This window comes from Battus philenor, unplaced genomic scaffold, assembly GCF_028537555.1.
Source record: "Battus philenor isolate CCGP_79_NKW_IND1 unplaced genomic scaffold, ilBatPhil1.0.hap1 SCAF_28, whole genome shotgun sequence".
Lineage (NCBI taxonomy): Eukaryota > Metazoa > Arthropoda > Insecta > Lepidoptera > Papilionidae > Battus > Battus philenor.
This window is the reverse complement of record NW_027181691.1, coordinates 8,879,646-8,989,641: the sequence shown is the minus strand read 5'-3', so window position 1 is coordinate 8,989,641 and position 109,996 is coordinate 8,879,646. Positions and strand designations below refer to the sequence as shown.

The following is a 109,996-nucleotide window of genomic DNA, read 5'->3' as shown; positions in this document are numbered from 1 at the left end:
GTTGAACTATTGTGTTGTATTTAATTGTCAATTAAATATGTTTAATGGTAAATTTCAATAATTTGTTTATTGATAGATACCCGGACCGTCTATGCCTGCATATTACAAAGCTAAGGAATACAACCCGGAGACCGCTGTGGACCCACTCGTTAAACCTGTCGGAGCAAGTGAGTCAAATTCTTTGTCGGATAAACACACTTACAACTTCTTCATATATATTTATTCACATTGTTAAGTACATGAGATGATTTAAAGAGTTTATTTGTGACGTCATGAGAATACCATATGAGCCCAATTCAATAGAAACCAGCTCCGGATTGAATTCACCTAGAATAGAATCGAAGGTTTCTAATGAACTAGGGAGATGAAGCCCACATCAAAATCCAACGGATTATTTTTGTGGTCAAATTTACAATGTTTTACAAGTCTAAATCAATATTAGTTGAACTCGTATACGACTAGAGCACGTCGATTGTTTATTGACATTTCTTCCTGTGATATTGACTTGTGATAATATATTTTATTTCAACTGTACCGTGTAAAAAATTTAATACATTTTATTCTTGATGCGGTGTGCAATTAAATTTATGTTTCCAGGTTGTATATGTAGTAGTTTCATTATTAACATGTCAACCGATAGACGCCAATTGCTAGGTATACCCCTCTCAAAGGTCTTTTTTTTATTTTTCTTTCTCCATCTTGTTTTCGGGACAGCCTCCTACTTCTCTTATCTTTTACAATTTCTCTCTTTATTTCATCTTTCATCTCTCATATTTTCCATCGTTCAACATACATTCTGCATCTACCCACATAATTTTTATGTACCGCCTTCCATCCCTCGCCACACTTTCTGTTACACGATTTTGTTGTCTAATTACATCATACATCACCCTGCAACAAAGCCGCAAGAAAGTGTGCCGGCTCTCCTTCTCTTCCAAAAGGGAAGGGATGTTGCCGTAAGCAATGCTTCTACCCATTTCCACTTCGTAAGCCACTCTTTGCACCATGGTCTAGTCCACCACTGGGTTACAGATGCACGATGGACTCTCTTTCAGCTAAAACCTATACAAGAACCCTCCTAAAGGCCGCTACAATGACTGGTTTTGCAGTACCCGCTTCCAGCGACTTCCTGGGACTTTAACTATATCGTCAGTCGACTCGTGGTCGCCGTTCGAAAACCTTTTTAATCACTCGATATTTGACTTACGTCGTTGTTTTTAATTCTCCTGCGAATCTTCTCATTTTGGATTTGATCTTACAGTAATGTTCCTATAATTATAATGCTATTATAATTTGTCGAATTGGTATTTTCAGACCAACTGCAGCTGGCGTGCTGGTACGTGGCGTACCCTATCCACTGGTCGTGCCGGCACACGATGCCGGACTGTCGCGGCCGCTGGTACCCCATAACCTTCATCATCTCCATGCTCTGGATTTCCTTCTACTCTTACTTCATGGTCTGGATGATCACTATCATTGGTAAGTCTGTCTTTCTTGTAAGAATGCATTTGTGATATATTTTTATAAAAATCGTCGCACGAAATACAACGACTGGCAAAACGTCACATAGTATGGGACAGATATAGTGCTCTACGAAGCCGAAATTAGCCGATTGTCTCTTTCCAAAGGTCGATGTGCAATATGTATCGCCGGGTACTGTAATTAAATTCTAAAATGCTTTTTCTTAGTACATTATCATCACGTCATCTTTTATTTCTGAGAAATAGAGTGACATGTTCACCTTTTAAAGATTTACATCTGTAACCAATCATGCCTTATTAAACCTTTGTTAACATAATTTATAGAATTGCATGGAATATTTGTCTATTATCTATAAATTTATTCTATTTTAAAGGCTACACCCTGGGCATCCCGGACACAGTGATGGGCCTGACATTCGTCGCCGCCGGAGTATCCGTACCCGACGCGCTGTCCTCTCTCGCTGTTATTAAGGAGGGGTAAGTTTGAAATTCGTTTTTGAACCACAAACAAACCCAAATCTTCACATCCTACAGCATTTTTGCATATATCCTCAACTAGCTAGTCTAAACGCACACTTTAGATGAAATTGTATATTAGTATTTCTTTTATATTCGTCGTTGGAGCTGAAGGGTTCTCAAGTGGCAACCACGAGTCGGCAGATGCGACGTAGCTATGCCCACTAGGTGGACAAATGACTTAGTCAAAGTCGCAGGAAGTCGTTGGTTGTAGGTAAAGAAAAGACCAGCTTTGCAGTAGGTTTCTGTCAAAAGATCTACGTCAATGAATCTTGCTTTCTCACTTCGAATTTTAGCTCTCTTAACGAGTTATGAAAAAGGATATGCTCGAAATTTCTTTGAATTATGAATAAGGAGTTCCATAGACAAATGAACGTAACCTTAGCTCAGAAAATTGGCAAGTTGAAAGGGCAGTAAGCCACAGTGCCCTGGATTTGTGATATTTGAGGAACGAGGCGAAGGAGGTGAGACGGTAAATGAACGGAAATAAATATGAAAAACAATGATAGAAAATTATAGGATGAAAGTAAAGGAAAATATATCATGCGTAGAATGATTGAAGAGTACATAAATAAAAGGAAAAGCAAGTGAAAAAATCATTAAAGGTATGAGAGGTCCCCAAGGAGGGCAGCCATAAAAAAGAGGCAGGCAAGGGCAACCAAGAGAGCTGCACGTATGACTGAAATAAAGATAAGGCTTTCTTTAGCTGTTAACCCAAATGTACTGTAGTGCATGACTTCTTAATATCACCTAGATCTTTAATTTCAAGTTGACAATTATAAATTTATAAACGAAATATTAAACGACTTACAATTTATTCGGTGTTAACCCTTAATAGCCTAGGGTTTCAATTTTGATACCAATCTTTTAAACCGAATGTTCACGTTACTATTAGTTCTTTTTATAGGTTGGATGTACGTACGCATTTTACTGTTGTATAATATTTTTTCCAACGAAATTAAAAAAAAATCTATTTTTCCCTTCATCTAGACCCTCAAGCAAACACAGTAATATTAAAAAAAAATCACTTTCGTAAATCAGGCTATTAACGGTTAAATCATTTGCATTTTTAATCTAATATGTATGTTATCGTAAATGTCAACGAACTGTGGTAAGTCTGCGATAAGAACTGATATTTGCGAATATAGGTCGTGGGTTCGATTCCTGGAATACAATCCTAAATAATTATCACTTTGTGGATTAATTGTATAGGATTATCACTGCCGCAACGTCCTCTGCCTACCATAATACCACACTGGAATAGCGAACCCGCCTATAATATGTTGCGATTATGGTATATTCTCTTTTTGATATCTTTGGGGGTGGTCTATGTAAAGATTCCAGGCTCAGTGACGTCATAATTATCTTAATTCCACGTGAAGGTACGGCGACATGGCGGTGTCCAACGCAGTGGGATCCAACGTGTTCGACATCCTGGTCTGCCTGGGCTTGCCCTGGTTTATTCAGACCGCTATCATTCACCCCGGCAGTCACGTTAACGTCATCAGCAAGGGTAAGTTTCTGTACCATTTCAATAATATTTATCTGTATGTGGGGATAGTCTATTTTGAAATTACCCTTAACAAACTAATTGCTCCGGAAACACTGCTATACATAATCACCCACAAAAATGTTACTAATTTTATAGAACTAAAGATATAACCAGCCTACCTTATGTATGTATGTACATAAGGCTAACATTGGAACTATAAGTCAATAGCCATATGGATAGGTTAACTAGATTTCTTAATATTCTTATATACATAAATCAGATTCTCATATATACATTGACCTGTCGTAATAATTAGTTCAATGAACAATTTTTTTTAGGACTAATCTACTCCACGCTGTCGCTGTTCTCGACGGTGGTATTCCTGGTTGTAGCGACGCACGCAAACGGTTGGAAGTTGGACCGTAAGTACGGAGTGGTGCTGATGATTTGGTACCTTCTGTTCATAACTCTCGCCAGCTTGTACGAGCTGAATGTTTTCGGCAACTTCCATCAGCCCGACTGCGAGTCCGAGTATTAAACGATGTCCATTCCATCTTTGTTTCAAAAGTGACTTATGTCACTTTTTAAAATGCTGGCATAATACATTTCTTTTTTTTTAAATGTTTGTTCATACGTAATTTGTTCATAGCATGCCAATTCGCTAAGCTTTCGGTGTGTGAAACATAACCATAGATCTCTTTAGAAACATAACATATTTATATTAGCATATAAATGTTATTATTTTGTATATTAATATTAATTTTATAAGTAAAAGTAATAGATAAATTTATTTTTTATGTTATTTTTAGAGATATTAAGTGCGGAATTACAATTGAATAAAATTGTTATTCATTAATTTTTACGGGTAACAGATTAAACAAAATCTTACGTGTCAGTCCTTAAAATTAATCTTATGATTTATGATACATCGATGTTTATATTAAGATTTGTTATTAATAAATGATATTTAAAACATTTATGTCAATAAACATACTCAATAAACTAATTACTATGTAGCGTAGTTAACTACAAGTTAAAACAACAAAAATTACGCTTAGGAAACTTCCAAATAGATGTAAAACTCTTTCTCCTTACTTTAAATAAAACAATTATACCTAAAACTCACATTCAGAACTAAACTTCCAATATTTTGAAGAATAATTCTATATACATTACAACAGAATTAAATTGATTGTATTATAGATAGATTTTTTAATGTCCACAACAATTTAAAGTTTTTTTTTATTTCAAATATGTAATTTTATTCTACATTTATTAATATTGAATATTTTATATATATTTATTTTCACAGAAACTTTCGTGCACAAATATTAAAAACATAAGTCGTTAAAATTAATAACACTGGTAAAAGGGTTTCAATTCGAAAAACATCGACATATTTACGAATTACATTTGATACAGATTTAAAGCCACATGCATTTTTTATAACAGAACATAAAAGAAAATTAATATAGCTAATATAGATTTCTTGTATATTACTTTAAAATTTTTCTGACGTTTAAAATGTTCGCAACGACCGCCATTTTGGAAAGTTGTAAATGAATGGTTTGACATTATCTATGACAATTTTGCTTAAAACTTTTTAAAATAAAATCGGTAAACATTTATTGATAAACAATAATGAATATCCGAGACCTTATTAGCAAATTTTTTTAATTTTATTTCCTAGTGTTAGTTTAATATTTAAAATTTGACACGATAACATAGGCATAGTGGTTTATGACCAATATTTTGTTCACCTTTAAACATTTTCTACCTCTTCCTCTTCCCTAACTCGTTAGTTTTATAATTTAACAGTACATTTATTTTTTAAAATAATATATGTAAATATGTTGGTCTATAATTTTGTATATCCTTACGTTTCGAAAGAAAATCATGAAGAGATTGAAACAAACATTGTTTACGAGAGTTGTAGAACAAAAAATAACGTTAATTTAGTTTTTAACGCTAATTCGTTATTAGCTACTTTGTACAGATTAGAAATAGGCACACACTTGTTAATAAGTAGCTTTTAACAATTGCTACTTCTATTATCCTAATATTGTTAGATGTCACAAAATGCTATCTAAAATAGTCTTAGTTTTTCTTTTAATAAACATGTATTAAAATCGATGTTTAACTATATATAATAGAAGTTACCATGTATTATATATTCGTCAATTATATTATTGTGTGTTTGTCCAAGTTATTCACATATTTGTAGATGTGTCTGTTTAAACACTCAGAAATTAATTGCAATATGTTATTATGAACAAATCGTTATTATTATAGATTATCTTCGTCGGTAGTAATTTAATTACAGCTAAATATAAATGTCTAATAGCGCTAATTTTGTCCGGAGAGCGTAGATGAGTGCTATTACAAACTTGTGCCTAATACCGAGGTTTTGTTAAACAAATTCTCTAATTATGGCTAAATAACTTTAGACTTATATTATTCTTCTCGTATTCCTATTTTTAGAACCCTTCCATGTCATCTTAATATAGATTTTTGTATAAAATCTCCGAGTAAAGAAGAGTTTAACACACAATCAAATGTTTTAATAATACTGGATTTTATCTGATTCACAGCAACAGAAATGAAAGAATTGATGTATTCTAAAGTCCCGTATATCTATTAAAACATAAAAAATCTAAACATTGTAGATCACAGGTTGTGTGGAATTTCATCTGATTTTCTTCTAACCGTAGCAAAGTAAAATCAAGTGCTGTCAACATCAATTGACATGAATATCTAAAACACATTGAATGCAATTCTTAATTTTTCGATATTGCAAAGGTGCAAATACCACTAATGTTCTCTTTACTCATATTCCATAAGTATCTAGATGTTGTAACTTGTGTTGTTCAGTTATGTTTTTAATCAGTAATTGAAACTAACCTCCAAAACGAAAAATCGCAAAACGAAATGTCAAAAAGTGACAGTTTGCGCTACAAAATGTCGGAGTAATCAAAAGTGGAAAAGTATAAAGTTATTTGTCAATTATAAAACACGTAGTGGATCGTGAATTATGAAAAAGTGACAATAATTATTTTCAATGCCTCTGCTTGAAATTTTTGCGCCTAATTACAATGGCTATAGCTGTGTTATGTTGAATGCTATTTAATAAAACTGAAAAGTATTTTTAATCTACTTAAAATTATTCTGATTAACTATCAAATTTCCTCTAATAAATGTCAGTTATAAAAATATAATTTAAATTTAATGCAAAAGGGCTAAACGTAATTTAATAAATAACATTTGTATAGGATAACTTCTTGAGCGATTGACTGTAACGGTGACCTATCCCGTAAAAATAAATAGTTCAACAAACCTTAACTCTGTGATTGTAGCCCCGTAGAGACCTAATATTTTTATAGAATTTTAGATACGCATAAAACCAATAGCTTACTTAGAAGTAACCTACGTGTGTATCAATTAAAAATGTCAATTTAAAGGTTAAATTATTAATAAGGCCGATATTGGTCCTTTATAATGTTATTTAAAAACAAAATAATTGAAGACTCTTAAAATTGAAGTGTCTAATGAAAAATTTAAACTTCAAATTATCTTGTTGTTGAAATTAAAATGTAATAACAAAAATTAGTAAAACAAATCGTAGTATATTTTGCATTCAGCCTTGTAAATATTGTAGGACCACAATAAATAGCAACCGAACGCATTTTACCTGTAACTATTTGTTTATTTAACACAGTTTATTAACAATCAGAGATTGGATATTTGGATGCCTGATATTATCTATTTTTTTGTATTTTTATTCTATATCTTCTCGTCCACTATCTCTGTGCCTTAAGACAAAGGTTTACGAATGTGTTTTAATAATATGTCACAGCACTGAATTGCTGTCTCTCATTTTGGTTCCCATTGGCAAGTCTCTCAAAGAGCCATGTCTCGTAGAGAAATCGGGCTTAGACCTCTGTCTGTGGTATATTTCTCTACGAGTTTGATTCAAGAAGGAGATCCGTAGACGAATGAAAGCAGATTAAAGTGGTACTAAGCAGGCCACATATCATGCAGAACAGATGACAGCTGACACCTTAAAATTTAGATGTTAAGACCACGGACCTGCAAATACAGTCAGTTCTCGACTTACGATGGGGTTCGGTTCCACAACTTCGTACGTAACTCGACATGGAAGTCGAATTTTAAACAAAAATTAATAATGTAATATGATAGACATATTATGTACATATTTTGTAAGCAAATATAATGGCTTTTATTTATGATTTTTAATTGTTATTATTTTAATTGTTTTGCCACACTCATGCTGTTTTATTAATATTATTTTCATCTAACTCTATTGCCTTTCTTTTTCTTTCATTGGTATTACCAACCGTTTTGGTGAAGAAAACTATAACAAAAAATTTACACATTTTTTAGACAGATTTTTATGAAATTTTTTCGTCGTAAGTGCGAATGGTCGTAAGTCGAGGTGGTCGTAACTCGAGAACTGACTGTATAACGTAGAACTGCCGACTTTTGTTAACCAACCGGTTCTGTTTGAAATATATTTTTCGCTAGGAAAGCAAATTAATAATTAAAAATCTTCCGAAAAAAAATTTTCAGCGAAAGGATTGGATGGTAATATCCAAGACACAACTAGCGATCTCCTTTAAAAATGGAACATGAGTAATACTTCGAAATTGGGGATATTGTTAATTATATATTAAATTATTTACATATTAAGGAAACTGTTTATCATTAATTAAATTTGCGTCCGAATATCTAGTCTCTTTTAAAAATATCACATATTCTCTTTATCTTGTAAAATTATAATTTGTGTAAGTGTTGCTAATATTTGTTATTAAAAATTATCTAAACAATCAAGAATTTTACTATTACGTATATTATTCTAACACTCTTTGAAGCCAATCTAAAAATATCTAAATTATCGCAATGATCATATGTAATTATTGTATTCTTTTATTTTTAAAATGTTTTGACATTTTAAAATTAATCCAGATTTATTATTATTGTGGGTGTTTTAATCTTTTGCAGTTTGTCGTATGTAATCGGTCATTTAAAAAACCTACACTGCCTTTTGCATAAATGTGGAATAGGTATTGCCTCGTGTTATATTTACAATTAATAATTGTAAGCTTGCGACAACATTAATCCGTCTTCAATAATTTACTTGCTTGATTTTACGCTACGTTCTTTACATGTAAGATTAAAGTATAAAATAATTTAAAAATATATTTTTATCAGTATTAATAAATTAAAAAATGATTATTTACGATGTTAACGTTATTTATTTAGAAGCTAATATATAATTTATGTAGTCGCAAGCTTTCTGTCTAGATATGTCACTGTAGATTGACTTTGTACAACTCTCTTGTTAGCGCTTAGTCTATGGCTAGGTTTTCATGACTTTATCACTTGTTAAGTATACTCTACATGTTTATACCTTAACTTTATAGTACGTACCTGTAATATTTATTCTTGTGCTATAAACTTTTCAGTCAAAGAATCTATTTAATCGCAATGTTTACATTGTGGTCCTAAATAATTTTTAAACGTTAATTAACTAGTGACAACTGCTTTTAATCGTGCAATGATTGATAAAAAATGTGTACAATTATTAATAGAAAAATGTATAAATACAGATTAATATTTAATTAAATGTTGGCATAGCCAAAAAGGTTACTGAAACTGTCAACATGAAACGGGCAACTATAGTTTGACAGTACACGTGAATTTTGATAACCACAGATTAATAACAAAAAAATCTCTAGAGAAAACTAAATAAGAGAAAACGCTAACATGATGATTTTTGGTGAAATAATGCTGTGCTTTGATTTCTTAACGCAACGACAGATATGAATTGCCTAATGTTTACCAGTCGAATATTGTTCTTGAGGGCTATTAAGCTAGTCACACCGTGCAGAGCATTTTTCTTAAGTGACCTAAGATCACAATTTAAACAAACCGTAGCTTATAAAATAGCCCTCGACTTATTAAATAAGGTTTTAGAATAAACGTATTTGGGCACATGTATTATCCGCGAAAGCTAAATGTCATTAAAGAAAAGATTAATCTTCACTAATAAAATAAATAATACATGGTTAAAATTGATTTTAAAGACACTTTTCAGGACAATCTTTTCATGTTACTAAATTTAAGAAAAATTTCATAAGTATTCCTCTGTAAAATAAAGGATAGGCAAGAGCCTTAAATGAAGGCTTACTCGTCATTAAAATTAAAAGATTACATCGCATCAAGGCAATGTAATCATATGAGTGTCACACAGACCTTTATGCAAATATCAATGGCTTTGTTATGTCAAGTTAGTTAACGTTTGAAGATGTCAAAGTTAAAATGTAACCAATAGTGTTAGTCGTTCAGTACAATAGATAGCTCGCGATTGGGCCGTGAAATAATTGTTAATTACTGTAAGTTCTATTACGATGATGTTGAATAAAGATTTAAAAAATACACACGTGTTTTATTTATTTGTCGTTTTATCTGTGTTGTGATTATTATTTATTTATTTTTGCAGCTTTTTATTTTGCAGCTATCAAAGCAGTAAGGCAAAGAATTCTAAGAAATCGTGTCCGAAAACAAAAGATTTTATTTCAGGAGATGAAAATAGCACCTAGAACCATGTCGCGTATTTTCAAGATGACTTAGAACTTATAGCCTATAAGAAACATACTGGCCATTTCTTAACTGATATTTAACAAAAAAAAAAAACAATGGGGTGGTAAAATCAATAAAATCTACTTAAGTGGTATCCGAAGAGAGGACGCAGAAAAATTTTGTTTACGAATTACAAGTTTTTATAATCGAGCTAAATTTTAGCACAGACATTGATCGTGTTTACGCTGAAAGTTCTATAGAAGCTTTTCAATTACTCAATAGGGTACAACGTGGGCATTACCCGATTTTTATGTCTGCGGCATTCCCCATTTCGATGCGCCGCTGACGACGACGTAATGTTGCTCCTATAGCGACGTAAATAAAGAATTAAGTTCCTGTGGAATTCCACTTTTCGATGCGCCGCTCACTACGACGTAATATTAGTCGTATACCGATGCAAATAAAGAATTATATTTCTGTGGAATTACCCTTTTCGATGTGGCGCTGATGACGGCATAATGTTGCTCCTATACCAAGGTAAATAAAGAATTAAGTTCCTGTGGAATTCCTCTTTTCGGTGCGCTGCTCACTTCGATGTAATATTGGTCTTATGCCGATGTAAATAAAGAATTATATTTCTGTGGAATTCCCCTTTTCGATACGCCGCTCACTACTACGTAATGTTGGTCCTATACTAATGTAAATAAATAAATATATTTCTGTGGAATCCCCCTTTTCGACGTCGCTGACGATGACGTAATGTTGCACCTGCAGTATTTTGGGAAACTGGACGCGAAAAGTAGGTTTAAAAAATAATAGAGGTAGAAGATTAAAAAAAACTACATACTTTAAAATATCTTTTGATTTTTTTTTCGTTTAATATTTTTGTACTATCTACTATATACATGGTGAATGTTAAATATCTATAGAAAAACATAGTATAACAAACATAAACCTAAAGTAAATACTAGAACATAGACAACATTGCTCGCTCACCGCGACGGACCCGAAAGGCCTCCATCCAATACAACGGTTATAACTAATATGTCTGTGTATTTAGAGACAACATGAAATTAATATTATTTAAATCAAAACCAATAAATTCATTTATAAAAATCTATGTTATATTTAAATGTCTTTGAAAATGAAAACAAACGATAAGCGCTAATTCCGTTTTTAAATTTGTATTCTAAAATGAGGGCTAATGATTTGTCTATTAGCCACGTTTCATTGTCATTTCAGACGTGGGATTGTCGTGGTGTTGTGGGTTTGTGGGTGTCATTTCATCTATCTCGTCCATAGATTTAAAACAGGGTCAATTGGTAGTGACTTGCATCAAGCTTCTTCAGCTAAGTATTTTTTAGCACCAATTCGTAAAATTTACATTACAGGTATTCAAATGTTCCAACAACTTTCACAAACACTCGTAGGTTCTGTTTCACATATTATTATTTTTTTGACATGTCTTCAATAGTATATGAATTATTAGTGGCATTAACATCTCAGGCAAGTCCACATTAACCTAGACTTTGTAGTTAAACAAACGAATAATAAGTAGTAACAAGAATACATTAACAAACTTTAAAAAGCAATGACATTAAAATCACTATTCTCAAAGTTAATTCGTCGTTAAAACTGTTGTCACATTAGAAACGTTAAGTCATAGGTAATTGTGGACTTTTTTATACCAAAAGTTTTCAAAATAGGCAAAACCACCCCCTAGATTGCTTTGAACTATTACATAGCAGAGGTAAGAGGGCCAAAATCAAATAACATAACGCCTTCCCTTTAAAAAATATCAGTACATATAAAAAACATTTCATCCAGCCATATAAAATCTTCAATTCATTATGATGTATAAATAATTAGGAGTACTAGTTAAACATAATATATAATAGGGGGCGGTTCCTTTGCGAAAACATTGATATACTTCTATTCAACTCCCCGGACCCTACTCATAAAAAATCAACTGCAGAATCTTTTGATGAGTTGGCTCGGTACTTTGTCTAAAACCTCAAGGCATATAACGGTCTGTAGCGCTTAGGCAGCAACTTTAAATAAAATAATGTGCCAATTAATGTACAAATTTAAGGTGTATTTACCTAAAATAAAAATTGTTAATAATAAAACGTTGTCGTGACTCGCAGCTGGGAGAAGATCCGTATCAAATACTGGCAGTCCCTCTCCCAAATGTCTGCTCTCAATAAACAATAAAAAAATATTGCAAACAAAACACCCTTGCGATACAAATTAGAATTAATAATAGATGGAACTTTTTGCAAAGGTTGTAGTAACCACAAAAATTGGAACACTATGATATTTACAAATCTATAATGCAATATATAGATCATTTTTGACAATATCTGTTATGCCATGTACTTGGAAAATATTTTTGTTATAAAAACATTCATGTATAGTTACAGTAAATTATTGTTTTGAAAATAAAAATTTGAAACGCCATACATTGATTTTCATTTCAATTATATATTAACATTTTTTTAAAACACATCAACGCGTCCATGTTAGACAACACGAAATAAAATTTCACGCCGTCAGATGCATATTTAACTATTATTTATGTGTTGGCTTAATGTGGAAACGGCTTTTGTTTTAAAAATTTATGAAATCGACTCTGCGAGTGATACTGATGTCTATTATCTCTTTGAGCGCAGGTAACGAATTTTAAACATTTGTTATAGTTAATATTTTATTTTGTCTTAATGAAGCCGCCTCCATAGTTTTTAGCCAAGCACTATAAATAAATATGCATCCGAGCATCCTATCTAGGATTTCTATCTATTACAACTAGTTCCTGGAACATGCTTATCTACGTAAATTAAAGTGCTTAGATGATTAAAAACATATTTATAAAAACATGAATATGAAGCAATTTCGCGTCTTCACCGAGCACACGTGGTATCTCCTTATTAAAATTCAACGATAATTACACGTCGCTAAAGAACTCTACCAGATATGACAGCTAAAATAAAAAGTCTGCTAGTAAGTTTTTTTTCAGTCAGTTTTTTTTTTAATTTGACAGTCTTTCACAAGTAAAAGGATTAAAATCATCATTTTTATGCAAGAGTACACCATCGTAATAGACAAAGTTGCTTGCAGCGTCGGTCAATTAAAAGTGACGTTTAAAACAATTTCAACTTTATATAATAAAAAAAAATATAGATTGGGAGTTGAACTCGCTCGAATACTTCAGTGAAATGTTAAAAGTTGTTTTAAATAACGAAATTACCATATTAGGGATTACATGTTTTTTAATATTTGATTTATTCGAAATTTTATTCGTGCCACATTATTGACATTGTTTTAAGCACTATTTATTCCGGGAGCCACAAGACTAAAGATACAATTTTCCTTTATGTAACAATATGGGTACTAAATATTTGTTTTAAATTTTTAACATTTTCTCACAAAATATTTACCTACCTGCCTTTCTGGTTTCATATATGAAGGTCTGTAGGTTTTATGTGTAAAAGCTTTAAATGTGTAAATGTGTGGACCATTTGCCAACAAAAAGCTTCAAGGCTTTTCCTCTGCAGGGACCACAGTAAGCAATAATTAATTTTAGCAGGAATTCAAATTTTTATAAAAAAATTTTCCTAGTATTATTACATCATTTAGTATTTCTGAAACCATTTATTTTTGGATAGTATGTACCATATATCAATTGACAGCAAATTAGCTATACATTCATAGCCAATCCGTACTCCCCTCTGGGGGGCAAAGCTCTTGTTCAAAACAGATAGGCGAAGTATATTACTGTATTAAAGATTATATAATATGACAAATGCCTGGGATATAGTTATGCTGATTTTCACGTAACAAATACTTCTATTTATAAGTTGAAATTGTCAAGTTTCTTCGATAGAAACCACATTCCGAACCAAGTAGTATATGGGAAAATTGGAACAAATAATACTTTGTATAAATATGTATTTAAATGTTCGTTATATCAATATTTTGACGTTTTAAAGATGCTTAGAAATGCCTATTCAAAAGAATAAATGTTTCTTTCATTGAATGACCATTTTATGTCAATGGGACCAAATGGGGTGTTATGAAATACTAGAGATATTTCTTTTTTTATTTAAAACATTTTACTTGGCTGTTTAAAATGTTTGTCATATTATGGATAAAATAAACTTTATGAACTTGATGTTTTTTCAGGTAAAAATGGCAGCAATTCATAAAAGTTAGGGAACTCATTACGCAGAATTTTCATTATCACATTTGGAAGAAAATCTTAATTATGAAACTTAATTACGAAACAATGTAGACATGTATGAAAAAATATTTATAATCTATATTAAATTTCGAATAAAAGTTTCAATTCGTATGAACACGGTTCAAATATAACTAGTACAACTAACGTATATTAAGAAGGCTCCTTAGGCATAAGTTTTTACGCATCATCTAACTACTTCAACCGAGAGTAATGTTTTGAAAGAATACTTCAATGATGCGAGCGTAAACTTATTTTGGCACTATAAAACATACTGAAAATGGTCAACTAAAATATAATCCCGGGTGAGATCAAACAAACACTTCTCTCACTGACTATCAACTAATATGAGAACTAAATAACTATCATACAAGAAATTCCTTTTCATATGAATGGGGATTAAAAAAAAATTATTCTAATTAAACTGTAACACTTGACATTTCAACAATTGACAGCGACAACTGTCTGTTCATTAGGACAGTACGGGAGTTCAATAATGTATTGTAAGCATAACTGTCAAATATTTGATAGATGGGAGTCAAATACCTTATAATTATAGTCAAAATCAAAAAATTAATATTAAAAACGTCCAAACACAAGGATGCGGAAAGAACGTAAATGACACGGTAAAGATATATATACAATTTCAAGAATCGAATAGAACATTGTTTCGCTGTACATGTATAACTTCTAAAATCACAAACACCCATCTGTCAGATATTTGACAGTTTAATGAAATATTATTTCTTTAAATATACCTATAAACAAACTGTAAGGCAAACTAAACAACAGATATAGTCAATATAAATAAAATTTAACTGACACTTTGGTTGGCGAGGGAGACAATAGGCTGTGTGTTGTTGGAAGAGATAATGGTGGCTCCGGGGAGGATCTTCTGTGGCACCATGCCGTCGATGTGCCGGTACTTTTTAAGCCGCGTCCACTGGCCATTGTTGTAATTCATTTGGAAGTGCATCTCCGAGAGCATGGTCAGGTATGTGTCGTCAGACTGCAATACGTTTTCTATGTTCTCTGACAGCTTGATTGTTACTATGTTGCCAAGGTTCGGGCACGGATTATCTAACAAAGAAATAATGCTTGGTTAATATAAATCAATGTTTATTTCAACATAGATAAAGTTTACTAGACAGAGACAATGATATTCACACATTCAAATACAATATATGTACATAAACACACACAAAAGATTTAAATCTATATACTGACTCATATCAGTAAAACAATAAAGCATTTTCTTCTTTTTAGCCAATAGACACCCTCTGCAAAGCATAGACCTCTCCCAAAGATTGCCTCGATGTCAGTGACTTCCTATGTCATACCTTAACTATGTCGTTGGTCCACTTATCAAGAGGGAAGGGGCTGTAATTTAGTCGTACCATGTAAAAAAAAAAAAAAAACAATGAAGACAAAAACTTACCCCTTGATCCAGCCATGAAGCCAAGAATGAGTGCCTTCTCCGGACGCGTGACACGATTAGCGTTGCGGAACATGTCCTGTGCTTCCAGCATTTGCTCTCGCTGCAAAAGACAAACCATTTTTGTAAGTATCACTAATAATAATTTTTAAATTTTTAATGCATATTATAATTTTTTTAACAGGACTTTTGTTACTGTCATTTTCAAATTCGAGGATCGAGGATGCGGAGGGGGTTCAGCCTAAAACCTTTAAGGTAGCGAAGCCCGAGTGCTACTAAAGGAGCCTCGCTTCGGGCCGCCACATACAACAATTTCACCAGATTTGACTTCATACTATTACTTAATATTTTTTGTGTTGACAACACCAACTTTAAACAAATTCATTTTATAAGGACACTACATTTATACAAATAATTATTAATATTTCAGCTACACATAGGCCCATGTAATCCCAATAAGACCGGTTTTTATGGCCTTTTTTCCTTCCCTATCAAATGTGAGCGGGGATCTTTTTTACAATAGTAATTTGTCATATATTTTATTATTTTCATCCTAATCTTCAATAAGAACGGTTGGAGGCGGCCTGAATCTTGCGTTTTGCGAAGTTTCAAGACCTTTACATTGTGGCTGGACATCCTACGAGGCGCTCACAGGTCAGTGGTTTCCACTCCAAAACCTTAAAGCCGAAACTTGACGCGAGTGTTACAATTTAAATAAAACTATTCTTAAGCTTTTATTATAGCAAATAATTATTTTTCCATACTGATAGATATTTAAACTATGAACCTCAACAGCATCCAGCGCAATTGGCTACCATAGATAACTCTTTATTGCTAAGAGCAGAACAGATCTGTGGTGGTAACCAACAGTGGGAACATTACAAGCCAACACTTACTGTAAGAGAGAGTCCTCTACGCGGCAACAGCGTTTGTGATTGTTGCTGCGGCTGTTGTTGCGGTTGTTGGGGCTGTTGCTGTGATTGTTGTTGCGGTTGTGTTTGCGGTTGCGGCTGTTGTTGGTGTTGTATAGGCGCCACGGCTGTAGTGGTGTGAACCGCGGCCACAGGAACCGATGACACCGGTGCTGGTTGCACCGGGGTTGTCAGTTGAACCTGCAATAATACATAAATTTTTTTTTATTAAATATAGACAAATACACTAACGAAGAGAGTATAGATATACCTTTATAATATACACCCTAAGTTTTTTTAACACAATTTTTATACTAAGACGAATCTCTACATTTTATTAAAATTCTCATTTAGTCAGTGTTTACAGAAACAGATCACAGAATCTATAATACAAGAAAATACAACTGAAGGAATACAAAGTTCTTAAATCCCAACACTTGTGATAGACATCTGACATATCCATTAGGGGGACCGGAACGTAATGTCGCCTTCTAAGTTAAATTCACACGACTACATTTTTAACTTTAACTTTTTATTTTAAGTTTTTATTTCTAATCAACAATATATTCACCTTCGTTATCAATAGCCTTTTCCCATCTAGTATACAAATTTTCAATGCCGGAGCGGTAACAAATCAATCGGGTTTTCTGTAAAATATGTCGACAAAAACGACATTACTTTCTGGTCCCCCCAATAGTTATGATAGCTTTTTGGTCAAGGTTTATAAAAGTCATTTAAAATTTTATGTTTTATAATTACGGATTGAATTTATACTAGGCTAATTTATTTTTTTGTAATAAAATTAATTACTTGTGCTTTATAAATTTTGTTATTTCATTATTACATACTTCTAGTTTTTTTTTTTGAAAAATATTTGGCTCGCTTTTGTAAGTAAATTATTAACTTGAGATAAAGTAGTAAATAATTTAAAGTAAGCGGTCACATATATATTATAATGTTTTGGATAATTGAGAAATTTTTCGCTTTTTAATAATAATCATTAGATCTTACAGCTAAGTTGGCATCTGTAATCTAGTTCTGCGATCAAATACAGTTTAATAATACTTTGTGTATAAAGCAGCCTTTGGTTTAAAAAAAATTGAAATTGACAAAAAAAGTTTAAATAAACAATTTACATAATTTTCACTAAGAAACACTTCGGTCAATTTCTACATGTCTATACCTGTACAATCAATATGCGTACGAAATTCGAATACAAAAATTTGATTGGTGATAATAAAAATAAAATTTTAAGCAAAATCAAAAATGACTCTTATGCTCACAGGAATTTGGTGTTGAATCGGTTGCGCGGTCGGCTGTACGCTTCGCGCGGCCGCCTGCACTACGGGCTGCGTCATCTGTTGTTACAAAATCGAATTATAACTTTGAAATAAGAATTTTTTTTTTGTATTTCTCTTTATGGCTAGACATCGAGGTCCATTATGACTACGTGATAATATGTTATAATATTTATAACGTATTTTGGTCAGTACAGATGTAAAATCTTTAAAGTATATAAATAGCTCATTCATGTTACATAAAAATCTTTTAAACTTGTACATCTATTTTCACTCAGTATAAAATGATTAATTCATTTTTTCTATTTGAATGCGACAAACTAATAAATTTTGGCAGTTACTTGCAGGGACAGATAGTAAACAATAATTATTTTTAATATTTAGTAATTCTAATTGTCAAAACCCTTTTTTACTATATATATATATACAGACATCATTACGTTATTTATTATTTCTAAAACCATTGATTTTTGGATTTGATTTTTAGATTGGATTGCATACATTAACCTTTTGTTGGCCGGAAAGTGTGCAATATAGCGCCTGAAATGTTCGGGAACGAAATACATAATATACCAATGAAATATTACTATTTATGGTTCTATGGTCTGTAGTATTAGTCTATTGTAAACTGTATTTTAAAGTAATTCGAAATAAAATAGCATACTTCGTTTCGGGCTTATCTAATCAATAGACACCCAGACGGCGCGGGCAGATACTTCCATAGGCAGTTGACAGGTTAATTGACAGTAAATGAGCTTACATTAGCCGATATAGCCTAGCGGATTGACATGTGAGTGGAGAACAGATAGCCGCTGGGGGCTTAACGTTATAGTGTTCTAGAGATTAAGACCCAATCAAGCCCAGCGTTGTACCCACACGGTGGACTAAAATTGTTAATATCGTAGAAAAGACGCTTGATGTAGGTAGGCAACCGGTCCTACTGGAATTCTCGGTGTTAGGCCTATGCCCAGCAGTGGACGTCTAATGGCTAAAATGATGAGCTACAATTGGCTTGAATATACAAAGTGTGTATTTATAAGTAGTTTATACTTACAGGTTTTATATTCTGTAAGAGAACAGCCTTTCCGCCTCCTTGCAAGATCACAGTGGACGTATTGAGGATGTTTTGTGCAGACAACAGTAGCGGCTTTCCACCGGCCTGTCCTATTAAGAGCTTCGGTTGCTGTCCTATCACTATAGGCTTCGTGCCCGTCGTTTGCTGTAAAAAAGTAAAATTTTAAAACAGTTGCTCAACGACACATCAATAGTACTATGCTCGGGACTTCTCTACAAGATCGAATCAGGAATTACATAATCCTTAGATGAACGAAAATGAAACAAGCAAGCTAAAATGAAAGGCCATATAGCGCGTACACTAAGTGGCCGCTAGAGCCTTAAATTTCTGGAGTGGGGGACGTCCACCCACAAGGTGGACAGATGACCTTGTTAAAGTCTTAGGGAAATGTTGTATGCTGTGATTGCTTCCAGCTGTCCACTGTCTTTGGAAATCTTTTTTGGTATGCATATTTCCAGCATATAAATTTATATTTTTTGCATATATATATGCCTTTCTGTATATACTAAATTATATGTGTATACTGAACTATATGGCATAAATATATGTATATATATATATATGCCGGAAAGTTCTAGAACGATTGACAATGTTCACCTAATATCTCTTTCTCAAAGTTGAAGTTATTGCCTAATAGGACAGTGTCCCAGATATATAATGGTCTACAATTTCGACCATACCACCCCCCAACAACTGCTTAAGTAGGTACGAGATACATTTTGCGCAATTACCTGTAACAAAACGGGACTCTGTATCGGTGCGGTGGTGTCGGTGGGTGCACTCGGCTCTGGCTCCGATTGTACTGCGTCTGCACTGCTCGCTGCTACAAAAATATTTTTTTACAACGAACATTCCCCTAAACTATTTTGAAAAAGAGACCTCTTTTTCATAACGAACTAATATCAGGCGTTACATCACGGTAGTCCATCCTAACTAAGAGAGGGAATAATATATAGCTACTTCAGCTATGTAGCAGTAGTCGTGCAATCAAGTGCACGGCCCACCAGCCCGCTGATAAATGCGCGTGCGGTAAACAATGCAAAACACAACTGCCACCGTTAATTTACTCTACACGTGTTTCACCCCTCCACGGCGCATCATCAGGTTTGGCGAGAAAATTTTAATATGCATTATATACGCGCATGCGTGATATGAAGTTGTCTATATTAGAACCTATAATTCATTGTTTTTTCAAAAAAAATTACAGATGGCCTGGACGGAAAGTGCAGCGGGGGTCGTATACGCCCCACACGGCATGGAATGTGTTCCCGTATCCCGCGGTCTCATTGGCACCCATGGTAACCGCTTCTTCTGCAAATCGTATCATCCCGTGATCCAGTTGCTAGGTGCCTAATGAAGCTAATAATTACCGGAGGGTCGGAAAAAAATAAGATTCCTTAAATGTACAGATGAAAAATTGTGAGGTAGCCGGCGGCCCTCACGGCACCTATTGTTGGGTATCGTGAGGTAGCCGGCGGTCCTCATGGCACTTAAAAGGTTAATGTATATTATGTATATCGTTTTAGAAAAATCACAACTTATTTGCCTTGTGTGATATAGTCAGTAAGATTGGTATATAAATTTATAAAATTGTGTATATTGTTCATCTTTAGTTATATGAGTGCTATAAGTGAAAACTTGTTATTGATGGTCTGATGATTTAAGTTTAATCAAGTTGTCATAGCTGTGTGTTTAATGTTAACAAATGAAATTATTATCTTACAAGGTGTAAGTGCTTCGGTGACAGGTGGATCCTCGGCTTTGGGCATCTGATAGTTGTTGAGACCTTTCGCGTAGTCTGGCGGCGGAGACGGAGGCGCTGCTGCAGGCTGCTTCTTTGCACCTTCTTCCATTTCTGTTAACGATTGTTACAATTTTATCATTTAAATATACATTACTTTTATAGGTGTAGAAGCTATAAAGGTCTGTAGAATGATAAAAAAATAGTTACAGAAACTGAACCACTTACTGAAAAAATAGTAAAAATATATTTTTCAAAATTCCTATTACTACAATTTCAATTAAAATCAATAATTGTTTACTATTTGTCCCTACTCCTGAATATTGAAACGGTTTATATATTTAGTACATATTGTTTTATCTGAATTTGAACAAAAAAATTGAGAGCAGTTTTCAATTTACATAGAACAAATATTAGTCAGTTATATAAAAAAAAGCATTGAATATGTGCATTACCCTTTCTTTAACGTATATGTTAAGCGAGGATATTAACAAAAAGAAATTTAAATAAAATCACGATCTAAAAACGTTGCGAAAGAAGCTTTCTGAATATCAACCTTAAAGACAAGAAAATCGGCACTTTGATACCTACGAATGAAAGCCCAAAACTTTATCAAACATGCGGTAAAGCTAATGTAGTGGGTAGTTCACATACAAAATTCAAAGGATGACAGATGGTCACAAATTATAACATAATGGATTCATTTTTAACAAGAAAAAAAATAAGAGGTAGACCAGCCAAAAGATGGAGTGGGAACTCTAGTTCAACCAGATATAGAGAATCTTGGAGTAAGATGGAGAAGGATTAAGTCGCTTCAGGCTACACTAGGCTACCTTACACTTGCATTACTTATATTTACATTAATAACAAAACATTAATGTAAATTTAAGTAAATTAAAACAAGCCTTGCTAAAAACGTAAAACATCAAATTATTAAATGCTATATGAAACGTATGACATAGCTTAATAAATAAATAAAAATCTATCCCTGTAGATTTTGTAACGAGAGATTTATAAGACTGTCATAAGCCTATAGAAAAAAAATCAATTAATGTAACTTATTTCATATTAATTATAATATACAGATTGAAAGGAAATAGATATTAAGCTTTTTGTTGTCAAATGACCTATTTAGTCATACCTTTAAACCTTTCACACCTATAATCAATCATATTAATTCAATTTTAATAACAATAATTATTCAATCATGTATAATTATTGTTATAAAATAACGAACCTGTAGTCGAGATATTGTTATACATATAAATTTAAATGATAATTTATTACCTCAAAACAAGTTGCTTTTGATTTAACAAGAAACCTCACACGTCTGATCTTGTACAAGGATAGGGTAGAAGTAAACATGCGTGGTAGGTAGAAATTATATTCATAAAATTCAGGGTACAAGGTACAAACAAACAGATGTTACAGCTATCTCAATGCATTTGCAACCTAAAGAGATTTACACAAGGTTGATATTGCATTGAATTGAAATTCATTTTTTATTTATTCATGTATGGAAATTTATGATCTGCGTCTTTGGTGAGGTGATTTTGAATTAAAATTAGGCGCACGGATCCCATTGCAAGACTGTTTTGACTTTCATCCCTGCATGCTTTATGTAGTGAAATATATCTGCCTGCTCTTTGATTTTTCTTGTGTTCACAGTGACCTAGAGTGAGGGAGATTTATCTCTGGAAATTTCACTCAGGGATTTCTAAACAAGCTCGCAGCAGGAATGAAAGCCCTAGAAGAACGTAACTAAAATAGTTCAGCATATTGATAAACCGTTGACAGTGGGCAGATCACATAGTGCGCAGAACTTTTTCCTAGCCATAAAGTAGTGGAAGACGTTGAAAGCCACCCGCTTTCGTTGTAAAAAGGGAGGTGGCTTACCTAGCAGTAGATGACTTACAGGTAATATAATAAAAGTTGATGATGATGAAATTTTGTTAGGTATGTTACTGGCTAACTCCATCATTACGGGACTGAAACCCATACGTAAATAAAGAGGATTTTTCTGGAGATGATGCTGTATAATTCATGACGTCTATATATATATAATACTTATTATATATATATATATATAATAAGTAAGATGTATTATAAGTCCCACGATTGCTTTACGTACACAAAAGAAAGTCGTATTGTATAATAAGCTAATCCCCATCAAAAGTGTAGTCGCAGAAGGAATAGCATCGTATATATATATATATATATATATATATATATATATACACAGATAGTATTACGAAGGAGTAAATGCAGTCGGTGCTGTGGGGGGAGGGGGCATCTCAGTAAACGACTACGATTGCTTTTTCCTGTGTACTGGCGAACGGACTGGAATTGAGATGTTAATTAGGCAGGTGAAGTGGGAGAAAAGTGTAGTTAGTGCACGCATAGAATGGCGCTGTCGGTTAGGCAGCCATTTTGACTGAGGACGGTAGGAAGATTATGTCATTAATAAATTTAATATTTCTAAAATTATGTTAACTTAGAATTCTATCGAAAAAAAAGGGTAAAACTATAATTATATTACATTAACTTTTACTAGTATTATTAATTTTATAACTAATTATTTATTTTCATTTAGAATCAGTTATGTAATATATTATATTTTATTACTAATAATACAATAAATAGCGATAATAATATTGACTTAGTTGCTTCAGGTTAAGGCTATGGTTCAGAACGGGCAGTCATGGAGCGCTGGTATAACCTGCGAAAAAGTGATGTCGCAGAAGGAAGCTGCGGAGAGAGAGAGAGAGAGAGAACATCTGAGTTCCCCATCCTCTATCAGACTTGAACTACGGAGGGTGTTATACCGCGCCTTTCTCCAACCCCCTTAGCATGGCCTTGGGGACGGAATCTAGTATAAAAATTTTGAATACCGGAGCGGTAAAAATCAATAGGTTTTTCTGTAAAATATGTCAACTGAAACAACAGTTACCCTAATATTTTAACAATCAATTTGTCGTTGGGTAAGAAAAACAATTCCGACTCTAATTTTTTAAAAATGGAAATTTAATGAAATTTGGATTGAATCATAAAATATCAAAAGTAAAACTGTCATTTATAGACATATACAAAGAGAAATCACACTTAAAATGTTCACGCATTAAAAACAACTATCATAAAGATTTTGTTTCTCCTTTATAGATGTTTTAAACTGCAAATACTCACACTGATAGAGTTTTTCGCTGTGGTGTTGCCAGCTAGGTAGATCAGGCTCGACTGTACCGCGTTATAAGATATTTCAAAGAGAGTGTAACATACATAACCATATAAGGATTCTGCATGTGAAGCATTAGCGTTCATGCAATCCGATACCGAAGATAGGAGGCGCGGGAACGCAAGCCTCCCGCTGATGCAGCATTACGTGACCGGTTGCGAGATTTCGAGGAATTGAAATTAGACGCCATCATATATTACTATGAATGTAATATGTTGGACATATAATTATTTTAAAATTCAAATTTATCTTGCAATGAATTGCATTTAAATACGCATTTACGGGCACTTTTGTATTGTCAACTATTTTAACAAGTACCGTGCCACGGTAATTTTTGAAAATTTTCATTCATTCAGGCCGCGTGGGGCGTATACGACCAACACTTTAAAAATTAAAAATGTCGTCTAAGACATACGCTTTACATTTTTCAATACTGAAAAGCTATAATTAGCGGGAAAAGGTTATAAATTTTAATATGCATTACGTACGCGCATGCGTGACGAAGTTATCTATATTCGACTCCACAATTCATTTGTTTAAGAATCCTTTGTTTTTCAATGAGAACTGCAGATGGCCTGAACGGAAAGTGTAGCGGGGGTGGTATACGCCCCACATGCCTTGGAATGTGTTAACATTATAAATAGTAAACTACCACAGGCATGAAACTCTACAGTTGCTCTTTTTAAAGATATTTAACAATTTAAGAGGTGTACATTATAATATTCACCATGTAAATGAGTCAACTAATAATATAACAATCAATAAACTTTTAATACTAGATTTATAACTACGAGGGTGAATCAAAAAATTCTTGGAATCAATTTTAAAAAATGCAAAGATTTAAATAATAATATTTTATTTTTCTACATAACCTCCCTCCAATGCAATGCATTTAGAATAACGCGTTTCTAACTTCCTTATTCCTTGACTCTCGAAAAAGTCCTCTACTGCAGCTATAACCGCGTCATTATCGTGAAATTTTGTTCCACGAATTTCCTCTTTTAATTTTGGAAATAAGTGAAAATCACTTGGGGCTAAGTCCGGAGAATATGGTGGGTGGTCAAGGAGATAGAGAAGAGATAGAGAAGAGATTTTTAATATTAAAAAAAAAATAATTTTTTTTTCTGTCTGTTTCAGCTAATCTCTGAAATGGTTGGACCGATTTTGACGTGACTTATACTAACAGGTTGCTGATATAGTAAGGACTAACTTAGACTACCGTTATTTTAGAAAAAAATTTAATCGAAAAAAAAAACTAAATATATTTTTTGGGTGAAATTCAATGGCAAAGTCGCAGACACGGCTAGTGTAATAACTAATTATTTTTTGATTTATACATTAATTTATAAAATTACATAGACATACAAGAGGCGGTCTTATTTCTCGAGGTGATCACTACCAGACCTTTGGATGTAGATAAAAGATATGAAGGAGATTGCAGTTTATGGTGTACATAATTAATACACTCATTAAACATACATGCGACATTTATTTATTTAACATTAATGTTCTATTTTGAATCAATTCCTACTCAATCCATTATTCATGAGTTTTTAATTCAACACATTTTTACTCAACTCCGGACTCCCTTTCACATTTCTAATTTATTAAGATTTATTTTATTTCTTCACAACCATTACTACTTGTCAATTTAACAAGCATTTTATTTTTTATATCTCTTTTATCATATATACATTTTAGTTCTTATTAAAGTCGCAGCCCCTAAGGAATAAGTTAATTAGTCCGAAAATGCAATATTTCAGGACAAGAAAAAACTGAATATTGGTCCATCTCAAAAATGTATACATTTATAATTATAATCTATATATAGTTTGAAAGCTAATTTAATACCGAACAATCTTTGAATGTATTATATTTCAGAATAATTTTTTTAATTTTTATTTATACTGTACCTTATTTAGAGAAATAAAATATAACTTTGCCTATCTCCGCCATTATAAGCCAGAAAATTATGGAATAAATTGACAAGGCGTATTGAAACTCGTAGATTGCAAATATTTAAAAACCTGATGAAAATTATAATGGCGGTTATCATGTTAATTTACTTTAATATTTGCTAACAAAATTTTCAAATAGACTATGGATATGTAATTGAAAATTAGATATAGGTCTACCCCAGACTGATTTGAAGCAGCCTGGATCAATCCTCTTTCAACAACCTTAACATCACCTGTCCACCTTGTTTGCTTGCCGTTCCATGGTCTCTACTCCAGAAACCTAAGGCCCAACTGTGGCCTACCCAATGCCAGTTCAACTTGCCAATCCACTGGGCTATATTTATTACTTATGTTTATCTATGGATCTCATAGAGGAATTCCGAGAATAGCCCTTTCTATGGTTTTTTGAGTGGCATATCCAAAGTGAGAGACCATGTTTTTGAGCAAAAAATATCTTCATCTAATATTTTTACAATATTATAAATGTCACAGTTATGATATACATATATAAATATATATGTCGCAAGCCGTCTCGGGGTTTACTGTCAGCGGAGCAAATCGTACATATATTTATATATATATGTATATCATAACTGTGACATTTATTCACAGGTGCGAGTTTTATACTACAAATTCCCTACATTCCTTAAGGTTGAATTATATCACCTTGCACCGGGAGTACCGAGCTGTGATGTAAAATCAGACCAGGCCTTGTGCCCACTACCCATTTTAATTAAATAAATATATTTTTCTTCTGCCGCTACCCTTTCATTTTTTAATTATTTTCCATAACGGGACATGGCTTATACATTATACTGGTTATATAATAGCTTCAGACTTATTACATATTCTTCAAAATATAATAAGATAGGAACATAGTACACCTTACCAAGTTTCCTTCTCTTCTTGATTTGTGCATGTGTCGCGGGCTGTTCATTGATGTCCAAGAGTTTTATGCCAGAGCGAGGCGGCGGTCGGGACACGGGTGCGAGCACTCTCGCTCCGGTACGCGCCGCCCAGCGTGACGGCAAGCCTTTTAAGGGCGCTGCAAAGATATATTTTATAATAATAAATGTATAAAACCAAATATAAGCACCGTGTTCGGCTCTCTTTTCTTAATTATTATTAAGCAAAGACTTGTGTGTTTATCGACTACATTATTGGGGACCCTTAGACAACCTTATCTTATATTTGAGATTATGACTTTTCATCCTTCAAATCCTTCAAACATCCTTCAAAATATTCCAACTTTTGACAAAGATAATCTTGGATAATGTTATAGACAGTCCTACCGACCTAGGAAAAAAAAATGATTTGCTTTGCTACTGACCGAAAGTTTTGAATGACAATTTCATCTTACTTTTTGATCACAGCAGTGTGCCTCACGTATGGATTTACACTTATAAATTGATTTATCTATCCAACAAATGTTATTTCTTTATTTCGATACCTGACGCGTTTAAAGTTACAATTCAAATGAAGTTACGATAAAAAAACTAACTACCTATATATATTAAAGTTTTATTCTAGACAACAAATATATGTAATAACTAGCCGATCCCGCAAACGTTGTTTTGTCATGTATATTATTTTTAGGAAACATTAAAAAACAAATAAAAAAGAAGGCATGGATGAAAATTTAAGGTTGTATGTATTTTTGTATGCATAAAAAAATAAAAAATTTTGACTTAAAAAAAAAATAAAAATATTAGCAGTGGACCACTCTTAACATTTAGGGGGATGAAAAATAGATGTTGTCCGATTCTCCACCCTGGCCGATATGCGCGCTAAAAGTCACGAAAATGGGTTAAGCCGTTTCGTAGGAGTTCAATCACGCACACCGTGACACGAGAATTTTATATATTAGATATATGATAAGAAAGTATACATAGATTAGTTTAACAATTCCAAACGCAACATTGTTATGAATAGAGTATAAGAGTTGCTATCAAATACATATTGCAAAAGTCTCATTCATCTAGGCATAGTCCTCTCCAAAAAATCGTCACAATGACAGGTCCTGTGCTGCTCGCATCCAGCGACTTCCTGCAACCTTAACTATGTGGTCGGTCCACATAGTGGGAGGTCTGCCCACGCCACGCCTACCAGCTCATAAGTCTACTTACACAAAAATAAAACATGTCTTCAATGTTCCATAAAATGTTTAAAAGACTTTTTTAATTATATCTAAAGAAAGTGCACTAAAATTAAGTCTTATAACAATAATACTTTAAACACTTTTCATATTTTTTTACTTCACTTTTTTCTATGATACAGTATTTTTCTAACATTAATGTGCTATTCCTCGCCCCTCCCCCATCTTAACATTTCTAAAATTCCTATATATATTAAAGCAAAAGGGTTAAATTCGTGTCAAGTCCACTTTTAAATTGTCCCCCTTAACAATCAAATTGCCCTGCTGTGGGACGTAGGCCCCACTTTGGAAACGTTATAATATTATCACTGTAACGACAGTATACAATTTTGCCTATATTAAACTCAAATAAATTATTTGTCTCATGTTTTATTTTTATTTAAAGACCTGTTTTATATTCTTCTATTTTATTCAGTTATAAACATTTAGATATAAGCAAGCATAATTATGGGCTGTGTGTGCAATTGACAAACATATTTAGTTTTGTATTTTGTTACATGACACCATTATAAAATAACATATTTTACTGATGGCAGGCCGATTTAAAATAAATCAATAAACACTGGGTATGTTTGACCACTTACTGGTATCAGTCATTTTCCTGGGCATTCCTCTAGATCTGACAGGGACAGTTGGCGCTTGTGCTTTCTTCTGGTTAGCCTGGACCTCAGTCGCTTTAGCAAGGAGTTCACTTCTCAGCGCCACAGATTTTGGTTTACGCTTTAGTGTGAAATGTTTTACAGGATTTGGTTGCTGACCAACCTGAAACAAAGATCATTTTTATATTATTTTATTTTGTTTGTTGAGAAAACTTAAAAACTAGTTGCACTATAACAGGCAACTTATATAACAAGAGGTCATTGCAAGTTTCCGTTTTTAGCACTATTATTTATATTGTGAGAATGTGCAAAAGGATTATAATCCTACATAGAAGAAAGTTATAAACTCTATAGCATATACAGTATGTACAAGAGCCTTACAAAATACTTATAAACATATACACATGCATACAATAAAAAAGCTGTTATTTAAATTTGAAAACCAAAGAAAACATTCATATATTTGCACCTTAATGTATGTAGATTCACACTAAAAACCATCAAATATTTATTCTTTGACAAATTTATTTAACCTCTGAACAAAAATGATTTATTTCAGTAGTTACTGCGACCATTAAGAACAGAGAGTGGCTCAGGATTTCTCTGCTGAAAAGATGGAACGTGTATAAATATAGAACTAACAAGCTTGGGACAATAGACAAGACCATTTATAATTTTAACTCTATACATGATATCTGCCTGGTCCCTGTGCTTTACCAAAGGCAATAGATAAAAATAGGATGATTAATAATAAATTCTTTAAAGGAGTTTTTATTTAGCTTTTTGTTTCCCAACGCAGGCAGGGACTGCACAAAAAGTCCAGGTTAATACTGATTGTTTATGTATATTGCTCAACTAGATCTCTACACAGTAAATAAGAGCGCAGGTCAACAGCCTATCTCCCTCACTCATACAGCGCACCCGCTCGCACACTATACTGCCGCCTTAGGATAGATACCAGCGAGTTTATACGTCCCGGCAGTGCTACATATTAGTTGGTTGGATCCCACAAGCTCATTCAATTAAGCTTTAAAACTTTTACACCTATTTCAAATCATCTTGTTTAATGTGATAACTCTAAAACATATAAAATTGTTTTTTAATATTAGAATCAGGCTTATAGCTTCTGGTAGCACAAAGTCTGCAGGGACAGATAGTACACGGTAATTCATTTTAAATTTATGATACAAATTTTTAAATCGATTTTTCTTATTATGTCTACTATTTGAAACCATTGATTTGTGAATAGAGTATACTATACATTAATTGACAGCAAATATGCTATATATTCACCTTCTTTGAAACTATACCACTTAAAACCCATCAACCCTGTATAAAATTCATTTAAATCCTGACTTAACCAAGTTTAGAATTCTTTAAAACACCGCAAATAATTTATCACCACATATATATGAGTAAATATCCATAGTTCAGATTTTTAGATGCATTATTACCATTAGACTTAAATATTGGCTTATAAGGGGATTGTCTTATATAATATTTAAAATTTAAAAAAAAAACTGTTTACACTATCTTAATTAGAGGATATATGAACATTTACATAAAGGCAACAAACTTACGAGCTAGTTCCACATCCAAAGAATACATATAAAAAGCAAAAACAAATTAAGGCAATTAAAAAGTAAACATTAACTAAAATTAAAAATTAAATTTTCTCCTAAAACAGTCTATACTTGTAATAACAAATTGCACCAACTTAAGTGCAGATAGACCAAAAAATAAATGTCATTCCTTTAACAATTTTAATATGTAGTTAATAAAACAAAATTTATAAATATTAGTTCAGCAGTACGTTCATAATTTCTTATTGAAAATAGGTTAACACAAGAAGCCATGTGAATTTCTTTAAGTATTACATATCATTCAATCCTAGTGTCTGATATCAAGGTTACAATTGATTTTAAGTTCCAAACTACTTTTTGAAAGTCTTTTTAATTTAAACAGCCTTCATTGGTAAATAACTCTAGCCTGTTCAATGTTCTCTTGATAAAATTACTATGTAAAAAATATATATCCTACATTTTAGATTTTTTACAGCTCAAAAAATGTTTAAGGTGCGCTCTGTTGTGTGTATGTTCAATGTTAAGTGCCAGTTGTGGATGTCATTGGAGGCATTAAAAAAGAAGGCTACAAGCATTGGTTTAAGTTTAATTGCATTATATAGTCCTTTGTATATTAGTATATTTTGAAAATGGTTAACAATACACACAAATCATTAATGTTATCATTTTGTGAAGTAATAATTCATTAAAAGCCAAGATTTATATTTGCAGATAGCATTGTAAATTATGTTAGTCACCCAAAATTAATAACATCAAAATTAAAAACAAAACAATGTAAATAGTGTAGATAATAAGCCATTGTATTAAAAAATAACGACAAACACTTACCACAGAAACTAAAGCATTCTTATTTAAATAAAGGCACTCTAAAGGCAGCAGGCCAAGATCAGAATGTTTGGCCAAGGCTCTTCGAAGTTCTCCAATCATATCACTAAAAATTGGTCTAGTCTCATCAAACTCTGCTATCTCCGTATTAAGTGTACCAGCTGATGGAAATGTCTTCAGGACCTCCGCGAGCATAGCTACCCAGAGATCCGAGTCAACTGCTGCTACCTCAATGATCTCTTCGAGTTCATTTCTCCACTGGAAAGCAAAAATAGAAATTGACTGAGAAACTGCACCATATTAGATGACAATTCACAAATTTAAGATATGGCAGCCGTAAAAAATGAAAACCTGTAATTAAATGAACTGTACACTTGACTAATAAGTCCTATATGGGATCATAACTATAAGTAAGTAGAAATCATTTATAGTAATTATCAGTGTAATGTAAAATATTGGTGTTGCCCAATGGAAATATTTGTTCAATTTCACTAATACTTATATATAGGGCGATTAAATATGTGTGAAAATTAAAGTACTAAACAGTAATAAATTTTAACACTGGTCATAAATCAATTCATGTTTTTATGGCTGAATAGTGCTTATGAGCCACAAGAAAACTACTGATGCTTTTTTTTTGCATCACAGTTGTTTTCTCTCTTGGTGACTATACAGTGCAATTGTTGTTCCATATAGCACAAACTGTTTCGCTCGCTTAAGACTGCCAAATCTTTTGTTGTACAATATATTCAATGCTTAAAAAAATGAAGGAACAAATGAAGAATCTACAATGACTTATATGCCGATGGTTTATCTGATTGTTCAAGTAATTATGAACCAAATTGTGGTAACTATGAAAATGATACTATATCAGAAGGGAGATATAATAACATCAGATAGACAACAATTTAAAAAAATAGTGGAAAGAACATGACCAGGGTTTCCGGTCAAGTAAGAGACCATGTCTTAGAAAAAATATGTCAGTGCCAGAAAAGAAAATCCGACAAAAGTGTGTAAAGTTTGTTTTAAAAATTCTAATACATTATCAAATATAAATAAATATGGAAAAACTTCCCGAACATAACTGGTATTTTATATATGCAGTTTTTTTTACAATCATGCCGTCTTAAAATCCTGTGATGCTAAATGGTCACCATAATTGCTTAAAATGTTTTCAACATATTTCATCATCATTGTCATATCACCAGATAAACACCTATTACAAGCCAAAGAAATCCCTAAATATATATTGATGACCTTGGTCCATCTGCAGATCTTCTCATGTCTGATTATAACAAATCTTGCTTTACATTATAACTTATGTTATCAATGATAATAAGCAAAGACTAGTTATTTCCAAACATATTGCACTTTCTAATGTTATCATATATTTTAGAAAAGTAAAAGATATATATGTTATTATGTATATATGCATAGTGAGGAATATGATTAACACACAATAAATAAAAAAATTTAAATGTATCAAATAACATGAAAAATCATATTTTATAGATCTCACTATGAATAATATTTATTAATGATTTGTTTTCCTAATGTATTAAACATATTTTAAACTAAAGAAAAAAAACTGTTATAAAATTGTAAAATTACGCCAAATGATGATAATATTAAAAAAGGTTGTTTGTTGAATTTTTAACATTAAATTAAACAATTCCAAAAAATTATATATGTAACCACATATGAAAATTACTTTGTCAGTAAAATACTAAACAAAAATTTTAATTTTTATTTTGAATCTAACCTCATTACAGTTTTGAACTTGTTTATATGCAGTTATGCATTGCTATCAATCAAATTAAAGTAAACTAAACTATTTCAATAATAATTCCTAGATGAAAACCACAAATTAAAAATAAGCCTAATTAAAAACCTTATTTTGGATTTATTAACTCATCAAAAAGTATTAAGCAGTTTAAAATTAGTATACCATTATTAAACAATTGGATCTTACTATAACATGCAGGTAAATAAAATGGTTTATTATTATTAAAATAGAAACCAAAACAAAGATAAAAATATGTTAAGGAAAATTATAAAGTTGGAAACTAACGTACGAATTATTTTGAAAATGTAACATATTGACAGCGAACACTGTTTTATTTACAGTAGTTACAGTTGCGTAGACAGATAGCATCAATTGCAAAACGCACAAACACGATAACAAATGAAAACACACAGATTTTTCGTTATTTCGCTCCATTTTCGCGTATTATTTAATGACAACAAATAGAGTTCTAAAATAATTCATCCCACTCTACCGCGTTGAATTAAATTGATAAAGAGAGAGACATCGGACGCTAAACAGTTATGCAAAGGCATCAGAGAGAAAAGTTACCTCTTCAACATTTCTGCGCGGGATATGAAAGAAACTTAACAATAATTTTAATTTCACTTGTGTCTGCAAGTCCGGAAAACAATCCTTAATATTCTTTAAAACTTCCGCATTTAATTGAGTGCAAATTGAGCCACTTGTCCAGGAATCATTCGAAATTCCGAGTTTATTGTGGAGCCACAAGGATGTGTCACTATCCCGAACGTTCGCCATCTTGCAACTGAGGCAGTGACGTATCTGTTTAGCGTACATGTGGTGTATAGGGCTGCCGTGAGTCATATTTCAAAGAACGAACGAAAGAATATTTTATTGCGCCTAAAAATTCTGATAATAAAACTTAAATTGCACTTTAATTTTAATCTCCTTAATATTTAATATAAAGTTATATTAATTATAATAACAATTATAATGATAAAAAGTTTTTTTTTATGACAGATATTAACTAAAAAGATGGCATTTATTCCTTACACAATTTAGTTATTAAAATGTTATTTTAACTCGTATTTTAACATCAATTTAATAATAACGCAACTCAGTAATGTTATAAATTTATGTTTACGGATATTGAAAAAATATGATAACTTTCATTAATTAAGCCTTATATTTTGAGTGAGAGAGAGAAGTAAATATTTATATTTTAATGCAATTATTGCAAGGGATCTAACATGAAAAATTGGAGAAAATATATATTATTTAGATTTGTATATATTAATTATAAAAATGAAAGGAAAAACTATAAAACATTTTGTAATTTTAAAGTATAACAGAATCCTAAACCATTATTTTTAGTAGAAAAGAGGTTATATACGCTTAATTTTATTAAGGTCACATGAATAATAAAATTAAAGCAAGGATTGAAAACACCTGTTTGCTCAGAATTTCAGCACACAATTGAAATAATGTCAATACGCATAAATTAATTATTATATGTATATACGATTGACTTTGAACTGATGGAAATACTGGCAAAAAATTAACATCCATTGCCATTATTAAAACTATAGCAACGATTGCTAACGACGTATTATCGACAAAACAAGTTAATTCCAATAACATATCGGCAATATGTGCGATAATTCAAACTTATCGTTGGCTTTTAATCTTTATGAAGAAGAGGGAAATGAAGATACCACATTAGATCTTTCTTGTCAAGAGCTAGAAATTTTACCAAAACTTAATTACTCGCTTTGTGTAAATTTCTTTTAGTAAAAAATATTAGTTTAAGCAATAAACTATCATTAGTTATTGTATTTTTTCACATTTTAGGTATTATATCTTCAAAATAACAAAATTCAAACCCTTTCGGACGATTTCTTTGAGAGTTTACCATATCTAATGTGGTTAGACCTAAGAGACAATCGGCTAAACGAAATACCGAAATCTATTAAAAATCACCAGAGCCTAACCCATTTGCTGCTTCAAAACAACAATTTGTCTTCACTCCCTAATGAGCTGGGAACCGTAATGTGTTTGAAGGTACTTCAAGTGAGTGGAAATCTCTTAAGTTACCCTCCAAAAGATATCATTAACGGTGGAATAAAAGAAATTGTGACGTTTTTACATAAAAAGTTCATTGAGGAAATGCTACAATCAAGTTCGGCGTCCGAAGATAACTCTTGTGGAGATTCAAATGTTCTATTAGACTCTGACCTTAGAAGCTATAATTCAATTTTGGATGGAAAACTAATGGTACCGAAAAATTTTTCTGTACAACTAAGTGAACGTGATGCGAATGAAGCCGATGACGAATGTTATTCTAAAATTAAAGGAAAATGTCCAAAGCTAGCTTCTAGCAGAAAGAATACATTTTCAACCAACTCACAAAGCTCTAAATACGTAAAACCTATCATTACTTGCGGTAAAGATAAACGAGACGAAAAAATAAAACAAAGTTTCATGAACGACATGGCTTTGAAGAAGAAAAGGGATTTACTAGCGACTAGAGAAAAGATTTTGCAGAATAAAAAGTAAGATTATTATTTTGAATGGCAGTAGTCGAAGCACGTCGCTTGTACAAACGTTGGCTGTTGGGGCCTAAAGGGCTAGTAGACGCGGCATGAACAGGTCCCTTACTAGGTAGATCAAGGATATGGTCAAGACCGCAGTCGCTGAATGAGGGCAGCGTAAGATCGGTCATTGTGATGAACTTAGAGGAGGCCTAGCAGAGAATGTCTACTACATTTAATATCTAGGGTTCCGTACGGAACAATCATGCGGTCTATTTCACACAATAGTCTAGACGGTGTATGATAGAGAACCTTTCACTTTTTTAAATTTTTTATTTTATTAAATCACTGTTAGTAAAAATTTAACGCTAGTCTACATATTTGTTATAGGAATATAGAGGCGTTAAAAAACTTTCGTAGAAACTACAGGGCGAAACAAATGTCAATGAAGAATGGAAATAACACTCAAATGCGTAACGCAAACGATTATCCATACGACACCAGCCCAGAATACATGACCTTTTTGACCAGGGAGGACATAGAGAAAGATCTACCGGATAAATATAAAAAAAGGCTTTGGCGACGACCAAAACCGACGGTACCTAGAAAGAATAACGGTGATATACATTTGGCGCTGAAAATAAAACAACTGTTCGAGAATTTGGAAGCAATTGATTTGAACAAAGGTGAAATGACGCCGAGGACTGAGCAGAAAATTCTTTTGAATGAGATACAGAAGGTAAATTTGTTGCAATGCTTAGATTGTTTTACAAAAACAGAGTATAAATATTAAGATAAAGTAAAATGGCCGTTGGGGCCGGGAGGCTCTCGAGTGGCGACTACGAGTCGGTAGGCGCGGCATGGGAGGACTTCCACTAGATGGACCGATATAGTTAAGGTCGAAGAAAGGGACTAATATATATCTACTTCTGCTATGCAGCAGTAGTCGTGCAATGAAGTGCACCTCTCGCCTGCCCGCTGATAAATGCGCGAGCGGCAAACAATGCGAAACACAACTACCACTGTTAATTCATACATGTTTCACCCCTCCACAGGGCATCCTCAGGATCATGTTAAATGTAGTTACAGATAATATTAACATCCGTTCCAGCACAGTCACCAATGCGGCTGGTTTGGTTATGCGTAAGGCTCAGAAGGTCTGGCTAGATACGTATAGAGTAGATTAACGATAATAGTTGTGTATCAGCGGGCTGGCGGGCAGTGCACTTCATTGCACGACTACTGCTACATAGCGGAAGTAGCTATATATTAGTCCCTTTCTTGGTTAGGATAGTCTTGCTCGCGGTAATGCCTGATTCTATTAGATAGTTAAGGTCGCCGGAAGTTGCTGGATGCGGGCAGCGCAGAACCGGTCAACGTGGCAATCTTTAGGGGGGGGGGGGGGGGGTGTTATGGATTGGCAAGTCGAAGTGGCAGTGTAGAGTCCAAATAGCGCGCAGAACAAATAGTCACTGGACTTTCAAAGTTCTGAAGTGGAGACCTCGCACCGATAAGTGTAACGTAAGGCACTTATAAGGACAAACGACCTTGTTATATCTTCGATGGACTGCACTGTTAAAAATCTGTGAAAGACAAGTATATCCGGCTGTAGACGTCCAGCGGCCTCATGAATGATGGTGATGAGATGGTTGAGTGTTTTATCTATTATTCTAATTAACGTTTTTAAAACACAGCCCGAGTATGAAACGATCTGCTGGCTTCCTTATTTCCTGAGAATTATAACCCAGATCTCTTCAGGGTGAATAGGCACATACTGAATCTGTGTGTTTACACCATGTCCTCTCTCCTTGGCGGCTTGAAAAAACTTTTTAAAGTAAAAATCGTGTTAATACTGAATTCAGTTTTTGTAGGTCGCTAAGAGCTCACTTACCAAAAAAAAACATCTAAATATTATCTAAAATATATGGTCAAGTTGTCCCCGCTGACAAAAGAACATCAGTATTGCTATGGAATTAAAATAAGGAAGGCTTGGCTAATTTTCTTGTATGGAGATTAGTAAGCCAAATATCAAATAAAATGTTTCATTATTTCGATTGCAATTACTGATAATATCCTATGCGGTTCTTTTTACATTTAGTGCTCGAAACGGTTGGTCCGCGAAAAATGTTTACAATCCTGACAAAAGATTTAGTATTTTTTTTTAAACAGATTAGTAAAATAGTTGTTACTATTTTTTATTGTTACTTTAAACCAAATTTAACCGCGTTAACGTTGATCAGATAAATTCTCATTTACATCTCAAAATTACGTTTTGTATTCATTCACGACTCGTTACCGTAGACTACATGTTTTATTATAATTTAAGAAAAAAATTAATAGAAAATGCGTGAATACCAAGTTACCTTAAAAAAACATTTCACCGTTATTTTTGGGACATATTTTTGTACCACTTGAGAGCGATAAATATAAACTTGTACTGTTTATATTATATTATTGATATCCATTCTTTTTTTTACAAGTTTAGTCAATATTTTAACACCCGCATGTACTTTTCAGATATCTGAAATAAAACAAAAACTGATGGAGTTATCTGCGACCAATTCAAAAGCAGTGACTGGCGAGTGATTTTTTTTATATTTTTAATTTATTACCAATGCTTATTGTGTGCTAAAAGTTGTTCAAATAAGAAAATAAAAATAATTTGTGAACTCAAATATGGATTATTTAAATATAACCCAGTAATTAATTTAGGCGCTGGAAGCCCACCACAGAACTGTCACTTGTGATCGTAGCTCTTGGAGTTGATTCCCAGGATACAATTTTACATAATTTACACTTTGTGCATTAATTATACAGGATTGCACTGCTCATATGCAAGTTTCCAAAGAATAGAGAGCAGCGTCCTGTACTTACCATAAAAAAATTGCGATCGCCAATCCGCTTGTTAAACGTGGCGATTATAGTATTTTCTTCCATAGATATCTTCGAGGGCAACCTTTGTGGTTGTCATAGGCAGAAATAACGACGAATAAACTCGATTCTTTTTCACTAATAGATCTTTCAAGTATTTTTTCTACTTTTGCAGTATTGATGATCTGCAAAATCTGTGCAGTTGATGTATTTGAAATTTTAGAGCAGAGATTTATTAATATCGGTGAAAAATTTCGTTTAAATAAGGAATTACAGTACACAGAACGTACGAACTTACCGATAAAGCCTAGCAGATTGGGAAGTTGAAGTGGGTAGTTCGAATACCGCGCAGAACATAAGCCACTGGGGTATTTACATGCCAACTCACATGGTAAATAACATTAATGCTGTTGAAATACACCGGATATAGGACGCTTCCACTCGGCCCTATTATTTATCTATTAAGTCTATGTGTAGCAGTAAACGACTAAAGGCATAATGATTATAAATAATACACAGTAAAACACATTCTTCTATCACTTTATTTTGAAATAAAAAAATTAATTGATCCATACCGCCTATCACAATGAATAGAAAGACGTGGAGATTTCAAACCAACTGTTATTAAAATTTATTGGTTGGAATACATTATTGTGCAATTTGTTTTTCATGGCCGCCGTTATTGGGAGCCTCTCATACATCCCGTCTTGGTTACAAAGGGATATTATTTTAAAAAATAATTTTAAATTCATATCATCTTTTGTTCTTTCAACATGTTCCACAAATTTTTCTTTTATTCGTCACATAATCTATCATTCCTCTCCAATTTAAGTTTCGTTCTTTACATCGCCTTCCTTCCGTGCAATATGTTGAGAAGTGTGAGACGTAACTTCTAAGAACTTCATGGATTCACCATGCGAGTGCCGGGTCTATCAAGCGGCTCGGGGCTAACGACTTGCGTACCAATTTTAAGAAGGCTTCCTTGCGATGACCTGACTTCCTACCTAACCAAATTTTCAATTATTCTATTAACGTGCTTTGGAAATCCGTTCTAGAAATGAGCTAATATAGACATGTCTAAATCCTACAGCCGCATGTTCTTACAGTACTGCAAAAAGTAAATAATAAGAGAAAAGTACGAGTAAAGAGTAAATATGCAACTGGAGGAAGCTGGTATATAGTTAATAGTAATAATAATAAATAAAGTTATATATTAAAAGAAAAATATAAATGTAATATTGTAAGAAATGTGACAAAGGATTGCAGGCTATTCAAGAACGGGTATTTAAATGGAACTCTTGCTCTAGAATGAGAGGTAATTTGAAGAAGGAAGAAGACAGAAAATGTGCAGGAAGAGAATGGAAAATAAAATGAAAATTTTATAGGAGGAACGACACGCCACAAAAACAGCAGATTATAGAAATTTCGCTGTAAAACCCTTCGCTCCTACCTCCACCGCATATTCACTAGACATTTATTTCATGTTTGTACGGCCAACATTACGTCATCGACATAGAACTATAATTCTTTATTTAAATCGGCATTATTTATTTATTATATTAACGTCGGTATAAATACGGGCGTAATTAGAATGAATATACACACTTCTACTTCGGACTTCGTGTTGTTACTACCTCAAGACTTATCGGTTTCAGAAAGAATCACACATCGGATGCGCCGTTGACGATGACTTAATGTTGCCCTCACAAGTTATTTCTTTGTCTAGATCGTAGTACTTATGTAACTTGTTTATTCAGGTTGTGTAGAACTACAGTGTTATTGAAAATAGGAATAAGCCGAGAAGGATTCTGTTGTTTCTCATACGTCTCCATCATAAGTTCCCTATAAAGAACTGCTTTCAGAACAGACAACAGTAAGCATTATTAATATTATATATAGGTTTCAATGATCTAGAAAATAAGTTTCTTTTAGAGTACCATTTGTTCACTTTATAGTTTCCGTTGGACTTGAAATATATAAAGACACGCGCCTTTACATCCATTGTGAAACAGCCATTTGTTATAACGTTAGGGATATGCAGTGCCGGATTTACGAATCTACCGCCCAAGGGCACAAAGCATTTCGCCGCTTCCATTTAAAAATGAATATCTTTTACTCAATTCAAAACCATTTAGCTTATAAACATTAACAAACTTCTCTTGGAACTATACTGTTTTATTTCGTGTGTAAATCTGCGTTAAGACAAGAATTCTTCAAAGACGCTCTTGATTGTTTAGCGAAATTTTAATTTTTTTTTGGCCTTCAATATTTGTCCATGTCTAAATCCGGCCTTGGCGATATGTGGTAATAATACATGGCTTTCAGCCGGCTCGAGTTTTGTCGAAATCGGAAAATTGGTAGGTAAGGCGGTAAGGGTTTATTGTTCTTACGAACTAGATAAACAAATCTCCAAAATTTTTAAGTATCCGCGTGTATATCAGAAGGTTGCGTCTTCAAATCACTTCCGGATCACCACATTTGGTGCTCCGTCACCACTTTGGTTACCCTTACCATCAGAGCCGGATTTTAGAATGTGCGCTCCATGGGCACAAATCATTACACCACTCCCATTTAAAACCATTTAGCAAGGAATATTTTTACCAAAAAAATCATTTTTTTTTAAATTGAATCCTTTAAAACGCTCTAGGGTTCTATAGCAAAATTTTAATAGGCCTTCAAACTTTTCCGGCCCGGGCCCATGTGTTCCACACTTAAATCCGACTCGGCTTCCTGCATATCCACACAAGCTACAAACTCAAACACCCACACTTACATACACAACTAGTGATGTAAAAAAGTTATACTCTTAGAGATACAATCATTATAACTTATACTAAAAATATTTTCAAATCACAAAATAATAGGACATCCTTAAATAATATTAGAAGCTATACGCTCCGTGGGTTAAAATAATAATTATTTGTATTAAAATAATAAAATTTCAATGTTTTACAATTTACACCAATAATCAATTTGAATTGTCAAATACCTTATAAATTCTTTATGTCTATTTACCTATAGATAATGGCTAGTGTCGAAGCTATCGTTCTACATATGGAAATACAACTAAGGCTGTGTCTACATGAGCGTTTTCGATACGCCATTAAAAAATCAGATGGGAAATGTTACTTAGATTATTTTAGCTTTGTAGGAAGATTCTCGTATAACGCGGTCATGTGACCTATACGGGGTCACATGACCGCCTAATTTTTCTCATGATTTTTGTAAATAAATTATGGATTTCTTCGTCATTTTAAGTTCATATTATTGGTCTTTCGACAGTAAGTCTGATAAATAGTGTGCCAGTGGTATTTATAACATCAATACCATCCGTTGGAATGCGATAACTGTCCGCTTCGCGCTCACGATCTTTCAGATTCAGCATCACGATTAATCAATTGTATTTATGTGTGCCTATAACTGGTCACTGTGAACACGACTTTAGAAATTAGAATGATTTAGTGCGTTCTTACACATGAACGAATTATAATCTCTAGAATTTCCTCAGGAACCTCGACACTATCCGGTTTCTACAGTCAGTCTGTGTTCAATTCCATATTTGAATTGACGGTGAGATTTTATAAATAAATAGAGAGATCTTCTCTATTAAACGTTACTTTTTTTAATTAAAATGTTCCGCCTTCTACATTGCGGGGATTACCCAGGTTATATGTAATGTTTCAACAGTGTTCATCAAAAATTAAACTTTTTTTTAGTATACGAGGGCCAAACTGAAAGTTTTTAGAACTGGCAACTTAAAAGCATTATATTAAAAAAATAAGTTTAAATTTTGAAAATAGAACTCTTTACCAATAATATTGAGTATACATTTCATTTATTTGTCATTTGTTTTACGATTTGGCGGCAAATTGAAAATTGTCTGTGCACGTCAGAATGAATTTAAGCCGAGAAAATTTTCGTGCAATGATTTTTTATGACTTTCGATGTCATATAAGTCAACAAGAAAGTTATGATAGACTTCGATTGGCTTTTCACGATGAAGCCCCATCTCGTGCCACAGTTTACAACTGGTTTAATGAATTCAAACGTGGTCGAACTAATCTCACCGATGATTTGCGTGAGGGACGGCCTTCTACAGCGACAACTGAAGACAATATCAGTGTTGTGCGGCGTATGATAGAGACTGACAGAAGAGTGACCTATCAGCAGATTCGGACAAGTCTAGGCATAGGTATGAGTCAAGTGCACAAAATCTTCCATGAACATTTAGCGGTCAGGAAGCTTTGTGCCCGCTGGATACCGCATAATTTGACCGAGGCTCAAACACTCCGCCGTGTTGATTGGTGCCGAGAAATGATCCAAAAATTTAACGGAGGTGATTCAAATGCTGTGTTCGACATACTAACGGGTGACGAAAGCTGGATTTACTGTTATGATCCGGAAACCAAAAGACAGTCTGCTCAGTGAGTGTTTCCTTCCGAAGAGTTGCCAACTAAAGTGAAGAGAGGTCGAAGTGTTGGAAAAAAGATGGTGGCCTCGTTCTTCGGAAAGACAGGTCATTACGCAACAGTTGTCTTAGAGGATCAGAAAACGGTTAATGCAGAGTGGTACACTAACAACTGTTTGCCATTTGTCTTGGAAAAAGTTCGAGAGAAACGACCTCGCAGCAGGATCCTCCTTCATCACGACAATGCCTCGTCGCACACCGCCAGGCAAACGATCGACTATTTGGCGACCTCAGACGTGGAATTACTGGGTCACCCGCCGTATAGCCCCGACCACGCACCCTGCGATTTTTATTTATTCCCGAAAATAAAAGAAAAACTTCGAGGAAAACATTTTATGGACGCCGAAGAAGCAGTGGCTGCGTTTCAAAACGCCGTCGAAGAGACCCCTAAGGCCGAGTGGGCAAGGTGCTTTTCTCAATGGTTCCATCGAATGCAGCGATGTATTGATGTAAATGGACGCTATTTTGAAAAGTTATAATAAAACTAATAACTTGCTAGAATGCTTAGTTTTTGATTTTCTAAGAACTTTCAGTTTGACCCTCGTATTTGCGTGCCTTGGATATACGTCTTTTAAATAGCAATTGTGTTTTTTTTTCTTTGAAATCATTTTTCTCTGAAATCATTTCTCATCCATGATAATTAAAATGATAAATCTATTTCGCTACTAAAAATATATTTTATATAAATTAAATAATGCATGTAAACGCAAAAGTTAAATCATTGGACCGGGATCTGTATGAGTCAATGAAAAATTAAAATAAAAATAACCAATTTATCAAAAATGTATATATCTCCAGAATAATGTTGTAAATCTAAATAAGCAATTGTAAATATGTAGTGTTATACGGGGGTGAGGTATTTTACAAATACTTCGTATAACGCATTTACCTACCCATGTCAACCGGTACACGCCCACTTCAAGTCACGGGTTTCTCACAAGATGGCCGCGATGACCGGTGTTGCTATATCATACAGCGAATTCCCACTTTGGCTACGATTTTCCCTACTACGAAGAAATAATTAACCGTGTTATAAGAGGAATTAACGCATACTTTAATGATAAACGCTCATGTTTACAGAGCCTTCAGTTGATTAAATAAATGCTTGAAATAACTTTAAAAATACTGTTAGCCTATTCCCTGAGTTTACCAAGTGTATATATGATGGCGTAAATCAAAACTCATTGCCATAATAGCACAGTCATTATGTTTTACAGTATCATGAAAAATATGATTTATTATCTGTACAACACATTTTCGAACGGTGTTGCCATATATACGGAATATATAACAATTGCATAATAAATTTTTACTCTACTATTGTAGAAAGTAATTTCACATTTTTTTATTAATATTTTGTTTATGGTAAGGTTTTGACGTAACAACTACTAAGGATAATATTTTGAACATAAAAATTAAATTCATAAATAGATACGCGAAAGATCTAAAATTATATAAGATGACCTACATATATAACAAAATAAAAATTGCCATTATTAAAAATTCACTTATATTGACATGATCTAAATGATTGCCACACACGAGCCAGCAGAGACAACTACAAAACGCTGCCATTAGAATATCTCCATTAGTGCTTTCCTTTTATATAGCCGCAAACGGATGACCTCTCGTGATGCCTAAACCATCTCTCTCTTACCTCAATTAACTTCTTGGAGGTAAGAGAGAGACGCATGCATGTACGAGTCCATTATGATACTAGCTGTATCGTGACCTTTTTAGCATTTTCTAGCTTTTGTGACTGAGAAATGGCCAGTGTGCGGTGACCCTAAAATAATTTCAAACAAAATTGATTTTTTTAACTACCGTCATATTTTTAAATTCAGTTCATTAATGATTTATTCCATTTCAAGTATCATTATTTATTCCGGCCACTGTTAATTCAATATAATTGTATAAATACAACCTTTTTAATCTGTAACAAAGTGATGTAACTGAACAAGTATAGTTAACAAGACACTATACCGACGGACAATTGTGCCGGCTGACAGACAATACAGAAGGAACAATCTGTCGTTCCTTTAACAAATCTCACTTAATTTAAACATTAGATTAAATAAGTAAATATGAGGGTATAGGAAGTGTTCATTATAATTCTGCAAAGAAAATACATAACTTTACCCTTTCGCTGCGGAGCGTCTAAAAATGAATTACTCTTACAGCAGTAGGCGCGATAGTAGATTGTCTGTATGAACGACACGTATTTGGTTAAGTGATAAAATATCCGCACAGGAAGCGGGTGAAGCTATTGAGTTGGTAACAAACAAATTACTGACACGATAATGTAAAACAAATGTACGACGCCAGAAGGCGCTGTTCGCTGAGAATGAGTATCTATAGTCGAACGCCAAAGAAGCTGTTCACAGCGAAAGGTTTAATAACCCAATTCGGCCTATTGTCCGTCGATAAAATGTCTGTCGGTCAATTTACTTACTGTATCAAGTTCGAAATATCTGGTAGTTACATTTTTAGTATGACTATATTGGATATCTTGCTCAGTTATTTCTCTTTTACCGTTCCATAGACTTAATTTAAATAGGGTCACAATTTTTATCATACTTAAACATCTTGCCGTCTCTAGCACTTTCCTAAGACTATCAAAATACACCATCGTACGTTAAGAACTCGCCACATCGACTCAGTCTTCGCTACACCTTGACTAGGCACCTTGTCCAATACATTCGACTACCCACCTTTACACTATACAATCCTTACAATAGTTTCACTTAAATTATATGCAAAATACGATATCGCGTGAAAAGGATGCTTTTTGTTTTAAGTCAATTCCTCTTTCATATATATCATTATTACAAAAAACTATCTTCTCCTTGTCTGCCTGCAACATTGATGTACATCGAAAAAATTTAAATTTCATTTAAATAGAGCAACTATTGAGTTATTGGCCCACTTTCGTAAAAGATCAGAGATTTGAGTCGGTAATAGTTTACTATTCATGATAAAATATTTTTCAATTCATAAGTGCATGTAAATGCATACTTGAATAAAGATTTTATTTTCCATTTAAAAACATGATCAAAGTTATTTAATCTATTTAGAACATAATGCAATACTACTACGCATTTTAAAATATAAAAATTAATGTTGAAATTCGTTCAGACTAGTATAGTAGTAGTGGCAGAGGTAAAAGGAGCAATGATGGAAAGGAACGGCTGATGCTCTCTCTGTCTCGCACTACGTTATTGATACAATATATATTGTATTAGCCGTTTAATAACAGAAAACACATCCTTTGTCTCCTTAGTAATAACGAGGTAGGAATGTGTTTACACGGTTAAATTTCAATCTTCATCTACAGTTTTAGTAAGATTATATTACTCTGTTGTTAAAGCATCCTAGACTTATTTACACTTATCGTAAAAAAAGCAAAAAAATGTTCAATATAGTACGTCCGCTGATTCCCGTTTTATCTTAAAAATAAAATAATAGTAATGAATCTTTAAAACTGACAAATAATTATTAAAGAAAAATAAAATTGTAATGATTTTTTTAAATTTAGTCACGTGTAAACGCATCTTAAAAATTTCTTCACATTACAATCATCTATCTTTCTAATGTCAAAGCGGTTAAGAGTGCTGGGGCCTTTACGTTGTTTATTGGAGACCACTGAGTAGCAAGCATACCGTAGAACGTTTACCCACGAGGTGGATGTATGACCTTGTGAAGGTCATATATCCTGGATACAGCTTGCTTCACTTGACGTCATTTGTCTAAAATGATAATTAACTCTGATAGAGCTTTCTAACAAAAAAATTTTTTTTTTTAATTGCCAAAACAGTACTTCATTGTTGATTTAGGTTTTTCAAAGAAAACAATTAAATTTTATTATCTGTAAATATCAAATCGAAAATTGAACTATTACTTTTTTAAAATTCCCAATCACACGATACGTATTAAGCATTTCCGATAATTTTTCCACAAAACATTCAGTCCGTTGCAAATTTCATTTCTATTAATGGAAGTTAAAATTCAATTTCGTCTAACCGTATGGAAGAAGCACATTAATCCTCTTAAAACTATTAGGTATATTAATTAATACATATATTCTTACATCTTAAATAATTAAATTGTGAATGCTTAATTATATAATGACATATTAAAATTGATAACTGCATAGGGCTGCACCCATAATTGTCTAGAAAAATTATAATTAATTATTAATAATATACAATATTTATCATACAATAGTACAGAACACATAATTCTTTCTATGTTCACACATTTTGAAATATCGATTTTCTAATAAATTATGGTCAATTCAAATAATTGTACATAACATATGTAATACAATAGAAGTGTGATAATTAATTCGCCTATATGTATATTTACCTAAAGTTGAAGAGTTGGGGCTTTAAGATAGTGGAATGAAGACCATGGACCGGCAAGCATGGTGGATGGAGGGTTCTCGGTCCTCGTCCAATCGGTCCTATTAGAAATCATAGTGACATATGTTTCAGCAGTGGACAACCTATGCCTGAAAATATGATGAATGGTTGGCTTAGTATGGAAAGCACAAATTATAAAAAATCTGAAATCCCAATAGACGAGAGAGATTGATAACGTTCCTAACTCGTGTGAGAGAGACGACAAAAAATAAAAATACCACTGTACTACACATTCATAATCTCGTAGAAAAATTCCTTTAGGTAAATATACATTACACTTAATGATAATATAACCACCGTTTATAAAGTAATACGGGAATTAATTCATAAGTTACTATAGTGTTACCGGAACCACTGAGCTAGGTGTGGGTCGAAAAATATAGAGCACGAACGTCGAAATGGAACGGTAGTTACCTCTCCCTCGCGCGTAACCTAAGGCGCGGTACAGCGGTTTTGGTAGCACTATAAGAAAAACTCAGTTAAGAAAAATTTTAATTCAACTATTACACAGCATAATAGCACTTACTCCGCAAACTTTAAGCTCCATTTTTGAAGATTTTAAAAACGTAAACAAAGAATGGAATAATGAAGTTTTATCTAGATGTTAACATTAAAAACATAAAAGATACATACGTATAAAAAAACATTAGTAAGTGCAATTTTTTTTCTTATTTTCAATAAATTTATTATTAAATACTTAATTAGTCAAACGTAAATATTTTATCTAGTTTCAAACGTCAATTATTGTATGCAAAATCGATATCATACTGTAAACAATATGAAAGTTTATTACGCAAACTATTGCAATAAAAAATTATAGGTTAGTCATATTGAGGATGTTTATAAATGAACGTTTATGAAAATGAACACAAATATAATAGCAGTCTATCGCGGCATGGGCGGAATATTTCTGTCGTTAATGTATATGAAAAATAGAGTGGTTTGTATAACGATTCTTAAAAAATAAGTGTGGGAATACTTAAACAATGAATGTCAAAAAATGTTGTGGGTCAGATGACATAAATGTCAGAAACATAGCGGGTCAGATAAAATAACAAGTGTCAAAAATTTAGTGGGTCATGAAATGATAAAGGTCGGCGAGTCAGAGCACCTGACTGGTTACGGTTTGATAATGAGGAAACGTCGTCGGCGCCTGAGCACTGTCATGGATGATTGGCGCTAGAAGGCACGCGCGAGGAATACGCGGTTGCCCTCCCGGGTGACCTCCACGAAGCCCAACTTGCTGTAGAACTGGTGTAGATACTGATCTGTTGCGTTGATACATGCGTGTACTCCGTTTACACCTGCGTCGGTTTTAAAATACATTACTTACAATTTGTTACATAACTTCATAAAATCCTTAGTTGACCACTACTCTGCAAAAGGAATATCTTTATGATATTTCAAGTTTTTAATACTTTTAGCTTTTATATCTATTTATATTTTCTATTGAAATGCGATTGGCCAATAACTTTTGGCAGTACAAAGACCGCAGGAAAGGATAGTAAACATTAATTATATTTAATTGCCTCACGGCATTGAGCAATATCCCCACAGATAACTTTTGGGTTACATTAAAATTTGGAATCTAGACTGTACACGTAGGTATATAGCATCTACGCATGTGTTCGTGCGTGTTTGCATGTTGCAGTTAAGTGCATGCATAAATACCGTTGGCGCGCAGTGCTGCGAGCAGGCAGGTGATGAGGCGCGCGGCGGCGAGCGAGTCCCGCGCGGCTGGCAGCACGCTGCACGCTAGCAGCGCGGGATGAGCACGACACACGCTGTCTGGAGCACGAGCCGTGCTGCCGAACTGGTGGAAGTGACGGATGCATTCCTACACGAACATAAAAAAGCAATATATTATTACAAACCCATTGTATACATCAATGTATGAACCTATGCTGATAATTATAAATCAGTTTACATTCAATCATTCATTCATTCACTTATCTTTCACTAAGAATTATTAATAGTTCTCTACTATAACAACCAAGTCTTGATTAGACAAAGTCTGGCTAGTCAAAAGCTGGTCGTTGTGACCATGAGCAGGTAGACGCGGCGTGGGTAAGCCCCTCACTAGGTGGACGGACAACACAGTCAAATTCGAGTGAAGTGTCTGGATGTGCAAGACCGGTCATCGTGGCGACCTGTGGGAGGGGCTTATGCTTTACAATTGGCGTTTATCCCAGCGGACTGAAACTTGCACTTGTAGGTCGCGGGTTTAAACACCGCGATACCATCTTATATAATTCACATAGTGCATTAATAATATGGGCTTCCCATTGCTTACAAACAAGTTTCTAAAAAATGGACTACAGGGCCCTCTGCATACTATAATACCACAATGCGATAGTCAATCTGCCTGCTAAGCGTGGCGATTTGTAATAAGCCTATGTCTTGTAGTGTGCGTCTATATAGACTGCAACGAGGGCAACAACAATCCCTAAAGCCAAGTTTCGTACACTCACGATAAGCCTTTATCTTTCTTGTCATATATGAAACTATTATATTCCGCTTTCATCTGATTCCATTATTAACCAAAATGGATTAACCATTCAATCATTCATCCTCTTTATCGTTCACTTTGAATTATTTACATTCAACCTTTAATAGAAATTTGTGTCCAAGCTTTTCGACAGGGGCACCTTTCAAGTTAATTTTTGCTTTCTATATTATATAGCAGAGACTTTGTTTTTCCTATTTCAAAAGGCTGATCAGATGTTTTAATTAAGCACGCTAATAGCAATATGTTTTATATAAAAATATACAAATTTAAATATGCTGTGTTGCTTATTTTAGGAGTATACAGATCTGGCTATATGTCTTTAACTAAACGTTAGTAAATATATGAGAAAAAAAGGTTTTGTAAATAAAAATCAAACAAGTCTAATAATCAATATCAAATTAAATATAAACAAGAAAGAGGAACCAACTATGTTTACTAATGTTATTTATCACTATGCTTATTATAATTAAAATAGCTTTTATGTTGAAAATAGCTTTAATAATAATAAGATAATATTATATCTGAAAAACTGTCATTATATCTTATCAGCTTGTCTACCAAGAGAGGCCTTCTAAAGCCTAAGCTTCGGTTCTATCTTTTGCTATACGCATCCATGTTGGATCTGATAATTTCCTAACGTCATCCTCCCATCTCTATCTATCTCTACCTCTTTTGCAGTCCCGCAGATACCACTATTACTATTCTTGTACATTTATTCCTCGCTATGAGCTATAATATGATACAAGTATATGATGTGAATTATAAATTATTCTGAAGGTTCCTTCAATTAGTTTGTATTTTGGCTATATCTGACATAAAGTATATACACATAAATCGGTATTGTTAAACTTTGTTTTAAAGAAGTATTGTTATGGAATTTCTTCCAGCTTCTTTTCGACAATTATAACACTTTGTGAAGCAGTGAAGAGTCAAAAATAAAAGAGATTTAAATAAAAAATTGCCAATCAATAAGAGTTCTCTTAAAAGGTCCAATTTTGATTAAATTAAATTTTCCACATTTATAACAACTCTCTTAAATGACATAATCCTAGATCACAGAGTTCACATAGATCTGGTAAAATCTCACCTTTGCAGCCGGACTAAGGTCTTCTCTCTCAATCAACTCCTCAGGGTACTTCTTACACATCTCCGGGATCCAAGCAATCTCTTGTTTCTTATAGAACTCCTTTGCGTTCAGAGCAGCACACGCGTATCCAACTATTTCCGGTTTTACACCTAGACAAAAATAAAAATAAAACCTTTAAATATAGGTTTGGTTGCATGTCTATTTTAACCAAATTATATGGGTAGTTATTCAAATTCAAAATAACTTTATTAAAGTAAGCATATACACTTACTTTTCGATCGTTAATTGTTTTACCATAAGTAATAAACTACCATAGGCTCGAAATGCTGATCTATGATGTGCCGAAGCGAAATAGATAGTCGAACATTTAAAAAATATAACAATGATATCTGCAAATATAATAAAAATATATAATAAAAACTCTTGAATGCCATATTAAGATTTATTTAATAATATGCTTTAAATCAAGGTTTCAAAATAAGAAAAGGAAGGTAAGATATCTTGTGGAACTTTATTAATAACAATGGGTAAAAGATTTAATCAAGTGGATGTACATTTGTCAGCAAAAGAACTTTTAAACTTTTAAAAATGTTTAAACATTAAAATGTTTCTCTTGTATATAGTTATCACTTTGTAATATGTTACATTATTTTTATTTTTTGTTGGAATGTAACTGGCCGAAAAGTTCTGACATTACAAAAAAAATATTTTCAAAACACTTCTACATCATCATCACATTATTTCTGAAACGAATCATTTTATACCATACATTAAATAACAGCAAATAAACTGTGCATTTATCCCTTTAAAACTTTTGTAGGTAAAATATCCCGTATATACTCACCATTTAACTTGATTTCGACAATTCCATCAGATTTTTCTTCGGAGTCATCGGCGTCGACCTCCGAGGCATCAGGTTCCTGTTGTATACAACCCTCGTCATCTTCTATCACCATACACAGCTCCGGAGTGAGCGTCAAAAATGGTGCCACCAATCTGAAAGTCACATGTACCTTCTCTTTAGAGTACATTTTTTTAATGGCCCTTGTTATTGGGAACCTCTCGTACTCCCTATCTTGTTATAGGACAGGGTTTGATTTTCTTCAAAGATTTTTCTATCATTCTTTTTCATATTAGCTTTCGTTCACCGCCTCACGTCCTTCGCCCCTTTCCTCAAATATGACATAACCGGGTCATATTACATTTCTTTATCTTAATTTATATTTATTTCGTGCTATTTTATATTCTTATTTAATATGCTAATTTTTTACGAATTATCGCCATTTATCACAGTTCCAGTTTTTATTTTATTTACCTAACATTGTTTTGGGTTTTTATTATTTCTTCCTAGTAGTTTAAATTCCAGTTTTATTTTTATTTTCCCTACCTCCTGTTTATTTGGTTGCTTACCCGACCTGTATCACTTTAATTAACAAATTATGCATCTTCACTTCCAAACTTAACGTATGGGACAAGCATTATCGCGACTTCGTCCAACCTTGCTTACGTCATTGTCCACCTAAAGGCTCACCCACATCGTGTCTACTTGTGATCCAGCTCTAACTTTAGTTACCACTATATAATAATATAACTAAATTCAGGAGCATTGTATGTATAAAAATTAAAATAAATAATAAAAAACTAAGCTCTGCGATAACATTTTTCCAGAAATAGCCAATATATATATATATATATATATATATATAACATATAACTAAATTAGTAGCTAATTGTCGAATAAAAGAAATGTTGTTAACACCATAAATCAAGATGGCGACCTAAATACATCAATGTTCACTGTTACATTTTAAGATAAGGAATACCTCTATGGAAAAAAATTACATGTTAATAATAAATGTTAACAATTTTCTTTAATCCATGCATAATATAAAATTGATTAACGATTGTAATCTTATGTAAGTTTAATATCAAATCACTAATCGACTTTCATATACCTCAGTGCAACAATTTATATGGACAGTCAATTGACTCTCGGCGCAACTAAGCGTACGGATAGTCAATTGACTTGCTTTATTTAAAACTTGTAAAATTGTAATTATTAACTTGAATGGTAATATATATTTATTATCATAATTAAAATATTTAAGGGTAAATTCTAATTGTTTAAATTATTTAATAACTCTAGTTTTCTGTAGATTCTATATGTGTAATCAATAAAACGAAAACAACACATACTGTACACATCCTGTTCAGGACTGCCGTCAGCACATAATGTGCATTTGAGATCTATGGCATGTTTCTGAGATAATTTCTCGCAAGCATTTATCAGAACAATATTAGGTAAAGCTTCGAGACTGCTTCCAGATCTTGGATAGGCAATCCATCGTTTATTAAGCCGTTTTAGCAGGACTATATAGTACCTGTGTACGTAACTATAGACATTGATATAATCTCTGAGTTTACCTGTCACCTGGCAACGTTTGCAAATCACTGGGGAACAGATCCGAGCAATCGGAGCCGTCGCGACACGTTTTGTGACATATCACTGTAATCTGTAACAAAAGGAAAATCATCATCATCAATATTTAACCTGGAAAACGTTCACCGCAGCCTTTATACTGCTTTTTTTGTAGATAAAAGAAACTTTTATATTTAATGTAATCAGGCACAATACGTGTTGAGTGATTTAACGGTGGCAGTTGCATTTATCAGCGGGCTGGCGGGCGGTGCACTTTGTTGCACGACTACCACTACATGTGCGGAAGTGGCTAAATATTGGTTCTTTTCTTACAAAAGAAACTTTAACTGTTAATTCTTTACTTAGATTATTTAACGACACAGAAAATACACTATTGTATTGGGTAGTAATAAGAAGGTAAGGGATGTTACGCGGGAGGAAAATTGCACTATATATCAGACGCGTTCTATTGCTTATAAGATAAGTCGGTTCCCCGCAGAATATTAAATTCTATCATTTATTATGAAGAATAATTGACACAAATTGTCGCCTGCTGAGCATGGCTAATGATAATTTTGTTGACTCAGTACTGCAACCTGAGCTTTTCTTTTTAATATCGATATTAATATATCTTATTGTACTAAGCATTATAAACAAAGTAAAAAAATACTATAATACACTGAAGTACAACTATCGGTCTTATTGCATAATGCAATTTCTTACAGACTTGGAATTGGAAATATGAAAGATGTTGTAGACCAGTGTACCTACCCCTTTCTAAAATTCCTCCATACCCTAATTTTCATATTAAAGTAAAAGTTTTAAACTCACGTCGAGTCTATTTTCTTTTTGCCTCCCTTAGCAATCAAATCACCCCCGTATGGGGCGTGAGCGCCACGTCAAGAAATACTGAAGTAAGTAAAAACAAAATAATTATATATAAAAGATGTGTACACATCTCATCATCATCTCATCACTAATATATAAAATTAACTAATGGTAGGTAGCATACATTTGCATAAATTAAAAATTACGGTTCTAATTATAGAGTTTATTGAGTTTTTATTGAATATGTAAACAGAATATGTGAACAGTATTTAGTTTAATACTTACAGCATCCTCGTCCGCCGGTGTATATGGTCGAACTGTGAGTGGCAGGCCATTCGGAGTGGTCTGAGGTCTCAACACATCCCCGCTGCACTCAACGGGCAACAGCCTCCGCAGGTCAGCGGTCAGACCACCTCTGAACACCCACGGCTCTTGGGCACCACTTTCAAATGCCTCACGCCAGCCTTTTGAGAACCCTGAGAATTTGTTACTTTTATTCTAACTGGCTATGCACTGCCACTACAAAAACTTTGAAGCTATAAATATAAACAGACAAAGAGAAATAATTACAACAAAATATAATTATGGAAAGTCACAATCACGACAAATAATGTCGTCGGAAAACGCTAGATGTGGGCAGGCCAACATCGCGCTGAACAAATGGTCGTTCGGGCTTTGTTCTGGAGTAAAGACCAGGGTCCGTTAATCGCAGCGTTGGACCTCCACCTTCTACGCTGCTGGTGGACCCCGTTAAGGTCGAAAGAAAACACTGGATACAAGTCGCTTTCAAGTCGCTTAAAAACACAACAGATACAAACACAGATACCATTCCGTTCGGAAATATTTATGTGTGTGTGTTATCTTATTATAGTAAAAAAATAAAAAATATAGGACTTACATGTGTACGTTCCTTGCGTATTGGACGTGATGTTTTGTGGAAATTTACCAAGTTCTGAAAAATAATTATTAATAATTGATTAATTTAAATGATTCTTCCTTTAAAAATAAAACTTTTAAGCTTTTGCGCTCTAAAAGAGCTGTCGAAACTGCCACCGCGCTTTTGCCATATGCACTTAGAGTAACAGTTTATCATGGAGGAGGCCGCCGTCAATAGACCTCCTAAATCTGATGATGAGATAAACAATTGTTTTTTTTTTTATACAAAGTAAACTCTATGGTCGCAGTACGTGTTAACGTCTCTGATAAATAATTAAGCGACTTATTACAGGGGTGTCAAACATAAAAGCCAATTTGTGTCAAACATCCAATGTTTAACTTTATGTGGATCGCAAAAAAGTTCAATGTTCATAGAAACTAATATCTTTATTTCGACTAGCACATTGTAATAAACATATATAAAGTTAAATTATTATTCACGTCCTGATACTTGAAATCTTTGTTCTCTTTCATAAAGTTTATAAGTCAAGACTACTTTCTAAATTGACCCTATGGATATATTGACAGTACCGCAAAAATATCAACAACTCGGGTCGCCAGTTTGACCTTCTTTTTTACAAATATACGAAAACTAGTTAAAACGCTTGTCATTTTCCAAATATTGGAGAAGGAAAGCCAGCTTCGTTCTACAGAGGAAATGATGATGATATGTAGTACCAGCAGTGGGAAGATAAATGGTCTTACCCAACCAGCGCAGGAAGCCGGTGAGCAACGCGAGTACAGCACATAACTCCCACACGTATGGATGCAGCTCAGCATGAAGCTCGCGGTTAGCTGCAGCACAGAGCCGCCGGGCGAGTCGTCTGGCACGTCCGGTCCACCAGGCGAAACGTCGCAAACGACGCCTCCACTCACCCGTCTGAAAAACCAAAGCATTGTCATAATTAAAATCCAATGAAATAAAATTTAAACCAAATCAAAAAAAAAATACTTTAAAAGCAGCCGCATGTAAATCCATATGTAACCTCTTTATAATTTTTGAAATCTACTATAAAAGTGTATTTAAAAAAAATACACATAATCTCTGTGCAATGAATTTACTTAATATGGACTTAACTGCAGTACCAAAAAGTAATATTTTATATATAATATTGAACAGTAAGGAATATGTTTTTTAATTTACTGTGTGATTTGTATAAGCAAACAATAATGTTGTTAAAGCTATATTATAACCAGTTTTCAATAGTAATATTATTTGAATATTTATAATCTATAAGACTAATTTTGTATTTATTTCGTAAAAAAAATTAAGTGAAACTAACCTCAGACTTGTTGCCCTTGGGCAGCATACTGGAGGCATGGATGATCAGCCAGTTGAAGTCGTGCAGGAGACGCAGACCACGTGAGCCGTGCTCGAAGGGTAGGTAGAACAAGTCACACAAAAGCATTAGATCATCCGTTGTCAGCTCACTCGCTTCTATTGCTTGTTCATCCACCGCTCTGTAAATAATTTAAAAACATTTACTTACATAACTGTTAAATTGGTCTTACTGAAAATTTCAATGACAACCAACCGCCATATGCATTGGTAATAAAAGTCAAATCAACAATTCATTCATTCATGAATAATTATTATTGTATGATAAACTATTTACTAAACATTTACTTTAGAGTTATTTATTTATCACCTAGATGATATAAAATATTTTGTTCAGGATCATTGTAAATATCTAGTCGTCGTCAATCAGCCCATAAATGCCCACTGCAAGGCATTGGCCTCACCCAAAGACATGGAAGAATATTCCATAATTTATATTTTTACATTACTGGTGCAAATAACGATATTTTTAATATTTTTTGCTATCTATGACTTGAGCAACAACTTGTTTAGGTAATAATTTTTTTAATCTTTAAAAGATATGCCTACTCCAATGAAACAAACTTCTCGTAGAAGAAATTAGGAGGTAGCCAGCGTAGGGTCTCAGTATAGGGAAAGATAGAGATAAATATTTGCTTACTCATCGGTGGGTTCTGTCAAGTCTGCTTGTTCTACCATCATGTCTCCACTGAGGGGACTGTTGCTCGGTTCTACTTGCATTGAGCCATTCTGTAAACATAAAAATAATGAAATATCATTTATATAACAAACAAGCTTTTTTTTCTTGGGTTTTTATTTTAATTGTCCCTTACAGCGCTAAGGTATCAACATTTTCAAAGAAAATTGAAAACTAACCCTATTATATATAGATTATAATATCTCATTACCGGATATTGGATATTTGCATGAATATTTGGTCAGTCATAATTGTTGATATGTGTAGTTTTTATTGTTTCTATTGTTTTTTATTCATGGTGCATGGTTTAAAAACATATGAATTTTGTTATCCTGTTAATATAAGATTTTCCAAAATTGTATTGTATCTGAAGTGGCAAAGTAAATATCATATTCCTTGAAGAAAATACTAGATTCGGCTATTTTTTTTGACATTTATATTTTTGCTATAGATATGTTTATTTATATATAAAAATATATTATATGTTTTGATAAACTATCGAACATACCTCACTCAAGCCATCATTCATGACAATATCAGAGTCTGTAGCCGTAGTTGAAGGAGGATCCACATCTAAAGGCTCAACACCTGCTTCTGGGATAGATGGACGACTTGGACTCAACGTTTGCGGTGTATCTGTAAGTTGACATAAGTTTAGCTTAAAACATTATTTTAAAATATTAAAACATTAGTATTAACACTTAGAAATAAATTTATAGCACATTATGAAAATGGAGGTAGAAGCACGAGATGTAACAGGGATATATCTCTATAACCTGCTAACAGCTTTGCCTTAACATACATTTAGCATTCCAAGTGGGTCAAATATTAGCTTCATCATTAGCTATAACCGGACTCAAACAAATTAGACAATTGACTAAATAATACTATTGACTAAATAAAGTAATACGTCCACGGCTGGACATTGTTCTTCCCCAGAAACTTCTAATTGGACCGGTTGGATGTGGAGATCTTAACATGGGACAACAATGCAGCACTTAGTCAGATAGTAAACCATAATTAATTTTAATATGTAGTAATCAGAGACAATGCTTTTTCTTACTATATTATATTCATAAAATTAAATTCATTTTTGAATAGAATGCACTGTACATTAATTGACAGCAAATGTCCTATACATTTACAACTTTAAAGCTTTTACACCTATAACAAACAACTTGTATATATCGAGGTTACCTCCGACACTCATTTCTCCATTCCTCTGAACATCTATAGGCGGTTCAACATCATCTACTATTATCGGATCAGTATCCTGATCTTCTTTATCTTTCTTCATTTCTTCTATAAAACTAGTGCTTTCAAGAATACTGTCGTTCGTCGCTGTAACATTGCTTCCTCCCATTTTATCCATCATATTCTGATCTTTGTCACCATGATTCTCTAATGCTTTTAGACCGAGCATTGGTACAGGGAGAGTTGATACCGGTATCTCGGATGGCAAGGACATGTTAGAGCTTGCAATTGGAATTATAGGATTCGGTATAGATTCGTTCAATATCACTTTAGTTGGTGACACCAAGGAATTCATTACTGGATTCGGTACAGGATTAAAGGTTTCTATTGGTGATACCTGAAATTATTAAAAAATAGAAAATATTAAAATTCTGAATCTGTGTAAAACTTAAATATATCAAATACACAATATTGTTATTAAGAATATTCATTATCTATCTCTTTCCAGGAACAACATTTTAAAAGCATTTAAAATCAGAAAAGAAGCACCTAAAGTGCTGGTGCTGATCATATTAATTAATAAGATTATTAAGAATATTTTTCATATGTTATCAAATATAAACTTTATGTTCAGAAGTATTTACTTCTTTGGGAAGAAAGAGACAGATAATACAAAAAATATGAATAATTGAATAGAATACATAATGTGTAAATTACTTTGTATACCAACTACATAGCATTGATGACTCAAAGCATTCTGAAAATTATTGATAAGACAATACAGAGATTTTTTGATTCCTATTTCTGAATCTTTACTGACATCCAAAGTGATTATGTACCCTCGTCTTCTCTTTCTTGTTTCTATACAGTTGCTGGTCGCCGAACACATAGGCCTCCCCCAAAAATCGTCACAAGGACCGGATCTTGCACTGCCCAGTTTTAGTGACTTTACTCGACCTTAACTTTATCGTCGGTCTACCTAATGGGTTCAAAGAATTACTCGTCTGAAGTGGCAGTGGGCGAAGCATATCGTTCGTGAAACAGGTGGCCGTTAGGGCTGAAAGGTTCTCGAAAAGGGACCACAGGCCAGTTGATGCCTGGTGGGCCTCCGACAACATAGTTAAGGTCGCAGGGAGTCCCTAAACGCGGGTAGTGCAAGATCGGTCATTGTGGCGATCTTTAGGGGAGGCCTATGCCTTGCAGTGGGTAAGTAAATTAAATAAGTATCTAGAATGCTGTTTCAAAAATGACCTAATAATTATTTTCTTGGAACCTATAGACTGAGAAAGTAGATATTAACGGACCGAGACTACAAAATCTCAAACTGTTGCCAGAACGAATATTGCATGAGCCAAGTCAATAAAAAATACCGACAGCATCATATGAATCCTACAATGCTTGATATAAAAGCTTTAACAAAGCAACATCTGCACCGATAGAACTTTATCTCTTTATATTAGGGGGATCGGAAAGTAATGTCACTTTCTTAAGTTAAATTAACACAACTACATTTTTAACAAGTTTTTATTACTAATCAGCAAGATATTCATGATCAGACCTTCGCTATTAACAATCTTTTGTCATTTAGTATACAAATTGTCAATGCCGCAGCGGTAATGATCAATCGATTTTTCTGTAAAATATATTGACAGAAACGACATTACATTCCGATCCTCCTAATAAATCTAAATTAGAATAAACTCCAAACCTAACTAACAAGTATCTGCTTGAATAAGTAAGAGACCAGAGAGAGATTAGAGATATTATAAAATGGTTATAAAGATATTTTACATCTAAAGGCTCAACTATCAAATAAAATCACTCTGTACAGGAAGTACTTACCCCAGTAGACAAAATAGGTCTGTCTGGTGTGGCAGAGCAAACTTCAGCAAGTGCTTGCAGCTGACTGGTATTGATTGTGGGGATAGTAGGAATTTGGGACGAATGCGATGCCATGTCCGCAGTGCTGGTGGTGTGTGTAGTGCTGGTAGCGGTCATCAACGACATACACGTGTTCACTGACGGCAGGATCGGAATTATCGGCACCGGTGGTACTGCACAAACAAATTCAAAATATTTTTAAACATTAACATACGCTTTTAAATAATCGATAATTTTAACATTATAAGTAGTAAGTTATCACCAACTTGGTATACTGATTTACTTAGAACAGCCGCCAAAAACTCCAACAGTAGGTAATTTTTTATGTGTACACAAATACCTCACTTTACGTCGTAGTAAACATTAAAAAAAAACAAATTTGGCTCCTCATTTCGCTAAAAAATTACAAGCGTATGTAAAAATATGTAACTCCATCAATAAATTATTAATATTAAGTAGCTTTTTTGCAACTAGAAACAACACAAAGATTTACCTAAATTTTTTATTTTCCATTAAAAAAACACCACAGCTGTGTAACTGAACTCTAAAATTAGCAAAATAAAGTAAAAATAAAACTGTATTAAAATTGCGTTGATTTTTAGTTAGAAAGGGAATCCCCGAGTTTTGATGGCACGGCGCGCTATAAGAAACAAAAGTGTTGCCATCTTTCAGAAAAAAAAGAAAATTTAAAAAAAATATTATATACTCGAACCCAAAACAAAACAAAACCCAAAACCAAGCAACCTTGAAAATCTACCGAAGCACAGTAAAAATTAGTGCCAATAAGAAGGAAAGCAAATTGTAAAAAACGCAAAAAGAAAAGACGCAAAGTGAGGTATTGTTGTACATTATAATATCAACCATGTAAATGAATCAAAAGACTAACTTCCACATATTTTGTTCAACTAAAAACTGTTGAATGCTGTAATGAGATTCATTCAATGATTATATGATTTTAATTTTATTATTAAAACTAACGAGAAGAAGATTTATGTTTTGAAATGCTGATGATGACGAAATTGTGATACATAGTCATTGTTCATCATTATCATCATTGTCATCATTGTCTTGTAGTTGATTTTCTAATTATTAGTAGTTGAGAAAGTTTGTTGCGAGCAAACCATTTCAATATTTTTTTATCCTTTAGGCGAAGAATTTGACCGCTGTCTTGCCTGATGTTAAGAAAGACGAGATCGGGGTACATGCTTGCCTACAATAAACCTATTCACTCTTGTCTCGAAGACTCCCTAAGTTATAATTGTCTAGAAACAATGAGGCCGTTAGATTGTTCCACTCCTGAGCTGTTCGCACTATAAAAGTATTAGTAAAATACTTAGTAGGAATTTCAACCATGTATGGATGTTGGAAATTCAATAAAATCACAATGGTTTTTTTAAGATTCTATTGGTAATTAGTAATCGTTTCTCAGTTTAAGAAACTTACCAGTGACAGGGGGTTGTGGCTTTATGACTGGCCCTTGAGCTGTCTTCGGGATGGAGAACTCTGGTAGCCATTCATTTATTGCTTGTCTGAAATAAATTAATTCATTTAATATCATTATTTAAAACAACTTGTATGTATATAGGTTTACTGTTAATCTTTGCACTTTGCTTGCCGGTATGATTCAAAAAGTGGTTACGATTCTTCATTTCTTCCTCATGACTGAGACTCATGGCCACGCACGTCAGTTTCTGCTACCATCTTTTTCCAGACTGTTCAATTTTTTGAAAGTTTTAAGGAGCCGTGCATAATGTATGTTGCACTTTGGAAGATAGGGCTCCTTGCTTCAGGAATTACCTATAACATCCTATATGTGCTCTCTGGGCGGTGTTAAACATCAATAAACCCGATATCTCGGCTTATAGGCAGTTTAAGTGGCCTCAGGACATATAACCCTCAATCACTAGTGTAGAAAGGAACAAGAAACTACCTATACTATATTCTAATACAGACCCCATGATCCAGTTACAATTACACTTGTTTAAAATATATTTTTTTTTAATTATTCCATATGTATATTACATAAACAAACAATTACACCATTTGCCAAAGTATATCTGTCTATTTGTCTATTTATTGTAATTGATGTTGTGCTGCTAGCCGGACTAGGCTTTGTACAGCTTCATCGAAATTGAGCCTGTGGAAACAGCGGTCCATGGACTAAAAAGTATATCTGTTTTTCAGAATGGGTGTTTGTACTAAAGTAATAATGTGCTTAAGGTTAACACCAGAAACAAAATGAGGCTTGTTATTCCTTTATCTTGCCTTCATAAAATCAGTAACTTTTTTTATCTTATTCCACTGATGTGGGTAGTCAGGGATATTGGTGGATACATTATTGAAATAAATTTGATTGCTGAACTAGGTGATAATAGAACTTAGAAATGAATTGTTCTGACAATTATATTAAGAATATTGTATTAGTGACCACAAATAAAAACCCTGACTATGTTGTGGGTTCTTCTCGGATCAAAATATGTTTGGTAACTTCATAGCTTTAAGTTAAAACATAACATACACAAGTCACTTTATATGATTTTTGTGGATAACATTAAGAATAAAAAAAAATGCCCTCCCATTTTGTAGGGAGGAGGAATCATGTTAATAGTTCCATTAAATTGATTTGATTGATTTACCTTAATGCCTGTCGATGATGATAAACATGTTTGCCTAGAGTGAGAGGGGGCTCATCCTCGCATACACCTTGCTCGCTCTCTCGCTCCAGTTTGATGTCCCAAGAGACTGCCTCCACTGTTAAAAATACAACAAAATTAAGTTTAAAATTTTGATTAAATTCTTGCGATAAACCATAGTTATTGTGAATAAATTGTCTCCCCATTAAATTTTTTAAAACCTTAATTATGTTTTACATAAGTGAGCATTTCATTCATATGAGCGTGTTTTTATTTTTAGTAAAAGGGACAGATGATATAACAAGGTCACAAATAGCAAAGAAATGTGTGTGAAAGTAACAATTTAATTTATACTTGCAGTACATTCTAAATATTCGACATTGATGTTTTATTGCTGGTTTTCAATTTACTTGAAAAAAATGTTGATATTATCACAATACTTCATGACATTTATTTTCAACCTCCATGCTTGACACAAATATTGCAATCAATTTAGTATATGTAAAATATAAATAATTTATTATTTATATATGAAGATTTATTGTTCACTGTGTGTAATATTTTTTTCCAAGATAAATTGCAATATACTTTCGAACTAAACATAAATATTCATAGATAAATATTCAAAGATCTTTTCGTTTCAGCTGGATATCTTAGGTTTTTTTCGGAAACTAAACCAGTTTTATTTTTTTTTATGTTGTATGTCAGAAAAGAAATACATTGATTTCTAAAGTACAGACACAGTAATAAAAGTAGGTTCTAGTATTATGTTGCCAATGTAAACGCATCCTTATGTAGTTCTGACTAACTAATGTGCTTAGTTGAACATTTTCTAGTTTTAACTCTGGTATTGACAAAGTTAAAAAATAGTGATAAAGTTTGTATGAATTTTTTATTTAATTACTTACTATGCGCAGGCGCATCTAGGCTACAGCTTGCCCAGTGCGCTAGAGTCCATATCGGTATCATGTTCGCATTGTATTCGCAATTCGGATTGCTCAGTACACCACGCAGTAGTGGAATCAATTCCGGTGATCTTCCACAATAAGGACCTGGGTACAGATAAACCTTTATTATATTATGTTATATATTTCATAGAGAAGCTAGGGAAAGAGCGAGAGAGACGAAGGACATCGGAGTTTCTCATTTGCAACATGAATGTAAAAGGAGGTTATACTACGCCTCCAAGTTCTATAGAAAGGCCTTAGTGATGGATGACTCGGCTTCGCAGTAGGACTTGAGCTAATTCTCTTCGTGTCTCTATGATAATGGGTGGGGGGAGACCTGCGACTCTATCCTAAGACATTAAGGTACTTGGCTGGCGTCGTTTAAAGTACGGAAATATGTGAAAAAGTTCTTATATTTTGACAAAATCCATCAAAGAACACCGTGGGATTTTAGCTGATAGTCCAGCACAACCTTTTCAAAGGCAACCCAAATGGTAGAGCAATAATCGAGATACGCGGCATGGGCGCGGTACTTCTGAGTGTTACACTTTTGGTACCTTTGGCTTTTGGGTGATGGACTTGGAAGAGTCTGTTTTCCTCGGTGGATATAGATACCCAGAAACTAAGAGGACCAAGTTCCGGCATGCCTGTGTTTGGGAGGAGTTAGAGAGATTTATATTCTTAACCTGAGACAATAATCAATGAGAATTCAAAGGTAGTTTAATCCAATACAAACATCAACTCCACGGATCTGGCCAAACCTAGGCAATCTCAGATTCACTTGAATATATAATAATATAATAGTTAAGTCAATTTCATAATTTAAATAAAAACACACACACAAGTCTATTGTTTTAATACATAAACATAGTGTTTTAATGGTTTAAAAATAACACACATTTTTAACTATTAATATTATTCTGTAATTTAGAAAAAATTTGTGAATATTTTATATTCTTTGATAGCAGTTAGATGATTTTACTTATAACAAAGTCTGTACAAATTAATATAAAGTCCATATAACATACCCAAAAAGATCCTCTTCTGATCATAATCGTTTGCATGTAAATTGTCCCATATGACTGGTGGTCTTCTCAGCACTTGAGTTATTTCCTCTATACATTCCGTTGTAAGGGTCTTGGATATTACTTTTGGACCTGCAAATGATTGTTAAAGAATTAAATACCAAATATTATAAGGCTATTACGACGTAACAGTGCTCCAATTTAAATCAAGTTCTTAAAATCATAATAATCATCATTTCAGCTGGAAGATGTCCAATGCCTATAGGCCTACTGCACCAATTTCTATTATGACTAGTTACAAGTGATGCATCCTGCTTCTTTCAATGATGAAAGGCATTTGTCCATCTTGTGGTTGTTCCATGGTCTCCACTTTCAGAACCTAATGGCTCCAGAAGCGATCTGTCTTATAGAAGTTTCCTATTGTTAAATCTTCAAGAGTTAGTAAAGCAAATTATGATTTTAATTAAAATTTATATCATTGAGACAAACATATTAATGTCATCTTACTATAGAAAAAAGTTATGTGTCAAAAAATCAATGGATATTAATGAGAGAGTAAGCAGAGAGATAAGTAAAATTTGTGCAAGAGAGACAAATATAAAGAATACCATAAAAAGTTTATTTTTTAGTTAATTCACTTCATCTGTATCATTTCAGCCTTGGGATGTCCACATCTGGACATGAACTCGTCAGAATTCCAAATGGAGAAGTTGCTGACCTGCATTCAGTTTCTTCCTACAACCTTAACGAGGATTTCTATCCACTTTATGAAGGATTTATGTCCACATATAGTGGTCTCTACTCTACAACTTCAATGCTCCAGTGCTCACAATGAGGCCTGCCCGCTGCTATTTCAACTTGTAAATCCGCTGGACTATCTCAGTTACTTTTGGTTGTCTAAAGTTCTTAATATCTTTCTTCTTAAATTTCTTACATTATAAAAATGTGTATATATATAAATATCCATTTGAATGTAAATTGTTATTTACATATAAGATTTGGTTTATCTTGTTATATCAACACCATTCATTAATAAACAATTAAAATATTTTACATGTATAAAAGATAATAAATTTAGTTTTTAATAAATTACTTACTAATATTAGGGGGAACGGAAAGTAATGTTGTTTCCGTCGACAAATTTTACAGAAATACTGATTGATTTTCACCACTCCAGCATTGAAAATTTGTATACTTGATGGTAAAAGGTTGTTGATAACAAAGGTTAAAAAATATAGTAAGAAAGCGACATTCCTTTCCGGTCCACATAATATTTTAAAGGAAGTCGGTTAATTATATTGCAAGTTCATTATAAGAAAGGAATATAAATGTTTCATGTTCTCTGTAAATAATATTACAGTTGAATACAAATAAGTCTAGCCATTTATTATCATATGCAAGCCATGAAACTGTTTCTCACTTAGACAAAGCACCGTGACAAACATATGTATTGTTAACGGTCATACTATAAACGTGTTAATGACCCCACCAAGGTCAATATCCGATGTTTGTCTGTGAGGTTAAAAAAATTCCATCAAATCTTTTTATGAGTCATTACTAAGTCTGAACTTTTCTGTCAAGTAACGTAATATGTATACACAGGTAGAAACACTCTTTAAATAAATAATATTTTTGTTAGTTTCAATGCTACATGTTGTTATACATAAAGGTCAATAGACAATAATTATTTTAATATGTAGTAATATTTATCTCAAAGAACTATTTTCATACTATATTATCATATCATTGTTTATTATTTTTGAAACCTTTGACTTATATACTCATCCTGAATCAATGAATAATGTTATAATAATACAATAAAAAAAACTGTTTTGAAAATACAGATTAATTCATCATAAAATTAATTAGAAAAGAGAATTAAAAAGATATTGTCACCTGTCCACATTATATCTATCTGCTGTGATAACTTTGTGCCAAGTGTGATCAGGTACTCCGAACTATTGACAGTTGGAACAGCCCTAGTTGAACAGTACTGCGTAGGACACAGCAAGAAACGTGGACATCCTAGATGTTGGTGTATCTCATTGGTCACTGACACCTGTAAAAATATAGCAAAGTTATTTTGGCTTCATCATTTTAGCTGTAAGACATCTACTGCTGGACATAGGGCTTCCTTGTACATTTTCCATTAGATATTTAAAACCTAAACAAGATTGTCTATCCGCCATATCCCAAGTGCTTCTGATTTCTTCTTAGAAATATACTATTTTTGTAATGTATACAAGATCATGTAAATTTATATACCAATAAGCAAAGTTCAGGATGATGTTCATAAATAATGCAAAGTGCAAAGTATTATTATGAAATGCAGGTTAATGCATTTGTTGACTGGCAATTTTACTGAAAATTTATCTCTCTGGCTGGGTTTTTTGCAGAAATTTTAAGTAACTCTTCCATTTGTGAATGGTACAAAATTATCTATGTAAAGACGTAAAAAAAAACACTTTCAATAAAAAAGTTGTTCCTCTACTGACTGTCGGAACGTCACCAAGTTCAATAGTTGCACCAGGAATATTAAAATTATTCTGTAAGTTTGGTATAATATCATGTTTGTTCCACTCTTCTTCCAAATCATCATCAATATCTGATGCTATTGTATTTCTTTTTTGATACTTTGGTCGTCTAATATCACAATTGCTCTCTTCTGACACAGAATCATTTTCACAGTTACAACAATTTGATTCAATCATTCAGACAATCACATAAAGCATTCACATATAATTCATTGAAAGGTTCTTCATTATGTTCAACCGTAATTTTATAAACTATTATATCTTTTTTATAACAAAACTTATGGTGGGTTTTATAAGCAAGAGAAACAGTTGTGTTATACTGACCAACAATTATACTGTATTGTCACCAACAGCAATGCAAAATAATGCATCATGAGTTTACTCATGACTGGTCAACAATGTGTTAAGATGACAAAGTGGTTATTGGGAGCTGTAAAATACTTACTATACTAATAAGATATTTTATCTAGTAACTACTAAAACATGAAACCATATGAAAAGATTCCATTTTTAAATTTTGAGTATAGTCAGTGCATGTATAATAGTTACCACTTGAGGTGTATAAGCAGCAAAACAAGACAAGGGAGAAGATTTTATTCAAAGATCTTGTCGCAAATACCTCAGGTAGTGATCAGAAAGTTTACTTACACTACATCACAATACTGTTATAGTATGTTTATATCTCATATGCCAATCTCTACTTCACCTACATTTAGTTTTTGAAAACATTGTTTATAGTTTAGAAGTAACAGATTTTCATTTGTTGTTAGAGCTCGCCTTCAGAGTGCAAAAAGTTTGGACTTCCCAGATAATGACTAGTTAACCAATGAGAAGGATCTCCAAAGCAGAGACTGAATCCAGGACTAACATATTGACATTAATAAATCTATCAATAGACATGAAGTCAGGAATGTAAAGGTAGTATGCAATGTTAGGAATACAACAAAATTTTATAGATATAAAAGATCTAAAAAATGTATTTTAACTGAAAATCTTACTTGCGCATGTGCAAAACTCTGGAAAATTTGTTTATCTGCCTCGCTCATTTCAGGTTCGATGTCATCGAATAGCAGCGCGAAACATGTGCAGCCAAATTGGGACACCTGAAAATGAATTAATAATGTTAACAATGGTTTCATATTGACATTAAATAATTTACAGATCAGCAAGTACTGCATTGGACATCCAATAATGAGGACAGACAACCTGGTTAAAATAATTGGAAGTCACTAATTGCAAGCCACTTTCAACAGGTCTTTCAAAATTTATCATGTAGGTCTTTGTTCAGCATTAGACATTTTATGGCTGAAATAAAGATGATGATCAAATAATCTGAAATTTTTGTTACAATTTAAGGATATCTAATCCTATTGTTGTTAAAGTGCAGTAGTGGCCAAACTACACCACCTCAGCCATATGCAGGTCATTAAACAATTATTTTTGGCTCCGATTGATTGTTGAATTATTTCAATATATAATCTTATATTGCCTATGTCAGCTCCTGGGAAATCGAAACTGGGAAAACCACTGTTATGAATGATAATAATTATTATTATTATTCCACCATAAAATTAACAAATTGCAAACACCCATCATAATTAATTAACTGGCATCTTAAGTGTTGTTATATACATATACCTTGATATTAAACTTCAATACATATTTTGAACTTTTAAATACTTTCAATATATATGATTTTATTAAAAAAACATTCTTTTGCGTGTTTTTAATATGTATTCAATTGCGGCATGCAAAAAATTACAGATTTCGAAAAATGGCTTGCACTATTAAAGAGCTTCACCACCCCTGCTATAGTGTAACAATCAAGAATGTAATAAAGGAACACCTACATAAATAAATAGACATATACAATACTGTTAAAAATTATCTAAAACAATGTATCAAAGTTGAAAATTCTGGCAGTGGCATAAAACCCATCAGTCAAGGTTGCATTCAGTTATTCCCACTTTTTGAAGGTATTGACATTTTGACTATATCACCTAGTTCAGTGGCTTTTTGTTCAAATATGATTATTATGGGAATCGCAACATTATACACAGAACACTTGAAATGATAGAATAAGAATATTCAATTCCCCATTTTTATGACTTTTCCACATAGCAGACATTGATTTGACAATAACAATATAATTTATAATTAGCCTTAAAGTATATGAAAAATATTTTTCACATCATATAAATTTTAGGAAATTGGATCTTAGAAGTATGCATGTAAATAATTAAATAAATTAACAAGAAAAATGTAATAAACAATGGCAGTATCAATGTGGTGTCAATGTCTCAGGGTAAAACAATCCAGCAAACATGATCTAAATTGGCCAATATACTACCATAATACACTCCAAATCATTCCTCAAGAAATGTATGTCTGATATAAGTTAACACTAAATTAAATAAATAGACAATAAGAGAAGTCATGACCAAATTAATTCAGTACATTAAGTGAGAAATATCTTTTAACCTGTTCCAACTTTCTCTTCAATATTGTTATCTCTTTTTGGCTACTATATGTAATGTCAAGACCCGGGGAGAGTGCATAGCAGAAGGTTATCCCCTGCAATTTAGCTGCAGATATCAAGGAGGTAAGGTGTTCAGCCTCTTCCACTGTATACAGCTCCCGCCAGTAAGCTCTGTGCTTGTAGTCATCTTTTGGTGCATATACATACATATCCATACCCCATTTCTTTAATCTGAAACAGACAAAAGTTATAAGTTTTTTTGGTTAGTAAAAATAACTTCAGGTTTAATTTACATAAAATTTGTATATATAATGTTTGACTTCGAACTGTAATTCTTATTATTAATTTAAAAATACTAGATAAGTCAGTATCAGATAATGAATAATTATTGGATCATTATTTATTTTTATATTTGTATATTTAATTATAATTACAAATAATAAAAAAGTAGTAGAAGGTGAACCTTTTAAAAAGTACCCTTATGTATTTATTTCTTTAATTCCTTAACCATTATTAGTATATACTACAAACATTTGTTATTTTCGATTGCTTTCAAATGTGGTTGTAAGATAGCTACATTAATGTCCGGCGAATATATTATTGTTTTTTAAATTGAAAATCGAAATAATTTTAGTACTCACTTGTGAAATAAATCCTTTCTTTGTTCAGTAGTCCACGGCCGTCCGTAAAAGCCTGCAATACGCAAGCTTAGGTCATTCACATTGTCGTAACCAACAATGTTTATATCTATAACTATGGCACCATTATAGAACTTCTTACTAGACAAGATATCCAAAAATAAATACAACTTTACCTTCAACTACGCCGCAAATGAAATCTTTACGCTTTGAGCTTGCCTCATCTGGTGAACTTTCAGTCATTTTGAACGTTGATTTTAATATTTCGCAGTTATTCTTAAAATTACAGCAAACGTTAGATAGTTTATTTTAGAAAGACAAACTAAATGAATAATTAAAATAATAGTGTCGACTAGGATATGTACAATATTTGCGATAAAGAAACTTCACAACACCGGTTGATTGACTTAAGGTGTTATTTTATTGAATTATATCCCGAATTGGAAATACGGAGAAATCAAATGTGATGTGTCAAATCAAACTGCAAAGGCGAGAGCTGCCATAAGTAAAATTGCTTATATTTTTTTCCGATCGTTTATGTTATCTTAATCAAAAATTATAATAATATTACTATTTTATTAATATATACTATGTTATTGAAATAACACATTATTATATATTTCTTATTAATTTTTATTTCAATTATTAGTAGCATAGATTTTACTATGCCGTAATATCGCATTTTTTGCACGTAAGAGGGACCAATTGTTTTTTTAGATTACCACTAACAGTTGTAAAAAAAATCTTAAAATACCATAACATATTGCCTATGTTTTAAACTGGGCGTATTTTTAATAGAATATAAAAATTTCACATCATCAAATTCATGGTCATTTTTTGGGCTTCCACCATTAAAGACAATAATTTGTGGCACTTGTCTATGGCTATATTCGAATGTTGATGCGCGCTGTTAGCCGTTTTGGCTTTTACAGCTTCAGCGGACTCAAGGCTCGCGAATCCGCTTGGGTGTCCAAGATACTTTATACCTATTACACACAGGAACAATTAGTCTATGGGCAATGAAGTCTGCATAGTGTAAAAGAAAGATGTAGACAGATAAATTCTTCCGGCGTAAACGTCGTTCGTTCATGGCTTTATTATAAAATAGTATATATATTTTTATTTGTTAGTATTGGTAATATATTTCGGTATTGTCCTGCGAATACAATATAATGCCATTAGGTTAGAAAAACCTTATACTAGCTTATTTGACCCTGCGATCAAGGAAACAAAAAACTACAAAACGTTATTTCAAATGATATTTGGCTCTATATTATTTATTTTGAATTAATGTCTAAAATTCACGGTAATGTAGCAAAAAGATTAAAATCATCGTCATCAGAAATCAAAAGTTTAAATGATTATAAAATTATCTTATGTATTGCTGTGTCAATTTTTATAAAAAATATGATTATTGCAGTCAATTTATTACATTAATTTTTAGATAAATTTGCTTTTGTCACTCTTTATTAGTTATTCGTAAAAGATGTTCCTTTTTTACCAGATCGTCTTTAGTATTGGAATAAAATCGCTCTAATAAAATATCGGTAAAGATTAAGTCAAATCAAACATGTTTATTATACCTTTTTTTTAATAAAATTTGTAATAACAAGTAAGGTAATAAAAAAATGTAATAAAAAATCTCGTATTAATGAAACAACAGTTATTTTACAAGTCATTTTATTCCCTTTTATCATACATTATAATTTACATACATGCTTAGGTACTTTATAATACTGACCTTGTGATGGAACTATTATAATTTGAAATAGTCTTTACGAATGATACTAAAGCTCTGTGTTTCTGTACACTTTAGACAGAGACGTAACACGATCAATTGGTCTAAGGTACTTCTAAAAGTATTTAATACGTACAAGAATGACTAGAGAAACACAACGTGATTATTGAATAACTAATATCTACCTCTAATATAACTATTTACATTTATTTAAGCATCACGTTAATATTTACATTGATAGGTATTCTAAACACCTTATCGTATCTCAAGCAATTTTAACATTGTAAATGCTAATTATTTATGTTCTAAAATTAATTTACGATGAATTCACTACAATATTCGTTGACAATTCTTTCCTGCTATTGATTACAATGTTAACCTCAAAAGATAGTATTTGCGCGAACATTGAAATATCCAATCTCATTTTCTTTTACATAGATTATAAGAAATTATTTGAAATGTTTAGGCAGCTCAGCGATTAGTATATATTTATTTAGCGTATTTAACAGAACCCTAGAATTTCAAATTTGTAAAATTTGACGGTTATAGTACAATAGCTTATTGATATTGTCCCAGACCAGGCCGCAATTTCCTTGCAATTATTTATTATCTGTTTTAAAATCTGAAGATAAAAATACATTGTCATTCTTTTCTAGATATGAGTAACATGAAATATGAAATTAATATGACATTGAACTAGCTATTTTTAATCCGATATATTTAAAAAATTAATTTCTTTATATATAAATTCAGATACCGTCATTAGGCGAAGACAAAATAATGTGGTAAAAAAGAAAATATAAAAATACTATTATTCTCTATTGCGTATGTGCGTGTTGCAAGAAATAAAAAAGGAAAGGGGCATGATTTTTAACGGTAATTTACTCTTGGTTTACACCCAAATCTTTTTTTTATACGATATTGATAAATTTTTAAAATTTTACTTTTTAGTGTTTACAGATACTTATAGAGCAACAAAATACAATAGAGGGAATAGGAAGTTCTTCAAACCCAAAGTATGCTAGCAATCTGCATTTCTGACGTATCTACGAGTGGCAACATTTTTCGTCAAGTTAGTAATAAACGTGCGCGCTTGCCATTAAGTAACGATGATTAGCTACAAAATTGGTTTTAATTTTTAATTTTCATCTGTATTTTTATGAACTCTGTACTTATGGATTGAATTTTAACTGTACACTTACATATTTTTTTTTATAATAAAGTTATGATTTATATAAATACTTATTTCATGATTACTTCTTTTGCACGTTTTTTTTTGGGAATAATATAAAGTTTTTTTAATTGCACTCTATTTCTTTAATTTGCGGAACATATTTCCATCGCATATGTAAATGCATTTTTAACACTCGTTTTTGCACTATTTTATAAGGATAAATTTCTATCTATTGTATAAAAAAAACTTTGGGTGTATTTCCTGACAATGCCGTATTTGCTATGACTAATTATGGATACAGAAACTAAAATGATGCAGTTCTCAATAGCGTTTTTCATATTTTGAATAACGATATTTTTATATAGTATAGTTTTATATGTTTATATATATACGGCCGGAAGACCGCATTTCTGTAGATGTCAGCCAAGCACACCGCCGGATATATTTCCATGAACGCGCATATGACGATTAAGGTTGCCAGACTGTGAAAACCTGCAAAATATAATAAGCTATTTTAGGCTTTTAAAAAAATGTCTTGCGTGTTTCTAATAATTTAATACTTAAAAAATAAATATAGCCATTGCGGTATTGTTTGTTTAATGAATATGAACCTCTTTCACGTTTACATTATATAAAATTATTGATTTTTCATAACTACCAACATTTTTGAAAATTCAAATGAAGTAATTTTCTGGAGTAATCTGAAACTGGAAATTTTCAACTGAATAAACTGTAGAGTACTTACCTGAGTAAGCACAATTTACATTGATAAGGTTTTTCTCCTGAATGTATTCTCAAATGTTTAGTCAACGTCGAACTGTCCGAAAATGCCTTCTTACACGACCGGCATCTGTAAGAAAGCGATAACATTTTACATGAATTTATGTTCAGAAATCAGATATTTTTTTATTAAATATATGCCTGCCTGTGTGTACAGTTTATTGTAACTCACAAATAAACATATAGAATAAACAATAGAATGTTTCAAGTTATAATGTGTTATAATGAATAAGTAAGGAGCTACGGAAATGCTATAATGTAATGGAAATGCTACTGTTGTTAAAATTAGCAAAAATATACTTAATTCATTTACCTAACATGGTCTTTTAATGTAAAATTCATAACCATTATATACAAGGTGATTGCAACTAGATTTACAAGCTGTAAAGCTTTTTGGCTGACAAATGAAAATTTTCTTTTTTAAAGATTTTTCAGCTATAACTGATCACCCTGTAAAATAAAACAGTGCTTACTGGTAAGGGCGTTCACCCGAATGTGTCCGCATATGCGTCGTCACACTGGAGCTCTGACTGAAGCGACGATCGCAGATAGGACACCTGGCAACAATATTGTTTAATGCAGTATATAAATAAAAAAAATAATGGCTGTCATAGACTACTCACAAAATACAGCAACACAACAACAACACTGAAAAATATTTTTGTATTCTTTATTTTGTTCTAAGCAACCTAAGCATGGACGCTTAAATAAAAATGACTGCAGACGTTTTAATGCTTGAAGATGTTAAAGACAAAATGCTGAGATGCATAGCATTATGATATTTTTTTTAGAATAAAAAATAAGTGATATTTCAAACAATGCGAATTACATAACTACCACCGTTAAATCACTCAACACGTCTTTCACCCATCCACGGGGCATCCTCAGGAGTTAGCGGCAGTTGTGTAATTCGCATTGTTTACCGCATGCGCATTTATCAGCGGGCTGGCGGGCGGTGCACTTTGTTGCACGACTACTGCATGCGCGGAAGTGGCTAAATATTGGTCCTTTTCTAACTTAGGATGGACTTCCGCGAAATAACACCTGATTCCATTAAATAATTACCGGTATTGCGCTTCAATAGACTTATCGATTTACCGTGACCTTGACTATATCGGTCAACCTAAATATCTTTTTTGTACCTGAATGGCTTTTGACCGGTGTGTGTCCTGACATGCGCTGTGAGGTTGGCAGCTTGCGAGAAGCTCTTATTGCAGTCCCCGCAGCGGTAGGGCCGCTCTCCCGAGTGAGTGCGGAGGTGGGTTTTAAGAGTGCTAGGGCGCGCGTACGTCTTGCCACAGATCCTGCACAGGTTCGGCTTCTGTTCGTCATCTTCAGAGCAACCGCTTAGAGCTCCCACCTGATAACATCGTAGTCCAAAGAGAAAACATAATTTAAAAATGGAACCTAGAATACAAATGGATCGAAAAATTGGGTAAAAGAGCATTTCCTTGGCTATGATATTATTTTGCATTTGTTATTAATACGTATTGATGTATATGTGTATATATAAGTGTTTTTGTATAAACGTATGTGTGTATAGTAATATATGTATTTGTAAGTATGTTCACCCTAAACTTCCCTCTCCTTCATGTCTCTCACCTACATTCATTAGTTGTTTGGTAGAGATCGCTTTGAACGATAAGACTGCGTCTAGTCTACATGAATTGTTTCTTTTTTTTAGTTATTGTCGATGGTGTACAAAAAAGTGTAAATAAATAAATAGTGAAATAAAAAGTTTGATATCTCACCTGGACTTTACCGGAGGAATTAACACAAGTTGTGTACCCGTAGTCCTGAGAATGCATCTGGTTCTGATGATTTAGTATCGTATACCCGTTTGCGACGGTCGGTTCCTTCTGTGCTTCCGGCATGTACATCTTCGGAGGTGATCTTTTCAGCATAGGTCCTATCGTTTTCTGATTAGAGAAGTTCGGTTTTTGTTGGAATAACGCGTAGTTAGGATTTGTTTTTTGGGAGTTTTGGAGTGGTAAGGGTTTGAAGGTAGATGATGCTGTGATCAGCGGATCAGATTGGTTAGGTGGACGGAAGTCTGCTGTGAAAGAATACGTGGCTGACGGGTATGAGGTTGGACTTATGACGTTTTGAGCTTGAGGATATACGACGTTGACCGACGGCGTCGTAGTGTTCTGATTCCATTGTACCTTAAAATATATTTATCTGTTATTTAAAAATTTGCAATAGCACGCGCTATGATATTATAACTCTTTCATTTTAAAATACTTTATCTTTTATTGATTTCATAACAGTACCTCCCCTAGTAGAGTGGCTTATGTCTAAAAGATATTTTAAAAAATGTAAAAAATGTTTGAATTTGTGGAGGTAGAAAGGCGAAGAATAAATGAAGAAATTGTGAGAACAGAAGAAAAATATCAGTATTTTAACTTAAAAAATTATTCAACATCCATAAACCAAGTCCCTATTCCACATGTATGGGAGGGCGAGAGGATCACAAAAACGGGGGCTATTATAAAAAGTATCATCATTCATCATCATTTATTCCTATGCCCCCAAGATGGGGCAGAGGGCGTCCATAGTACGTCGCCATCCCGAGCGGTCTTGAGCTTCGCGTTTTACTTTGCTCCACGTCATTCCAACTGCCTTCACTTCTGCATTGATCGTCTGCCGCCAGGTTTGCTTTGGACGACCAGGTCTTCGCTTTCCTTAAGGATCCCATTCTAGGGCTTGCCTCGGTATGTGATCAGGGTCCCTTCGGAGCGTGTGGCCTACCTAGTTCCACTATCTCGCTATTTTTATAATCGGCTATGAGCGGAGATAGTCGATTATAAAAAGTAAAATAACTATCAAATCTTCTAGTTAAGTTTCTTAAAGAAAAAATATAGCAATTTATGGTCGAAGTATATATTTTATAATATTGTCAATTTGCGCAAGAATATAACTAAATATAAGAGAAAGGCATCAAAACATTGGCACAAGATTATCAAGATACCATTCTTGAAAAGGCAGTTAAGCTCCTTAACCTATCTTTGCTCGATAACCAAGAATTGTCCTTTCTGCAAGACTTGGCGTCGGATTTTGGATCAGGATTGATCCAACCAATTTTGGAATTACTGTTAGAAACGAATGTTCCAGATTTCATCAGAGCTGAAGAATGGCATTCATCTAGTCCTGATGTTAAGTAAGGCTTGGTCTTAACGCCATAATAGTTTGAAGCGACGAGTGGCTCCAAAATAAAAGTACAAGAAATGCTATTTTCCATCAATCAACAATCTTCTGAATGGATACTTATATCAGAAGTAATATATAATCCACAAGTATACGGCATTGACTACTAAATCACGTTTCATGTACTAATACAACGTACTGTTCCTTGAGAAGTAAATATAATCAAGGTCACCGAAATAACTTAAAATAAAATCATAGGGAACATGTATGCGGTCGTGCTAAGAGCGAGAGGTACAACAACTAAATATCTTTAATATCTAAGATAATATTTTTGTTGTACCAAAATTAAGTGTAAGTTATCGTTGTTATTATTTTAGCCTGTCCAAAAGATATCTATGAGGGATATATTATAATCGCCAAGCTTAGTATTGTTATACCACTGGGAACTTGTTTATGAGCAATGAAAATCCTATATAATTGACGCACAAAATGTTAATAATGGATAAGACTGTATCCCGGGAATGAAACCTGCGACCTATGATCTCAAGTCTCAGTCTTCTAACGTTACGCTACGCACTTGTGCACATTTGTTATTAACAGATGCAAGAAAAGGACCAATATTTAGCCACTTCCGCGGTAGTCGTGCAACAAAGTGCACCGCCCGCCAGTCCAACTGCAGCCGTTAATTCACTCAACATGTTGAGTGAGTTAACGGTGACAGTTTGCCGCATGCACATTTATCAGCGGGCTACCACTATATGTGCGGAAGTGGCTAAATATTGGTCCTTTTCTTACTTAGGATGGACTTCCGCAAGGTAACGCCTGATTTCATTAAATATTAACAAATACACTACTTTAAAAATTAATAAACAAGTTTGCGGGCTATCTCAGATAATGAGTAGAGCAGTACCAGGTATTGTTGCGATCTTTCGGTGAGGCCTAAGCCCAGCAGTGGGCGTTTAGTGGCTGACATAAGTGATTGAGAAAAATTTTTTGTAAAAAATGTTCCTTAGTATATAAATATATAATGTATATAAATAATATAAAGAGAATTAGTAAAATAACTTTTAGTTTAGTTTGTACAAACTTGTGAGCAAAGCTGGTCCGGGGGGCATCCGTGCATGGTCATGTTCATGGAGACATTGACGCTCATGGTCGGGAAGAGGGGAGCGCCGCTGTAGTGTTCATAGTACGGGTACCCGCTGCCGCCGTTCACCATCATCTGCTTTTGAAGAAATTTCGAAGTATTTAACCTGATCGATCAAACTTTGGCGTACGAAAAGATAAACGGGAGAAATGTTGGAAATGCAATTTTTCTTTTTAAGTTATAAGATTTGCAAGATTCTTAACTAATGGCAAAACGACCATTGTTACATAGTAAACCGATCTTGGCGGTCTGAATTTGTTATCTTCAAATATGAGTAATAGTGAAATTAAATTAAGTGATTGGATTTCTGTGTAAAAGCTATAAAGGGTTGAATGTAAAGCTCATTTGCTGACAACTAACGGTACTCCTTTTTCTTCTTAAAGAACCATCTTCTTACGAAGTAATAGTATATTATCTATAATAGTAATTTAGAAGAAAAAGGAAAAAAGAACGTAAGATGAACTACCATTAAGGGAAACTTAATATTAGAAATCGCGGCTCTGAAGATCAAACAGATGCTCTGTCCAAACAACTAGAGCAAGTTTTTCAACCATTATATTAGTCTTCTATCAACACTTCGCTTTCCGTGAGTCTTATACCGTAGCACAAGTTGCAGTAACTCGTATTTTGAATTTCTCATCACATGGCCGATTTGTTTAAGAAGAAGGATGATAAATCCTATTCCTAAATCAACTGTCTCAGAAATAATAACTTAATAATAATATCAAGGAAAATATTATAAAAAATTCTGTCTCTGTAGACATTATTCTGCCTGATATTATTGAAATGTCCTATTGACATATATAAAAATAAATTAATATAACATATTTCAGATATGTATACATAGTAATTGGAAAAACATAAGTGTAATAATTTTAAATATCTTTTTTTGTAATAAATTAGCTATACATTCAACTCTTTATTTATGTTGGCGTAAAGATAACTCTACGCATGATATAATGTTTTGTAAAACACAGTTACTTGTAATATGCAATAATAAATCGATGTTTCTTATATAACCTAAAAAATTGTAACACAAAATAAAGGTATAATAGTTTCATACAGAGTGCTTCGAATGAACTAACCAATTATTTTATTTTATTAGTTTCCAAAATCACTATTAATCGCCTATTTTGTTTGTCTATTTATTTTTTTAATTTACGTAAATGTTCTTATGTTCAGATCATCTTACGATGTATCTAACGTGTTATTTTGTACCAAAGATACTTTTAAATTGTGATTTTGGTATAAATGTTATTAATACATGTTGGATGTATTAAATTCAAATAAAAATATTTTAGCAATAACGTATGTTATTGATATTAAAAAGATTTTTAAATGTAGATATAAATTTTAGTGTAAATATTTGGAATTGCTTGTTTCAACATGGCTCAACTAAAACATTTCAGCAATACCTCGTTAACTTCAAATATGAATAAAAAAAAAAGTTTGAATAACAATAGCATCGAAAAATTGAAGTTGTAAGGCAAAGTTGGAAAGTTATGCACTCCACGCAGGGAAGCCAATTTTAATCTTTCCCGACGTTAATTGAAATAATTTCACAAAAGCCCTACGCCCCTTTTTACCCCAACTTCATCTTCGCCCGTTAACCCTCCGTCGGAACTGCACAAATATACCCGTCTCGGTTTTACCTAAGTTGAAAGTTGTATGAGTGAAAAGGTAGACTGTACCTGTGGGTGGACGGTCTCGGAAGCGCAGTCCCCATGAACCACCGCGTGTTTCAAAGAGAGTAGAACGTCAGCCGCTTCGCCCCCGCCCCTCTCCCGGCATTCGCCCCCGTTATTCCTGCTAAAGGCATCAAAACATTTTCCAATTATTCATTTTTTAATAATTCAATTGGAAATATCAATACAGATACAGCGTTCAACGTATTGCGTACCATCATATCCATCATACTTTTGAATGAAATTTTTCATGTGCGTTCGAAATTCAAATTCGAATTCGGACGCTGTCAGTAAAATGAACGCACCCGTTGTGTTAAGGTCGAAATTGTAAATTGTAAATAGTCTTAGTATACATATAAATACATACAACTTCGATGACTCGTATCTCGATCACATTTCGTCGCTATTAAAAACGAAACACGATAATTGGACACACAAAATTTTTTTTTTCTTCATGGGTCTGAGTGTACACATTTATAACAAATTTCCACAAGATATCTTAGACCTTAATTTTCTTAGTTTTAATTTTAATAATCTAAAATCAAAAGAATATTACTAAATACGTCGTATTATAGAATTCAAAGGTTTTTAATTTAACCACATGTGTGGAACTTGGTTCGTTGACTCATTTACATGGTTGATATTGTAATGTACACATAAAATATCGTTAAATTTTATTTGAAAAGAGCAACTGTTGAGTTTTTGACCAACTCTTTTCAGCAGCCGATGGTAGCTTACTAATCATAATGTTAAAATAATTGACGATTCAAAATGCGTGTAAATACTTCGTCTACATAAATATTATAAGTATATTTTTTTGGTATTAAAGCGCTTTTAAGATTTTTTGTCTTACGTAATAGAGATGGTTAAATAAGTTTTTATAAGATTTTATATACCTTATAAAAATATGAAAAGGCGCAGAGAGAGTATTTCAAACTTAGATCATTATCTTAAGGCATTTGGTGCAGGACTGTCGAACTACATGTGCTCAGTATTCTCTGTTTTGTGCAAGCGAAAATTCTCAGACAGTATATAGTCACAACCCTTAGGCTCAAGATCAGGGCACATTCCACTAGGTAAATTGACATAATTACACATAATATTATTGTGGACTGATGGAAGACCTCCACCATAATCTCCTGAAATTTTTCTATACATAAAAATCTATCTTTAAGGTTAGTAAACAGTAATGTGGCCTTTCCTGTATCCTTATAAACACATATTCCTTATAAACACAGCAGACGGCTTATTACAGAACAATGTGCTAGCTAAACAAGAAATAATATCAATTTCTTAGACTTCTATTTGACGAGCAAGCTGTATGCAATACTGTAAACATCTGACGTCCTTTCCGAGAAAACAACTGAACAAGGAGACGGACATTGCATGGTAACAGTGGCATGGTCGTAGAGTTCTAAGTTAGGCTCCAGGTGAATCACTGCTCATCAGAGTACTAACTTAGATTCAAAGTATCCCAAAATTGATAAGTAATATGTTAAACAGTAGAAATAGGTATAACTTTTTTTTTAAAAAGTCTTCAACAATGTTACTTAACGAGGTAGTAATAAAATCAGCAGACAACTTATTGCAGAATAACGCACAAGCTAAGGAAGAAATTATATCAATTACATAAATTTCCCTTAGCCGAATAAGCTGTCTATAAGACTATATAAATAACCGACGTACCGACAAAGAAAACGACTTAATAACGTAAGATATCGGATGGTCATAGCATCAATTCTGGGTTAGGTTAGGTTAGGTTAGGCTCCGGGTGAATCGCTGTTCACCAGAGTACTAGCTCACACAGAAATCCACACAGAATTCCCAAATCGACTCTTAGATAAGTTTAACAATAGAATAAGATTTATTATAAATGTTTTTTAAAAAGATGCCACAGATTTGTGAAACTTGACTAGATTGTAAATATTGTGTATTTGTATCGTTTGTTATGGTACTGTAAGGGTGCCATGATAAAATTAAAACCTTCTATGATAAATAAAGATAAAAAGACATCTCCGTTTTGTTTTATATAACGTTACCTATTAACATTCATTAATTTCTTTACGAAATCGAATAAGATCAAGAGATCCGTACAAAAAAGAATGTGACCATGTCGATCCATCAACAAGTCATAGAAAGGGCTATATGCTCGAGATTTCTCTGCGAGATTGTATCAGGAATGAGGATCCTGCGGGTTGGTAGCTTGTAACACTGGATAGACCACATAACCTGCAGAAAAGCCTGGAAAATTGCAGGAAGGTAATAGGAACCGCAATAAAAAGAAGTAAAACAATAAAATCTGATAAGAAGAGGTACATAAATTTGAGATGAAAAAGTAATAATAACGAAATAAAATATAGATGTAAATAAAATATTATAAAAAATAAAAGTAAATTAAAGCAGTTGAAATAGTATAAGTAGAGACAAACGAACAAAATAAACAAAATATGTATTATGCATAGTGCATTATACATAATTATGCAATATATATGAAAAATTTACTTAAAAAGGCTAATTATTCAATAAACGAATATTTAAATGATAAGAATCCTTGGCAATGACGACGCTTGATTTCATTAAGGCTATATCTGATAAAATGTGTATGTATAAATCAGTCTTGTTAAACTTTAGGAAAAGACGTGTTATTACGGATTTTCTTCCTTCTTCTTCTCCACGATTATAACACCTTGCGAAAAAGTGTTAAGTCAAAAATAAAAGAGATTAAAAAAAATATTTGACGATCTATAAGTTCTGTTGAAAGTTACTATGTTAAATAAAGTAATTTTATTTTTTATTTTATTTCCAAGAATGCCAAAAGATCCTAATTTGATAGAAACTTGAATCAGATATAGCTCCCCTATAAACTAAAAGTAAGTAAATATAACTTAAAGCTATAGAGCTATTGAAAGAGGCACTTAGTACAAGTTTTGATAAATAAACTATATGTTATTTATGATTTTTCAACACGCAAAACACATTTTCGTTTCTCTGCCCGTGGAGTGACACGAAGCCTTCGTATTAGACCTCTAGACAGCTATCATGTTTCGCGTAGTATAATTGGTAAGATATATATCTATTATAATTGAATTAATAATATAAATATTTTGTGTAATAATAGTTAAATGAGAATTTATTTTTGTATTTAAGCACTTATTACATTATTAACATATGTATGACGGTGAACTTAACTCCGAATTATCTGTCGATTAAGTGTAAAAAATATTGAAGGTAGGTGAAAGAAGTAAATATTATAAAAGACGAAAGAAAATTAAAATTAAAATCAAAAATGTGAAGAAAATAAATCACTAAGTTGAAAAAAACTTCCTATTTAAATATACTAATGGCCACTTTATCTTTTCAGCTGATGGACGTCCGCTACAAAGCATAGGCCTCTATAAGAAAAGGACCAATATTTAGCCACTTCCGCACATGCAGTGGTAGTCGTGCAACAAAGTGCACCGTCTGCCAGCCCGCTGATAAATGCGTATACGGCAAAATATGCGAATTACACAACTGCCACTGCCAAATCACTCAACACGTGTTTCACCCCTCCACGGGGCATCTTCAGGAGTTATGTTACACCGATAAGTGCCAAACACAGAGTTGTCAAAATGACAGGTCCTGCGCTGTTCGCATTCAGCGACTTCCCGCGAGCTTAATTATGTGGTCGGTCTACCTGCTCGTGATCGCCACTCGAAAACCTTTCAGCCTCAAAGGCCATCTATTGCACAAGAGATTGCTACTACTATCTACAATTATATATAAATACTAGCTGATCCCGCAAACGTTGTTTTGCCATGTATGCTATTAACAAATAAAAAATAAGTGTTGATCGTAGAACGGTGAATATTTAGGGTTGTATGTATTTTAGTATGCTGTATCATAAAAAAAATTGTCTATAAAATTTAAAAAAATTTGGCAGTGGACCACCCTTAACATTTACTAGACCTTACCTTTATTATATTAGACCCGTGTTTCACATTGTGTTATACCTCAACGTATCCTAAAATTCTTAGACCCCCTATACATAATTTTTTAAATAAAGAAGGTTGATTAGTCATTTAATAAACTTAAATGATAGGTTCAAGTAATAAATGATTACGAAATTGTTAACGAAATACAGAGAGTAATTTTTCAAGACATATATTAAACAAAATGTAATTTAAATTGCAAATAATTTGAATAAAGATTTTCATTTATTGATTTAGTTAGGTCCTTGCGTTTGACGCTTGCTTCAAAGAGTTTTTATATTAGGCTGTTATTTCGCTAGCCGATTTTTTTTACAGTAAATCATTTATAGAACTAACCTCAAATTCGCTTATTAATTATTTAATTTTGTTCTGGCATCGTTATGTTTATTATTTTGAAAAAAAAAAACTAAAAAGTAACTTCATTTTTTAATATGAATTTCACAGTAGAACCTGCGCAGAGTAACGGTTCAAAGAACCAACGACGCGTATTGATCGACGCAAACTTACGCATTGTGTAAGTCTCCGTTCTGAAATTTTTATCTGAAGAACGAGATACATGGACGATCAGAGACAAGAGTCTATAAGAGAAGACACAAAGTTATATTGTCAAGTTCATCATCACTATCACTTAACCCTTAATAGCCTAGTTTCAATTTTGATACCATTCTTTTAAACCGAATGTTCACATTACTATTAGTGTTTTTTTTTTATAGTTTGGCTGTACGTATTTTACTGTTGTATAATATTCTTTCCAACGAAATTAAAAAAAAAATCTATTTTTCCCTTCATTTAGACGCTAAAGCAAACACAGTAATAAAAAAAAATCACTTTCGTAAATCAGGCTATTAAGGGTTAAGTTAAAAGATGAATTACAGAACAGATTTGATAGAAACTGGAATCAAATTGAGTTCTCCTGTAATTAAATTCTTAAATTAAACTAAAACTATTGGTGTAGGAATTTGATTCGACACTTCGGAAATATCAGATTCAAATTCATAAACATTTTATCCAATATACGATAGTTTAGATCTCTTATTGACGTCAAGATGAGTCTATCAGGTGTTTGAACTATAAATAGGTCAGACGAGTACAGACGAAAGACAATCAGAGGGACTATATATTTTTTAATTATATAATATTACTTACTTAAAAAAAAAACATCAAAATAGCTACGAGGGGAACACATAATTCTCAAGATGTGCTTTCTTTTATATAGTTATTTACAATACCACATTTAAAACACAATTTTTATTTTTTATAATCTATTAACTTGCGTTTTTTTAATATTATCTGGAAACCTATTTTAAAAGTATACATTGCACATGAAAAGGTTTTAACACGATAAAGTCGATTCTTAAAGTCGAAAAAATATCAAGATATGGTATTTAATAAAATTTATTCAATTAATATTATGGTACACGAATATTCAGTTTTAGTTTATATATCATACACTTTCTTAGTGGTTTCTGAGCAGCGGTAGAGGGCTGAAACTTGCGATTGTAGGTCGCGGGTTCGATTTCTGAAATACAGTCTTATATAATCCACACTTTGTGCGTTAATTATATAGGATTGTCACTGTTCACAAACAAGTTTCCAGAGGATGGACAGTAGCGTCCTCTGCGTACCATAATACCACACTGGAATCGAATACGCCTGCCAAGCGTGGCGATTATGGTAACTACTTCCATAGATATCTAGGAGGCCTATGTTTTGCAGTGGACGTCTTTATGTTGAAAATTGATGCGATGCGTTTTCAGGGGCGGGCGCCGCCCTTGCCCCTACGAACAATGAGAGCGATCCGAGGTAGGATCGTTATCCTAGAAACGTTACCTTAGAAAAGTTTATTGACTACTCCTTTCTGTGAACTGAATACCGACGAAGCTGTAAAATCCCCCAATGCTAACAACTTCTGAGACACTAGACACTTTTTTAATTACTTCAAGGCGTGTGTTAAAATTTAATACTGTACAGAATATAATATATGTTAAGAGATGATATTACGCATAAAAGTAAAATAACAGTATTATAAAAAAAATTACGAACAGAAATATTAAATTGAAACAAATTATACGAATGACTACGAATACTTGGACATATATCCTTGTAAGTGTCCCTTCGTGTAATACATTTTGACATATACAGAGTGATTCTTTTGTGTCAAAGAAATATCCTCGGTAATTTTTGAAAAGAGTGATTTCAGCTTTGCCGACGTCACTATATGTTTAATAGCAATATTAAAAAAATTGCAGGAGTATTAAATTCAAATAATTTATACGAATGACTATGACTTCTTGGACTTATATCCTTGTAAATATCCCTCCGTGATTTTTTTTTATGTCGAAGATATATCCTTAGTGATGTTTTTAAAAGAATGTTTACAGCTTTGCCAACATCACCAACATAATTTTTATGATTAAATTCACTTCCAATACAATAAATCTTTTTTACATTCGAATAACAGTTTGAAAATATACTTACAGTACGTGGCGATAAATATTGCACATCGACCCATGGAAAGAGACAAGCGGCTAATTTCGGATTTTTAGAGCGTTATCCCTGTCGCACGAAATAGGACTAACAAAACGTCACATATGTAGTGTAGGACAAATAGATAGTGATAATAGAAGATAGTGCTCTACGAAGCCAAAATTAGCCGTTTGTCTCTTTCCAAAGGTCGATGTGCAACGTTTATCGCCGGATACTGTAGACTTTCGAAAGTTTCAACGGTTTGAGCAGCAATTCTGTATGGGTAATTTTTATTGCATTTTCTTAAGACTGCTCGCACTATTTTCGCAAGTCCTGAAAAGAAGAGCACAGTGTCCAGTGTCAGTGGTGTGTACTTATACCCTCATAAGCATTGAAATACTCGTCTAACCGTGAATTTTAACTTATAAAAATCAAGTTATTTTTAGCACTCAAGAGATTTCACAACGTGGTCATGCCGATATCAATATTTATGTTTATAACTCAAAAAGTCATTGCTATGTATATTACAACACGTAATTGTAAAAGTTGAATTTCTTAAAAAATTTAACCTTATTTATTTATTGCCACAGTCCGGAAAATGTTAAATGCAGGCCACATCAAACCGTTCCTACAGGAAATCTCCGAGGGAGGCCTGTACCGAGCAGTGGAAATCTTGATTGCTATGACATACGCCTTTCTGTGTCAGGACAGTTCGTTGTTTAAATCGTCGACATATCCTTTAAGGGAATGCTTTTTATAAGGCGGCAACTACAAACAGTACTAAAGACAACCGTAAAAAACCGTTAGCCGTTGTTCCGAAAAGTGTGTGGCGACCACAAGATGGTAGATGTGTCGTTGATAGGCCTCCTATTTGGTGGAACTATGACATAGTTACGGGAAATCCTGGACATCTTTGGAGCAGGCCTAGGCCTTTCAGTGGGTGTCAATCGGCAGAAAGGAAAAAGAAAAAAAAGAACTATAAATATGTAGTTTGGTTTCACGGAGTATTACTAATAATAAGTAGCTTATATACACATCAACATTGTGTGTTTTGTTTTGAATGTCTACTTTAGAAACTTGAGGACCACGTTATCATTTCAGCTCTATACGTTCACAGCTGGATAAAGGATGATCCAAAATGCACAATATTATGAATTAATTAAATAACAATTAATTTATTACATGGATGCACAGACCGCGGCCCGCCGGTCGAATACTGGTGGCCCGCCGACAGCAAAAATAATACACTCGTATATTCGAAAAATATTGAATTCTATTCCATAATAAAACCAAAAAAATTAATTACCTATACTTCTGGCGGCCGGCCCGACATCAGTTCATGATTTGCCCGAGTGGCCCCTAGTCTTAATAGGTCTGTGCAACCATGATTAATTACAACAAATCGTAATGATCGTATGGTATGAAATTCAACAGCTAACTGGCCATCCTCATTATGCTATAACCATTAGTTTTTGATCAAATAAAGTTAAAAAAGGTAGTGTCTATATAAAGGTAAACGAATCGATTCAGGTCCTCAATTTTAAATGACATGTATAACGGGTTTGGCCTATTGAATAATTAAAAAGAATCGATGAAATTTTATATTTATTCGTTACATGTGCCCAAAATGTTTTTTACCTATAATTGTCGAATCTTATTCTTTAAAATACAACATAGTTATGAATGATATTGACATATTTTTTGTTTCTATTTCAAATTTAAACAAAGTTCTTTTGTTTTAATATCCCGCGCCGCAATACCAACCACAGACTACGCCACCTGATTCCCAGAACTTGCAACACAATCAATTCATTCGGATATATTTTAGTTGGAAATTTTTGAAGTCCCGTGGGGTGCTTTTATGGATAGAACATTTTAACATTTCGTTAATCATTTACTTTACTATTCCTTTTTCCTATAATAATAACATGTAAATGATTGTTCTCGTCTTGCTTTTTTATTATTATGAGCGCTGTTTAATTTTGCTTTCTATTTTAAACAGTTTTTATAGTTTAGATATAAGCTAAAATAATTAGGGCTAGAGCTGTCTTACAATAGAAAGACATATTCATTTATGTACTTTGTTAGATTAAACTAATGTAAACTATTATTATGTTTTGCTATTGGAGTGCTTATTTGAAATACACAGGTTCTCGGAGTCAAAGATTTTATGTACAGTTGTTAAAGATTGCTTATTTATACAAAGATTGCTCACATTATACATTTTTACAAACTTATATATGTATAAAAATATTGACAGACTCAGGATAAATACAAGAATTAAAAATGAACGTGAAACGTCTAAATTTATTCTTAAAAAACAAATCTTTCCTAGATCTAAGTTTACGTATGATTTATGAAACTTAAAAGTATATTACTAAATGATAATTATTTTATAGCATTCGAGTTTTCAGTTATGTTGAAACGTGTGGAGATTAGTTTGTTGATTTATTTACATTGACATAATAATGTATACAACGTTATGTATACATTAGTGGGTGGAAAGACCTTCTTGTATGTTATATGTTTGAAGTTACGATGCCATTTTTGCAGCCATTTTGGCTATCTCCGGTTTTTTGAGCTCGCGGGGACGGGAGGTCCGCGAGTTAAAAAATTTACTTTGGCAGCTCTTATCTCAGCTACAACGTTGACGTTTACACCAAGAGGGACGATACTCGTGTACCTTTCTTAAAGGCGATATATAATAAACATTTTTTTCATTAGCAGATGTGCGTGTATTTGTTTCTTAAAACGAACCAAAATGTAAGCTGTCACGTTGTGTCCGAATTCAAATATGCTTTCGAATTTCTATTTAAACGTGCAAAAATAATTAAATCTGGAACGTATTGCGACCGTACTGGCCAGTAATAAGGAACACATATATGAACACTACAAATGAATTCGAATTCAAATTCCTGCAGCAAGAACGCGTTCTAGATCTCTCTTTTTTATCAACGGCTAAGACAAATATCGGTAAACGTGCACCCTTATACAGAATGTGTGACCTCCACAATTCATATGTTAGTGATATTGATATATTCTCGTGCTCTCACGTATCTTTTAAAAAACTTTTCGTTCGAAATTATTGAGTACATACAATGAAATTTAAACCATAATATAAATATATAAACTATAGTCTTTGATCCCTGTTTAGTAATGTTTTTATTTTTATTTGTTTTGTCATTGTTTGACTATAAATCATTTTATGTTCTTAGTGAGATAGTTATAAGGTAACAACTGTAACTAATTTTATATTTCTAAGCTTCTAAGTTTGTACTTTCTTTCTTGTTAGTAGTTAGTACTTTCTTGTAGTTTGTACTTTCTTTCTTAAGTTTGTACTTTTTTTCTGCCTTTTGTTACTGTCTATCTCCAATAAAGTAAATAAATGTATACATCAAACAATGTTAAATTTATTTTAAAAAAATAACTGTTTATTTTTCTTGGCTCTTTTCAGCAGATCTTGATGGTAACTTACTACTTATATTGTTAAAATAATCAACGATTCAAAAGCGCGTGTAAATGTCTACTTGATTAAAGGTATTTTGAATTTATATTTGCAACTCACTTGTACCCGGAGCATGGTGAGAACGGGAACAGTGAGGGCAGAGGGTCCAGCTCCAGCGGCGGCAGGGAGAAGGAGGCCATGTCGTCGGCGGGCCAGCCGCTGTCGCCGTTCGGCTCGAGGCTCACATCGCACGGCGCGATTGACTCCGTGAGCGCGTTTAGCTCTTCCCCATTCTCTGGGCAGCAGTTCTCGTTCTCTTGCTGTTTAAACAAAGATATATTTTAAATATCGAATGTATAATATGAAAATACACAGATAATCAATTAATATATGGTTCATTCTATTAAAAAAATAAATGTTGAAACTGTTGTTCAGAATACTATTTGATAATATTAATTATTGCTTACTATTTATCCTTGTAATCTTTTTGCTGTCGGAATATGTTGACTTGTCGCGTTTCAATAAAAAAAATTATGTAAAATATTTTAAAATTGAAAATTAAATGATAATTATTATTTAAATGATCATTTTACACATGCTGTCTGATTGGAAATAATAATAAAAAAGTTTTAAAGTTTTTTACTCACAAATGAGCTATACATTCACTCCTTTAAAGTTACTATTAATCACAATTTATAAAAGTTATTGTGTCCGATGCCTAGAAAATTTAAATATTGTAAAATTTGTTAATACTTTAGTGTATTGATTACCTTAGTCTATTAAAAAATCAATGGTTTTAGAAATAACATACGACGGAATGATATTATAGCAAGGAAAAGTCTGCAAAATTTAAATTAATACGCATTAAAATTTAAAAAGTTATTATAAGCAAAAAAGTTTCTATGATATAGGTGATCTCTGTAATGGCATATAAAATATAACGCGAGGATATATTATTATCACATTTATTATTCTGGGGAATATCAAAACTAGTATTTCGTTTTAAAATTCACGATTTAATTGTTTTTCTATGTGTAATTAACCCTTTTTAAAGTGTAAACTAAAATTACTGACGCTATTAAAACTACTAGATTGACTTGACTGACTGTTTATCTACATATAACAGATTTATTGAAATTCCACCCACATAGAGGTTGAGAGGCGTTTACTTAAAAAAGCTTATTTTCAAAGTGTAGCTTTTAAAATTTAAAAACTTTGACCACAAAATATTCATGATAGATTAATAGGGATGCCACGCAAAGCGGGATAGGTATAGCTAGTATACAATATAATATAAGCTTGTAAAAACTACTATTTTGTATCCGAATGGTCGATTTTTTTAATAAAAATAATAATTTAAAATCTATTTTTCCTTGGTAGCTAAGTCTGTTCGATTATACTTCTTCTTCTGCCTTTTATAAGTGACTTGTTTTTATTTCTCGTTTGACTGCCGCGATGTACAAAAAATAGTTAATAAATATGTAAACAAACAACATATTTAAATTACAATTTATTAATTTGTATATTATTACAAGATCTTAATAGAAGGTATGAACATACTGTATAAACACATTCATGACCGTTGATGCAGCCACTAATACTGATTTGTTTGGAAAAAATGGCCAAGTAATTTTATTAATAAAAAGTATTGCCAATATAAGTGACAAACCTCATATGTCATTTATTTTTCAAGTAGGACAGTGATTATATTTGAGATTAAAAATAATAATTATTGTCGTTTGCAAGTAAAGTGCAATTATTGAAACAGAATGTTTTCAAACTTGCAAACTTTGTTTTCATAGCGACTCCATTGCTTAATATTTTAAAGGAGTTAAGGAATTATCTTGTAATAAAAATATAAGTAATAAATACTTTCAAACCGGTTTTTGGTAAGTGGAAAAGAACCGCATAAAACAAAACAAAGATTCGTCATATAATATGGCGTGTAGCTATAAAAAAGGACATAAATTTTTTCACAACACATTTAAAAAATATCTTTTATTCGGTAAATAGGAGATTGAACAACGGTAGCCCATCGGTATAAGACTGAGACTTAGGAATGTAAGACGATTCTCGGGAGTGCAATGTTATATAATTCACACTTTGTCCATTGATTATATAGGATTGCCACTGTTCACAGACAAGCTTATGGTGCAGTGATTCCCAAAGTGGTCTATATCGACCTCTAGGGGTCTATGATAACCTGCAAGGGGTCTACGTCAGCAAAAAAAAATTTGGGGGTTCATGAAATGAAATTTTATGTTTATTTAATGTTACGTATATTTTACATAAAAGATACATAATTTTATTTTGAGTAGTTTTAATTTAAATTCAATTAATAGATGTATAAATTAACATGTGTTATTACTTTGAGTTTTTAACACTTAACTTCACTACAGTTAGGTCTACCCAACACGGAAAATCATGACAAGAGGTCTACGACACAAAAAAGTTTGGGGAACTCTGTTATAGAGGATGGGCAGCAGCATTCTCTGCCTACTATAACATCACACTGGGATCGCTAATCCTCGGGCCAACCGTGGCGATTGTGGTATGTCCCCCCATAGATATCTTTGGGGAAGGCCAATGCCTTGTAGTGGACGTCTATGCGCTGAAAAATAGGGACCAAAGAGGTAGGCATAAAACAAGTATCTTGTAGTAAATAACTCAAAACCTAACGGGCTTGTCTTTCGCAAATAAAAAAACAACTCTTTCCTCCTTTCAAGTAAACACTAAGAAGATACTAGTCGGCACTTATCTCATTAGCATATCCAAGCCACTTAAAAGTACACGTGTATGTGATGACGTGCATATCAAAAATCGAAATACTAAATGGCTGATAAAATATAGTAACTTTTTTGTTGATAATTTTGTCATTTATCTATTAATTTATATAAGAATTACATTCATTTATTTTAGATAAATATGTTTGGAGAATAATTGCAGTATTTTAAGGAAAAAAGATGTTGATACAATCATCAAAACAATTGCAAATGTCACTGAGCTTCTTGTTACTTCTCATTAAATGGCGCAATACATAACTTAAATTTAATTTTAAGCTAAAGATATTTTGATATTGACGTACAAAATTATGTATGTCGTACAAAAAATTTTTGATGTTTAATATTTGAAGAAAACAAAAAATGGTTTTTGCACTGACCTGACAGCAGTCGTCTTCGGTGAACTCTCTGACCGGCTCCACGCAGCTGCAGGGCTGCAGGGGATCGCAGCAGAGCCCGTGGCACCCCGGACAGTACTCCACGAGCCCGTACTGAGGATTGTTGGGCATATAACAATCCATGGCTCCGCCTTCTTGTTTCGCGCATCTTACGGCGCAAGGGCGGCGACGACCATCCTCCTAAATATGTTTCCGTCGCTTGTAGTCCCGGGTTGGCATGGCTACGAGTGAAACATAAAATATTATTTCATTTCTCAATAGTTCACAATGACATGATTTTGCATCAATATCATATTTGCATCGCCTTATTCGAATAATTAAACGCTTAAATTACCTTATACATGCTCAAATTCTGTTAGTGTTTTAAAAGCAAAATCATTTACTAATTATTTCACAAATATTTAAATTTATTAGTGATAATTATAAATAAATTGAAATATTTTTCGTGGGACAAAGAACATTGTTATCTATTTAATTTTTAAATATCGATTCAGGCACAAATCCTGCTGAAATAATATACTAAGGTATTTACAAATTTTACAATATTATATTTTTATAGTAATCGGAATTTTCTAGAAATTAGAAATTATTGTTTCTGTAATACCAACTTATTGGGGACGCAATAACTTTTATAAATGTCGATTAACTATATGTATGCTAGCTTTAAAAGGGTGAATGTAAAGCTCATTTGTGAACAAAAACTTTAAAGCTTTTGCAACTATTTCTAATCACACTGTATGTATAAAGTAATCACTCTGAAATATGTTACATTAATTATTTATATATTCAAAGGCGACAAGTCAACATATTTCGGCAGTAACAATTTTACACGCACAGTAAACAATTATTAATTTTAGCTTGTAATATTCCGAACATCTTTTTTCAATATATTATTATGGTGTTATTTATTATTTATGAAACTATTGGTTTTTGCATACGGAGTACCATGCATTAATTGCCAGACAATAAGACATTAATTTCTTCAAAACTTTTACACCTAAAACTAATCCTGTATAATAACATTGTTTTACATAAAGTATAACTATGTGAGTGTCAAATGTGTTCTGAATCAAAATAAATACTCTATTTTTTCCTTTTATTTCTTTTACACAGATTTATCTCATAATAAATATACACAAAATCGCTTGACTACACACAAAATTTAATGGCGAAAATAGGCGTTGTTATAAATCATTATAACAAGAATTTTTTTTTATTTTAATTTAATTTTTAACCCGGAATTCTTTATGACGGTTTGTAATACTTGAGTAATTTCTAATCTTATAATACATTTCAGTTTTTCCGTTTCGCTTTCTAATATGATTTTTAATTTCGGCCATAAGGCGCCAACTGCTGGAAATAAAACTCCACTATAGGCTACCATTAGAACCTTCGTCAGACGGCTTTAACACGGTCGTCTGATGACACAGAACTGATGGCCGCTGAAGCCTTAAAGTTCTGGATGAGAGACTACAGACCAGCAAGTGTAGTGTAGGAGTCACCCCACAAAAATAGACAACCTTATTAAGGTGACCAGAAGATGTTCGACTCAGGTCGAATCTCACTGGTCTTACTTAAAATCTAAAGGAGGCCTATATCTAGCAGTGGACAATGATGATGATGTTACTTAAAACGACATGTTGTTTAAGCGCCTTCTAAGTCTTGCCTCTTACAATCCGCAGAATATATAAATTCCAGTAAAGGACAGTCACGTAAACGCAATTATTACATTTTTCTAAGGAATCGTGGAACGTGTCAATAAATAGTTTTCGAAACTTAACAAATAGTAGATGAGTGTGATTCATATATTTATTTATTTCGCTAGTCTTTGTAAACAATTTCCTTTGTTTTTGTTATTATAAATATATATTTGCTTGAAGTTTAGTTTTGTATCAAAAAAAATTTGACTATATTTAAGAAACGAAAGGTTGCTGTTATTTAGAGAACTTCTAAACATTACAACCAATTCGGAAAGCAAATGTGTTAGGGGAATGTGTTGCGGAATACCTTAGGTTCTTTAAAAAGGTCTAGGCTAAGCACAACCAGAACATTGTTATTTCAAACTTGATGAAGCTGTAAATGCCAAGAGGCAAAAAGGATAATAAAACAAGAATTAAGTTTTAACAGCACTACGCTTCACCTGTTCAAGTTTTGTTTGGAAGAACGTTGGTTTTTCTACCCAGTTTTTTACATATTTATTTCATACTCAATATTTGTACACTAATATCTACACCCGTTTTTAGAAAGCGGCCACCCGCTCCCTAACCGCGAACAGAGTGGACAAGCCGTGCTTGGATCCGGATCCATCCTTGGCTAGTCTGTGGTCCACGCTGCTGTCCCAAGCCGTACACACACAACACCAACACAAACAATACACAGCTCTACACGGGTAGAGCCCTTAGCTACGTGCGAACGTCTTCGTGTAACTATTACGCGCTCTACCAACTTTTTTGTTTTTGAATGCACGGACCCTTCCGCTCCGAGAACTCAGCTCCGATGAAGCTGTAAAAGCCTTAGGGATAACAGCAACAACATTAACAGAGAATAAGTAAGTGATATCTATATAATTTAATTTAATATTATTTATTGTATACGCTAGGATACATACAAATAGTTTCATAATAATAAACAAAAGAGTATAATGGGCGGTATTATCACACGAGGCAATCTCTTACAGACAACCACAGTATGTAAAAGGTGAACAAAAAAAAAAACAAAACATACACATACAAACACTAATACGTATGTAAATAGCATTTGTATTTACAATAAATAAGGTATAATACATATTATAAATGTAATACAATAATAAATAAAAACTTAAAACTGATTTGAATCGCATTTGCCTCAGAGAGAATAAAGAAACAGAGGAAGAAGAAGAAATGAATTAACAGATAAATAATTATAGGTCTATTAAATGGTAGTATAATGTGTAAAAATCTTTATAAGACTAAGTCATCCTTGGGTAACGATGTCGCTCAATATTACTGGCCACCAATATATACACAATATCATATTATACTTTTAAAAGAAATTATTAATGCATTCGAATTCAAATTCGAACGTCGATTTGAATTTGAATGCCATCACTGATTTGACAGCTGTCATTGAATTAGGTTATTGTAAATTTTAAAGTCTTTGTGTTTATATATTCACTGCCTTGATCATACCTCCATTGAAATCCTGTCACTGCTATTGAAATAGCTTTTGCAGATTCCGCCGTTTTAAAATGGCAGGGCGTAGAGTGCGTCTAGCCTAAAATCTCTTTTAAATTAGCGAAGTTGGAAGACTCTCAGGGGAGCTTCAGCTAAGGTCTATACTACTACATTATCGGATTAGGAGACCGCTGAACTCTTAAATCGCTTCGGTGAACGCTCCAAGAAGTCACTAAGGTCAAAGGCCAGACCGCACTAATTACATATATATGAGGCCCCGACGAATACTAAATTCATTATTTATTTAGAAAAACAATTAATACAACCTTTTTATTTTTCATTTATTTAATTTTTCCACAAGATAAATAAGAGTCAAGCGCGTATCTATATTCATAAAATAACTATGTCGTGAAATATCTAGTTTAAAAACATTGGATATCAATTGACAAGTATTGTTTTCTGATTTTTACAAGTGATTTCATAATATTCCATATTAATAATTAATATTATATTATACAGGTAGTAGTAAACATTTACATAGTTTATATTATAAAATATAAATGAAGCATTGTTAAATTTAATTTTAAAAAAGTAACTGTTGAGTTTCTAGCCGGCTCTTCTCAGCAGTTTATATAACTGACGATTCAAAAATGCATGTAAATTGAATAAAGATATTTTGTATCTGTATTTGAAAAAAATTAACCTAAATCCATCGTTACATAAACTAACGTAAGCTTTATATAGTTCTTAATAAACTATTCCATTTTTAAACAAAAATATTTGGTCCACCATTTTATTTGTATTGAGCCATTATTGAAATATTAATGTAAATTAATTTTCTGAAGTAGCACATGGCTGATGGCCGTTGGGGTCGAAATGTTTTCTTGTGGCGGCCATGAGCCATTAGATATGCCTTGGGTACGCCCCCCACTAGATAGATATACCGACGGCATAAAATCGCAGCGCAAGACCAAGACCGGTCGTTGTGATCTTTGGGTGAGACCTAGACTTGCAGTGGACGTATATCGATTAATGATGATAATGATTAATGCAATTAAAATTATATCGGCATCTGTACATGTAATTTAAACTTAAAGACAGAGTGTCCATACTTTGAAATGCACTGACATTCAATACACTTATGCGGTCGAAAAACCATTTAGTCGTCTCGCTAAAGGTTGTCTAGTTGAGTGCCATCAGATAATTATTTTATAAACGGTGATTGGTTATAGATGTAAAATATTTAAACTGGTTATTATCTGGTCAGGGATATTTCCAATTACCCAGTATAAAGTGATCACTCTGAAATGTGTTACATTTTTTTTTGCAGTAGCGGTAGTAGGTCGCAGGTTCAAATCCCGAGATACAATTTTATAATTCACACTGTACATTAATCATAAAGGATTGGGACTGCGTACAAATAAGTTTCCATATGATGGGCAGCAGCGAGATCTGCGTATCAAAATACCACATTTCTATCGCCAACCCCTCTGCGGAGCGAGGCAATTATGGTATATTCTCCATAAATATCTTTGTGCAATATTTAATGAAATCAGGCGTTACCTTGCGAAAGTCCATCCTAAGTAAGAAAAGGACCAAAATTTAGTCACTTCCGCACACGCAGTGGTCGTCGTGCAACAAAGACAGTTTACAAACAGAGTCGACAACAAACAGAGTCTACTCTGTGCTGGGCACTAATCGGTGTAACATACTCGTAACTCTTGAAGATGCCCCGTGGAGGGGTGAAACACGTGTTGAGTAATTTGGTGGTGGCAGTTGTGTGATTTGGATTGTATGCCGCATACGCATTTATCAGCGGGCTGGCGAGCGGTGCACTTTGTTGCACGACTACCGCTGTGCTAAGTGGCTAAATATTGGTCCATTTCTTATCTTTGTGTAAGGTGGACGTGTATAGGCGTAAATGAAGACGACAATTTTTTCTGTAGGAATGTGAAGGGCCAATAACTTCTGGCAATACCATGTCTCCAACGACATATAATAAATAGTTTACAGTAAGTAAACAGATAGTACAATAAATAAATTTTATATGTATTAATACGAATTTTAAAAACACTTATTGTCAATTTATCTATTTTAACATACCTAAAGGCATTGATTTTAATACAGGGATTTGGGTTAAATGAATTGATAGCAAATAAGTTATACATTCACCCATTTAAAGCTTTTATATTTATAACTAATAACCGTGTATAAAAAATAAAAAAATAAAAAGTGAAAAATTGTAAGATAAAATAATAAAAAAATCCTGTAGTAGTAACAGTTCGAGCCAATCGTAGACTTTCACGAGTATTCTACAATGCTAAGCGGGATCCGTATTCGTGATATATAAATTCTCATTTAGAAATAGACAGAACTAGAAACAGAACAGATCAACAATATATACCTAATAGAGAGAAAAGATAACTGAAAATATTAGAGGTCCGGAAAGTAACATCGCATTCTTAATTTAAATTCACGCGGCAACATTTTTAACAAATTTTTATTTCTAATCAATAATATATTCACCTTCGTTATCATCAATCTTTTGCAATTTAGTATACAAATTTTCAATGCCGAGGCGGTAAAAATCAATCGGGTTTTCTGTAAAATATGTCGACAGAAACGGTATTACTTTCTGGTCCGGTATATTTATTAATTTCAGAAAATCTCTATAAATTCAATTTTGTAAGAAATACTAATTTGTAAATAAATGAATAAAATAGCCTTAATAATAATAGGATATTATAAAACTGTGGTTAAATATTTTTTGGCTAATCTTCTGGCCTACCATAAAGCTTTCAATTCATTTACGTTTTATCGTAGGCGCATCTATATTGGAATCGATATTTTACTTATATCAACCTCCCATCTCTTATTCTCTCTACTTCCACCTCTTTTGCAGTACCATGAATATCACTCTGTTTTTTCTTTTATTTTTTCATTTTATTCTTCGTCACTCTCATCATGTACCCTGTACCACTCTGTTTGTTGGTTGTGTGTGAATTTTTGAAAAATATTCTTTTAACTACTATTGTGCTTTTCTTTATTAAATTTTGACAGTCTTTTATCTTAGTTGTTCTGTTCATGACAATGTTAGAAATATTATTTATCTTTAAAATAGATTACAAAATTTTAAATAAAAAAAACGGTTTAATTGAATAAGGTTCTTGTGTAATAATAACTCATGAGGGTGATCTTTTTGATATAATAAGTAACTGGTAAAAAAATTATTACTATAAAATAATGATCAAAAATAGAAGTACTAAACGTCGTCATTGATTCAAGACAAGCCATCATATTGTAGTATTTATTTAATTAAATAAAGCGACGGAAACGAGTTTTTCGGAAACTGTGTTGCAGTTTATTTATTTAATATAAATACTTGTTTACTTTGGTTTGTATTTATAATATTGTCGTTGTTTTAGCCCACTGACGCCTATTTCAAAGCATAGGAATACTCCAAAGTTATTCATGGGGGGATATACATTATAATCGCCACGCTATGTCGGCGGGTTGGCTATCATAGTGCGATATTAGGATACACAAAGGACGCCACTGCCCATCATCTGATAACTTCTTTATAAGCAAGGACAATCGTATATCATTAATTCACAAAGTGTGAATTACGTAAGATTTTATCCCGGGAATCGAATCCGCGACATAAGATCCCAATTCTCAGCCCTCTTCCGACAGGATACCACTTCTCAACACTGTATAACATAGTATATATTTAAGAATGTCTGTATTACATTTAAAAATTATGCTATAGTATATCTAAGCGCATTGTATAGAAATATATATTCTTAATTATATAAAGAAGTGTTGATTCTATGAAATCGAGTCTCAGGTAAAGAAAATTTGTTTTTGCTTCTGACATTTATATTGTATACTAATTTTTATGATAGGTTCAGAAATAATTTTAAAATATCAAGTGCTGTGTTTCATAAGGCCTTGGCTTAAATGAGGTCAATACTTATGGCGCCCTTCACGGAGAAGCACTAACATACGCACTTCCGTGTATTATTACTGATAGTTCTCTCGATATATATCTTTGGCTAATTTCGAAATATATACGAAACATTGCATTTTAATTATAAAATGTTATAAATGCCTAACTCCTACCAGCTTCCTTTAATTAAGGAGAAAATACTTTGTGCGGACAAACGTGATTTTCAATAAAAAAAATAAAAAAAAAATTTAAACATTTAGATAATAACATGATTATATTTTCAGCTGTAAGATGTCCACTACTGGACATAGGCTTCCGCCAAAGATTCATCATATATTCATTCATCTATTACTCTTCACAAATTCATTCGTTCAATTTTTCTTTACAATTCTTTCATTCGATACCTTATTTTCGTCGCTTTCACATCAGAAAACTACAGGTTTCTATTTGGTTTTGTTTCATTTTATTCTTACATTTATATTCCTTTATAATACATTTTCTATTTAATGGAATCAGGCGTTACTTCGCGGAAGTCCATCCTAAGTAAGAAAAGGACCAATATTTAGTCACTTCTGCACATGCAGTGGTAGTCGTGCAATGAAATGCACCGCCCGCCAGCCCGCTGATAAATGCGTATGCGGCAAACACTGCGAATCACACAACTGCCACCACCAAATTACTCAACACGTGTTTCACCCCTCCACGGGGCATCTTCAGGAGTTATGTTACATCGATTAGTGCCAAACACAGAGTGACTCTGTCACCTGTGTTCATTGCACGACTACCACTGCATGTGCGGAAGTGGCTAAATAATACATTTTCTCTTTCCTATTTTCTTTACACTCATCACAGACTTAACTATTTATCTTGACTAGTCATATATCATCTTTTTCCTACTTATTTGTTTTAATACTATCTCACTATACCCTTCTACAGTACTCTAGAAAGGTTCCGCGACTCTCCTCGTTGTCCACAATTTATGCGATGTTCCTTTCATCGACCCCTTGCTGCAACCGAAACTGGCAATCCGATCTTAATGCGCCAAATAGAGTACACCTGGTGATCAAATGCGCTACTGTCTGCTTCACTCCAGGGTCATAGGTGCACAATAGGACTAGCTAGAAGCGGCCTGAAGTCAGCTTCTTCGGACTACCTGGACAAGGTCGTCTGCCTACCTTCTGTCTTCTCTTCACATCGTTAATTCCCCAGCGGCCTTTAGTTCTGCGTACTATCCAGCTAATATTACGCTTTTAAAAGATCCTATGCTTGACCATTTATTACTTTTGAGACGAATTTTGGGAACACCTTCGGAAGTGACGAAGGCAATAGCTGTAATGATTTTATTAGGACAAAATCTCATGTAAGATTTATTCTTTAAAAATCAGGATCCTTCTTCTCAGCCGTGGACTCTTGCCAGAGTGGTTGTGGTCAAGACCTGATCGGTTCTGATGCCGCCGCTGCTTTTGCTATGCATCGCTATATACCTCGGTGTTTGACGAAATGACGCTGTTCTTTTACCGAGTTTATAGTGGCAGCTTAAAAATAAGGATAATGGACTGTGTAAAACTAACTTCCGAATAATATCCTTTATATATTTTTATTCACTGACATCACTATGAATTAATTTTACCTAAATTTATTTATTAAATATTTAACTTAAATGCCGAGGAGTCATGTAAAATAATTATTCTACTAATATCTCCATTAAATCTAGTCAAATTAAATGTAAATATATTTTTTTCTTGTACATATATAACTAAGGCCTCGAGTGATGAGACAGTCTGTACTTTTTAAATTATTATGCATCTATGTATTTCTTTTCTCGTGGGTACAATAAAGGGTATTATATATATATACATAAAATAAACAAGGAAACAAATGTATCGTATTTTATTATAAAATTACTTAATACTAAATAAACAAATTATTTCGATATGACAATAAAGAAATCATAAATAAAAGAGAAATTGTAAAGGGCTCATAAAATAAAATACTAGACTGTGTGAGTAACGTGCTTAATCAATTTGAAAAAAGAATTATGACTCGACAGAAACAGAAGGCTCTTGTTGTTTCCGCTTATTAATTAAATTATTTATTGTATCTAACTACAAAGTAAATTCACATTAACGTCAAACAATAAAATCCGCTTACCTTTTTAAAAGCAAAGTCCCAATTGTATCCAAATACACTGTAAATTATATATTTCAAAACACATCACAAAATCACAGTTTCACAGAGCACAGGCTCACTAATTAAATTAAACGTGTCGTTGAAAGCGTACGTCATGGCAACACCGTTACAGTTCTAAAACCTTACATTATAATTTGGTTAAATGTCATCAAAGGAGATTATATATTAATAAACTGATTAATTAGCATTTTTTTTATTTCAAGACGCACCCTCACAGGCTGATGTTGTTGACTAAATGGCTATCTCTTGGTTAGTGCACTCTACACCCGCCCCTGCGGTAATTGGCTGTTTGTATCCAACCCCTCGCCTGAAAAAAAAAACAACATGACATATTGTGCGCGGGAAAACGGCTGTCACCGGGTATCGGGTTGAGGCGGCGGGTGCGGAAGCTTTTGTTTCTGCGGCGAGCAGCGTTTAGTGCGAACCGATACTATTTAGATAAGTAATTAATTATCATTATCTGTGGCATCTTTATAAGTTATGCTAAACCAGTATTAAAACCTTTCTAATAAGTTTTTTAACTCTTTTTTTTTTAAGAAAAAGTGTTACAGATTATGTACTTTATATGATATATTTTTTGTCAATGAATATATTGCACACACATTCAAAAATTATATAATTTTAGAAATCATAAATAACGAAGTGATTATATAGTAAGAGTTGTCAAAATTTATATACCTACATATTTAAATTAATTATTGAGTACTTTAAGTCCCTGTGTTATTCTGTCATCGTGGCGATCTTTTGGAAGAGGTTTATGCCTTACAAAAAACGTATATTGGCTCACTTGATGATGGTGATGATCAGAGTGTTCACTTCATACAAAGCCACTGGAAATACGCGTAAGATTTTACACCTATTACCAATCGACGTGTATATATTACGTGACATTTATATATACACCTAAACATGAAATTTTAGTCAAATATATCAACATGTATCGATCTATAATTACAATATAGATATTGTTGTACTACGGTATGTAATTAGCCTACTTGTTCCATGTTCGATTAATCTTTTTGATAGTATAATTGGATAACGATATTAACATAATTATGATATAACCTCTTTATTTGATCAACACAATAATTGTGAGTCTTATAACAAACACATGTAGCGGACTAATAAATTAAACTTGAAGCAGTCGTAGGCGGTGACTCAGAATAAGCTGCACTACTAATACTGCAGGGCAAACTGACACGCCTACAAGTCATCCGAAATCGAGCTAAAGAAATAACGACCTCCATAGCGATTAGAACCTCCCTGCAATAAAAGAGATTTTCAGAGAGGCGTCGTAGAATATTTAGAATATGTCGAACACCATCCTAGTTGTCGCAGCGACACATAACAAACCAAAGGTTAATCCTCCTAAAACAAAGCGTCGGTCCCAAAATGTATCAAGCGCCGCCTTCCAAAAGCAGAGAGGCAACCAAAGTCAGTCACCTCACGGACTCTACAAGTCCATGCAAGAGGGCCGCCTGAAAGAAGAAAGAAGGAAACTCCAACACAGAGAACTAGCTAAAACGACGACAACTGCTACGGAAGGAAGACTGCTCCCCCCAACACCTGGAGGAACCTAGAAACAGAGTACCCATATAACATTGACGTGCTACATAACGTCCAAGTGGCGCACGAGAACAGGTAGAAGTAGTAGAGGAAAAAATTTAAATTTTAGCTTGAGTACTGTGATCGACGTCGATGGATTAGAAACTAGCAAGAAAGAGTGAGAGAGAGAGAAAGATCTGTAGATGAACAAAAGAAACTAACATAGCTCAGTTAATTTATAAGTTGCAGTAATAGTGTGTAGAACAGATAGATGGCCGCTGGAGCATTAAGGTTACAGAGACCATAGGCCGTAAGGTTCATGGTGTACAGACGATAATGTACCAGTAAATAAAGTAAAACGGTTCAATCATACCAATTGAAACAAATTCTTCATCTTCTTCTGAGTTCACTGCAAGACAGGCCTTCCGAAGATCGCCAAGACGACAGGTCATGCGCTGCTCGCACCTATCGACTTCTTGACACCTTCATTATGTTTTTTTATGGCCCCCGCTATTGGGAGCCTCTCGTACCCCCTATCTAGTTTGGGACAGGGACTTTATTTACACCTAATTTTTCAGAGTTTTATCTTTATTCGACACTCATCCTTCATTATGTTGTCGATACATCTAATGAGTGGCCTATCCATTTCGTGTCTACCGACTCATAGTTGCAACTCGAAAACCTTTCAGTTCCAATGGCCATCAGTTGTACGAGCGATGTAACCCGCCCACTGCCATTTCAGACGAGCAATTCTTCGAGCTACGTCGGTGATCTTTCTTGTGCGGAACTACTCATTCCTGATCCGCAGCAGCGAAGCTCCGAGCATAGCCAACTCCATTGCTCACTGGGTAATCTTAATCCTTGTTATAAGGCCCGTCGTTGCTAATGACTTTCGTCATCATCACCTTTTATATGAACATAAGCTTCCATCATAGTTTTCAAAAAGACCAGTTTTAAGTGACTTACATCCAGCGTCGACAACTCTTAGTATATTAGTTTTTATTTTTATTGTTTATATTCGCTACTTTAGAGAAGTTGTAACCCAGTGGCAGAGGCCAGCGTTCGCCGATGACCTCCAAGATTTAACCAACTACGCGCTTAGTAAAATTGTTGAGTGCGGTAAAAGTGTTAAATTGACCTTTAGCCCCGAAAAAACACAAGTTATTGCATTCATTAAGAATGGGCCAATACTGCCTTCCGTTTATACACGAGTTCAAACTTCTGGTAGTCATAATTGACGAGAAATATCTGTATAATCTAGCTCATTTGTATCACAGTGTGTTAGCAATGAGTAGTTTTGTGGTAAAGAACGTTCCCGAGACAACGCTGCAGTCTTTATTTATTTCAATTATCACAAAAAAGATTTTTTTTTAATATTACACTAAATAAGGTAATCGTTTGAATCAACGCTCACATTCATTTAGATAATAAAGTAGACATAAATAATTTTAATAATTTACTTAATTACAATAACATATAATAAGTGAAATGAATCGGTTACAAAGTTGAATATAACTGCATCTTGTTAAAGTAGGTATGTTATATTACATTATTTATTATTACATAGCGTTGATATGAGATATAATGATGTAGTGGGATTCAATTCAATTGAAATTTAAAATGACTTTATTCAAATACGCATTTACACGCACTTTTAAATCGTCCTTTTTTCATATTATAAACCCAACAAATGCTCTTTTTAAATGAAATTTAACAATTTTTGATATAAACATCGTAGTATCAAAAACGTAAATAAGTTAATAAATCAGATTCACACATTTCGATCAATTAAAAGCAATTGATTGCTACAATAAGATATTTTTAATAAGATATCCTGTGTAACTTTATTAATATGAAATTTAGACGTTACGAGTTTATTCCTATTTCTTGTATTGACTTTTTTAAATTTGTAATTTTTACTATGTTAAGGTACTCGATTGATATATTCTACGGTAGTTGCTAGACGTGTAGAGACAATACGAAGCGTTTATTTTGACTCCGGCATCGCAACATTCGATACCTGTATCGATTGCAGACTGTGCCGTGTCGGCAGCAGCGTGCGATACCCGCCCACCCAGGTAGAGTCGCTCATGCGAAAGTTTCACGTCGCAGATCAACCATATGCCGGCATACGTGTATACCCGTGGATTCTAATACTTTTGGTCTCAACGCTACATCTATATATAAAGAGATTCCATAATTGTACTGACTCATTACATTATTTCTGGAATGATAACAATTTTCACTTGAAATTTAGTAAAAATTCATTTATTTGAAACAGCAATTCCAACAGCAATATGTAATATTTAAGAAAAAAATTAAATGTGATTGCCTATTGTAAATCTATACAACCCTGGCCATAAATATACTTGCTTATATCTAAATCTTAATAACTAAATGTAACAGTAAAATATAAATGAGACATAAACAATCTATTTTATGTTAAATTAATTATCGATAAAATTGTATACTTTCAATGGAATCAGGCGTTACCTCGCGAGCTTCCATCCTAAGTGCGGCGTGCGATTTGCAACGGCAAAGAAAGAACCGAGGTTGACAGGAAGTCGGGTATCTATTGGTTGAAGTGTGGTGGGTGTGATAGGGTATACGTGGGTCAAACTGGTAGAAATTTTAACATTCGGTATAAAAAAAAGCATGTGCGGAAGTGGCTAAATATTGGTCCTTTTCTTACTTGTATACTTTCGCTACAGTGATATTATAGAAAAATGGAAAAGGTAGAGAAAGTTATTTACGAAAAGTTCTTAAGAATTCTATCCTTGAAAGCACTTTTAGAATCTTCAAAAATGTCCAACTCGGATATTTATGCAATAAATTCATTGTATAATCGAGTGGTGTATTCAGAGGTTGTTATTGTGACGTGGTATATAAAAACTTTTATATGGATATTAATAAGGATTATTAGTATTTTAATATTTTCATGAATATTAGTGAAAATTAGGAATACTCATTTCGCCAAGTAAAAGTCACCTAAGAACGAATTTTTCAAAATATTATTAGTAAAAGGAGGTAAAGAGGGCGTTTAATAAAATGACTGTGATTTCAAAATTTAGCTATTATTAACAGTGGTAGCCCAGCGGTAGAGAACTGAGACCTGCGAATATTGGGCGGGTTCAATTCCTCGGATGCAATCTTATACAATTCTCACTTCCAGAACCAGTTTCCAGAGGACGGCAGCAGCGACCTCTGCATACCCTAATACTACACTGCGATCACAAACCCGCCTGACAAGCATGGTGATTACGTTATTATCCCCCTATAGATATCTTTGGGGGAGGTCTATGCATTGCAATAGGCGGCTATGGGGTAAAAGGACAATAGTTGCTACAAGTATAAAACTTAGCCACAATATATTTTTGGCTGACCACGCAAAGTGAACGATGAACAGCTACTAATATATTTATATATATAAATAAAAACCAGTGTTATATTTAGGAACGGGTAAATAATTTCAGCAATTTTTTATATCTTTGTTAAATCACTAAAAAAGTTCTAAAAGGGGAAAAAAATAAAAGTTGTGATAATAATATTAAACATAACACTTTCATTTCACAAACCTCAGAATAAGATAAATATTTGTCAAACATTTGACCTCATTCAAAATGTATCTTGTACTATTCTAAAAAAGTTACAGTAAGGATATAATAAGTGCAGTGTACAGAATAATAATAAAAACCTTTTTTGTAACATCGTTTTTAATTATGAAGATACTAGCTTTGCATCACGACATCATCCATCAATAGTTTTTTTATCAGTTTTTATTTTAATTATATGAGCGTGACATGAATTCGACAATTTACATAAATTTTTATGTCACCTACAACTCGAGACGTCATCATTCTTTCGCTGTTTTCGTTTCAATCTAAATAAACTGTCACGGCAATATATGAAATTTATTGAAATGACAGTGACGCAAACTGTCAAAAATTAGTCATACCAACTTAGAAACTTTTGTAGGCTCATGCACAACAACTTTGCTAAAGATCTTTACATGATCAAATACATACTTTACGATTCCATAAAGGACATACAGACATACAATAATTTTTTATTAGGATAATATAGTTGACCCGGCTTCTTCGTTCCGTCTACCAGTTTTTTAATGCATATTTCAAATTTTTAAATTTACACGCATATGTTAGGTTTAGTTTTCACACGCTTAACTATATATAATTTATAATAGTTATTATCCTATTCCGAACTTACACAAATCCAAAAATATTATCAAATATTAAAATCAAAAAAATAATTCGACCGTTCTTGTATTAATACTAATAACTATAATAATAAATCATAAAATTTAATAAAAATAATAATCATTAACAAACACAACTATAATTTGTATTTGTTATATGTAAATATATATAATTATTTTTACTACTAAAAAATTAATATGTAAAGTCGAAACTCCGAAACAAGTTTTACTTATTTGATCAGATTTTGTTTATTTTGTACAGCGAATGGTCAATAACGTTTAGCATTATGAATTTGAAGCATCTGGTTCACAATAAACTTCAAAATACCTTGAGAATATATATATCTTAAACAGAAACCTAATAAGATCGACGAACAGTTCGCAAAAACACGTCGATATGGCGTGCGAAATTTTTTACCTTATTCACCGCGTGTGAATCTCACAGGCTGTATTGCATGCCGTAGAACCATTCGGCTCAATGGGCAGCGATGCCTGGTCACAGGTGGTATACCGCCCACGAAGCTGGGACCTTAAACAACATAGAATTTTAATAAAATTCTCAAACTACATAATCATAAAGATAACGCGAAAATTTTTTTTTCAGTCGTATCACGTCCACAGCTAATATACAATCAGAACTTTTTTTACAACATATTTACCGTATGTGAAAAAACCTCCTTGCTTTGCATTAGAAGTTTTGATTGTTATTTTTTTTAATAAAAAAATCATGTTTTATAATATGCTAGATAGCTTCAGGCTTTCTCTGTTTATGCTTAGGATATATAGAAATATTTTTATAGATGAATAAGCTTTATGTTTAACTCATAAGTTACCAAAAAGTTTACACATATTTTTAATCATTCTGTATAAAGTGATCACTCTGCTATATGCATTCTCTGTACTTATACTCTTTTCTATGTTACACCAATTATTTTTTTTACTAGAATACTACAGGCCCTTACTTTTAGTTTTTTTTTTTACTTTTGGCAGTACAAGGTATACAAGGAGAGGCAGTAGACAATAATTAATTTTAATATGTAGCGATTCGATTTTAGAAAACGATTTTATAATGATATTGTCATTACCTTTTTTATTATTTCTAAAACCCTTGATTTTTGACAGCAAATAAGTTATTAATTTAACCATTTAAAGCCTTTACATCTATAACCAAGTATGTAGATTTTGGGTACAATTTATTTTATGTTTTTTTTCTTTATAATAATTAACAGTTTTGGCAACTAGTATAATTTTGTTATATTTTTTTAATATTTTTAATCGACAGCTATTTAACTTTAAGCTGTTAGTGTAACAATTCAAATTACTTACACCTTAACCATCGACAACGGACAAAATCGATCGGATATAGTCACCTGCCCGTTCGGAAACGGAAGTTTCGTATGTCATGTCCGCTGAGTAACCGGAGTAGAAGGATGAGCGCCCTCTGACATAACGTCACACGTTTGTTACGCCTCAACGGACCTCTGGGAGGATATTTTTTCGTGCGAATACATCGCATGACTCGTAATGAACGGTGTATATCCTTATTAAATATAAAAGTAGTTACGAATAAAATATTAATATTAAAAAGGTGGTGTGTGTCTAACACATTTTTTTGACCCCCGTTTTTAGGGACCTTTCGTTTAGCCTATTTGGTGCGAGATAGAGACGTTACAATATGGGGTAATAACTTTTTCAGACATAATATTTTATTAACATTTGTCTTCTTTCTTTCTTCACAGTATCTGTCATGCTTTTTCTTTCTTTCATCTGTCATTAAACCTTTCACTCCTAAGCATTATTGGCATTCACCTATCGCATTTCATCCTGTTTCTCCATTGCCAAAGTATCACAGATTATTTATCACATTACTGTTTTCTAGTATAAAGTAGTA

General features: G+C 33.0%; 5 protein-coding genes across 6 annotated transcripts in view; 2 read left to right on the top strand and 3 right to left on the bottom strand.

Moving 5' to 3' along the window:
- Positions 1-4,027, top strand: part of LOC137925968 (probable sodium/potassium/calcium exchanger CG1090) — a 13,411-nt gene extending 9,384 nt beyond the window's left edge. The window contains exons 11-15 of the mRNA XM_068769472.1: positions 77-167; positions 1,315-1,479; positions 1,856-1,958; positions 3,380-3,510; positions 3,828-4,027. Coding sequence (XP_068625573.1) covers positions 77-167; positions 1,315-1,479; positions 1,856-1,958; positions 3,380-3,510; positions 3,828-4,027 — 690 coding nt within the window. The remainder of the gene's footprint in view (positions 1-76; positions 168-1,314; positions 1,480-1,855; positions 1,959-3,379; positions 3,511-3,827) is intronic.
- A 10,537-nt stretch (positions 4,028-14,564) lies between these two features.
- Positions 14,565-33,704, bottom strand: Nelf-A (Negative elongation factor A). The gene is made up of 11 exons (XM_068769469.1): positions 33,495-33,704; positions 31,142-31,396; positions 28,716-28,893; positions 26,866-27,021; positions 20,769-20,900; positions 19,777-19,868; positions 19,025-19,189; positions 17,956-18,030; positions 16,658-16,873; positions 15,765-15,864; positions 14,565-15,406 (listed from the first exon to the last, which is right to left on the bottom strand). The coding sequence occupies exons 1-11, from the start codon at positions 33,702-33,704 to the stop codon at positions 15,141-15,143; spliced, it is 1,845 nt and encodes a 614-aa protein (XP_068625570.1). The 3' UTR covers positions 14,565-15,140.
- An 852-nt stretch (positions 33,705-34,556) lies between these two features.
- LOC137925967 (uncharacterized) lies at positions 34,557-38,023 on the top strand. Its single transcript, XM_068769470.1, has 4 exons — positions 34,557-34,682; positions 34,758-35,458; positions 35,828-36,176; positions 37,955-38,023. Exons 1-4 carry the CDS (start codon positions 34,557-34,559, stop codon positions 38,021-38,023), a joined length of 1,245 nt encoding a protein of 414 aa, XP_068625571.1.
- Positions 38,024-43,564: 5,541 nt separating this feature from the next.
- On the bottom strand, positions 43,565-70,766 carry Oga (O-GlcNAcase). Of its 2 annotated transcripts, none has more exons than XM_068769467.1 (22): positions 70,499-70,766; positions 70,326-70,377; positions 69,687-69,915; positions 68,204-68,308; positions 66,568-66,730; positions 64,675-64,803; positions 63,608-63,751; positions 62,703-62,817; positions 61,510-61,595; positions 60,028-60,239; positions 58,189-58,582; positions 57,500-57,627; positions 56,956-57,044; positions 56,260-56,437; positions 55,682-55,856; positions 54,939-54,992; positions 54,326-54,516; positions 53,218-53,306; positions 51,638-51,789; positions 50,794-50,942; positions 48,869-49,034; positions 43,565-48,501 (listed from the first exon to the last, which is right to left on the bottom strand). In XM_068769467.1, the coding sequence occupies exons 1-22, from the start codon at positions 70,563-70,565 to the stop codon at positions 48,377-48,379; spliced, it is 3,192 nt and encodes a 1,063-aa protein (XP_068625568.1). In that variant the 5' UTR covers positions 70,566-70,766; the 3' UTR covers positions 43,565-48,376. The 2 variants fall into 2 exon arrangements, with proteins under 2 accessions (XP_068625568.1, XP_068625569.1); XM_068769468.1 differs by having other exon boundaries at positions 48,490-48,573.
- A 2,887-nt stretch (positions 70,767-73,653) lies between these two features.
- gl (glass) lies at positions 73,654-93,176 on the bottom strand. The gene is made up of 9 exons (XM_068769306.1): positions 93,036-93,176; positions 89,996-90,195; positions 80,000-80,117; positions 78,249-78,383; positions 75,766-76,179; positions 75,157-75,374; positions 74,488-74,571; positions 73,980-74,084; positions 73,654-73,726 (listed from the first exon to the last, which is right to left on the bottom strand). The coding sequence occupies exons 1-9, from the start codon at positions 93,174-93,176 to the stop codon at positions 73,654-73,656; spliced, it is 1,488 nt and encodes a 495-aa protein (XP_068625407.1).
- Positions 93,177-109,996: the final 16,820 nt, after the last annotated feature.

Coding starts and splice junctions, on each gene's coding strand:
- Nelf-A (XM_068769469.1), bottom strand. CDS start 33,704: ATGGCGAACGTTCGGGATAGTGACACATCCTTGTGGCTCCACAATAAA. Junction 31,397..33,494: donor CGCGCAGAAATGTTGAAGAG/GTAACTTTTCTC, acceptor TTTGCTTTCCAG/TGGAGAAATGAACTCGAAGA. Junction 19,190..19,776: donor AGAGTCCCGTTTTGTTACAG/GTAATTGCGCAA, acceptor ACTTTTTTACAG/CAAACGACGGGCACGAAGCC.
- gl (XM_068769306.1), bottom strand. CDS start 93,176: ATGGATTGTTATATGCCCAACAATCCTCAGTACGGGCTCGTGGAGTAC. Junction 90,196..93,035: donor CCGAAGACGACTGCTGTCAG/GTCAGTGCAAAA, acceptor TTGTTTAAACAG/CAAGAGAACGAGAACTGCTG. Junction 78,384..79,999: donor CCGAGACCGTCCACCCACAG/GTACAGTCTACC, acceptor CTTCAAAAGCAG/ATGATGGTGAACGGCGGCAG.
- LOC137925967 (XM_068769470.1), top strand. CDS start 34,557: ATGTGCGATAATTCAAACTTATCGTTGGCTTTTAATCTTTATGAAGAA. Junction 34,683..34,757: donor AACTTAATTACTCGCTTTGT/GTAAATTTCTTT, acceptor TTCACATTTTAG/GTATTATATCTTCAAAATAA. Junction 35,459..35,827: donor AAGATTTTGCAGAATAAAAA/GTAAGATTATTA, acceptor TATTTGTTATAG/GAATATAGAGGCGTTAAAAA.
- Oga (XM_068769467.1), bottom strand. CDS start 70,565: ATGACTGAAAGTTCACCAGATGAGGCAAGCTCAAAGCGTAAAGATTTC. Junction 58,583..60,027: donor GACCTATTTTGTCTACTGGG/GTAAGTACTTCC, acceptor TAATAATTTCAG/GTATCACCAATAGAAACCTT. Junction 51,790..53,217: donor CAAACGTTGCCAGGTGACAG/GTAAACTCAGAG, acceptor TGTGACTTTCAG/ATTGGTGGCACCATTTTTGA.